The 113,468-nt window shown below is 50.9% G+C and overlaps 1 protein-coding gene and 1 non-coding gene across 2 annotated transcripts; both read right to left on the bottom strand.

Moving 5' to 3' along the window:
* PKNOX2 (PBX/knotted 1 homeobox 2) lies at positions 7,977-111,905 on the bottom strand. The gene is made up of 11 exons (XM_018043220.1): positions 111,804-111,905; positions 92,437-92,545; positions 78,762-78,901; positions 59,067-59,238; positions 45,196-45,384; positions 31,619-31,748; positions 31,088-31,185; positions 30,161-30,280; positions 12,252-12,328; positions 10,963-11,141; positions 7,977-9,939 (listed from the first exon to the last, which is right to left on the bottom strand). Exons 2-11 carry the CDS (start codon positions 92,521-92,523, stop codon positions 9,713-9,715), a joined length of 1,419 nt encoding a protein of 472 aa, XP_017898709.1. The 5' UTR covers positions 92,524-92,545; positions 111,804-111,905; the 3' UTR covers positions 7,977-9,712.
* On the bottom strand, positions 40,167-40,238 carry TRNAW-CCA. Its single transcript has one exon. It is a non-coding gene; the product is annotated as a tRNA-Trp (tRNA).

Below are 113,468 nucleotides of genomic sequence, written 5' to 3'. Positions count from 1 at the left end.
CCCACCCAGGCCCTCATGCATATTCATCCTGCTTCAAAGAGCACAGCATGGAATATGCAAATCGGCCAGGCAGGAGCTGGTTGGCATTTTGATAATAGCTTTGTCTGAAAAACCCCAGAGACACAAGCACATTTAGTCCCTCTCTCTCTCCCCTCCTCTCCCTCTCTCTTCCTCCAACCTCAGTCCCCGTCTTGGTTCTCTCTTCACTCTCCAACTGCCAGAGAACAGCAAAACGAATCACAGAACCAGAGAAGGGAGTCAGTGAAAGGCCAGGGGTCTGTCCTCCAGCCCCATGTATTTCCACTACTCCTCCTTGAACAGAACCATTTTGCTTTTCCCATTAAAGCGTCCCTGACCTGACCATGCTGGGGTCCCTGGGCCTGCCCTCTGCTCTTAGCAGCCTCCCCCGCTTCATCTAGGCTCCATGCTTCATTCTCTCTCCCAGAGATGAGCGAGCGCCCTTCTCTTTGTCCTTCTTCCATCTTTCAACCTGGTTTTACTCTCAGCGCGTGCAGGCTCGGTCCCTCGGTTGTGTCTGACTTTTTGCAACGCCATGGACTGTAGCCCACCAGGCTCCTCTGTCCATGGGATTCCCAGGCAAGAAGACTGGAGTGGATTGCCATTTCTTCCTTCAGGGGATCTTTTCAATTCAGGGATCATACCTGGGTCTCCTGCATTGCAGGTGGCTTCTTGACTGTTGAGCCAGCAGGGAAGCCCTCGGTATTCCAGCCTAAAAAGCCCGGGAATCTGGCCTTGCCCTCTGAACTGAACGGAGGGCATCATCTACAGAGGCTGGAAGCGAGGGAGGGAGGTCTGCTGTCATCACTCAGATCACTGACCTCGCGCATCTGTCTCTACTAGAAAAGGACGCAGAGAAATTTCTTCAGGGCTTACGTCCTGCCCCTTCTCCCAAATGTAAATGGTTCCAGTGGGAGCCAGTGGACTAGTGGGCAGATGATCTGTTGTGGGAGAAGCAGCTAAGGTCTGGATCCTACTTCTTTAAACCTTTTTGGCCGCACTGTGCACCATGTGAAATCTTAGTTCCCCAACCAGGGATTGAACCAGCACCTCCCGCATTGGAAGCACCGAGTCTTAACCACTGGACCACCAGGGAAGTCCTGGACCCCATGTCTTTGAAGGCTGTTTCATCTTGGAAACTAAGAGGAGGAAACCAAAGGCAGATGCAGGGATGCATGGACCTCCGAGGAATTCAGGGACCAGAGGAGTCTCTTCCCTTGGTCTTGAAGCTCAGCCCTGGTCAGGCCAAAGCTCAGGAGGCAAATTATCTCAATCAAGGAGTGTGGGTTGGAGGCTTGGGGTCAAATCCCAGCTTTACTACATATTCGCTGAATAATTTTTGAGAAATTTAATTTCTCTATCTCCTTATTTTGGGGCTTTCCAGGTGGTGCTAGTGGTAAAGAACCCGCCTGCCAGTGCAGGAGACATAAGAGACACAGGTTCGATCCCTGGGTCAGGAAGATCCCCTGGAGGAGGGCATGGCAACCCACTCCAGTATTCTTGCCTGGAGAATCCCATGGACGGAGGAGCCTGGCGGGGTACAGTCCATGGAGCTGCAATGAGTTGGACATGACTGAAGTGATTTAGTATGCACACATCTCCTTATTTTAGAAATGGGAATATTAATAATAGCAATAATACCAGTAATTCTCTCAGGGTTGTTTTGAATCATTTACAGTATCTAGCATATAGGCAAAGTGTTCAATAAATTGTGACTTTTATTTTTGCTGGTAAACTTCAAGGAACTGAGCCCTGGGGCTTCTTGAGCCTCATCATTTTTTCAACCCAGTGGTCATGGAAGATTTGAAAACAAGACCAAAACAAGACAGGGTGTTCCCCTAAAATCAGCCCCACCCCACCCTTTATGCTCTCTAAATCCTGCTTAGTGGTGGCCCATCTGATTCTAGAACCCATGGCCTCTGGGCTCTCCTGCATAAGGAGACAAGCAAAGAGCTGGATCATGTTCTGATTTCTCAGCAATTTCACTCAAGGCAGGCAGTGGAGGAGGGGCGGTGCAAAGTCACATTTATTTTTGCACTTAGAGAAAAGATTCTATTTTCACTGGCAAGGAGACAGGTGGAATGACAGCAGAGGAATCACAGATACCACCCCAGACACACTCTGAGAAGCCTCACATGCTTTGTGATTAGGCCACACAGGTGGGGACTAAGGAGCTTCCTGGTAAATCAGCTGGTAAAGAATCTGCCTGCAATGCAGGAGACACTGGTTCAGTCCCTGGGTGGGGAAGACCCGCTGGAAAAGGGATAAGCTACCCACTGCAGCATTCTTGGGCTTCCCTGGTGGCTCAGCTGTAAAGAATTGTCTGCAATGAGGGAGGCCTGGATTCGGTGGCCACTCCAGTATTCTTGCCTGGAGAATTCCAAGGACTGTATAGTCCACGGGGTCGCAAAGAGTCCGACATAACTTTCACTCTAGAGGGTGGGGAAAGGTGTTGCAATTTCTAGCATAGGCAGTAAGCCTGGAAGACCGCCGCTCCCTGCCACCGCCGCCAGAGGGCAGCCCTCAGCTCGCAGGGTGGAGTTTGGCGAGATCACTAGGAGACACCAGGTTCCCTCGCTGGACTTGGATGGTAAAGGTGGATGACAATTTACAATGCTGTGAATGAGGTTCCCACGGAGGGTGAGAAAGTTAGGTTTAATGACCTTTAGTTCCCTTTCTGGGACTGAGAAACGATTGTTTTCACTCTAGGCTTGGATCCTTGTCACCTGCAAAGACCCCTGGAGGGGGTGGTACTGAGGGCAACAAGGCTCTTTCAGCTCAGAGCGACTGGCCGCAGAACTTTTTCCGAAATCAGGCTTGGGTGAGACAGTGATTCGGCATCTCTGGGTTGCTATTCAAAATGCACTGACCTCGGCCCCACCGTTGGAGGGTCTGCTCTAGCAGATCAAGAATAGAACCTGGGTGCCTGCACCTTCAAAAGCCTGCTCAGCAATTCTAAGGTGCCCCCAGCAGAGTAGTCCAAGGGTGGGAGTTGGGGGTGTCATAGATGAAGGTGGCCTTGGACCGGGAGGTGCTGGGGGATTTCATCACAAGAGTGCTGGGTTATTTCATCTCCTTCCAAAATGTTGAGGGACTTCCCTGGTAGCTCAGATGGTAAAGTGTCTGCCTAAAATGCAGGAGACTGGGTTCGATCCCTGGGTCGGGAAGGTCCTCTGGAGAAGGAAATGGCAACCAGTACTCTTGCCTGGAAAATCCTGTGGACGGAGGAGCCTGGTAGGCTACGATCCATGGGGTCGCAGAAAATCGGACACGACTGAGCGGCTAAACTTTCCAAAATGTTGACCCCACGTGGATACCAAGCACGATACAGTCAAAGGGGCAGCAGTGGAGAAGCCTGGCTGCTGGGGGCCTGGGTGGTGGCGTGGTGTCAGCTTCTCTGGCAAGGTGTGGGCTTCCTAGGAGGAGCAGCACTCCCAGGAGGCGCTGGGGGCCCACGGTACTGTCGTCTGTAGGACAACATAGAAGATCCCCCGAAGGTGGACTTAGCAACCATCCCTTCTCGCTTTCTCACTGTACTAGGGAGGAAGTAAATTTACATGGTCCCTGTGTGTGAGGGGCTGTATTGCCAGAGTCTCCCCCAAATCCAGGGGAATCCAGTGTTCTTTCTTCCGCTGCAGAGGAGCCATGGGAGGCCCACAGGTGGGCAAAGCTGGCCTTCCATGAGTCTGATGTCATAAAAATGTTGCAGTACCACTGCAGAAATTCACAAAAGAACAGGTGGAAGAGAAAACTACACACCTGATGTGAGTGCTCTGGATAATGCTTGGGTGTAATAAGATGAAAAAAAATCTGAAAATGAAAAGGTATAATGAGATGTACACAACTGAAGGGAATTGTCTTAAATGGCTGATTATAATGAGATGTACATAAATTGTCAGGCTTGTAATGAAATGAAAAAAAATTCTTGCCTGATAATACTGGGTGTAATGTCTACACCTGAAATAAGTCGTCTCAGTGCACTGAGTAATGAGATGCACATAATTTTAAAGAGTGTAATGAGATGAAAAATAAATCAAACACTTGTCTTAAAATGAAAGATGTACTAAGATGCACACACCTGAAGGGCATTGTCCTAAATGGGTTTGGTTTAATGAGATGCATTTAATTTGCGAAGGGGCTAAATGAGATTGGCCCAGAGAGAGGCTGAGAAATATAAAAGTGTAAGGTACACTTGACAGTGGTATAATAAAATCTGCCTGGGGGCTTCCCTGGCCATCCAGTGGTTAAGACTTCATGCTTCCCCTGCAGGGGACTCTGATCCCTGAAGGGGGAACTGAGATTCTCAAGCTTCATGGTGCAGCCAAAAAAAAAAAAAAAAAAAATCTGCCTGGTCTGAGGGATGAAAATAAGACACCACCATAGAAACATGGAAACATGTGAGGCTTCCCAGGTGGCTCAGTGGTTAAGAATCCGCCTACCAATGAAGAGGATGCGAGAGATGCAGGTTCGATTCCTGGGTTGGGAAGATGCCCTGGAGAAGGAAATGGCATCCCACTCCAATATTCTTGCCTGGGACATCCCATGGACAGAGGAGCCTAGTGGGCTACAGCCCATGGGGTTGCAAAGAATCGGATGCGACTGAGCGATTGAGCACCTGAGCACGTAAAAATGTGTGGAGTGTGATGCTATCGGCATTCTTCCTGCCAGTCCTCTGGGACCCTTGCCCTGGGATGCTCTGCAAAGTTGAATCATTCTCTGTCCCTCATTCGATGCCAGGCACATAGTAGGCATCCGTGGATGCTCACTGAATGATGAGTGGGTTCAGGGGGTTGTAGTGTGTTTAGCAGAAGGAAGTTCATGGGAGCAGCTGTAAAGCAAGGAACTTCTAAAAGGCAACTGAGAGCGATTTCCTGAGAGCGGTGTTTCTCAGTCTTCAGCATCTTGATCAGAATCTGGGAACGAACTAGTTGTGCGACCTGATCTGTGTGTAGCACAAGCAACCCCAGTGGCTTTTATGCCCCAAGGCTCACAACCCCCTCTGGAGGTCAGGCAGGCAGGTAACACAGGACTGAAGGCGTCTGGTTATAAGACACAGGTACCTCTGCAATTAAAGGTGGGAGATTCTTCTCTTCCATAGGCAAATATAATTCTTCCCATTTTTTTGTTATTTTAATGCAGAGCCCTCTTGGATTATCTTGTTTTCTCACTCTGGATGGAGCAATGGGTATAGAGATATGTTTTCCTTTTTATTTATTTTTTTAATGAAAAAATCTATTATTGTTATTTGTGTGGCTGCATGTCATGTGGGATCTTAGTTCCCTGACCAGGGATGGAACATAGACCTCCTGCATTGGAAGCTCAGAGTCTTAACCACTGGACCACCAGGGAAGCCCCGAGTTTCCTTTTTAAAGACAACTGCTCAAATATTGGAGGGAAAGGCAAAAAAAGGAAAAGGAAAAAAGAGAGGAGAAAACATAATTAGCCAGTGAGCCAACCAAAGGATGGCAGGCCAGTAACAAATGGCAGCTGACCCTCAAGCTCCGTGTTGGGAGACCGCGTGAGTGGCCAATGTCACGACCGCCTGGAGGCCACACTGTCAGGGGCTGCAGTGACTCAACTACCCTCAGCTGTGGCTGGGTGGGAATCTAGGTCCTAGGTTGCCTGTTTGCTCGATTTTTCGAGAGAAATCAGGAATCCGCATTTTATGTGCAAACTTCTGACTTAAATGTTGGCCCGCAAATTTTCCAAAACAAAGTATGGTCCAACAAAACATTACTGTAAGCTGGATTTGACCTAAGTGTCTCCTGTTTGCAACTCTAAATAATCAAGTTGGAGGTTATTGTCTAGGATAAGGTCATAGCTCAACCATTTTGAGGATACAATGAGTTCTCTTTCAGTCTCAATCTTCCCCTAGAGTGTGAATTCCTTGAAGGCAAGAACTGTGTCTTCGTTGATCACAGCTGTAGTCTCAGTATCTGAAACTGCCTGGGGCAGAGTGTTGCTCAGTGCTTGAATGAATGAGTCCGTGCTGGCTGTGTTGCGACGGTCACTGCCCTTATCTGGTCACGTGCAAGGCAGCAGAGAGGTCACATGGTCCAGGAAGTTGAGCTCTGGTCAAGAACTTCCTTGGGCAGGAATCTCCAATCAGGTCATCCCTGATGGGTTTACGGGGTTGGGGCCAGAAGTCAGTCTGAACATTCCCAGGGTCTGGATATCACAGCTCCATCTTGAGGATAAAGGAGGTCTTCCTCATCCCCACCCCACATTGTTCCATCTCTCTTCTTTCCACATGGACTTCGAGACATCTCTGCAGGTTGGAGAGGGTTGGGGTCTAACACAGACAGAGGTTGCTGCCTTCTCACAACACAACTACCCACATCTCAGATGATTTAGGAGACCGCTTTTTAGTTAGCTGCTTTGTATACAAGATGGCAGAACTTGAGAGAAAAACTTAGGAAGGGGTGGGAGAGGCTGGGCTCAGGCTATTACATAATTTCTCAGAAGTTTGTTTCCTAAAATGCGTTTTGTGCAATGCTAGTATGATTGATTAGCTATTACTTGAAAAACAAAAGATAAATACATTTGGGGAACACGTTAAACAGGTTTCTTTGCTGTAGGACCTTTCAGAGGCTTTTATATACTAATTTACATTATGAAACCCCTTTAACAAAGTATAATACACAGTTCATCCTAGACTAAGCCGGCTATCTCTTAAGAGTGTGTTCCTTAACTCCAACTAAAAAATCTTAATTTATTGCCTTCAAAAAATAATTGTCACATATAGTGGAATGATAAGTAACTTTGCTCTGTATTTTCCAAGTCTCCTGTAAATGTGTTATCATACTTTCATAATTTAAAAAATTAACAAGAAAGAGGGAAAAAGTTTGTCCCTTGGAAATCACTGCTTTGAAAGTCGTCTTTCTGGCTCTCAGGGCTGTGGTTCCAGCTGTCATCTTCTTGTGACTTTGGAGGCTTTTTCTACTGCCCAGAGGTGGGGTCTCTGCGGAACTTTTCAGATGTGGCCAGGGTTTGGGTTCTGGGAGGGCGGGGACCCAGGGGACTGCTATCCACCCTTTCACCTCCAGAATCCCTCCCTTTCCCAACTTCATCCTAGCCAGAGGTGTCCATGGTTAAGCATAAGCTTGCCAGCCCTTGCCAATGGGAATGAAGAATTCTAAACCCATGCCGGGACATCTCAGCACATGGCCCAAGTAAGGAAACCTCTAGGATGAAAGTAACAAGGCTGCCTCTCACTTAGTTGGGGAGATGAGCTGTCTCTCAAATTCTTCCTACCCCAGAGAATACAGTGCTGAGCTCTGGGGTTCAATGGGCAGGCTCCCCTTTGAACACAGTTCCTGGATTCAATGTGGCAGTCAAGACTGCCCATCATTCCTGATTTCTGGGACCTTTCATACGAGGGATAGGGCGAGGGGGGCATGTGAGTTGGGAATGGGCAGTGGTGGCACCAGCTTGGATGGAGGTGGGATAAGCAAGGGTCTTTGAGGTGAAGAGGGGACTGAGTTCTGAGCTCCCTTGCTACGACAGGAGACCGCCAGGAGAGGGCAGTGCAGAGCCTCTGCCTGTCTCTCTTGCTCTCTGTCTTAGAGAAGATACCTCTGCCGTGATTGTGCCAAACTTGGCCATCTTTCTCCCCAGACTGGCAAACTGAGGACACCCAGAAAGCCCTCTTCCTAGGTCCCTTTCATGGGTAGTCGAATGAACAAGGATTATGGTAAGGCCTCCAAATTTCCTCTGGTCCAGGGTCCCCGTAACCCTTAACCACATGAAAAGAGATCACGCACCAGAATTAAGGTAGGTAATAAGGTTTACTGAAAACTCGGCCACATTCAGTACTGGTTTGGTGGATACATCAGAAGAGGTTGCATAACATTAGGCAGGTGGAGGGGGGCTGGGAGGAGGATGTGTGGGCACGTGTGTGCAAGTGTGTGGGGTGGGATGCCTGTCCAAAGTGATAAGTGGAAGGGTGTATGTGTGTGTGTGCATGTGCGCATGTGTGTGTATGAACAAGAAAAATGAAGCAGAACAGGAAACATATTTGTCCCACTGCACGTTGCCAAAGTCTCACGCCAAAAAAGCTAGACTTTCTTCTACCTATGGCATCAAAAGGGAGTAAAAAAATGATTGGATCACCCAGATTATAAATAAGGTTATTTGTTTCTCAAAAATCCCTATTAAAACATTAAATATCAGCTCTTTTGGGGGAAGAAATACATTCATTTCAGGGAGACCTCAGGAAAGCCACCATCCTTTTGCTCCACCTTACAGGGCCCTGGCAGGGGGCCCTCAAGTTGAGCCCAGCAGCCAACTCACATCCTGCTACTGCCAGAGATGGCCAACACATAACTGACAAATGAAGCTGCAAGTCCATTAAATTAAATTCAATGGAAAACACACGTGTGATCAGTCCTGTGGTTCACAGCCGTAGGGGTGGGAGGGAACAGGAGGGCGGGGTGCCGATCCTGGGGGCCTGGGGGTGGATGCTGTGTGTCAGGGCAGATGGTGGGAAGACTCCTCCTCCTTGCAGAGCCCAGGTTCCTCCAGGGCTGTGGTAGGGATGGTGTGTGGAACAGTGAGGCAGGTGGGTGGGCACCTCCCCCCCACTTTGGATATTGATGAGAAGGGGGATGTAGCTAGCACCTTCTCCAACCCCTGGCTTCACACTGGGCTGGATGCTTCTTTCCAAAGTTTCTTCTGCCTTCTCGGAAGGATAGAGTGAAGAAGAAAGGATGAAGGCTGGTGGAGCCAACCCCGGGGGCAGAGGGACAGTGGCGAGGGACAGGAGGGGTGGACAGCTGCCAAGCTAACCTGGCTCCACCCTCTCCAACAGCCCATGGAAGGCGTGGAACGTCTGGAGAGCTCCATCCCAGGGCTGCAACATCTGGCCTAAGAGACCACTGACCACCTGGGGACGGCTGTGGTTCCCCAAGGTCACCTTGATATGGCTCCTAGCCCAGGTCTTGCCATCTCCTTGTGTCCTGGAGCCAACCCAGGTGAAGGGCCTCCACTTAACCTCCTATAATTTGAGCCCACCAGCTTACCACTGATTTCCAGGAGATAGACAGAGAGAGAAGGTGGCTCTAACGGCTCTCGTCCCCCTCTACCAAGTCCATGGGCCTTGGAGGACCGAGGGGAGCCCTAGAGAATCCAGGTCCCATCTTATTCTACAGGATGTAACCCCTTGGCCCCCCTCTCCCTCCAGCCATGAGTCATGCATTCTGGTTCCCTCTTGCCTTTGAATGTCTCTCAAAGAGCTGAGGACCCTGTGGAGGTGGAGCCCAGACCCCCTTTGTCTCTTTCCTCCTGACTCGGTTCCCTGGCAGAGGTTCACTCCATGAACAGCATTGATCCATGTCCCAGCGTGGGGCTTGTAAACAACTCAAGTCCTTCAGTGGCAGGGGCATGGGGGTGCCCTCTGTCCTCAGGGATGTGGTGAGTCCAGACCTCACTCCTGCCTCTCCGTCCAGGCTGCTCGACCGGCCCCGCCACGCTGAGTCCTCTGCAGTACTAGGGAAGTGGGGCCGGGGTTCTCGGTGAAGCTTGGTGGTTGGGAAGGAGCGGGTGTTTTCTGTGCATTTCCTCCAGCTACTGATTCCGGGAAGCCAGGGCCCAACTTCCTCTGTGCTGCCTGCCCCGTCCCCTTCCCCCCCACCCCAAAGCCCTCCTGATGACGCTCCTCTCCCGCTCGGTGACCAGTGCCACCTGGGCGGCTCGGCTACTCCAGCGAGTCACTGTGTTCCAAGCCCAGGTCGCTGACATTCGTCGTCTGCAGCTCGTCCGCCTCCTCCTCCAGCTCCTCCTCCTCCTCCTCTTCTATCTCATCCTCCTCCTCTTCTTCCGTCCCGTCCAGGGAATCGTCGTGTGCCGCCATCATAGCCTGCTGCATGGCCATGGTGGCGTTGTCTGAGGACAAGGACTGCAGGTTGTCCAGGTTGATGGACCCTACGGGAGAGAAGAAGGCCAGGGTCAGGCCCAGGAGCCCCTGTGGATGGGGTGGTGAGCGCCTATACTGGACAGTTCCCTGGTGTGGAGACTCCCGTCCATCCACCTGTCAGCCACCCCTTGCCCCATCCCAGGCAGCAGCACTCCTGGGTACCACTTCCTGCCATCTTCTGTGTAAGTGTGGCAGACACTGTTGCCTTTCGAAGAATTCTGTAAGTAGGTATTGTCATCCCCGCTCTAAAGAGGAGGAAATAGTCTCAGACAGTTGAGTCATTAGCTCAAAGGAACACAGTCAGGCATGATATTGCTGAGCTTCTCTCTCTGGTGTGTTTGGCTGAAAATCTGTTAATTTCTACTCTACCTCAAAAGACTGTTGCCCACCACACAGAAACTGGTTCAAAGCCATATACATGCACGTATACATGAAGGTATGCACGCACACGTGTACACCTCCACTCCACTTCCCACACAGAGCTAGCTTCACATGCCAAGCTATAAAATGCCTGGCTCATGGCTCGTTGAATTATTCATTGTGCACCAGGCGACCGGCAATTAGAAAAGTGTATACGGAGGGTGTGATGGAGAAGCTGGGAAAACAAAACTCTTCCTGGCCTCCGTTCACAAGCCAGCTGCCTGCCTCAGTATTTATAGATGGCCCTGGCTCCTGGGGGACTGTGAAGACACCGATGGGTGCTAAGATACTTCGGGTGGGTGTGGGGGTGAGGAGGGGGGCTCTGCTGAGCAGCCATTGACTCAGATGCCCACCAGTGGACTCCCCCTCATCCTGGTGAGATTGCTTTTGACTTGTTAAAATATATACCAAAAAATCCCCTTCTTTCAGGCTTACGTACATCCTTTGGCGGGGATCAGGAGAGTTAACTATTGTGACAGAGCTGACGCTGTCACTCAAGTGAGTAGACGTTCAACCCTTGACTCTGCACAGCCGCACTCGTAGGAACTGCAGGAGCCCCTCTTCCATCCCCCCACCCCAGGCTCTAGAGTACCCTCAGCCCCAGGTCTTACCATCAGGGTTTGTCCCTGGGGCACCGCCCTGTTGCTGCAGCACCCCTGCAGCGATGGAATTGGGCCAAAATCTTTGGGTGGGCCGGTGCTGCGACTTGATTTTCTTGGCTTTGGGGGCAGGGTCGGGGTTGCTGGCATCAAGCATAGGCTGCAGGATGCGTCTTCGGGCATTGATGAACCTGCCCCGGGGTCAGATGGAGACAGGTTAGCCACCACTGGGGGGCGGGAATGTGTGTGCGCAGGTGTGAGCATATGTGTATGTACACGTGACAGGTGCAGACGTGTGCAAGTGCACACACATATATGCATGCATGTGTGTGAGTGTGCATGGGCGCACGTGTATGCACATGTCCTCTGTGCATGCACGCTCATGCATGTATGCACACGCGTGCATGGGCGCACATGCGTATGCACACGTGTGCAGGTGTGAGCATATTTGTGCACGTGCAGGTCTGTGTACATGGATGTGTACATGTGAGCTTGTGTGTGCACACGTGTATGTATGCATATGTGAGCATGTGTGCAGGTGTGCAGGTGTACCCACATGTTCAGAGAGCACTAAGCTGCTTCTGGACTCCCACCAGCTGGTCCTTGAATGGAGCAGACTGGGGGTCTGGTCCAGGGTATGAAAGCACAGCAGTGAGGAGCCCTGGGCACCAAGGAGCTTATGCGTTCACCAGGGGCTTGGGGACCACAAGTTGGGATGAACGTGTGAGAAGACCTGGGAATCTGCTCCAGACCCGTCAGGACTGAACAGTGAAGGAAGAGCTCCTTAGTCAAAAGCACTAACCTCTGACCTCTCTCTGGGGGGCCAAGGGTCCACTCCCACCCACCAGACCTTGCCCTCTGAGATTCCCGTGACACCCTGGCCAGCCACAGAGGAGGGAGCGCGGGAGCCCTGCGGGTCAGGCCTGTTGCCTCCTCCCTCCTTCCGGCTCCCAGCTCTGCAGAATGTTTTAGCTTGAGCTCTGTTTGTTTACACAGGTGGTGAGCAGAGCAGATAACCCCTGGGGGCCTGGGGGCCTGAGATGCAGCCACCCTGTGTGTCTGTTCGTTTTCCGTGATGTTCTTGACACAGCTTCCCAGCAGAGGGCGCTGAGAAGCTGCAGATGAAACTCTAGGTGTGGATTTCAGCTTTCTGTTTCCAGCCAACATGGGAGGGCTGACACGGTGGCTGGGCACAGACTGAAGTGAGCTGGGCACTCCCAGCTTTTCCCCTGCTGTGCATCCCCCTGCCGAGCAAGTGGCCCCTGGGTCTGAGAGCCCCTGGGCAGGCAATGCTAACTCACCAGTTATTCACTTGCAAGAGGGTGAGGTTTGTCTGGGCTGCGATCTGCCGCTTCTCATCCTCCGTGGGGTAGGGGTGCTGAAATGAGAGGTAAAGAGCTAGTGAGGGGTGGGCACATGGTGACCTGGTCCCCCTAGAGACCATGCCTACGACACACGCAGCATCCCAGGCAGGCGGCCTCAGTGGTTTGGAAGCCCAAACAGGGGAAAGTTAACGTTTGCTCCCCAGAAAGAATGGACCGCTGGCCTCGAGGGAGGCTGCTCTGTGCCTAAGGAGGGCCACCCACCCTCAGCCCAGCCCCTCTTTGGTGGGGACCCAAGTGGTCTCCCAGGAGCCGGTACAGTCCAACAGCGGTCGCTCCCACAGCACCGTCACATCCTCCAGCCCACATCCTCCCCCCGGCGGGCAGGTCAAGCATGATCTGCATTAGGATTTACAGTGGCCTCCAAAGCCCAGGGGACTCTCAGAAGGTGGTAAATGGGGTGAATGAATCCGTTTAATTTACACTAACTGACATTTACTGAGTATCTACTCTGTGTGCAGATTCATGTAGGCATCCTAGGAGATGAGATAAATATAAGGACAACTACAACTTGTATAATATTTCACAGCCTGTGAAATGCTTTCATGCACTAACTTCACTTAATAAAAGCACCTCACTAAAACTCAGTAAGGGGCAGGTTAGGGGTTGTTCTTCCCACTTTACAGATGAGGAAACTGAAGAACCATCTCCATTGTCCTCCAGAGGGTGGCAGCAGCTTGGAACTCAGTTCTCCTGACTGTGGCCCGGGAGCCCCCATCACCGCGCGCTGCCACTTTGTGACATGGAGTCAGTGTCTTTGGAGGGGGTGAGTGAGGACGTGGGCCAGGGCCTTCAGTCCCTGCACTGATTCCATGCTTGTCTGTCTCTCAACCTGTGCTTCATGAGGGCAAAGACCAGCTCGTATTAATTCATCTTATTAATGTATTCCCAGCGCCCTCCACATGTACCTAATGCACAAATGACGTCATGACGTCAGTGACATTCAATAACACCCAGTGAAAGGAAGCAGACACAAGGCAGTAGATGCTGGGATTTGGGTGACGAGCACCAGAGAAGCTTGGAAAGAGCAGTGGGGTGTTGGCCAGAACATTGGGAAGGCTGCACAGGTCACATTAAAGACTGGGAAATTTGGGGGTGGCAGTGGGTTAGGGTGGTGAGCCCCATGATGACCAGTTCTATGTGTCTTTGTGTCTTTCTCAGGCCTCTGCATGCCACCTGGTACCTGGCAGGCTGGCAATAGGTGTGATGAGAGTCTGAATGGGTTGGAGCCTTGCCCAGGCAGCTAGGGGAGGTTTGGCGGCTCTTAGGGTAGAGGGCCCAGCTGTCCTCAGGTTGAAAACATCCCCTTATTGAGGTGGTATGAGATACTGGAGCTTGGGTCTTCCAAAGTCCTGAAGACCAGGACTCAGATTTTTGCTCTGTCATGACAACCGGTGAGATCTCCGGAGCATCGCTTTACCCTACATCAAAAAGTCATGTCATGATTAAACGAAACTGTACTCGTAAAGTGCTCAAGAGATGGCTCTTCATAATATTATTGGATGATGCTGGCAAGGTGCTTAAAGCTGTCTGAGGGATGAGCTTGAGATCAACAGCCTCGGTGGAACGCTCATTATCAGTGACAAAGGAAAGCAACCTCTTCAGTGGCCTCAGCGTCCCCCGGCTGAAGCAATCGGGATTGTGTGTTGTTTAAATTCACACCTCTGACCCTGCCTGCCACACCAGGGCAGCTGGGGCTTGTGAGCCACATAATATTAAGATTCTAACAAGAAGGAAAGCGCAGCGGTGTCTCAGGAGCCAATTCCATCTAAAAGGGGAGGAGCAGAGGGAGGTGGGATGAGGCTGTAGCCCTCAGTGGCAGAGGAGGAGGGGCTCTGTGTCTTCTGGCCCCCTCTGTGGAGGGGTGGTGGCTGAGCCCTCCTCCCCTGCCCATGGAGTTTCAATCTCCATGGCCCTCATTAGAAGCCGAGCAGCCTCCGTGTCATTCATGGCAGCTGGTCTGAGGATACAGTAAAAACAGAGCAATGTTTTGGCCTCTCTGGGCCCTACTAGCTCCTTCACATCTTCACGCCTTTGCACATGCTGTCCCCCTGCTGGAATACTCCATCTCCCACCTTTCTACTGCGTGCGTTTCTGAGCTTCTGCAAAAGACCTCTCCCAGGTCAAGTCCTTTGTGAGGTCTCTCCCAGCTCCCTGGGGCAAGTCAGTCACTGCGGCCCTTGAATAACTGCCTTCAGCCCACTCTCCGGTGACAGATCTCTCCCCTATCCTGGGAGTTGCTCAGGCAGGGACCCTGTCTTATCAGACACCGCATCTCCAGTGTCCAGACCAGTAGCAGGTGGCGTGGATATTCGGTGTATGAGACAGATGAGAGAACCAGCACGGGAAGGAGCTGGGTGACTTGTTCCCCGAGCCTTGCCAACCATGCCGGCACATCAGCCACAAAACTCAGGGAAGCCGCTACGGCCCAAGTGAGAGACACCCGCCCATGGAGCCCACAGCTTAGAGGGAAAGGCTTCAGCCAAAGAAGACAGCCTCTATTAAAGAGGACTGTGTAGCGGACTTCCCTGGTGGTGCAGTGGGTAAGAATCTGCCTGCCAACACAGGGGCATGGATTCGATCCCTAGCCTGGGAAGATCCCACAGGCCACAGAGCAGCTAAGCCCTGGGGCCACAGCTACTGAGCCTGAGCTCGAGAGCCCGAGCGCTACAGCTCCTTAAGCCCGCGCTCCACAACAAGAAGCCACCACAATGAGAAGCCGTGCACCGCAGCAAAGAGCAGCCCCCACTCGCTGCAACTAGAGAAAGCCCACCGCAGCAATGAAGGCCCAGGGCAACCGAAAAGAAGATGCGTAGTGTGTTTCAGTGCACACTGGGTGGCCAGAGCAGTCAGAGGAGCCTTCTCCAGGGAGGAGGGCTTCAGCTGGACTTTGAAGAATGGCCAAGCCATCTTAGTAATGGAGGGCACAGGCTTTCCAGGCAGGGGCTTTGCACTAGGACTTTTTGTCAGAGGCAAATTTCTCCCGCTGTTAAGATCTCCAGAGAAGGAAATCCTTCAGCCTCCCGCAGATAGAGTTTGCTGTCTCTAAGGAGCCTTCCAGTGTAGGCCTCCATTCTGAGTGGATGTCATAAATCCACAGATTAAGTTAATGGGAAGGGATGAGAGGCAGGGTCCCCCAAACTGGCTGGTTATTCTCTTACAAATACAGACACAAAGCCCTGATCCTCCTTCAGTGCAAGCCCCCCCTCCCCCATGGCTCCTGGGATGGGCATCTCAGGAAGCATGCGGTGGAGGCGGGGGAGGTTGGGGGTGGGGGTGGTGAGTGCAGGGTTTGGCATGGCCTTGGGGACAGGTGTGTTGCCAGAACATTCCTGGCACCCCATCTGAGTGCTCGTGGGAGCAGTCCAGCTTGTCCATGCCTCAGACCAGCTGATTCCTGAGGACAGAGTCAAAATAGCCCCTGGACAGCCCTTGATTTGGTCAGCACTACTTTTAGCACCGTCGGAAAGGCTGGGGGCCAGGGGCAGCGAGAGGAATCCAGTGTGATGGCGGTGAGCCCTCGGGCTCAGCTCATTATTTGGATGAACTTCTCCTCCGCAGCCAGGAGGGAAGGGTGAAGACAGAGGGCCTCTGGAAGAGACACAGATGGGCCAGCAATGACAGCTCCTTCTCAGGCAGGCAGGGAGCCCCTGTGACCGGGCAGGGCTGCCTGCTGGTTAAGAGCATGGCCTCTGCAGAGCTCACTCACTCCAGTATTCCTGCCCTGGAGACCCCATGGACAGAGGAGCCTGGGGTCACAAAGATTCGGACACAACTGAGCGACTACACCGCCACCTGTACCATCTTTGCAGAGGTCAAGTCTTGCATCCACCACTTAAGCAGACACAGGACCTTGGCAAAGTATTGTTTCATGGCTGCCATCTTCGGTTTCTGGTCTTAAGATGGAAATACCAAGATGGGGCCTACTCCTTGGACTTTGAGGATGATTGAATGAGAACATGCTGTGATAACTCACTCTGGACCAACAGTGACACCTGCCAGACCTCACCGTTCAGTTGAATGTTCAGTTGAATATTCAGTCTCTGGGGAAGGGAACTGCCGGATTTAAGCTGAAGAGGCATTTCACGATACCACAGTTGCCATCAGGAAGCTCCTCTGACATCTAACCCAACTCTTTGCTGACACCTCCCTTTGGGCCCCATGACTCAAGTCTCATCTGGGCTAAAGTGAAGCTGAAGGCATCTTTCGGTTTGAACTACGGGTTTCCCTTTAGGGTCCTGGGTCTGAAAGCAGCTCAACCAGGCTGGTACATGGGCCCTTGGCCACTTCTTTCACTCAAAGCCCACCCAATAGGGAGCACCCACCTCCTCACCCAGGCAGACAAGCAGGAGGCCGGCCAGATCCCCGAGGGACACGGCGCATTGGAAGCAGCAGCCTGTAGGTGTGAGATGGAGCTGCTGCTGGAGCAGAGCTTGAAGCTGCTATCCTGGCCTGCTTTCCCACACTGGGGTCAGCCACACCCTCCTTCCCTTCTCACTCCTGACCAACTGTGTGCATGCAGCCTGCTGTGGCTACAAAACTTCCTAATGTGGCCACTGCTCTCGCAGGGCCAGAAACCAGCCAGAGGGAGGCAGCTGGGATGGTGAGGGGCCCTGAAACAGCCACATTGCATCACACAGAAGATGCCATTGATGGCAAGGCACACCCTGACCTCAGAGACGCTAAAGTGGGAGAGACAAGCAGTTTAGAATGGAGAGGGGTACAGAAGGTACCCAGGGGCCCTGCCTTTCCTGCTAGAGCTGTCCTGGCTCAGACGTCCCACTTTTCCATTCCTTTCTCTTTTCCACTCACCTCCCCACTTACAATTGTGCACACGCAGAAAAGCACGGGGGCTTCCCAGGTGGCTCAGTGGTAAAAACCCATCTGCCAATGCAGGAGACAAGAGATGCGGGTTCGATCCTTGGGTTGGGAAGATCCCCTGGAGGAGGAAATGGCAACCTCGCTCCAGTATTCTTGTCTGAAGAACTTCATGGACAGAGGCGCCTGGTGGGTTACAGTTCATGGGACTGCAAAGAGTCCGACATGACCGAGTGACTGAACACACAGAAAATCAGAACTAAAATGCATAGCTTGGTGTCACTAACACTCATGTGACCACCACCCAGGTCAACAAAACAGATTTCTACTGGTGCCCCAGAAGCCCCTTTTCTGTCCCCTGCCAATCACTACTTCCAAAGATATCCTTCCCCAAGATAACCCGATGTTCCTTGTAATTCTTTTTTTTTTTTCGCTTTTCTTTATACTTTTACAATCTAAGTTACATTCTTAATCAATATGGTTTAGTTTTGCTTGGTTTTTGGACCCTATATAAAGGCAATCATATAGCATGGAGTATTTCACTCCATAGTATAGCTGGGAGATCCATCCATGGTTCTCACCATGGATGTTGGTGCGAAGCATTTCACGATACCACGGTTGCCATCAGGAAGCTCCTCTGACATCTAACCCAACTTTTTGCTGACACCTCCCTTTGGGCCCCATGACTCAAGTCTCATCTGAGCTAGAGTGAAGCTGAAGGCATCTTTTGGTTTGTTGTCCTGGTTGTTCTATGTAACAATCACCTTCATGCTCATTGCCATATAGCTTTTCATTGTAATAATCTACCACCTTCCTGCTCTTCACTTGTTCCTCCAGTCACTAAGTTGTGTCCAACTCTTTGCAGCCCCATGGACTATAGCCCACCAGGCTCCTCTGTCCATGGAATTCTCCAGGCAAGAATACTGGAGTGAGTTGCCATTTCCTTCTTCAGGGGATCTTCCTGATCCAGGGATCGAACCCTCATCTCCTGCATTGGCAGGTAGATTCTTAACCACTGAGCCACCTGGGAAGCCCTTCCTGCTCTTCACCCTTCCCCCTGGTTTCTATTTCAATCAGTCCTCCACAGAGTAGAAAAATTTTGGTCCTTAACCTGCCCCCAACCCCTTAAATCCATTTGGAACACCCCCTCCACTGCCATGAGGTCTGAGCCCTCACTCTATCCAGAATTCCACACACTAAAAGGATGATCTGTTTTTCACCCCAACCAGACAGGGTGCAAGTTTTGAGAAAAGGGTCCACACCGTTCTTTTCACCCCCACCTCATTGGTGCTGAGGAAAATGCCAGGTTTGTGTCAAGTGTTTAATACGTCTTTGTTGAATGATTGTAGGATCCTGGGGGTTAAGTGGTACTTGTCACCATTCCCTTTGTGCGTGTCTGTGGGTGTGAAAATGAGTAGGAAGCGGGTGGGGGGCATCAGTGATTCAGGCTCCCCGGGCCACCTGCTTATTAACAGTGCTGTTCACACAACTGATGGTTTCAAACATATTTGTGGGGGGATGAGAAGGAGAAGGGGGTCCTTAGGAGTCAACTGAACACACTGGCTACTTCTCTAGAAGGGTCTCGGAGGCAGCATGGTAGCAGTAGGCAAGGACAAAGAAGAAGGCCTCTAGGGACTTCCCTGGAGGCACAGTGCAGGGAGCCCGGGTTGGATTCTGGGTCAGGGAACTAGATCCCACAAGCCCCAAGAGTCTGTGTGCTGTACTAAAGCTCCTGCATGCCACAGCTAAGACCTGGTGCACCCCAGAGAAGAAGAACAGGGGCTCTAGAATCAGACTGCCCGGCTTTGAACCCTGGTCTCTCACCAGCTCGAGACCCTGGGCTCTAGTGTCAGCTTCTCCTTCTGTAAAGCGGGGAGAGCAAATACACCTTCCAAAGGTTGTTAAATAACAATCAATGTGTTAATATTTGAAAGGTGCTTAGAAGGGTGCCTGAACACTCCATGTTGCTGCTGTTTAGCCTGTAAGTCACGTCTGACACTTTGTGACCCCTTGAACTGTAGCCCGCCAAGATCCTCTGTCCATTGGATTTCTCAGGCAAAGATACTGGAGCAGGTTGCCATTTTTCCCTCCAGGGGATCTTCCCGACTCAAGGATCGAACCCATGTCTCCTGTTTGACAGGTGGATTCTTTACCACTGAGCCACCTGGGAAGCCTAGCTCACTCCATGAGTGTTTGTTAAGTAAATCAGTAACATAAAATAAACCTGCTGCTCAGCGCAAGTAGCTCTCTCTCCGGGAAAGCCACAGCTTGTTTTTCTGAGGGCAAGACCCCAAGCAGCCCCTGTGTGCGTGTACAAATGTGCTTTCTTTTCAAATAGGTTTATTTCCCTGACGCTGGGACTGCACCAGCCCCTGGGTATATATGATGGGGCATTTTCTGCTAACCTGCCTTCAGGCTCCTTGAGGGATGCTGTGGAGGTGTAAATCTCCCCTGGCCATTTTCAGGTGGAATCTTTATTTTATTTTTTAGTGTTTGGCAAGTGAGATCTTAGTTCCCCAACCAGGGATTTCTCTCTTGAACTGATCTGCCTCCCTATTGTCCAACCAGAGAGCAGAGACTGTCTTCCAGAGCCACACAGGGTCCGAAGCACCTGCCCTCGCCTCCTAACAGGGCTCACCGCCACTTCCTGGAAGCGGACAGCTTTTTGGAGAACTCTGAGCACTTAAAGAGCAGAGAGTACCCTGTGAGAGTACTTGACATGTATTCTGATTGAATTCTCAAGACATCAATGAAGTAGGCATCATTATTCCCATTTTACGCACGAGAAAACTCAGCCGAGAGGGTTAAAAACTGGCTCCAGTTTACACAAGGGGTATGTGGCAGAGTCAGGACCCACACTTCCTGTATTTTCTTTTTTGCTGCTGCCTCGGGTCATCCTTGCCGTGTGCGGATTTTCTCTAGTTGCAGTGAGCAGGAGCTGCTGTCTAGTTGCCGTGCAAGGGCTTCTCATTGCGGTGGCATCTCTAGTCGCCGAGCATAGCACTGGGTGCGTGGGTTTCATTAATTGCAGCACACAGGCTCAGTAGTTGTGGCTCTTGGGCTCAGCTGCCCTGCAGCATGTGGAATCTTCCCAGACCAAGGCCTGAGCCCATATTTCCTGCATTGGCAGGCAGATCCTTAACCTCTGGACCAGCAGGGATGTCCAACCCCCTGCATCTTTTTTATTTTCTCCTGTATCTTTAGCCATGTCCACTTCACCTCTGTCAGCCACTGCGCTTTTTAACAACATATTATTGATCTTCACAATATATACGTATTATTGCCTTCACTATATGAAAAGGAAATTGACATCAGAGAAGTTAATTGACTCACTCAAGGTCATGCAGTAAGTAGAAAATGGAGCAGGGCTCAATCTCAGGTCTGTCTGCCTCCACAGTCTTTCTTTCTACCGTACAGGCTGCCCCAAAGGTCCCACAGACCAACAATCTCCAGCCCTCAGCCCTCATCATGTGACGTGCTTCCTGTAGGAGTCATCTGAACAGATATGTCCCCATCCTGGCTGCCCGTCCCTGGACATGACTTGTCAAAGGACCTTTTGGAATATGATGCTCAGTCCTGGATACACTATGCTGGACATGTCTGACCAGGAAGACGGGCGAACCCCCTCCCCTCTATTGAGTTGCCAACCCCCTGCAAGTGTGTTTGTGTGAGAGCGCTTGGTTACATCATGGGCTGACCATTTGTAGGATATGTATGATTTATTCCCTCAATTAAATGACCAGTCCTAGGAGTGCTGAATTCATCTCCCTCACCTGAAGCTCAGGTGTTAGTGGACAGATGTATTATTTGGAACTTAGATCACCTTTCTCTATAGAAACAAGTTTTTTAAAATAGGTAGTTTTCTGGGCTAGCCTTAAAGACTGATTTGGTTGAAGATCTGTGTTCTGGTGGAGAGAAGCCCCCAGGATTCAGGATGAAAAAATGAGAGATCTTCCTGTGCTTTCAGGGAAGAGAATTAGACGCAGGTAAATGCTGAGACTAGTGAGCACAGACTTTCTCAGCGTTTCCCTTTCCATGCTCCATTGACTCTTCCCAGTCCCTCCTGTGACGAATCCCTGGATCCTTATGCTATCCTCCCATCTGCTTCCTCAATCGGAGGAGTCCAGCCTGTAGGACTTTACAGTCAAATCCCCTGCGGTGATGTTCATGAAGATGAAGATAAAGCTTTCATCAGATTCTCAAAAGGGTCAGGAGAAGTTGAAGACAATTGCTAGGAGCCTTTCCTCTGGCACCCCATTCTGGCCTACTTCCTCAAAATGCTGTGCTTACAGATGCTCTGATCTTCATCTTCCACCACTAATAAACACTGGCACTCTTTCCCTGAAACTGATCCTGGTGGAGTGGGTGTAGAAAACCAAGCTTCTGGACTAATTCATACCTAAGCTATGAAGGAGTGATGGCCTCACCGTGGGCATTCTGATAGGATAATTTTAAATGGATCTCTGATGAGTGAGATTTCAGATAAGGCGATGAAATTACAGGAAAAAATAATAGATAATATATGCTGGAGCAAGAATGGTGCAGTCTCCCTAAGCTATTTTTTTGCTTTTCAGTGTTTTTTTTACTCTACAGTTTTCCTAGAAGTGTCAACTTTTCTCTTTGAGGTTTCCAAGGCAGAGCAGATTACAGGGACTTTCAGAGGTAGCCTGCAGGTATTTGTAGCAGCAGCTGTGTCTGTTTCAGGACAAAGGACCTCCACATCCATCATCTTATTCTATCCTTGCAACAGTACTATGAGCTGGATATTGTGGCTCCCATTTTACAGCAGAGGAAACTGAGGCTTGATGAGGTCCAGCAATTCACTGCAGTTCTGCTGGCTAGGCACAGGGGGCATGTGTGTGTGCATGCAAGCTCAGTCGTCTCCGACTCTTTGTGACCTCGTGAACCAGAGCTGGCCAGGCTCCTCTGTCCATGGGGTTTCCCAGGAAAGAATACTGGAGTGGGTTGCCATTTCCTCCTTCAGGGGATCTTCCCTGACCCAGGGATTGAACCCGGGTCTCCTGCTTGACAGGCCGACCACTGAGCCACCTGGTAAAATTCTTTACCACTGAGGGGCCAGTGAGACTTAAATCCAGATCTTGTCTCCAAGTACCATGCCTTTTGCATAAACTGTCTCTATCTGCTGTGTAGTGGGTGTCTGACAGGGGCAGATGCCCTCTTTCTTTAGACTTCATGCAACGCTAGGCACTGGGAAGCAGGCAAGGATGTTTGCTGAGTGATTGAAGGCAACACTGAGGTGCAGAGGCAATCGACTGACTCTCTCCTTCACAAGCCCTTCTTGGCCGGGAGCCTGCGTGCAAGGCACATGCTGTACGTGGGTGACTTCCAGCAGGGATGAGCCCAGCATGTGAGGCTCCAGCCCTGTGGGTGAGAACAGCTGGGAACCGGACAAAGAGTCTCAGAGACAAGAATCATGAGGTATACACCAACGTGTGCAGCAGTATCACTCAGAGCCAAGAAGGTGAAACCCAAATGTTCATAAAGTGGTTTCTCTAACACAATGGGATATTCATACACAGAAATGAAGCACTGCCATGTATTACAAGAGGGTAAACCCTGAAAACATCATGCTAAGTGAAAGAAGCCAGCCACAAAAGATTCCATATCATACAATTCCACTCATGAGAAATATCCGAAATCAGTAAACCCCTCAAGACAGAAGGTAGACCACTGGCTTCTAGGGGTGGGCAAGTGATGGCTAATGGGTTCAGGGTTTCTCTCCAGGGTGATAAAATGTTCTAGAATTAGATAGTGGTGATGATTAGACAATTTTGTAAATATACCTAAGGCCTCTGAACTGTATAGCTAAAGAGTGGATTTTATGGTATGTGAATTACAGTTCAATACCCAAAGAATCAAGCAGAGGAGGCCCTTGGTGCTTTTGTGCACTCAGGTTTTGTGACTGCAGCCAAGTGTATCTGAGGGCCCTGGAGCAAGGTCGTCAGCTCCGTGGGGTGGGGGCAAGGTGGCAGCAAGCAGAGTGCAACCCTGGAGAGATGTACACCTGGCTGGTGGATGCAATGGAGGCCGAAGGAAGAGGAACGGATGAGATAGTCAGGCAGCCTCACTGTATCTGGAAATGAGGGCCAGACTATCAAACCCCACACCTGTCCCAGGATGGGGCTCAGCGCCTTGACTGAGAGTTGGGGTCCCCTTTTACTTTATCTAGACTTTGTGTGGGAGCCAAGAGATGCTGCTGTTTCTTGAGCCAGTGGAGAGGCAGTACATCCTAGTGGGAAGAAATTCAAGCCACACAGACCTGTTTCAAGTCCGGTTACCTTTTTGGAGCCTAGTTTTGTAATTGGTAAAATGAGGATGGTAGCACTACTCCCTCCTAGGATGACTGGGCAGGTGAAATGAGACGATGCAGAAAGAAGCTTAGCCCGCACCCAGCAAGCTGCAGAAGCTACTGGAGTAGGGGGCTCTGTTGGTGGTGGTGGGGCCACTAGGGCTTGGTTTCCTCTCCAGGATCCCCCATAGTGAAAACATTCTGTAAAGTGGCTCCTGTGCCTGGGTGGCAGCAGCAGAGAGCAGTCACATTTTTTGATGGAAATGAGCAGAATCACGCAGGCAGGATGGTGGGGGGAAGCTGTGATCTGGACCAGAGCGGATGAGGGCAGAAGTGGGGACTGGGAAGCCTGGGAATAGCAGCACCCCCCTGCCTCCACAGAAGGGACCCTCTGCCAGGGTTTCCCACCCGATCTGGATTTGCAATGAAATGATCGCTTCCAGCAGGAATTTAGCTGCTTTCAGCCTGAATGCAACAGCAAGAAAGTCTCACTGGAGCAAGGACCTAACGGATGAAACCATCCCAATCTCACAGTAGCCTAAGAGCAAAAAGGCTCGGGAGTTGAGCCTCTATCTCAGGAGCATGCTGTCATCTGAACACATTTCCGGAGCTGCAAGTGCCATGGGACAGCAGAAAGGACAAGAAGTCTCGGACACAGGGCAAAAGGAATGAAAGAGTACCAACTTCCACCTGAAGGAAAGAAGACAACAGAGGACCAGCACCTACAGAAGAAGTTCTGATGATTGATGGCTACTAAACAAGTCTGCATATTATACCGCGCTCTCCCTTCCTGCTGTCAGCCATCAGAACTGCTGTCTACATCCTGAAAGCTTAGGACGAATAGCTTACTTTGTAGAATGTTCATTAGCCAATTTATCTGCTTATCAGGAAGACAGCATTTTTTGCAATGCCTAGTTTATGCTACTTCTGTGTGTTACTATAATTATGGAACTTAATTAACTATTCTATAAACCATGAAATATGAGTGCAAAAAGCAAGAGTTGTTGCTAAGAAAACTAAGTGGAGTGCTTTGGAAAGACTCCAGAATCAAATTTGCTTAAAAGTGAGATCAGGTGAGACAAGCGAAAGAGACTGGGATACACAGTAAAAATCTAAAAAGATCCTACAGCCAGATTACTTCCCCAAAGCTAAAGTTCTTATTCCATTGTAAATAAAAATGAAATTTATAGATGCTATATTATAGGAGAAATGTGTGCAAGTAAAAATGACAAACTTCAATGAGAAAATGACCTTGTTTCTATATCAAAACATTAGCAAACAAATATGCATCTTTTAAATCCAAATATAATGTGTCTTTCTTTGCCTTGCCTGCACGTGTGCTCAGTCATGTCTGACTCTTGGCGACTCCATGGACTGTACCTCACCAGGCTCCTGTGTCCCCAGGGTTTCCCAGGCAAGAATACTAGGGCAGGTTGCCATTTCCTACTCCAGGGGGGTCTTCCCAACCCAGGGAGTGAACCCACATCTCTTGCATCTCCTACACTGACAGGTGAATTCTTTACCACTGAGCCACTGGGAAGCCCACAGTGGAATATTACTACTACTACTACTAAGTCACTTCAGTCGTGTCCGACTCTGTGCGACCCCATAGATGGCAGCCCACCAGGCTCCACCGTCCCTGGGATTCTCCAGGCAAGAACGCTGGAGTGGGTTGCCATTTCCTTCTCCAATGCATGAAAGTGAAAAGTGAAAGTGATGTCGCTCAGTCGTATCTGACTCTTAGCAACCCCATGGACTGCAGCCCACCAGGCTCCTCCATCCATGGGATTTTCCAGGCAAGAGTATTGGAGTAGGGTGCCATTGCCTTATCCGAGTGGAATACTGCTGCTAAGCTGCTAAGTCACTTCAGTCATGTCCAACTTTGTGCGACCCCATAGACGGCAGCCCGCCAGGCTCCACTGTCCCTGGGATTCTCCAGGCAAGAACACTGGAGTGGGTTGCCATTTCTTTCTCCAATGCATGAAAGTGAAAAGTGAAAGTGAAGTCGCTCAGTCGTATCCGACTCTTAGTGACCCCATGGACTGCAGCCCACCAGGCTCCTCCATCCATGGGATTTTCCAGGCAAGACTACTGGAGTGGGGTGCCATTGCCTTATCCGAGTGGAATACTACTTAGCCATAAAAGTGAAACAATGCCATTTGTAGCAGCATCGTTGGACCTAGAGATGATCATACTGAGTAAAGTAAGCCAGAGAGAGACAGATACCATGTGATATCCTTTATGCATGGAATCTAAAATATGGCACAAATGAACTTATCTACAAAACAGAAACAGACTCACAGAGAGGACAGATCTGTGGTTGCCAAGCAGAAGTGAGGGTGCAGGAGGGATGGGTTAGGCGTTTGGAATCAGCAAAGGCAAACTCTTATACGTAGAATGGATAAACAACAAGGCCCCACTGTACGGCACAGGGAACTATATTCAATACCCTGTAAACCACAGTGGAAAAGAATAGGAAAAAACATGTATGTGTATAACTGAATCACTTTGTTGTACAGCAGAAATCAACAACATTGTAAATCAACTATAATTCAATAAAATAAAATTAAAATGTATCTTTTTAATGGTTGTTCCTTTCTTCAACAAACTTTTCCAAATAACCAATCAACAAATTAGTTGCCTTGCACTGGATAGGAGAACATCTACTGATATTGAGATATGCCCTTATTCATACCTTTTCTACCCTTCCTTCCTAAAACTGAGCAGCTACTATGTGTCTAACACAACATTGCCACAGAGCAGTATTCGCCAACAACTGTATAGAGTTGTTCCTCAAAGCAACGATGAAAACAAGAGTATGACTCAGAGTGACCAAATGTCTGGGGAAAGCTTCAAGCCACGCACCCTCTTGCAAATTCATGAAGCCCTCTAGTACACTAAGGGTAAAGAAATAAGCTAAACTTCATATAATCCAGATTTTCCTAAACCTATTTCATCACGCTACTCTTTCTTGGGAGCAATACCTATAATATCCTGTAAGACACATACTTGGGGATCGATCAGTGCTTTGGGGCCCATAGAAGAGGTATCATATATGATCCCTGTTGAGGAATTTACAACTGAGTCAGACATAAAATATATAGACTGGACACACACATGTACAGACAGTAACAGAGTTAGCCAATGCATTCTTAGGATCAAGTGAGAATCAGTAGCTATCACGGATGAAAACAGATCAGTCAGCCACCTCTAAATAACTTTCACAAATGTTGAGTCTTAGCCTAAAAACCCTGCCCATGGCCTACTCTTCTAGAAAGTTCAAAGAGAATTCACATTTCTTAAGTGCGATTGTGTGTCAGGCATGGCTCTTTATATATGTTATTTCATTTAATCTTCATAACTGTGGGAAATGAGTTACTATCTCCTTTTTCAAAGAAATCGAATGAGTGCACAGCCAGTGGAAGGCCCTCAATTCACACCTCTGTCTGCCTGGCTTCAGAGCCTGTCTTCTTTTCACTGTGCCCTGTGACCAAGAGCTTTCACAGTGCCTTTCCTGAGCTGGTGTTTAGCGGGGACTGTGTGTCTGCCTGTATCTGCAGAGCCAGCCTTGGGCCTGAAGAGGACAAGCTTGTCATGCTGAGTTACTAGAGCCCAGACTTCTCCCAACCCTCTTCCTCCCCCTCATCCAGAAGTTCTGATCTCTGACTTTAAAGGCCAAAGGGTCACTCCCTTGTCCTCTCTCCATGGCCTCTGGGGGGAAGACTTGCTAATGTCAAGTGTTTTATCAACAGTATCCACTCTGAGTGCACTCTGAGCTGCAGAGGGCCTGGGGTGGGCGACAACCTCACTCCCGCAGCTCAGCAGGCCCCCCGATCGTTCCAGGTCCTTCTGCAGCTCTAACCTGGGTCCTTCCTTCCCCTCTGCTTTGCTCAGCTGCTCTGCTCTCTCTCGTCTCTCTGGCTGGAGGTGGCAGTGGAGTGGAAGGCAAGGACCCTGAGCTATGGAAGGAGCTGGGCAGCAAGGGGTGAGAGGCAGGGATGAGAGGCGGGACATTGACCTGAGTCCAAGGTCAGAGGGCAGGCACAGCCAGGAGGGATGGATACTGTGACCTTCTGCCTCAGGCTGAAGGCTTAACTCGGGGGGTGGGGGAGCTTCCATCTGGGGGTGGGAGGCAGCTGAGGTGATGGGAGGCAGTAGGCGTGCTGGCCTGGATGCTGGGCTCCTGGGCAGTGGGGTGGGGACTTGTCTTGCAGCCTCCTCTCCCTACTACACTTGCGTTTTCTCCCCTGAAAAGCGAGGTTGTAGATGTGTTCAGTCTTCAAAGATACACTGGAGGGTGGGGACAGGGGAGAGAAGTCAGCTAACACTTTTTAAGACCCAGGACGCCAGGGCCTCCTCACTCATTTCATTCCTTCGGCATGATCTCCACAAGAGATGAGTGTGGCCAGACCACAGAGGATTGAGGGAAATCCTAGATACGAAGTCATGCTTGGTTGTCTCAAAAGCCCACGCGTTCCCACCATTCTCACTGCCCTGCAGTTACACATTCTCACAGCGGGACACAGGGAGCCCCTGCTATGGCCGGGGAGGTTGCCTGGGTGCCGCAAACCTGGGTGTGACAGGTCAGCACAGACACAAAACCTCCCCTACTGAAGCCCTCTTCCCGGGGTGGGGCAGAGGGCTGGAGCTCAGCACAGACACCAGGGTCTTAGGGCCGCCACAGCCCTCTGCTCTCTTCCCGTGTGGAAGAGAGAGCAGGCAGGTGACCTGGGCACCCCCACCACGAGCTCCAGATCCTGAGTTAGAGGAAGAGGCTGGGCCTGGCCCTGGCTCCCTGGCTTCTTCACTAGGTTCTGGGCATCTCTCCAACCTCCTCTCCTCACCGTAACCTTCAGCCTTCCAGCTCCTTCTTTCCAAATTTGGTTATTGTCTGTGCCCAAGGTGCTGCTTTCAAAATAGGCTTCCTCAGCAAAGTGCTGGGGCGGCCCCATGTCCCCAGAGTCTGGGGGAGGGTGTGGATCTGGTGGTGGACGCAGAGCTCCAGCCGCATCCAGCACCCCAGAGCCAATGCTGGCCATCTGCTGGGTGGGCAGGCCCCCTGCTTCCTGGGCGGAGATCCTCAGTTCAGTTCTGTTCAGTCGCTCAGTCATGTCCGACCCTTTGCGACCCCATGAACTGCAGCACACTAGGCCTCCCTGTCCATCACCAACTCCTGGAGTTTACCCAGACTCATGTCCATTGAGTCGATGTGGCCATCCAACCATCTCATCCTCTGTCATCCCTTTCTCCTCCTGCCCTCAATCTTTCCCAGCACCAGGGTCTTTTCCAATAAGACAACTCTTCTCATCAGGTGGCCAAAGATCCCCAAATCCTGGGCCTGGGCCCCATGGCTTTTGGAGGCTCTCCCATTTCAAATAAAGGGCTGATGATTAAGTAATTAGTTCCCAAGATCCACTGACTTTCTCTCCTCTCTGAACAAAGAGCCTCCCTAATTCCTGGTTCTTCTCCACACTTTGCCAGCCAATATGCCTACAGCCCTAAGCCTGGTATTTATCTCCTGTCTGTCTGTCTATTACTGCCATGCCAGGCCAAGAGCTTGCAGACCACTGGGAGCCTGCCTGTGCTTGAAGATTCTGCCTCCCCATCCCAGACATACACACACACACACACACACACACACACACACACACACACACACACACTCAGCCCAGACAGAGTCACTGGCTTTATTGCTCCAACCCTTGAATGAGGCAAGAAGGTCACAGTTTTGAAGTCACTCCTGATACTCAACCAAAGGCCTGTCTGTTGCAACTTACCGTGCACGCAAACACAACCACCATCCTGCTCGGTGCACATGGCAGGTTTTTTATAAACCCACGCCCCCCACAGTGGAAGCTCAGAGTCTTAACCACTGGGCTACCAGGGAAGCCCCTATAAACGTTACTCTTTTTTTTTTTTTTTTTAGTGAAAAAAAATTTTTGGCTGTACCACGGCCTGTGGGATTAGTTCCCCAATCAAAGACTGAACCCAAGCCACCTGCCTTGGAAGCGTGGTGTCTTAACCACTGGGTCATCAGAGAAGTCCCCCATAAATGCTACGATTAAACCTCAGGCTGCATCATCATCTCATGGAAGAGAGCCAAGAAAACAACTGCTCTGCATCTCTGAGCTGAGCTGGCTACCTGATGCTAGGGTTTCAGCCTGGGCTGCCCACCTCAGGGAGGGGGTGGACTTAACCATGGCTCGCCAGTCCACGCTTCCTCTGGCTGCTCCAACCAGAAGGAAAGGGATGCACACCCTCTGCTCCCCGCTCAGCACCAAGGACTCAGGAAACAGAAGGGTTCTCATGGAGAATCAGCATTTTCTTCCACGGGAGAGGACAGGGGTGAGCGTGGCTCCTGCAGGAGCAGTAACCACGGCCCCGCCCCCACAGAATCCCTCTGTTCATGAAACAACACTGTCCTCTTGCCCACAACTTTACGCTCTTCAGAACGTGTGCATCCCCATTCCCTCATGGACGTCATATTCTTTTGAGGCAGTAGCCACAAGCACTGGAGGAATCTCCAGCTTTAGGTCCCATTTAAGCCTCCCTCTACCCTGGCCTCTGGAAGATGGTATCCCTACAAGGGAGCCTCTCTCTGAGGTCATGCCCTCTGCAGATGTGGGAATCATGGGCTGGTGTCCCAGGGCTTATTCATACCCCACACTGAAACTCCACACCCCATCACACACACACTCACCATGAGATGCTGGAAGAGCCAAGAACGCATTATATTGGTGGCATGCTTGGGCAAGACTCCTCGTTTGTTCTTGGACTTCTTATCCTCATTGTCCAGGAGGGAGGTGAGGTCAAGGTTAACCTTCAGGGCACGTGGAGAAAAAATCAGCATCAGCAGCCTGGCGGGCCAGCAGCTAGGGACCTGTTGCCATAGAGACGGCAGGCTCTCGCTGCCAATCCCCTATCCCAACTCATTCTGAGGGTCCGGGGGAGGTCACCTTTCCTGTCATCTGGCACCAAACCCCTCAGAGAATGGGAGAAGGGAAGAAGGAGAGAGAAAGAGAAGGAGGAGGAGGGGAGGAGCGGTAGGGGATGAGAGAGCAGACAGAGGAAACAGGCTCATGCAGAAGGTATGGGAGAGAGAGGTTTGCCGTAAACCTTCCAATGGTCGTTAGCATTTCTGGGGTACATGAGCTTTTTCGGAGGGCTTTCCTATCCGTTACCATGGTCAGACCTCACATCAGCTCTGTAGGCTGGTGGGGCCGTGGGCAGCTGATGTGAGTCCCTCTTCTGTGGAGAGGAACTCGGAAGTTCAGAGGGATCAGCTGACCTATCCAAGATGGTGGAGCCAATGTCAGCTCTCCAGCTGGGATGGATCTTCCCATCCCAGCCCGGCCTCTGTGTGTGCCCTCTACGCCACTGAGCTACAGACTGGCTCAGAGTGCAGAGCAGGAGGAGGAAGTGTAGGGTCCCTCCACGTGACCCCGAGAGGCACTGAGATCTCAGGAGCCCACCTCTTGCCCGTCAGGTGGGGGTGATGATATCTCTCTGGGGAATGATGAGAGGCGAGGGAGCTAGCGGCCGAAAGCGCCTAGCAGGCGACTGGGCACGGAGCCCTCCCCCACGCCATGCACGTGTGCATACACCTGCACTGCACACACACACTCACCTGTGTGTTCTGGATCTGGATGGCTCCCTGGGGGATTGCCTGGGTGACCACCTGACCCTGGGAGGTTACCATGGTAACCGGCTGGTATAAGGCTCCACCTGAGGAGACAACCAGTTTTGGGGTCCCCTGCCATAGGGATGGGTAGGAGTGAGGGCAAGCAGGGCTCCCAATCCACTTGGCACTCACGTATAAACACTCTCTACTCTGGAGGCCTTCAGCCCCTGTGGGGAAGGGGTGGGAGGGGATGGGGTGCAGAGAACAGAGTCTCTGTGTGTTTGTGGGTGGAAGGGTCTTTGGTGGGACTCATGAGACTCCGACCCAAATTCGTTCCAAACCACCAGCATCGCCAGGTCTTGCTAATGATCTGTAAGCTTACGGAAACTCAGCTGGGAGCCCTTCCCTTGCCAGGGGGCACCCCCTCCCACATCCTAGGACACTTTGTTCAGTGTCTTGCCCCCCACCAACCCTGGAATTCCCTCAGGGCCACCCACTCTCCTCCCAGGGGTGTTCCCCAGAATCCCCTGCACAGACCTGACACCACTTGTGAGTTGACGGTTGTCATGGCGATGTTGCCCTGCTGGAGCGCTGAGGCTGGGACCACAATCCCCTGGGGGTTATTGGAGACTCCAGACATGGAATTGGGGGAATTCTGCAGGAGGTCCTGGCAGCAAGGGAGGTGTGGTTTGTGACAGTGTCACTAAGGGCTTAGCTGCCACAGCCTCAAATTCCTCCTCTTCCCTCCCGCCTCCTGCCTTCCTGCCTCCCGCCTCCTGCTCCTGCTCCTCCCAGACCCAAATCCAAAAGGCGGTTCTTCCTAGAAAGTGTGAATAGGGAGGCTCAACTTTACAAGCAACCAACCGACAAGAGCCATCGGCTGACCTATTCCATTCCCCCGTGAACTTGAGACAGAAATTATCCCCCACAGTGGCGCCCACCTTGGCTACACCGTGGAAGCTCCAGTACTGATGCCTGGGTTCCATTCCCAGACATTCTAACTTAATTGGTCAGGGGTGTGGCCAGGGCTCTGCGGGGAAAGTGCGTGTTGAAAGCTCTGGGTGACTTGGATGTGAAGCCAGGGCTGGGAACCGGACTTTACCTGCTTAGCACATACTCATCCTTCACCCGCAGCTATCCCCAGGAGCCGCCTGCCACCAAGGGCCTCGCAGCTCAGCATCCGTATCACAGCATTTATGACACAAAGCTCCACACAAAGCAGCCTCCAACGTACTATCTGTACTTAGTTCAGATCTGCCGTATTGTGGCTACTAAAATATTTGCTAAATAAAAATAAAGATAGCCCGCTGTCCTCTTCATCACCTATCTTCCAGGGCATCCCATAGGAGCGTCCGCTCAGCTGGGGGCACATTTCATCGGCTCCCCCTGCTCCTTAGGCCCCAGCACGGAGCCCCTGAGGAGGTTCACTCTCCACGCTGTCACCTGCTGGCCCCTTTCCTGCAGACAGTTCAAAGCAGCTAAGGGGCCTTTTTTTTTTTTTCTGGCACCCTCATCATTGCCACCTAAGAGATGGGCAGAGAGTGCTTGGACTCTGACATAAGTGGACAGGAAGCAGGCTCAGCTGAGGGCCTCCAGGAAGGGGCAGTGAGGCCTCCCTTCTTGGTCACCGGGCGCTCTTCTCCGCTAGGGTGGGTTTGTGAGGAAGGAACTGACTGTGAGGGTTGGGGTCTCTAGGTTTCGTTTGGAGAAAGCAAGGCAGGCATGAATGGCGGAAAGTAAGGGAGCCTGAGAAGACCGACTGGGGTCACTGAGCACCCCCCAATCACAGTTGTTCCTGTGAAGACAAGACTTATACCAGGTAACTTGCTGGCTAGGATGGTCATTTCCATGCCGAAGGCCTGGAATCACAGGCCTGACGCTTTTAGGATTTAGACAGGAAAATGGTTAAGAAAAGGGACAGCAAGGTGATCAAACCAGTCCATCCTAAAGGAAATCAACCCTGAATATTCATTGGAAGGACTGATGCTGAAGCTGAAGCTCCAATATTTTGGCCATCTGATGCAAAGAGCCGACTCATTAGAAAAGACCCTGATGCTGGGAAAGATTAAAGGCAGAAGAAGAAGGGAGTGACAGAAGATGAGATGGTTGGATGGCATCATCAACTTAGTGGATAGAAGTGTGTGCAAACTCTGGGAGACAGTGAAGGACAGGGAAGCCTGGTGTGCTGCACGCAGTCCATGGAGTCGCAAAGAGTCAGACATGACTGAACATGACCATGGTTAAGAAAATCGGGGGGAAAAGAAAGCCCCCAGCTCCCTAGCTTTGGTTTAAGGACTGGACTAGCTTAGACCATCAGATGCAGGAAGATAGAGAGCATGGAGCAAGAAGTGTGCGCCTGGAGCAAAACCTGGAGCCACTGCCTGCGAATCTGGAGCCACAGACCAAGAAGATACAACAGGGGCCGGGGGACAGCCGTGGCACGTCACTTCCCAGACCCTAGCTCCCAGGAGCTGGCTGAGCCTTGCAGGTGGAGACAGTCAGTACAGACAGTTTCACTCGATTCAGCTGCTTACCCACCCTTGGCATCTTCTCCAGAACTGCCTTTTTTACCCTCCTAGACTGTCCGGCCCAGGGCTGAGGAGATCAGGCTATAAATAAGCAGCCGTGGGGCTGGAGTCTGGTTGCCCCTCCTCCACGCCTGCACCTCCCATCTGGCTTCTGATGGGGTGGGGTGGGGGAGGAGGCCTTGCTTCCCCACTGGGCTCACCTCTGTGGCTGTGACCTTGGGGAAGGGAGGAGGGGCCAGCTCCTGCCTCGCTTTTTCCTTTCTGGGATCTGTGAGGGCCTCCTTGCCAGTGAGGTTTATTCTTTGAGCAGGACTCTCAGCCTTTCCATTTGGACAGCTCAAGTGTAACACCATCTGACCTGCAGAAATCTAGAAACTGGAAGGGCCCTTACAGCCTGAGTATTCCAGCTCCCTGGGGTACAAATGAGGAACTGAGGTTAAGAAACCCAAACCACTTGCTCAAGGTCCCCCAGGTAGGTAGCAACAACAAGGTTAGGCCACAGCCCTCCTTCACCCACAAACACTGCACGCCCACCCCAGGGCCAAGAACTGGGCAGAAAGGTGCTCCTGGAATCACAGGGGTTCAATGAATATGAGCAGGTGAGCAGATAAAAACAACCCAAACCCGGACATACAGAGGCGGCATGGGGACCCAAGGAAAGGATGGAGGATTAGGAATTAGCACCTCATGGCTCTTTGGCCCCATGGCAACCCACCCCAGTATTCTTGCCTGGAGAATCCCATGGACAGAGGAGACTGGCAGGCTACAGTCCATGGGGCTGCAAAGAGTCAGACACAACTGAAGAGACTCAGCATGCACTCACGCCCTACTGTGTTCACACCCAGGAATCCTCGAAGCCTGCCCCTTCAGCTTGCATCTGCTCTGAACTTGAGCTCCCCTTGATCCAGCCTCCCAGCCAACCTTTCTCCCAGGGTGCAAACCAGTACTGAGATTATGAAAAGCTGGGACAAACTTGAAAATTAAAAAAAAAAAAAAAAACACAACTACTTATTTATTTTATTTGACTGTGCCAGGTGTTAGTTGTGGCCTGCAGGTGCTTCAGCTGAGGCATGTGGGATCGAATTCCCTGATCAGGGATTGAACCCACACCCCTTGCGCTGGGAACATGAAGTCTTGGTCACTGGATCACCAAGGGGTCTCTGGAAGGTACATTTAATAGCTGGGGACAGCCACTCCATTGACACTCACCATAATACTCCTGGCAAATGACTTTTCAATGACCTCTGGTTTGGAACCATCCATACCACGGTGCTCATCACTGAATAAGGATATTTGGGAATTTCCAACATAAAAAGTTGTTCCAGACCTTCTTCCACCCCCAAAATAAATCCAGCAAGGTTAGGAAAATACAAGCAAAGCCAGTAAAATAAATACAAGATGTATGACTTGGGATTCAACCAGCATATCTTTACCAGCCAGAGGCAAGAGAGTGAGTTATCACTTGGATCTTCCCTGGCTTAGTCACACTCTGACTGGTTCTCAGCCTTGTGGCTTGGTTAGCTTCTGCACCAGCTTACCTGGTTTGGGTAACTAAAGGCAATTTATTCTTTGCATCAGACCCTTCACTTTCCTACCCTCTCCTCCTACTTTGGGTCTTTGCTAGGAGGTGCTGGGAGGCGGCTGAGTTACATCAGTAAAGGAATGAAACAGAGAACCTCATGTGGAGACTGTGGCCAGGGGCCTCTGCTGACCACAGCTTAGCTGGGACAGAGAAGAGGCAAAATATTGGCATCTCTGGGGCCTAGGGAAGTGATATTCATCTCTGTTCAGTTGCTCAGCTGTGTCCGACTCTTTGCGACCCCATGGAGTGTAGCCTGGCAGGCTCCTCTGTCTCCCGGAGTCTGCTCAGAGTCATGTCCATTCAGCAGGTGACGCTATCTAACCATCTCATCCTCTGCTCCCCCTTCTCCTTTTGCTGTCAGCCGCTTACATTTGTGAATATGAGCTGTTTCACAAACCTGCCTGAGCACTGGGGTGTTTTTAAAGACACAGATTCTCAGGGCCATTAAGGGAGACCATCAGCCATCTTGTGATTCCTTTCTTTTCTTTTTTTAGTTGTTGGCATGTGGGATCTAGTTCCCTGACCAGGGATTGAACCGAGGCTCCCTGCCTTGGGAGCACAGAGTCTTAGCCGCTGGACCACAAGGGAGGTCCTAGCAGTCTGTATTTTTAAAAACCCCTCTCAGATGGTCCCAAAGATCAGCTGGGATTGAACATGACATTTTTATTATACACACTGAGTATCAGAGAACATTCTCTCACTGCACTATTTCATTTTAACCTCACCACTACCTATGGGGTCAGCAGAGGAGAGAATTCCCAAATATCGTCGATTCTGCTTGCCTGAGGAGGAATCGAGGTCCTGAGAAGGGAAGTGACATTCTTGAGTCACATAGCTCTTGAACCCAGGTCTTCCAGTCCCAAGTGTGGCACGGATGCTGCGGTGGGGAGATGAGCTTTGCAGTCAGTCAGCCAGGCTCCAAGGTAAGCATGGTGCCTGGCGCATTTAGGCACCTAGTAAATCATTTCCCACTTCCTCTGGCTAAGGTCACTCCACTAGGGAATGGCACAGCCAGGGTTTAAAACCTGTCCTAGAATTCGCAGAGCCTTGCGGGTTCCTTACTTAGCAACAGCAGAGGTTCACCCAGAGTTGCACACCTAGCCGTGGTGATCAGTGCCACGTGCCCTGTGCCAGCCTCCCTGCCTAAACGGTGTTCCTGGGCCAAGGCCAAGCCACAGAACTCGAAGCTGCAGTCTCTGTCCCAGACGAGCCCCGTGACTTGACTTTGCAGCTATTTCTGGTCCTGCCTTAGTCTCCAGCCTGCTAGAGCCTTGTCTCTATGGAGACAAAGGGACTAGGTCTCTGGGGACCACCTCCTGGTCTTTTCTGAAGGAGGAGCTCGTTTGGCAGCAGCAGGAGCCCCCTGGGGAGAAGACGCTGGCTAAGCACACAGTGTTATTATCTTCCTGACAGCTTCCTCCTGGGGCACATCACACTCCAAACCAGGTGGATGCCACTCCATCTAGACCCAAACAGAGCTGTTTCCTGCCAGGTTCCTTGGCCCCGTGAAGAGGTGAGAAGCACATGCGGTAGTTTCAGTGACATCCCAATATCCTGTGTCTCACATCCCTTGAGTTGCCCAGGAACCAGGGGCTGAAAGCTGGTTATCCAGCCCAGGAGTTCTTTGCTGTGTTCAGGATCATGGCAGGGGTGTCCCCAAGCCTGTGGAAACTGCCAGAAGCCTAGGAATCATGGACATTCTTCCTGGCTTCTCTGCTGGAGCTGTTCCACTGGGTCTCTTACTTTCTAGTAGGAAATGGGCCAAAAAGCTGAAAGCTTAGTTTCCCAGGGAGGACATCCTTTAGGGTGGGGACCAGATGACCAAGAGGTCCGATGGAAACCAATGAGCTGGCCTCCCCAGGCCTCATCCCTCTCCTGCTCCTTGTGTGCTGTTTCTCAGAGACACAGGCTGAAAGCCCCTCGGGGAGGTGGGGAGGGGGGTGGAGAGAGGCAGGAGAGCGGCTTTAGGACAGCTGAGAACTTGTGCTCCTCAACACCGCCCATGGGCCAGCTGCCAGGCCCTTGGTCCCGGGGGCCATCGGTCATTCTTTCTGACCCACAGTGGTCACTGGGTGAGTTCTACTCCACATTTCATTTCTGGAACAAAAAAAGATGACTTGTTCAAAAGGAAGCCCTTTTGAACTATGAAAAAGTGAAAGGCTCCGTGATTACTTTTAAAAGCTGAGGGTGGGGTTGGGGGTTGGAAATGAGCTGGCATTGACTGTGAACTCTGACACTGTGGTCTGATGTCAGCCCAGGGGGAGGTGTGCCAGCTCCTCCGACTGTCTTCCTTCACTGTTATTAAGGGGAGGGCTTGTGTTGCCTGGGAAGACTTAATTTCCACTCAAGGAAGAAATTCCTGGAACAAACTGTGATGGCAGGAAGAAATGAAGAGTGAAGGAAAGGACTGATTAGAGTTTTCCTTTAAGTTGTTTCGCAATAGCTGGAATTTGTTTTATCTTATTAGGAGGCCTGCGAAACAGGGGAGTGAACTGGATGAACTTGCAAAGGCCCTTCCAGTTGGGGATTTTAGAAAAAAACATCACCACTCCCTGAGATGTACTGTGAGTGGGTGGAGGGTATGGGGGGATGGGGGGGCGGAGACAGCCGGAGCGGGCTGCCTCAGCTGTCTGCCATCCACCCCCAGGCCACTAGGGGTCTCTGCTGATCCACAAGCCCAAAGCCTCCCCAGCCTCCTAGGAGGACCGGTTCGTGCCTAACTTGCCTCGGCTGGGGGTGGGGAGCCAATCCTGAGAGCCTGGGTTCTGCTGGGAAGCTTGTCTTGACCCACTCGGGCATGCCCTTGGCCCATCCTCTCAACTCCTTTTTAACGCTTCCTGTTGGCTTGGCACACTGGGCACACAGCACAAGGGATCTTTCTTATACATGTGTCTTTTCCCCCTGTTTGGTTGCAGGGTTTTTCTTTTCTTTTTTCTTTTAGGGAAATGGGGGTCTTTAAATTCCCCAAACTACCCAGCACAGCACTGGGTGCCTGATAGATGCTTGGTAGGTCGGTGGCCTGCCTGAGCTGAGGTCTGGACCTGGTGAGGAGGTTACCGTTGTCCCCAAGCACCCCATTCCTGGCAGCGTCCCTCCATTTCTGGCAAAGCCAGCGTCCTGCCCTGTCTCAGGCTGAGAAGAGTTGGGTTCCAAAACCCGGGAAGCCAGTCACATGTAAACAAGCCACCTAACCCCGTTCCTCTTCCTCTCCTGGTGAGAGCTGACATCTCAAGGGAAAGGCACTTGGCCTGCAGGGACACGCAGCAGCTGCCGCTCTTAAGGAACACTCCCTCGGAAGGAGGGAGCCGCTCTGGTTTCTGAGCCTGGCAGGGCTGCCTTCAGCGGGTCCTGGCCCCTGAGCTGGAGGGTGGGTGGGGTCGTGGGGGGTGTGCTAGGGACCCAGAAGGGACAGCCTTAACACCCATGGAGGAGGAAGGCAGTGGAATTCAGTGTCCTGTCACTTGGGTCGCGTGTGTCCCCTTTCCATCTCAGTAGTGACCCTGCAGAGTAGACCACCACTCCCACGCTCGGCCACAACGCAGAACTTCCAGGGGCTGGCCTGAGGTGCTGGCCCTCCACCCCCGTGGCTTCTTGCTAATCCCGAAAATGCAGACTCCCTGTGGGTCAATCGGCAAGTCCCCTTCCCCAGGTGGGGGTGCACTGATAATGCCCTTCCCGTATTTTTAGAGAGCAGCCCACCTGCAGAGTGACATTTGGTGGGCCAAGCCTGGCATCTCAGAACTCTGCTTTCTGCGGCCTCTCCCCTCCCTACTTTCAATTAGCAAATCCAAATTCTTTTTTTTCCGCAATTGCTTCCTCACTCGCTCTCTCATCCCTGATCGACAGCTAGACAGGGTCATGGCTCCCCACTCGGGGTCCAGGAACCCTGGTTCTCCTTCCTACACATCACTGAAAAAGTAAAAGGACCTAGGAAATGAAAATGGACTCTGGAGGAATCCATCCCTGACTCTGTCGCTTATTAGGCATGGGGCCTTGAGCTTTAACTGCCCTGAGTTTCCCTTTCCTTGGGTATAAAGTGGAGAAAAGCATGTGCACTTTGCAGGCTGGTTGTGATGAGTAAGTAAGAGAATCTGTGTCAAACACCCAGTACACACAGTGTCTGAGACCGGGGAGCTCAATAATCGTGGACGTTTTCTCCCTTTTCTCTGCCAGTTCTCCCTTGAGCGGCTCAAGAGGTAGCAACTTAGTTCAGTTATCTCCAATGCATCTTCAAGCCTTAACCCATTGCCCACATTCTCCACTGAAGAATGGAAGTCTTTGGCAATTATGATGATCAGACTCAAGGCACAGCCCCTAGAAATCTGGCTGCAAGATACTCCATTTGCAGTTAGAGATTGTGTTGCCGTGGTTTTTATGCCCTTGGAACTGAGCAGGCTTGGTAGATACCTGAACAGATGCTTGAGGCATGAGTTTCCCCCTAAACCCTGGCCTCTTTGCTCCATGGACTGTTCTCTCTGTTCCTCCCCTTCTCCAGACTTCTCTTTACAATGGGTACGCTCATACTGAGAGCTCCCAGATTGTCTACTAACCGCCCTCCACTCTCCTGAGTGAAAAGAAAAAGTGAAATGAAAGCTTTAGTCACTCAGTCGTGTCCGACTCTTTGCAACCCCATGCACTGTAGCCCACCAGGCTCCTCTGTCCATGGATTTTCCAGGCAAGACTACTGGAGTGGGTTGCCATTCCCTTCTCTAGGGGATTTTCCTGACCCAAGAATTGAACCTGAGGTCTCCTGCACTGCAGGCAGATTCTTTACCATCTGAGCCACCAGGGAAGCCCCAAGCCTAACTACCCCAAGCCCCTACTGACCCAGAAGTGAAGTGAAGTGAATTGAAGTTGCTCAGTCGTGTCTGACTCTTTGCAACCCTGTGGACTGTAGTCCGCCAGGCTCCTCTGTCCATGGGATTCTCCAGGCAAGAATACTGGAGTGGGTTGCCATTTCCTTCTCCAGGGGATCTTCCCAACCCAGGGATCGAACCTGGATCTTCTGCACTGGAGGCAGACGCTTTAACCTCTGAGCCACCAGGGAAGCCCCCTACTGACCCAAGCCTGCCTGAAATGCTCCGTCCCTCAGGAAGTCCTCCCAAAGCCAGTGGAGCTACAGCTTCTCGAATCACACTAGCTTTGAAAATTCTCCTGCAGACCTATCTGATCCCTCTTGAGGTTGGCTCAATCTGTCTCTGGACAGGAACAGACCCTGGCCATGAGGGTATACAGGTGGGGCCTGGGCTTTCCCAGCAGGAGGTAGAAGGAAGCTGAGAAGTGACTGGGCAACCTCAGGCCACATACATGCTTCGCTAAATCCAGACCCCTTCCAGCAGCTGCTTTCCTGCCCTTCCTCAGGGTCCTCTTGCCCCTGAGCACTGTATGCTCACAGAACTTATCTAGATCTTCAGGTGGGACACAAGCTCCCTCCCACTGAGGTTGAATGCTCATCCTGGAAAATTCATAGTCTTCTCTCAGGACCTAGTGCAGTGCCTACAGTAAGAGTCCCCCCAGTGCTTGGCAACTGAGTGAGAACTGTGGCTCAGCCCGATCTGCCCTGGAAGAGAGCTGAGGTTTAATCTCCAAGGGGAAAGATGGTTTTAGGTTAAATGCAAGCTTGAGCAAGGCCAGCATGAGGGTCTCTTCAGTGGAATCAAGGAAAGTGAAAGTGTTAGTTGCTCAGTTGTGTCTGACTCTTTGAGACTCCATGAACTGTAGCCCGCCAGACTCTTCTGTCCATGGGATTTTCCAGGCAAGAACACTGGAGTGGGTTGCCTGCCCTGCTCCAGGGGATCTTCCCAAGCCAGGGATCGAACCCAGGTCTCCCTCATTGCAGGCAGATTCTTTTACAGTCTGAACCACCAAGGAAGCCCCTGGAATCAAGGAAGAGCTTCCTTGCTAAGTATCTGCCCACACAGGAAGCCTGGGCTCTGCTGAGTAAGAAGCTAGGATGTCATTAGACACAGGCAGGGCAGCATGGCTTCCTGGGGAGGAGGAAGAGCAGGCTGTGGCCCAAGTCCTTGGAAACCCCAGTTTACCTCTCCTGCTTGGAAGCAGCAGTCTCCTCCACACGGCACTCCCATTCTACCCAGTAAGAGAAAGCTCACGCTTCGAAATGGAAGGCCAAGTGGGGAGTATGCCCAGACCCCATTGTGCCAGATGGGGACACGGTATGGCATCTGAGAGAGGGGGACCAATGTGAGTAAAAAAATATCTCCCACTTTGCAACACAAGACTGGATGATCAGCACGCAGGCAAAAGCATGAGCCAGCAGTTTGCAACAAAGCTGGCGGCCGGCCGGAATGTTGATCCTGCGGATCATGTTCCGGAGGGGAGACACCCCTCCCCAGGCCAGGCTGGCGCGCACTGCGGCTATTTCAGGCTGGGGGGTATTAAGGTCGAACCATGACGAATGTGTGTGCAGATACACACACACACACACACACACACACACACACACACACACACACACACTCCTCCTCTCTCCTTTCTGGTACTGATTCCCATGCCAAGACCCCAGGCCTGCCTCCTGCACTGAGTCTCTCAGCCTCATAGGTCTCTCCTTCCTGGGGAGGCCCAGGGCCAGCCTGTACCCACCTTAGCAAGGAAGAGATGGGAGCCTGGGAATGAGGACAGGGCGACACACACAAGGCATCCTGCCCACCTTCTCCTCTGCACACCCCCAGGACAATGCACCGACCCCACCCCAGCCCCTCCCCCCTACTGCAGTCACCGGCTCTCTTTCCATCTCTTTCTGCCTCTGTCTGTCTCCAGCCTCACTTTCCTCTTCCTTCTGTGTCTCTTCGTCTTTGTTGCTCTTTTCCTCCAGTTCTTCATCCTCTCTGCACCTCCCTCTCAAACCTGACCCTTGAGGCCTACTGTATAGCACAGGGAATTCTGCTTAATGTTATGAGGCTGCCTGGATGGGAGGGGAGTTTGGGGAAGAATGGATACATGCATATGTATGGCTGAGTCCCTTCCCTGTTCACCTGAAGCTATGACAACATTGCTAATCAACTAAACTCCAATATAAAAATTAAAAGTTTGAAAAAAGAATATAAGACAGAAAAGCAAAGCATACCCTTGACATTTGCCTTTCTTCCTATTTCTCCTCCCCTCCTCAGCCTTCTTCTTGCCTCTGATTTTTCTCTCTCCATCTTTCTCATCATATTACTTCTTTCAGCAGAAAATTATTGGTTAACTACCATGCACCAGACTCTGTGTGGTTACTGTCGGGTATAGGTATAATAATATATGAAATCCCGTCTTTGCTCAAAAAATGTTTGCTATCCAGGAGAGGAAAATAAGGCTTACACAAGTGATGATGATGCAAAGTCACATGTGATATTTACCACGTAAATGGCCTGCCATGCCCAGGAATTAGCTGAGAGAAAGGAAAATCCAGCTTTGGGGTGGGGCATCCAGGAGGCCTCTATGGGGAGGCAGCCTTCTTACTGCCCTTGGCGAAGAGGCTGGGTTCGATCCTGCAGAGGTGTGGGGACCTCACCCAAACGCACGGGCATGGAAGAACAGTGAACAAGGAGGGCCTTGAATGTCAGGTGAAAGGATGTGAAAACCCTGGGGGGGCTGGTAATCAGAGCTTTTGAGCAGGAGAAGGGCTTGAACAGCGCTTTAGATGATAAAGCCAGCCGCAGAAGCCTAAGAGGTGTGTGGATGTGAAAGCGCGCGTGTGTGTGTGTGTGTGTGTGTGTGCGCGCGTGCGTAGGAGGGCCTCAACGTAGCCACAGAAGAGCAGAATAGGAAGCTATAACAGTAGCTCGTGTGTGATTACCTGATTCACCCACTGAAGCCTGAACCGAGGAGGTGGGGGCAGAGACAGGAAATGAAGGGGCCAGTCTGAGAAGTGGCAAACAGGACTGCCTCGCCAAGTGTCTTCTCTCTTTTTCAGTGTATTTGTTTTCGTCGGATTGTCTGAGCTCCCCTTTCTAAGCGGATCAGAGGCCTTTCTGCAGCGGTCACCCCAGGGCCAGCTCCACTGTCAGGCACCGATGTGCTGCTTGCAGTGATAGAGATCAAAGTTCCTTCCTCTTCTCTCTAAGCTCAGAGGCACTGGATGCAGGGATCCCCCAGGAGGACTGACTTCTGCAGACAGCACCTCCCATGCCTGGTTCACCCAGCACCCGCATTATCCTTCTCTACTAGCGTCTCCCAGTGACCCTGCTTCCTGCAGGACGAACCTGTCGGCCCCGGGACTTCAACCTTTCGGGGGCCCCTGCGGCTACTAAGCCCCCTGGCCCTCCTTTCTTTCCCCTCTACCCTGGTACACCCCCAGTGCCAGAGCTCGAGTTGGGGTTGGAGGGCCCAGAAGGGGAAACCCGGTGCCTCTCCAAGGACCTGATTATTTCCAAAGACTTGTGCTAATTTTCTGATATGATCCTCACATCTCTGTGAGGCACTAAATCCTCATTACTTTTCCTGACCGATGCATTCTAATTAGATCAACACTTAAAACAAATTCACAATAGCCACAGGATGGCTTTCCATCTCATTAACTCCTCACTTATTATTTTCATGAAAATTACTGATAAAAATGTGCATCTCCATTTGGTGAGGCCTCACAGCCTCCTCGGCTCCTATCTTGCATCTCTCCCGTCACCGGGGCTGCGCAGCGTCGCCATGGTAACCCACAATAATAGAAACTAATAAATTACAAACGAGATGCTCGTTGAGCAATTATTGTCCTCTTTTATGCAAGTTTCTTGCTAATTTTGATCATAAGGGAAAGTACAATAAGACTCTGAAGGAATGAGTCTATTTCAAGAGAATATTAGCAAGCAGGAGCCTGGGCGGCAGAGTTTAGATCTGTAATAAAGTGATTTGGTGATTTCAAGCAAAGGGGAGAGGAAATAAACTTCCTGCCTTGTGTCTCCTGCAGTACTCACTACTGAGTCCCCCAGAGATCCCCTGGGGGTGGGTTCGATGTGACTTTTGTGGTCAACATGTACAAGGCATGGCTGGCCTTCTAGAGGTCACTCTGTCCCTTCCCCTGCCTCTGCCAACCTAGAGAAATAGATGATATGTGTTGGTCCTTAAAATTTACAGGTTAAAAATGGCATCACCTTTCTTTGGCACTCTTTCCAGCACATTTCATCAAGCATTCTTAGAAAGTTCACCTGTATCCCCAAGCCTGATTGTCTCACGGGTAGAAGGCTACGGCAGACCTCCTGTGGGATCTCCATGTGCCTGTCCTGGACTCAGAGCTCAGTGGGAGAAGAAGGTGGTGAGCCTAGGGCTTATAGAGACACCAGTGAGTTGGAAAGGTATCGCCAGGAAGCTTTTACAGTTCATAGGTTTGGGGGAAATATTCTGCCCTGGAGAGAACCCATTCTCTCCTAGAGCAGAGCTGTTGTTTCCACAGTTCCCGGTTCCCAGGATGAAGGTGGCAGGTGAATCTTGAGAGGAGGGGGTGACTTTAGGTGACTTATACGGTGGCCCTGAACCACAAGGAGACAGATGTGCCAGGGTGAGGTGAGCAACTAGAGAATGATCGGGGAAAAGCTGTCCCTTGGGAAGCTTCTGTCTTCTTCTATTGAGTGGAATTCAAGAGAGGACCACTTCCCCCAAACCCTCCTGCCCAGAACACAAAAATTCATTAAACCAAAGCCTCTGGAGAATCCAAGGGTGGTGCTGGCATGTTTGATTCCATTCCCAGCTCTGTCCTGCCTCATCCTCCAGCAAAACTCCGTCTCCTTAACTTTTGTGCTGATTTCCTGCAATTTCTTGGACCCAGAAGCCAGAAATCACTTTGAATATCGTCCCTCTGAGATCTAGTCATTTTCTAGGGAATACTGATGCCCTGGCATGGTGAGCACTGGGCTTTCGAGGGTCTGGCTGCCTGGAAATACCAGGAAGAACGGACCAGAGGATGCATCTCATGACAAAAGGATCCAGTGACTCTAAACTGTTTCCCTAAACCACGGACCTTCTGATACCTGGCTTTGGAGCCTGGCTAGGAGAGAGGACCCAGTGCTCTGTGTTACCTGTGAGTGAAGGTTTATGGAGGGCTGGTTGGGGGAGTAGGGCCCCCCGAGGTCATTCCTGAGCAGATTATCACTGTGCATCTTGGTTTTGAGGCAGGTGATGTACCGGTTACAAAAGTCCTTGCAGAGTTCATTGACTTTCTCCAGCTCCAACAGGTGGATTCTCAGCACCTGGATCGCCTTCACCATCTGTGGAGAGGAAGGACAGGGGAGCTCAGGTGTGTCCGGATTCCAGTCCCCTCACTGCCTTGACCCTTGAACCCCAAGCACACCAGCAGAGAGAAGCCCATTCCTGCTCTGGTGATACAGGATTTAAATTCTCTCTGTGGGTACATGCAGATTGTTAGCTTATATTTTTAAATGCACAGATTTTTTTTTTTTTTACTTAAAAAAAAGTATACACAGCTACCCTGGGTCTTTGCTGCTGCACACAGGTTTTCTCTAGTTGCGGCGAGAGGGGGCTACTCTCTAGTTGCGGAGCACGGGCTTCTCACGCAACGGCTTCTCTTGTTGCAGAGCGCAGGCTCAAGGCATTTGGGCTTCAGTAGTTGTGGTGTACGGGCTTAGTTGCCCCGAAGCACGTGGAATGTTCCTAGGCCCGGAATTGAACCATATGCCCTGCATTGGCAGGCAGAGTCTTATCCACTGGGCCACCAGAGAAGCTCCTGCTTACTTTTTTGAGCCTCCTGTTATCATAGCTGTTCTGAGGGCAGATGTGCTATTCTGAGAACAGCCTTGGAGATGGAAGGCCAGGTCTCCAGCTCTGGGCCTGCTTGTCTGTGTGGCCTTGGTCCAGTGCGTAAGTTCTGCACCTCACTATCTGACAGCTGGACGCAATGACGCCCTTCCTGACAGCTGTGCACTTTTGCAGAAAGGAGCGTCTGAGGAAAGGCACAAGATTCGAAGGGTGTGGCCCTGAACCGGCATGAGGAAGACAGAGATCAGAGCTCCTTGTGAGAACCCCAGGAGGCCAGGGACCAGCTATTCTTAAACTCGTGGTCTGAGTGCCTCGTGTGACGCCAGTCGCCGTGAAGACACCCCATCAATGCCTGTTGACGGACCGCGTCATCCAGCGTGACTGAGCTGGGCGCTGTGATGCTCAGCTGTCTGTGCTGGCTTTTTCCATGCCCTTCGGGTGGTTATACGTGAGCCTGCTGCCTCTTCAAATGGACCTTCCTAACCTTTCAAGGCAAGAAGCTATTTCTCAATTGAACCTTTTCTTTTTATAGTTGCTATTATGATGACAAGAAAGCACTGTGGGAAGTAAGGAAAACAGAGGATGAAAAAGGCTGCCCTTGATCCAATCACCCTAAAAGATAATGGGTTTTTTTGAGGGGGGTTCGCATGCACATATGTCAACATAGTTCCAGTCACTCTGTACATGCAATTTTGTTTCCCGTTTCCCCCCTTAGTTTACTGGATGTATTTTTCTAAGTGGCAGCATTGTTTTCTCTATTCTGGCTTCTAGCCTGTGGGCATCTAGAAGGGAGAAGTGGTGTCTAATTTGCTCATCCTGTTATCGTGGTTATTAATACATGTGGATACTGCTAGTTCTCGAATGGGTAAAAGTTATTGAGTAAATATATTTTAAATTATTGCATACCATTCCATGCAATAATAAAGATAATAATATAATAAAATAATGAAAAAATAATAAAAATTCCATGGGGCTTCCCCGTGACTCAGACGGCAAAGAATCTGCCTGCAATGCAGGAGACCTGGGTTCAATTCCTGGGTCAGAAAGATCCTCTGGATAAGGGAATGGCAAGCCACTCCAATATTCTTGCCTGGAGAATTCCATGGACAGAAGAGCCCAGTGGGCTTCAGTCCATGGGGTTGCAAAGAGTCAGACATGACTGAGCGACTAACACAGCAATAATGTATCATTCCATGTGTGTGCCCTACTTAGCCAATTCCTTATTGTTGGGCATTTAGGTTAATTCCAATTTTTTAACTTTATAAAAAATGTTAAGTGAGTATTTTCCAACTTTACAGCTTATTGATGCTTCTTCATTATTTCCTTAGGACAAGATCCCAAAAATGATCAGGAAAAAAAAAATCTATGGACATTCTTTTGGCTCATGGTAGATATGGCCAAATCACTTTTCAAATAAAGATGTTGGAGCAATTGGACATCTACAAGCAAAACAGTGGATTTTCACATCTTACACAAAAACTAACTCAAAGACCAAAATGTAAGGCATAAACTGTAAAGTTTTTAAGAAAAAAAAAGAAAAGAAAAGAAACACAAGAGAAAATAATCAGGACAGAGGGCTAGGCAAAGAAGTCTTAGATTTGACACCAGAAACATGACCCAGAAAAGGGAAACTTGATGAATTGAACCTTATCAAAGTGTAAAATGTTTGCTCTTCAAAAGACCCTGTGAAGAAGATGAAAAGACAAACTACAGAACAGGAAAAAATATCTGAAAAACACGTATCTGACAAAGGACTTACATCCAGAATATATAAAGAACTCTCAAAACTAACCAGTAAAATAACAAGCAATCCAATTAGAACATGGGCAAAAGACAACATCAGACATTTCACTGAAGAGGATACATAGATGGCAAATAGCCACACGAAAAGATGTTCAGAATTATCAGGGAAGGGTCTTCTCTGGTGGCTCAAACGGTAAAGAATCTTCCTGCAAAGCAGGAGACCCAGGTTCTATCCCTGAGTTGGGAGGATCCCCTGGAGGAGGGCATGGCAACCCACTCCAGTACTCTTGCCTGGAGAAGCCCACAGACAGAGAAGCCTGGCGGGCTACAGTCCCTGGGGTCACAAAGAGTCAGACGCGGCTGAAGTGACTTAGCACGCATGCATTGCATCATCAGGGAAATGCAACTTAAAACCGCAGTAAGATGTCACCACACACCTATCAGAGCGGTCAACATTAGAAACAGAGATAACACTGAATCTTGGCAAGCAATTAGAAACTGGATCACTCATGTGTAACTGGTGGATATAAAAGATGGTCCAGCCACTCTGGAAAACAGCAGAATACTTTCTTACAATACTGAATATATACCATCCAGCTCAGCAGTCGCACTCTTGGGCATTTATCCCAGAGAAATAAAAACATGTATTCACCTCAAAACTTGTATATTCAAAGAAATCTTGTTTTTAATAACCCCAAGCTGGAAACAACCAAAATATACTTCAACAGGTGAATGGATAAAGAAACTATGGTACATCTGTATCATGAAATCATACTTAGCAACAAAAACAAACTACTGATAAACTCAACTACTTGGATGGATTTAAAGGGAATGATGCTGAGAAAAAAAGCCAGTCTCAGAAGGCTACATACATAATGCCATTTATATAACATTCTTTTCTTCTTTTTTTATATGTAGAACATTCTTTTAAATTTCAGAGATAGAGAACAGATCAGTGATTGCTAGGAGGTATGGTGGGGGAGGGAGGGAGGAACTGCTCTGTATTTTGACAATCAGAGTGTCTCCATGAATACACACATGATAAAGTGGCACAAACTAAACACACACACACACACACACACACACACATATCGCTATGACTATATGTAAAACCAGTGATGTCTGAATAAGTCTGGTGGTCATACCATTGTCATCTCCCGGCTGTGAAACTGTCCTCTAGCCATGCAGAAAGGGAATCAGGTCTTTGCTATACTAATTCTTACAGCTGCATGTGAATCTACAGTTACATCAAAATAAAAAGTAAAAAGAAAAGAGTGGGTGCTTGCCTTCCAAGATGATTGATGTTGACATAAGCCATGTAGAGGCGTCTTTCTTTAACCCCACCCTCCTAGCTTTTGGCCAACATCTTGATGCCCAGGAAGACTAGCAAGGGCATGGCTCCCAGAGAACCCTACTGTCCAGGTGTGTTGAGCCGTAAGCTGTGTGACTAAGAGCCATGGCCACACACTCTCTGAGCTTCATCAGCATTTCAAGTGGAGAGTGAGAGAGGAGCCCCCAGACTCTCATCTGGATTGTCTGATGGGTAGGGATTCAGTTCAGTTCAGTTGCTCAGTCATGTCCGACTCTTTGCCACTCTATGGACTGAAGCACGCCAGGCCACCCTGTCCAGCTCCAACTCCCGGAGTTTACTCAAACTCATGTCCATTGAGTCGGTGATGCCATCCAACTATCTCATCCTCTGTCGTCCTTTCTTCTCTGGCCTTCAATCTTTCCCAGCATCCGGGTCTTTTCTAATGAGTCACTTCTTCACATCAGGTGGCCAAAGTATTGGAGTCAGTTTTAGCATCAGTCCTTCCAGTGAATATTGAGGGCTGATTTCCTTCAGGATGGACTGGTTGGATCTCCTTGCAGCCCAAGGGACTCTCAAGAGTCTTCTCCAACACCCAGTTCAAAAGCACCAATTCTTCGGTGATCAACTTTCTCTATAGGGACAGGGATTGTGTTTGGTTAATTAAAGGCTCTTGGAGAATTAGATGAAGTGTCACTCAGAGGCAGAAACTGACAATTGTATATTTTCCTCAGTGATCAATGTAAAGAAATAGAGGAAAACAATAGAATGGGAAAGACTAGAGATCTCTTCAAGAAAATTAGAGATATCAAGGGAACATTTCATGCAAAGATGGGCACAATAAAAGAAAGAAACGGTATGGACCTAACAGAAGCAGAAGATATTAAGAAGAGGTGGCAAGAACACAGAAGAGCTATACAGAAAACATCTTAATAACCAGATAACAACGATGGTGTGATCACTCACCTAGAGCCAGACATCTTGGAGTGTGAAGTTAAGTGGGCCTTGGGAACCGTCACTATGAACAAAGCTAGAAGAGGTGATGGAATTCCAGCTGAATATTTCAAATCCTAAAAGATGATGCTGTGAAAGTGCTGCACTCAATATGCCAGCAAACTTGGAAAACTCAGCAGTGGCCACAGGACTGGAAAAAGTTAGTTTTCACTCCAATCCCAAAGAAAGGCAATGCCAAAGAATGCTCAAACTACTGCACAATTGCACTCATTTTATAAGTGGGCAAAATAATGCTCAGAATTCTCCAAGCATGGCTTCACACAGTACATGAACCAGAACTTTCAAGCTAGATTTAGAAAAGGCAGAGGAACCAGAAATCAAATTGCCAACATCTGTTGGATCATAGAAAAAGCAAGAGTTCCAGAAAAACACCTACTTCTGCTTCACTGACTATGTTAAAGCCTTAATTGTGTGGATCACAACAAACTGTGGAAAATTCTTCAAGAGATAAGAATACCAGACCACCTTATCTTACCTACCACCTTACCTGACCTGTATGCAGGTCAAGAAGCAACAGTTAGAATCGAACATGGAACAACAGACTGGTTCCAAATTGGGAAAGGAGTACGTCAAGGCTGTATATTGACACCCTGCTTATTTAGCTTATATGCAGAGTACATCATGCGAAATGCCGGACTGGATGAAGCACAAGCTGGAATCAAGACGGTCAGGAGAAATATCAATAACTTCAGATATACAGACAACATCACCCTTATTGCAGAACGTGAAGAGGTACTAAAGAGCCTCTTGATGAAAGTGAAAGAGTGAAAAGTCTGGCTTAAAATTCAACATTCGAAAAACGAAGATCATGGCATCCGATCCTATCACTTCATGGCAAATAGATGGGGAAACAATGGAGACTGACAGAATTCATTTTCTTGGGCTCTAAAATCACTGCAGATGATAACTGCAGTCATGAAATTAAAAGGCACTTGCTCCTTGGAAGAAAAGCTATGACCAACTTAGACAGCATATTAAAAAGCAGAGACATTACTTTGCCGACAAAGATTTTTCCAGTAGTTGTGTATGACTGTGAGAGTTGGACTATAAAGAAAGCTGAGCACTGAAGAATTAAGGCTTTTGAACTGTAGTGCTAGAGAAGACTCTTGAGAGTCCCTTGGACTACAAGATCAAACCAGTCAATCCTAAAGGAAATCAGTCCTGAATATTCATTGGAAGGACTGATGCTGAAGCTGACGCTCCAATACTTTGGCCACCTGATGCAAAGAGCTGACTCATTAGAAAAGACTCTGATGCTGGGAAAGACTGAAAGCAGGAGAAGGGGACGACAGAAGATGAGATGGTTGGATGGCATCACTAGCTCAATGGACAAGAGTTTGAGCAAGCTCTGGGAGATGTTGAAGGACAGGGAAGCCTGGTGTGCTGCTGTCCATAGGGGCACAAAGAATTGGACACGACTGAGCGACTGAACAACAGCTTTCTATAGGCACAAAGAATATCTAGCGCCTCCATCAGTACAATCTCTCTTAATTTTTAAAAATATTTATGTATTTGTCTGAGCCAGGTCTTAGTTGCACTATGTGGGATCTGGTTCCCTGACCAGGGATCAAACCCAGGTCCCCTGCATCTGGAGGGTGGAGTCTTAGCCGCTGGACCAGCAGAGAAGTCCCTACAACCTCCCTTAATTTAACATTATTATTTCGATGAATAGTAAGTCTCATTAAATGCCAAACATTGTACAAGACCTCTCACTCGAATAAGATGCCAGTCAGCTTTGTCTCCTCCAGCCAAAATAACCCTAATTCCTTAAACCTTTCTTCTTTTTTTCCTCCCTCTGTTCCTTCTTCCTTCCATCCTTTCATTTCTTCTTTCCTCTTTCTCTGAGCTTTCCTTAACTGGACTATTTTCCTTTTCAATCAACATTTACTCACTTTAAAATCTTTCCATGAATACACACACACACACACACACACACAGAGGAAAGTACACATACCTATAGTCAACAAATACTTCTTATGTAAAAAGAATCAGAAAATACAATTAAATAGAACAAAATAAAAAGTAAAATCAATCCAAAATAGCTTCACTCAGATGAAACACACGTGCAATGTGTTTAAATCAGATCTGATGCACAGTGGCTGAAAGTGGACCTACCTTTTGGTTTAATAAAGCACAGGTGAAGGATTACTTTTTTATGAGATAACAGACTTGGTTTAAAGATTTAAGAACATAGAGTAAATCACAATGGTATTTCAAGGCAATGAATATGTAGGATCTATTCAGTATTAGAGAAAAAAGTGGGCAATGCCATTAATATGGGGCAGCTGCCTGGCATAGCACAAAGCCTGTGGGATTTACCGTCAGCCCAGATTTGAGTCCAGGCCTACTGTTTACAGATTGAGTGACATTGGGCTAATTCCATGACTTCCCTTAGCCTCAGTCTTCCTCATCCCGGACTCACAGGATTTGATAAGGGCTAAAAGAGATAATAATGTGAAAGTGCTTTATAAACCACAGGGAACCAAAGGCATATACATTTTTGCAACCTCTTTTAATGATTTCTAATATCCTGTTGGCTTTTCTATTGCTATTTCATTTTCAGAGAGTGGAAAAATAATCATCCCCAGTTTTTTCTTCTATATTTTGGTTCGTGAATCATCCTCTAGCTTATTTCTAATGCAATTTTGGGTTTTTGCCTCTAAATCAGAGTAAAACTCTGGCGTATTAAACTATTTCCCTAAGTGATCAATGTCATGTAAAAGGTTATTCCAAATCTTCTAGTGCAATGAACAGTTCCATTTAATTTAACATCATCAACAACTGTGATGAAGGTATCCTTAATTCCTTTTCTCCCAGTTTGGCTTCATCTGTTAGCTTCTCTCCCCACCCTTTTCTTTCAAAACACTAATTAAAAAAGCAGCCCTCTTCTTCTAAGTAGCATCCTTCACTAAAGCAAAACAAGATGCAATCTTACATTGTAGTCTCATATCACAACCCACGGGCCCCGCATGCAGGTGAGTGCTCAGTCGGGTCTGACTCTTTGTGAGCCCTTGGACTGTGGCCCGCCAGGCTCTTCTGTCCATGGGATTTTCCAGGCAAGACATCTGGAGTTGGTTGCCATTTCCTCCTCCAAGGGATCTTCCTGAACCAGGGATCACTTAAGTCTGAACCTGCTTCACGTAAGTCTTCCTGCATTGGCAGGTGGATTCTTTACCACAAGGGCCACCTGGGAAGCCCGCATGGCCTCACAAGTCTCAGGAAAGTCCACAGGATGGGAGGGAGCCTCTCTCCGGAAAGTCCCATGGTGTGATGTCCTAAATCTTTTATTTGCTGTCTGAGGATTTTGAACCAGACCTTTAACTTCATCTGTAACATGTAAGCTGATCAATAACGCTTACACTGAAGAGCTGTTGTGAACACTGAATGAAACCATGTACATGTGTCCTGGGCACACAGCAACTGTGTTGTATGTTAATTATTTACATCAATGTGCCCCTCCCTCCTCCATCAAGCACTTTTCTGAAAAGTGGCCTCTCTTGTAAGATTGCGACCTCTTCATTTGATAATAATAAATCCTTGCCTTTCAAAGCGTTTATATACATAGCACTTTACAATATGCAAAATGCTTCTCTCTCCATTACCTCATTTGAGTCGCACAAACCTGGGGACCCATAGGCACGGTTATCATTCTCCTGGAGAACAGGAATCAAGACCCAGGGATTAGGTAACCTGTGAAATTCCAGGCAGCAATTAGGGAGTATCTCTGCCCTGGAGGGCAGACCCCTTTTCCCCTCTCCTTCTCTGCACTTTGGGAAGCTGGAACAGTCTGCTTCATGTACAGATGAATTGGTGAACATGCATTCCTACAAGTGCTCTGAGGTGCTTCCCACATGTCACCAGGGCAGCCAAAGCTAAACTCTAATTGGGAATTTTTCCAGGCCAGCCCAGCCTGGCCTGAGCAGTTGGAAGGGTAGGGTCCCTGGAACAAGGCCTGGAACATGGGAGAAAGGGGAAGACCAGGGGCTGGAGACTGCCAGATGACTGGGGGACAGGACGAGCACTTAGGGAGGCTGCCACTCAGGACAAGTTAAATAATTTTCAATGTGGCACTTCCCCTGCCTCATCCTCAGACTTTGGAGAGGTCTTGTGGTTCAGGGAAAAGAGGTGGGCTTCAGAAGCTAGACAAATCCCAGCTCTGCAATTTAGTGACTACAGGGTCCTCAGTCTTGGATTCTCCCTTCTGTAAAATGGGTATAGTGATAACCCCACCCAGGGCTATCTCATGAATTAAATAGCAGAGCTGGGTGCTAGGAAATAGTGGATTTTGGAGGCTGAGTCTGGGGCCCTCCACCTTCTGGGATGCTCTGCAGGATTCACATGGTCTCTACACTTCCTTGTTCTCATCTGTAAAATGGGATAACAATAGCAACTCCCTCAACATCATACTGAGGGTGGAAGGAGATTTGGCCAGAAAAGAACTAAAGACGAGTGCAAAGGAAGTACTAAGAAAAGACGGAGTCTAGGGCTGCATAATTGCTGAGTGTGGGCCAGGGCTCCGTGCCTGTGTTTGACTCACGTATGAGCTGTGTGGTCTTGAGCTATGATTTCACCTCATGTCGCAAGATCCTCATCTCAGTGAAAGTCGCTCAGTCCTGCCCAACTCTTTGCGACCCCATGGACTGCAGCCCGCCAGGCTCCCCTGTCCATGGAATTCTCCAGGCAAGAATACTGAAGTGGGTAGCCATTCCCTTCTCCAAGGCATCTTTCTGACCCAGGGATTGAACTTGGTTCTCCTGTGTTGCAGGCAGATTCTTTACCTTCTGAGCCACCAGGCTTCTCTCATCTTTAAGCCCCCTCATCTTAAAATAGGGATAGTAATAATCTGTGCCTTGTGGGTCTGAAAAGGGGATTAAATAAGATAATCCAGGTGTAGTGTTTAGGACGACGGCACCTGGCACCCAGTAAGTATGCTATAAATGTTATTTATTACTGGCTTTGATTATTATTTCCTTTCCCTGTTCTGGGGTCTTGTGGGATTTTCTGCTCCCACTGAGGTGAAGAGGGTCTGGACAGAAGGCAGGAGGGAATGACTCTCTGAAGGGGTGCTGCCTGGGGTCCCTGTGGACCATATTCACAACCTCTGGCCTCTGCACCCCACCCCCTTCAGAGAGGGCCCAGGAGCCTGGGGGGCCCCATGTTGGAGCTGGCTTTGCGATCAGGCAGCTCTAATCTGTCCCGTGAGCCCCACCAGAGTCTCATTAAAACGTGCCCCATAAATGTTAAAAAATTTACACATAAAAAAATTCCATGCATGAAACTGAAACCGTACGTTTTACAGCCTCGGTTTGAAATCTTGCATAATATATAAAACCTCGGCCCTGCACTGGGGGCCCGTAAATCAGATTTTATAAAACAAAAAGCTTTTGCCTTTCAAAGGGGTTTAGGGAACTTGCAAATTTTACAAACTGTACCAACTGCCAGTCAGAGGCTGCTGGGCCCAAAGAGGGGATCAATGGGCCAGGTGACAGAGGGCTGGTGAGCGCTGGGATGTGTGTATGGGGAGTTGGAGGCAGGGCGGGGGTGGGGTGTCCCTGCGGGAGCTGACCAGGGGAAAGCCACCCCCATGGCACTGAAATGGGGAGGTGAAGAGGGTCAGGGAGTGTGTGTATCAGTGGGAAAGATGCTTTTTTTTTTTATATAATTAATGTCATATGTTTTTATTATTCAGACTTGCATTCCTCTTCACCTTTCTTATCAGGGTTGTTTTTTGTGAGACGGTCATTTATAAATGAGGGCTCTGCTGCCCCTGGGGAAGCAGAGAGGTGGGTGATGGAGTGGAAGGAGTCAGCAGACCTGGGCACTGACAAGTCACTGCCCTTCTCTGGACTCCAGTGTCCCCATCTGTAAAATGGACGCGCTGCTCTCTATGCTTGGGGTTTTCCCCCAGTGTTTTATGATTCTAAGTTTCTATTCCGGCAGCTGGCTAACCGGGAAGGGAGGTTCACTTAGAAACCTACACTCTTGGAACCTCTCTGGTCTCTGAGCAGCTCTGGGAGGGCTTCGTCAGCCGTGGTTCCCATGGGAACTTATCTGGGGGATCGTGGGAGCCGGGGAGGTGAACACAGCGATTTGCTTGGATGGGAGGAGAGGGACCAGCAGGAGTGGGCAGGACCCACGTCCTGGGGGGTGGTAGGCCTGGTGGGGCTGGCGAGGAGGCAGGATCTGAGCCCTGCTCCAGGATCCAGGGTGGAACAGTTTGGGGGGATCCCAGTGTCCTCGTTACAAGCCCATCTGTGAAAGTCAACATTCAAGGGCAAAGGAAAGCCGCCCTGACACACATATATATAAAAAATAAATCTCTCAATTATCTCAGCTCATTTGCTTGGGGTCTCATTTTATGTCCCTGCTCCGCTGCGCAGTATATCTGTCCGGATAAAGAGTTACAGTCCGCTGGGCTACGTGTGCGGGGTTGTAAAAAATACAGATGCCAAATTAACTGGCTGTGGCACTCGGCAGCTGATTGAGCTGATAATGACGCGATCTGACCTTTTTCTAATTTCTAATTATGTGCATCTCGGCAGTGCCGGCTGCACGACTCTTGTTCTAATGATGGCTCCTGTGGTCGGCCTCCTCACCTCCCCCCTCCTGACACAGGACCACACGTGGGATGGCAAAGGGCACTGCCTGATCCCGGCCCCAAGCCCCGGAAAGTTTCAGGCTCTCGGCCACACAGTCTCTCTGATGGCCTGGAGGTGAGGTGAGGCGGCTGGAATGCCTGGCCTTAGTGATTCTGCATTTGACCTTAACCTCCTGGATGCCACGCATTTTCAAAGGCCATTTAGTTCCACTAGTCATGGCGTTAATTTTCTATGACAGTCACAGGAGACTGGTGTACTGGCTCTACAGATGGGGAAACCGAGTTTCAGAGGAGCTGTTGTCAAAGTCTCCCAGAGGGTGAGCTTGGCCTCATCTCCTTGGCTCCTTCAACCACCTCCATTTAAATAATCAATCCACAGTCATTGACTGTGGCCAGCTCCCTCAGGTAAACTCCTCCGGGTCCACGTGAGGGGGAGGGCTGTGCAAAGCCTGCTCCACCAGTGGATCACTCACATCACCTGGGATAGAAGCCCAGGGGGCACCAGGGGTCTGGGGCCAATGGGGCAACCGCTACTGCAACCCCACCCTCAGATCAGCCGTGGCACATGGTGGACACTACCACGTTTTGCTGGATTAGACGAAGAAATCTGAGCCTACGAGTGAGCAGACCCCTGAGAGACCCAGGTAGGTGGGCCGGGGGAGAGCATGGAGATGGTCGCCTTTTGGTATTTCCAGGCTGTACTCTTGGGTTGGCCAAAAAGTTTGTTCAGGTTTTCCCACTACATCTTATGGAAAATTCCAAATGAACTTTCTGGCCAACTCAATAGAATAAGAGGTTGTCCTGGGGCTGGGAGGGGGAGGTATCTTCCAGAATTCACCTGGCAGGTGGCAGTGGGCAAGTTTGTGAGGTTTGTTTTGCCAGGACTCCTACTTCTGAAGAAGGTTTATATTCTTTCATATTACTCAGCCAATTTTAGGTATTTCCCACCAACTGAGGCCTCAGCTTCTTTGAGGGGTCAAGTGAAGGGAGTGTTCATTCCAGCTCCCACACAAATGGCTGCCTCACCTCCTGGCCCCATGACTGCTGCGGGTTAGCTTCTAAAGACCTGATTCACAATTGTGGTTCCGAGATTCTGATCAGATGACCAGCAGGGCAGGGGCAAGTCTGCCTGCACTAACTATCCAACCAAATGGAGAACCTGCATGGGGACGACTCTCCCAGGGGACCTGAGAGATAGGGGACTGTGTTATCGGGAAGGATGTTAGCTCAGTCACAGCCAGGAGCCAAGCAGAGGTGCACCTGGGGCTCCCAGAAACCTGCACTAATGCTCCTGACCTTGGCCAAGTGTGTATCCTCTGTCCTGTATCATAATGCACCATAACACTTCATAGATTTCCAGGCCAAGGAGGGGGGCCTCTCCTGGTAGCTCTCCTGGACTCCATATTCAACTCCTGAGAGAAGCGGCGGGGTGGGTCATTCACAATACAGAATAATACCCAAGTCATTTAAGTCTGCTCTGCAGATGCACTCTGTGTGTGTGTGTGTGTGTGTGTGTGTGTGTGTGTGTGTGTGTGTGTGTCTTCCTTCCTTCCTGGAGTCACATTTGCTTCTCTAAATCTGTTTCCCTTTGGGGAGTCGGTACTAACTAAATTCTGGATGGAGGTCAGCGCTATAATCAATCAACTTGTGGAAGACGTATTTTTCAGAGTTTCCAAATTTACCAGGCACGATCTGGATAATCCACCCACAGCAGAATCAAGAATCGTGGTTAATAATCCCAGGATAACTGTTGTCACGATGAACAAACAGAGCGGTCTCTCCACAGCTCTTTTCTCAGCAGGATTCCCAGGGCTAGACGAAGAGTTAGAGTATCATCTAATCTATTGGCTCCCAAGCCCTACTGAAGATTACAGTTGTCTGGGAAACCTTTAAAAATGTACAAGTGCAAGTCCCACTAAACTTACTGAATCCTGCTTTCCAGGTGGAGGGGCCCAGAAGCATGTACTTTTTAAAGCTGTAGTGATGACCTGGATGACAAGTTAGGCTTGGGAGCCTCATCTACTATATCCTAAATGGGCAGGACATCTGCTGGTCTTCTCAGTAGAGAAGCTGATCTTCTCATTTGTTGCTTCCAGTCTTCCTACCCACTGATGTGCTTGAATATGCATGTCACCCTCCTCCTTCACAATGTAGCACATGGCCATCAGCTCCTCTCTGGGCAGCCCAAGACGGATTTCCCAACATGCCAGGATTCCAGCCCTCGGAACAGTCTGGATGCCATGGCCCTCCCCTCCTCCCGTCTGCACTGCAAGAGGGTGGGAGGTGACGCTGGTGCTGCGGGGGAGGAGGAAGGCAGAGCTTTGGCAGCATCACCAGTGTCCGCAACTCTTGGTTAAAGGTTCTCAGCTGCTGGAACACCAAGGCCTGCCCACAGCGGGGAAGCACCTTTCTTTGCTGAATGAATAAATGAAAGGATTGCTTTTGGGGCATTTGGAGGGGATCAGAGGGCGGGACAACCCTAGCCAGGGTGGGGGTTGGAGGGTCTTTACCAGATTGTCCAGTTCCGGGTCATCGCTGAAGAAGGGTTTGTGTTCCTGCTCCTGCTGGTGGACAAAGTTCTCGATGTCCACATCGAAGCTGGCAGATGTGATGCACTCAGAGCCCTGGGTGGCCTGTTCACATTTCTCAAACAGCAGCGTCAGGAGCGGGAAAAGAGGATGCCTGCGGGGACAGCGAGAGCTCACACATGTGCACCCAGAGACCTGCTGCCTTCAGGGCTTCTTGCAGTGCAGAAGCCTTCAGGGGCCCATCTCACCTTCCCATCACCTCTTCTCCCAGGGTCCCACTCCTGGAGGAAGGCCCCGGTCCCCGCTGGGACAGCAGCATGTCATACCCTGGCACAGAGGATCCAACCTCCTCATTCCTGGGGCTTCAGTGGCTTCTGTTCCTCCGCTACCGGGAGTCTAACTGTTCTCTCAGTCTAAATAAATTGTGTGGATATTTGAGGAGGGATGCTGGGTTTAACTCTTCAAAGGGGTAGATGTCCATTTCGTGCTCAAGGTCAACCCGGGAAAGAAATACAGGAAATGTCCAGAAAAGTCCTGGATGTGAACATCCGTCATTGGTCACAGATCCGCTTTGGCTGTGTCGAGTCAGCCAAGGGCGGTACCTGTGGGTTTGCAAGTGTCGATGAGGGTGTGGGGGTGGGGGGAGGAAGGTGTGTGTGTGTGGACCTGGCTACTCGTCACATATGGTGGGCAGATGTCCCCACCCATCCTGCCTCTGCTGGCTGACTCAGTTTAGGTCAGACACCCCACTTACATGTGACACCTCCCTACACATTTCCATCAACACCCACTTAGCACAACTGCAATTAAATAATAATACGCATCATTACGTGGCCACTGTTTTTCCCCAAGACTGTCCCTGTCTCAATGATCACTGTATCCTTAGGACCTTGCCTTGACGCTCACAGCAGGCACTTAATACATATTCGGTGACTGACAATGAACTGAAGAATGAAGACTATGTGAGCGTGAGCATGTGCGGCAACACGGGTGGTTCTGTGATGGATGGATGTAAGCTCAAGTGCTTACTTGGCCGCTCTCTGGGTCTTGGTTTCCACATCACCAATTCTGGGAAGCTGTCCTGACTGCCCCACCCTGCAACCTACACAGACCTGGCTTGTTTGCCTTACCACCTGCCTTCCTCACTAGACTGTCAGCTACATGAGGGCAGGAAGCAAGCCCATTGTATTCTTCACTCTCTGCCCAGAATCTAGCAGTGACTGTACGTTATCCGAATAAACATTTGTTGAATATACATGTATGTTATGTGTGAGATGTCATTTGCACATGTGAGTGCATCTCATTCTCATTTCTCTGTAGCCTGAGTGAACAGCTCTGTCTTCACACTCAGCACCTGTGCGTGTGCTTACATGGGTGTTGACACTGGACTCTGGAGCCCCACTCTCCCCACTGTGGTTCCTAAAAGCATATTCACATCCCTCTCTGGCTTCTCACTGAAGTCCCCTGGGACCACGAAATCTGGCTCCTTTCTTTTTGATGAAAATCTGTTTGCTGGGAGAGGAGAAAGCATGTGTCAGGCCTGGTCCCCAGGCTCCTGCCAACGGGGCTGCTGTAGCCAGCACCACCCAGCAGAACTTCCTGCAATGATGAAAAGGTTCCACAGCCTCCACTAACTAACCGAGGCCAGCGGACACTTAAAATATGGCTGCTGTGATGAACGAATGAACTGACTTACAAAGCAGAAACAGACTCACAGAGAATGAACTTCTGACTGCCAGGGGGGCAGAATGGGAGGAAGGATAGTTAGGGAGTTTGGGTTGGACATGTACACACTGCTGTACTGAAAATGGATAACCAGCAAGGACCTAATGTAGAACACTGGGAACTCTGCTCAGTGTTATGCGGCAGCCTGAATGGGAGGGGAGTTTGGGGGGAAAGGATACTTGTATATGGATGGCTGAGTCCCTCTGCTATCCACTTGAAACTATCACAACTTGTTAATTGGCTATATTCAAATATGAAATAATAAGTTCAAAAAATGGCTGCTTTGCCTAGGACCTTGAATTTTTAATTCTAATTTTAACTAATTTTAATTTAAATAGCAACATGTGGCTAGTGGCTACCATATTGGAAAGCACAAGAAATCTTGAAGAGGAAAACCCACTGCGCTTCTTCCAGCAGGAACACTGTGATTAACCACACCAAGAAGGAATGAACAGCCAGCCTACAGAGTGTTTATAGGCAGATGGGGAACCCCTATGAGCCTGTCCCATCCTGGGATTCTAATAATTTTGGACAGAAAGGCAGAAAGTGCTGAGACCCATCCACACCTAAACTCATACCTGCTGGTCATTCTACCCAAGCTCAGGGGGATGGGGCATGGAGGGGAGGTGAACTCCTGTCTCTAATGAGCCGTCTGGCTTGGCAGAGCTGCGCCTGGACACTGCTGCCCTGACCCTTGGTTTGGGAGCTGATGCATAAACAGCTGGGCTCCAAGGCTGCAGGCTGAGTGATAGCATGGAGAGAAAAAGGATCACTATCTGAGGCTAGCCTATCTGCAGCCCCAAAATTGCTAGAAGATCTATTCAGCCCCCTCAGGAAGCTGGTGGGAAGACAATGGGTTCACTCAGCCAGCCACTGAAGACAAAGAGAAAACCAGGTGAAGGGGTTAAACTCCAGTCTAAGTCTTCATTTGCAGCCACTAATACCGCAGCATATTATAGTCTAATCTAACCTGATCCCAGTTTAATGCAAGATTCTCCTGGCCCTGAGTGGAATACCAAAGAAAGCCTCCGCGGCTGTGATTTAAGCAGAGCCCTGCAGTGGTTTAGCTGAGGGACATGAAAGGCAAATTCCAGACGGTGTTATGAATTATTGCGCCTTATGAACCTTCCTACTCTCAACAGATGCCTGCTGCCATTTAAACAGCCACTAGATCAATTAGGAATGAAAGGCACAAATCGACTCTGTACAAGGGCACTAAATTACCAGGAACTAATAATCCGCAGCATCGTGCCAGGTGGTGGGGGGTGCAGCCCGCCCCCCTACCCCCACGGCAGCCGCTGGTCACTGCACCTTCCTTTCTCACGGGTTGGAAGGAGGGTGGGCAGCTGCTGGAAGGAGAGGGGATGGTGTGTGTGTGTGTGTGTGTGTGTGTGTGTGTGTGCGGGTGCGGGTGTGGGTGTGGGTGTGGGTGTGGGTGTGCATGCATGCATGTGCACCTGGGTTGAATGTAGGCTGTCAACAAGAGCAAGTGTGAGTGGCATGTCAGGGACTGTCCTGGGTGCTTTTATCTGTGTGCACACAAGGTGTTATGTCTTGCGGGACTGTGCACATACGGGTTGTGTGCATGGAGCTGGGGTGCAGGGGTCGTGTGCTATGAATACACTGTGTATGTGCCCTGTATTATATGCAGTGTGTGTGTGTGTGCTACATGTTATTTGTATGCAGTGTGTGTGCGAGCATCGTGCGTTCTGTGTACATAGCGAGCATGGCATGTGGGGCAGGGAAGAGGGAGCTGCTGGTGACTACATCTCCCAGCCACCAGCCTTGGGGCCGGGGTGGTGGCAGGAAGCAGGCTCCTCGGCTGCTGTCCTGGCCCCTTTGGAGAGGAAAGTGGTCAGGGAGGGCCTCTCTGAGGAGGTGGCATTTGAGTGAAGCCTCCAATGATGAAGAGGCACTCAGGCAAAGGTCTGAGGGAGGGGCGTTCCAAGCAAGAGAGGACCAAAGCACTTGGGATAGAAATGAGCATGGCGTGTGTCTGGAACAAAGTCCAGGCGTGTGTGGCTGGAGTAAGGTAGGCGAATGGAGGGAGATGAAGTCCAAGAGGTGAACTTGCAGATCACAGGGCTCACAGTGAAGCGGGCTTTCAGGGCCTGGGGTGGAGGCTCTGTCCGTTCCACTGGGGGACAGTGTGCACCTTCAAGGCAGAGCTCTAGCACTGCTCCATCTTATAAACCTCTCACCAGGAGGGGGCAGATCTCCCTGCTGTGGGGTGTGTGAGAGAGAGAGAGAGAGATGAAGGCATACCCGGAAGTGTTTTCTATGACTTATGTAAAGTCTCAGTGAAAGAAAACTGCTTTCCTTCCTGGTCCTGCAAGTGAAGCAAGCACCCGTGGAGCCCAGAGCAGGCTTCCTGGTGGCTGCCATAGCCCCTCTCCTCAGCCCCTCCTGGCCTGAGCAGCACTTTCAGCTCCCAAATCCTCCCTTCATATCCCACCCTCCCACCTCTGGGTGGAACACCCACCCTGATGCCAGGATCCCTGAGCCTAGGGGCTCGGATGACACCTCTGCTAACCCACAGCTTCTCACATGACCCCGGGCAGGGTTGGTGGGGCTGCCCGTGGCTCCTTTGCTTATCTATCTAGATCTTTCCATCACCTGGACGGCTACCTGCTAACCCCAAGTGTGGGGGCTGCTGGGACACTCTGGGCCAGCCCCAAGAAGCAAGTTCAGTTTCCCAGTGACTCAGCAGTTTGTTCCATGGCTGCATTGATGCTAAGGGCATCTTGAAGGCTGTTCCTAGCCCACTCCACAGCCCCTTCCCCAGCCGCCCATCTTATACTGCCTAAGGGTTGACTTCTGTTTCTTAGATACCCTCCAATGTCACTCCATAAAGCTGGGGAAGAAGCTAGAAGCCACCCTCAAGGAGTCCTTTCCAGTAGCCCTATTTTGGCCCTGGCGTGGAAGACACAGTAGCTAGGGCAGGGACCGTGGGAACTGGACACATTAGCCACCCAGGTCACGGGTAGCCAGTCTGATCCAGGCAGGGGATGGGGAAGTGGGATTTCCAGCTATGGATAGGATACTGATGCTGCCATTCTTGACATTCCCTGAGCTTCATCCTCTCCAACTAGAAAATGAGTTTTAAGGAGTTTCACTTCCCATTGTCCAGATCTCGCCCACTGTGGATCAGTACCCTTGAGAGGCTGGAAGCAGAAACGTGGAGACTTGGTCTCCGGTGCCCAGATGCTGACGATCAAGATGTGAAAGATGGCCATTAGGCTTTCTTTCCAAAGACCCAGGAACACCTGACCTCCAGAAGAGCTCACCTTCTCCCTCCCTGATCCCTCTCCACTCTTCTCCCCACGTTGCCTCCCGCCTGGCCGCCCCCTCCACCCCAATCTCTCTTAAGCCGTTCAAAATTTGGAGGAAATAAATCTCACCGCGCTAATTCAGGGAGAGTTTGAGCCTCGTCGGTGCAGAACAAATAAAGGAGTGAACCGGCATGACATTTTACTGCAGAAGAGAGGTCGTTTCCAGCCACTAATAAAAAGGATTTGACACAGACTAATAAAGAGAAATGAATTTCTCTAATGGCCTGATTTAGCACATTCAGCACTGTGCCTCTGCCTGGGTGCCAGGAGGGCGGGACGCCCCGAGTGCCGACAGAGCCGGGCACGGGGGACGAGAGATGATCTCAAATAAGATTTTATTATTTCTTTTCTCTTTTCTGAGTCTTCACCAACCACCGCCCCCTCCACCAACCCCACCTCCACCCACATCAGACCTCTCCCCAGGAGGACCTGAACCAAAAGCAAGCTCAAGATACGCACTTCTTGTTAACGATCCAAAGAAATAAAGAACCCCTCTCCACAGACCCGCAGTCTTGTGCTGGCTTAAGAAGGTGATTAAACCGGATGTGTTGATTTCTACAGGGGTTTAAGCCATCATTTGGTTTAATTACTTCTGACATTTCTGCCTTCTTGTTTTGTCTACATTGCCCAAATTCGGCAGCCTAGAATGCCCAGTTTGGGGCCAGGATGTGTGGGGTTGCCCCTGGGAGACACCCCACCTGCCATAAACTGGGCAGGATCTTGGCTGAGTCCCTTGCAGAATTGAATTTGACCCTCCCTCCAGCAGCAGAGAGGCTGAGACCCCCCCCTCGGCAAAGCCCCAGATTTTCTTGAGAGCAAAGTGATCTAGGTCCTCCCCCTTCCCCCGACACTGGACACACATTTCTGATGAAGCTTCTGAGCGCGTCCTTGGGCAGCTGTGCGTTTTATTCCTTCCTGTCTCAAGGCAGATGTTCATAATGTAGACGGCCCGATAGGTCTCACTAACATTTCCAAAGACCTTTTGGGATGGAGACCCCAACCTCCTTGGTAATTTTTACACTCACATCTAACTGAAAGTTCCCTTCTAAGGCTGAAGTTCATTGCCTTTTGCTAAAGGACTCAAGAAAAGAAAAATAGACCCTTTTTCTGCTTCCCTTCCTTCCTCCTTGGACAACTTGGATTTTAAAAAGTTTTTTTTGTTTTTTTTAACATTTCTTTCTATTCAGAGGACCATAGACAGAGAAGCAGAGATAGGAAAAGAAAGAAGGCAAAAATATAGAGCTTCAGTAGATAACCAACAGGGACCTACAGGACAGCATGGGAAACTAGACTCAATATTTTGTAATAACCTATAAGAGGAAAGAATCTGAAAAAGAATATATACATAAAACTTAATCATTATGCTGTACACCTGAAACTAACACAACATGGTAAGTCAACTATGCTGCAGTTTAAAAAGTCTTTTTGAATAGTGCTTCAGAGAGGCTACAGTGCAAAGAGCACAAGAGACAGAGAACAGATAGGCAGAGAGAAACAGAGCCCCATGGGCTGGGGGAGGGGAGGTGATGGCCACACGCAGGGGCCGACATTAGCACTGAGCTCCCTTTCTGGGTGATAAACCTTGTGATTCACAGTCATGCCACTCTGTCACTTCTGGGCCTCTCAGCCAGCCATCCTTCCCCTTGTGACCTTGGCCAGAATTGCAGACCTCAATTATGGGTCCAGCCATGTGTGTGGCAGCCTGCCTGGCTGTCCACTCCCTGACCTTGGAGCCCCCAGGCCTGTCCTGCAGCTCCCTTCACAGCCCAGCGTCAGTGCTCACCCCTCCCTGAGCCTCGGCTGCTGCCTCCGATGGGGATGGGGTGGGATGCCAGAGCCCCCAGGCACTTCCTAAGAATGGACCGTCCCAAGGGAGGCAATGTAGAGTGGGAGAGGAAAATTTCCAGGTGGAAGTTTTTATTTTTATTCTATTTTTTTATTAAAAAATTATTTATTTGGCTGCACTGGGTCTTCGCTGCGGCATGTGGGATCTTTAGTTATGGCACATGGGATCTAACTCCCCAACCAGGGATTGAACCTTGACCCCTGCATTGGGAGCTCAGAGTCTTCTCTACTGGACTGCCGGGGGAGTCCCAGAATGTGGAGGCTTATAGTGATGAGGCAGAGGGACTCGAGCCAGGTCAGGGTCAGACCTCTGCACAGGACATGAGTCACCGGCCAGAGAGGTGGGGTGAAGGAGGGCAAACAGTGACACGAGCAGCTCACCAGCCACCCAACCTAGTCTCCCACACAGCGGGCGTCTCAAGCTGCCGAAGGTCCACCACCCTGGAAACTACCCAGGGGCTGCCTAGTCTCCCACACAGCGGGGGTCTCAAGCTGCCGAAGGTCCACCACCCTGGAAACTACCCAGGGGCTGGCGTTGTGACCTGTTATTTCTAGTGCCCGCTGTCAGAGGTTGCTGGGACCACAAAATCAGAGTCTGGAGGCACTTTGCTGGGTGGCCCCGCCCCTTTCCTGGCCCCGCCCCTTTCCCTTTCACAGCCGGAAGGCCCATTACCAGCAGTCAGTCTGAGAAGTACAGAGACGTCGCTCCTGGATGTTGAGGAAACAGAGTCAGCATCATCAGATGAGGCGCTTCACAGTGTGGTCTCAGGTTTCTTTTCAGCACTAATTGACAGACTCAGAGGAATACGTGATGGCTGGACAGATAGCAGGTGGCCCCCAGCCCCCTGTCCCTGTATCACGCCCTTAGCTCAGGCAAACCAGGCTGTTCACGCCCCTGCTGTTCCTTCCACCTGAAATACCTGTGCCTCAGGTCAGTTGAGTTCAGTCGCTCAGTCATGTCCGACTCTTTGCGACCCCATGAATCACAGCACGCCAGGCCTCCCTATCCATCACCAACTCCCGGAGTTCACTCAGACTCGCATCCATCGAGTCAGTGATGCTATCCAGCCTAGGTCTCTCCTAATAGCCTAGCTCAGAGTGCCAGCCCTAGTACCAAAGCTCCCCGACTGGTCTCTCCAGCAAGAGAAGTCATTGCCTCCTCTGAGTTGCCACCGAGATGTGCTTGGGGGTGGGGGCTCTACTTTGACCTCACGAATTCAGTGGGCTGGGTGGTCTGAAACCAGCAGTCTTTGGAGACAGATAATTAACGGTATGACTCTGGGGCAAGTGACTGAATGTCTCTGAGCCTCAGTTTCCTCTCATATAGAAGGGGGATGATACCACCTACCACAGAGGTTATTGCAAGGAGAAAAGGAAGGAAAGTACAGAGTGGCTGGCACTTAGGAAGCTGTCAATTAATGCTTGTTCCACTTCCCTGGAATGGCGTGGGGGCACCTTTTTTTAATTCAGAGCAACGTTGATGCTATCTGCTCCAATAAATGTATAATTCCATTTCCACTGACTCATTTGGCAGGGAAACAAGCCCACGTGTCCATTCAAATAGAGGCAGAGAAAGAGGAGGAGGAGGAGAGGCAAAGTATAACTCATTAGAACTCGAAATCCTCTTTTTAAACCAAAAAACACTGCTGGTAAGCATTTATTTTTCTTTCCCTTAGGACGATTGTTAAACTCGACTGACTAGAGTTGTTTGTGCTCAGCCGTCTTCCTCACTCCATGGGGCGCTCCTCTGATCCACAATCTCATTTTCTCTCTGAATTCCCCAGGGTCAAGCACACTGCCTGGCACACAGCAGAAGGTGGATAAATCTTCGATGAATCAATGCATGGAGACGAATGAATGAATGAAGTGACCACCGGCAGCAAGTGGGGGTTCTGAGACACAAGCCTAAAGTGCTCTTTGGGCTTAGAATCCACTCACTCCTCTGAGGTACCCAGACCAGCCAGGGCCATCTGGCAGTTTCTAGCTGCTACAAAGGGACCCGCCTCCTCTGGGCTCTGCCGGGGGTGGGGGCTGCCAGGGTCCCGGAGGCAGAGAAGCCGGTGTGAAGGAAGAGCTTAGCCAGCCCGCCTCCTCTCCTCCCCGCTCTTCCCCTCGAAAGACCAGATGGAGAGAGCAGAGCGGGATGGGGGAGACCAAGCCAGCAGCTCCCGGTTGGATGTATTTTTACTTCAGGTGTGACGTGGAAACCATGCGGGTGTATTTTTAGCCCTGCCCAGTGGGTGGTGTGTTCGCCTGGGTTGCCTTGGAGAGGACTTCTTCGTGTTGCTAAATTGGAATTGCATCTGCTGGGTTCCTGGGCTCCAACCAGCTCTCCTCCTGGCAGGTGGGCGGACAGGTCCGTCCCTGGCGAGGGTGGGGTCCGGGGCAGGCCAGAGTCTGCTTTGTCTCCATTCCTTTACACACACACACACACACACACACACACCTCTCTCCTGACACATTAAAAAAAAAGAAGAAATGTGAAATCTCCACAAACTGATTGTTAAGGCTAGTCTACAAGGGCGAGAATACAAAGAACCTAAAACTTGAAACCTGTTAGGATCTTATGTCACAGTCCCTTCATTCCCGGCACACACACCGCCCCCCACCCTCTGCCCCAGTTTTATTGAGAAATAACCGACTACATCACTGTATAAACTTAAGCTGCACAGCATGATGGTTTGATTTACATAGATCGTGAAATGATCATCACAATAGGTTCAGCTCACACACATCTTCTCAGATAGATAAAAAGAGAAAAGGGGAAACATTTCTCCTTGTGATGAGGGCTCTTGGAATTTACTCTCCTAACTTTGCAGTATATGATACAGCAGTGTTAACTACGGTCATTGTGTTGTGCATCACATCCCTTGTAGCTGCTGTGTGTGTGCTCAGTCGTGTCCTACTCTTTGCGACCCTATGGACTGCAGCCTGCCAGGCTCCGCTGTCTGTGGGATTTCCCAGGCAAGAACACTGGAGTGGGCTGCCACATCCTCCTCCAGGGGATCTTCCTGACCCAGGGATTGAACCCACGTCTCTTGTGTCTCTGGCATTGGTGGGCAGATTCTTTACCACTGCGCCACCTGGGAAGTCCCCTGTTACATCCTTGCTGCTGCTACTGCTGCTGCTGCTGCTGCTAAGTCGCTTCAGTCGTGTCCGACTCTGTGCGACCCCATAGACGGCAGCCCACCAGGCTTCCCTGTCCCTGGGATTCTCCAGGCAAGAACACTGGAGTGGGTTGCCATTTCCTTCTCCAATGCATAAAAGTGAAAAGTGAAAGTGAAGTCGCTCAGTCGTGTCTGACTCTAGCGACCCCATGGACTGCAGCCTACCAGGCTCCTCTGTCCATGGGATTTTCCAGGCAAAAGTACTGGAGTGGGATGCCATTGCCTTCTCCGGTTACATCCTTAGTACTTAATTATTTTATAAATGGAAGTTTGTGCCTTTTCTCTGGAAGTCTGTGCCTTTCACCTACCCTCCAGGATTGCCCCCTACCTCTACTTTCCGCCTCTGGTAACCACAAATCTGATCTCTTATGCTCTAAACTATTTTTTATTTTTTGGTTTTCACATATAAGTGAGATCACACACACACAAAATTTGTCCTCCTCCGTGATGTATTTTACTTAGCATAATGCCTTCAAGGTCCCTCCATGTTAACACAAGTGGCAGGATTTCCTTGTTGTTGTTTCTTTAATGACTGAATAATATCCCATTGTGTGTATATGTGCCACAACTGCTTTATCCATCAGTGGACACTTTGTTTCTATGCCTTGGCTATTATAAATAATGCTGCTCTGAATGTGGTGGGGGGGGCAGATAATTTCTCCAGTTAGTGTTTTCATTTCCTTTGGATCCCCAAAGTGGGATTACTGGATCTTACGGTCATTCTAGTTTTAATTCTTTTGAGGATCCTCCCTACTATTTTCTATAGTGGCTATGACAGTCTACAATCCCAACAACAGTTCAGAACGATTCTCTTTTCTCTAATCCTTACTACTATTAATCTTTGTTATCTCCTGTCTTTTTCATGTTCAGCCCCTTCATTTTAAGGGGAGGAAACTCAGAAGAGAAAAAAAAAATAGAAGTATCTTTCTCACAGTTAGGTAGCTACTAAGAGGCAACTTCTATCCAAGTCCCAAGAGATTCAACCAGTCCCCAGCGAAAAAGCCCTGGGGAAAGAGATGCTTTGGGAAGGGGAACTCTATCCATTTTGCTTGGGTCACTGGTAGTGACACACCCATGCACATTTGGTGGCAATTGGTAAGTCACATTTCATGTGATTACTGCACTGAAACACCAAATATTTTTTATTATTTCCACTTTACTGATTTGCAAACTGAGGTGCCATGTGGTTAAATAATTACATCATCAGGCTAATAAGTGATTGAGCTGACATTTAAACCTGGGTATCCAAACCCTAAACTTCGTGCTTTCTCCCCTCTCCCAGGTACCATTTTTGAACCATTAGTAGAATCATTTCATCGTCCTCCCTTTTTTCTCTACTGTCCTTGAGTCTTGGGTGTTCTGGGGTCACAGAACTGAGCTGCCAGACTTCCCCTTTGAGCATTAGGACCTTTGCAGCACAAGGGTGCCTCATCAAATGAGTTCCCAAAAGAATCTTTTCCCATAGTAATGCTTCTGTGTGTGGAAGAAGACTTTGACATTTTTATAGACCTTTCATTTTCTCATTTGATGCCTACTCTACGGAGTAGGAAAGCTTATCTGAAGAGGTTAAATGGGCTGCTCAGTGGTAGAGTCAGAACTTAGTCTGAAGTCTTAGTCTTAGTTCTTTTCACTTGACCACAAAATGGTCCAGTGGCTTGGGAAAGTCAGAAAGTGGGGCTTAGTTAAAAGCAGGGCTAGCAGGGCTAATGGGGCTTAGTTAAAAGCTAAGTGCAGGGGACAAGTGTTCAAGCCTTGATCCAGGAAGACCCCACATGCTGCACATTAATTAAGCCTGCATGCCTAGAACCCATGCTTGGCAATAAGAGAAGCCTGTGTACCACAACTAGAGAGTAGCCCCTGCTCACCGAAACTAGAGAAAAGCTCACACACAGGAACTTATACCCAGAGCAGTGGAAAGTAAATGAATAAATATATGTATTTTTTTTTAAGGAAGGGTTACACTAGCTTAGTCCATCCCTGGTGAGAAGCCATGGGCCACACGAGCCCCAGCTTGCCGGCTCCCATCCCACCCCATTCGCACCAGTAGGAGGCCCAATCACTGTCATCCTCCTGCTAGGAAGGGGACCTGATCGACTGTCACTACTCACAACTGTGGCCACCATTCACTGGGAGCCTTGCCTGTGCCAAGCACTGTCAGCTGTGAGCATTGGTTATCTCCTTTAATCCTAACATAACCTTGTGAGAATAAGTCACTGGGATTCAGGGCTCCTGGATCTCTCATCCATGTGCCTGGTTTCGGGGAGTATCTGGACTTCTCAGCTCTACCTAGGCCAGGTGGTGAGCCACGGAAGCAGCCAAAGCTGCTGCCTCTGAACACACCTGCTCCTGGGGCCAGGCAGCCGGCATCCCTGTGCCTGCCAGCAGCGTGTGCGGAGGCTGGGCTTAGGGGCGGGGGCCTTCAAGATGCTGGCAGGAAGGGCAGGGAGCAGGCGATGCCTGGCGCCTGGGGGAGAACTGAGCACGGTTTGACTTTCAGCTGACGGCTCCGGCAGGATCACTCCCCTGACTGTAGTCAACAGCTGAGATATTTTCTCGGATGCCAGTGAATCCAACTGCTTCCAAAAGCAAGGAGTGTCTGCTAGAGCCCCAGCCCATAAAACCCCGCCTGGAACATCTGCTCCCAGCAACTCGTCCGGAAGCATCTGGTCCTGACTCTTTGGTTTGGAATGGCTGAACTTCTACCCCGCTCCATCCTCAGGCCACCTCGCCCAGCACGTTCCAGGAATGACCCAGCCCTCTGCCAGGGAAGGCACAGGGTTAAGCCCCAGGGTCAACTCCCTGGAGATGAAACACCCTTTGGTCACAAGGTGGAAGAGTTCTCTCAAAGACACTTCAGCAGGAAGTGCCAGTTCCCAGGGTCCTGGCCAGGCAGCTGCTGAAGAGGTTGGTCACACAGCAGCCAGCACCCCTGCCCGTCCTCAAGCCTCGGGGGGCTCCTCTCATCCCATCCATGGTCCTGGTCCCAGGAGAGGCTTCTTGGCTACCATTTCCCTTGGGCTTCATCTCCCTTGGGAAAGCAGTCCAACACTCCCACACTGCACCATGGGCCAGGGGCCTTGCAGTCAATTCCACAAATACTTTTTTGAGCCCGAACCATGTGCCAAGTTTATACTCTAGCTACTTCCTACGCCTATTTTCCTCCCACTCCCTGGACCGATCCATTCTAATTCAGAATCCCTCTTGGAACTTGACACGATGCTTACACATGGCAGAGCTCAATAAATGTTTAACCAAATTGCAGTGCGAACAGCACTCAACTGGGAGCCCTTTCCTGTCTTGCTTCTTGCTGTCTCGCCTCTCAGCAGTCACCTTCGAGCCCTACCAACCCCCGTTTCATTTCCTCAAACATCTAATAGCAGCTAATGCCCGCAGTGCACTAAGTACCAGATTCCTCCTCCAGCACTTTATGGTATTATCTCACCTAATCCTCATGACCAGCCTAATGAGGAGAGGGCCTTATGTTCAGTCCCATTTTACACATGAAGAAAGGCCCGGAAAGGTTTAGAGGCCAGTGGTGGAGACAGAATGGAAACCCAGGCAATTGAGGTCCCCAGGCCCTGTTCTGATGCCTGAATTTCACCTCCCTAAACACACAAGATGCCTCATGTACTGAAAGGGCCAAGGGGACAGAGCTGGCCCCTCTGTTTACAACACCCCCATCTCAGGACTTCCAGCAGTTAAGAGTCTGCCTGCCAATGCAGGGGACACAAGTTCAATCCCTGGTCCTGGAAGATCCCACATGCCAAGGAGCAACTAAGCCCATGGGCCACAACTATTGAGCCTGCACGCCTAGAGCCCATGCTCTGCAACAAGAGGAACCACTGTGATGAGAAGCCCAAGTGCTGAAACCATAGCCCCCACTAGCCGCAACTAGAGACAGTCTGTGCCCAGCAGCAAAGACCCAGCACAGCAAAAATAAATAAATAATGAAAAAATTTTTTGAAGAAGTAGCTTCACCATTAAAAAAAGAAACAAAACCCCCCACCTTCACTCCATCCCATGCAGCCAACACTGATCTGTGTGTTAGATATCATAACATCATCTCATTTTAGTCTAGCTATGAATATTTCCTTTTTTATGGTTGAGAAAATAGGCTCAGAGAAACTAACTTGTGTGAGCTGACCAAATTAATTACCATTACATCCATTTCTAGAGCTCGTCCTGCCACCTGGCATGGTTGTTCTATGACCTTTGCCCCTCTAGCTACAGGACCATCAGGACCAAGCCTGAACTTCAGTGACCTTTCGAGGGACAGTCTCAAGGGAGTGACCTGCCCACTACTCTGTTCTGATCTTTCCCTAAACAAGAGTGGAGTCTAGAGTGATCCAGTCTGCCTGTGATAGGACAAATGGATTACAAACAAGGCTTTAGGAATGAGTATTACTTTCACTGCGCTAGCAGTGGACTTCAGCATGAGCTGTCCAGGGCAAGGTCCCACGTGGGCAGAAACTCTGAGCGTGGTTTGCAGAGAGTGAGACCGACAGGAAGAACAACAAACGCTACATGGACAGGCCGGGACTGACGGCTGAGAAACTAAGGGGAGGCAGAAGACTGGTTTGATGACAGGTTTCTGGAGCTGCAGCAATGGAGCTCATTGACAGACAGACCAGGAAACGTTTGGAATCTCCTTGGGGAAAGTGGGAAAGTTGGGGCTTTGCTCAAACAGATGCTGAGAGCTGGATGGAGCTGGATAGATTCCAGGAAGGAGAAAACTCACTGTGTTGGGGTTGAGGTGAAAGATCACAATTGCAGACACTTAGAAGGCATTCCAGGACTTCCCAGATGGCGCCAGTGGTAAAGAACCTGCCTGCCAATGTAGCAGACATTAGAGATACAGGTTCGATCCCTGGGTCTGGAAGATCCCGGGCAGGAGGAAATGGCAACCCACACCAGTATTCTTGCCTGGAGAATCCCATGGACAGAGGAGCCTGGCGGGCTACAGTCCATATGATTGCAAAGAGTCGGACACGACTGAAGCGATTTCACACACAGAAAGCATTCACGCTATGCTAGGTCTTGTTCTAAGGATGAATTTGTTAAGAGAGACCATTTCAGATTTGAAACTGAGGAGTGGGCCAGAGAGGACCAAGGAGTGCAGAATTGTGGCTAATCCATCCCGTACGATCAGGTATGATGGAGCTGGTAAACCTGGGTACCTGTAACTTGGCTCCTGTGTGGGGTTTGTACTTGAGGCTGGTGGGAGCCATCTGTGTGCTTCTCTTCCCAGCTATGTCCTGCCGCATCACACCGTAGCTTGAAAAGGGCCGTGGTGGATGCAGTCACACCATGGAGACTGACGTATGTTAGAGTGAGGGCTCTCCCGGTCCCTCTGCCCCCAGGGCCAGTTTGCCAGCACCCCAACCTAGAACCCTGAAATATGTCCAGTCCTTCCTTGCCTGTTTAAGGAATCCACTCAACCAGCTCTGATTTAGTGCACGCTCGTGCAGGCTGCAGGCTCTAAGGTGCTGTGCAAGGCACTGGGGATAAATCAATGACAACACATAGACCCTGTCTTCACAGAGGTAACGATCTAGCAGTGGAAACAGAACTAATATTAACACAATCCATTCAGTTGCGAGTAACGCCACAAAGGAGAAATACAGAGCCCTGCAGCCCCCTCACCCTGCCCATCTGATTCACAGCTAATTTCTCTGGCATTTTTCGTGGTGGAATTGCCCCCACCCTCCTCTCACTGTTCCCACCTCTAGCCCAGCACTTCCTGTCACTAGCAGGTAACTTCTGCTGTGCCTGGCAGGCCTCTTCCCGGGTCCTCAGACAGGATTTCAGCCTAAGCGGCAGGAACCCAGCCTTAGCAGAATGGTCTTAGCAGAGTCCCCCTCCTCCCCACCGCACCTGGCCGGGCCCAGCTCCTGCCACTCTTCTGCTCCCCAGGACATCATGGTTTCCATGGGAACCCACTCACTTCAAAGGGGAACCAAGGAGACTGTAGGGGAGGAGGGAGAGTGAAGGCCGGATTAACCTCACCCTCTTGGCCCGTCTCTGTGGTTGCTGGCAAGCCAAGCCCCAGGTTCCCAGCCACCTAACACTGTCCAGCCCACAGCCCACACTGGAGGAGGGGGCGGGGAGGTGCGGTCCAAGCTAAATTTTAACTTCTTGTGAGGCGAAAACCCCAGGGGTGAGGTGGGCCTGGGGAAGGAGATTTTTGAGCTGGATCCAAACCTGCGGTCCCCACTCCACGGGGCCTCCCCTCCACAGACCCAGGCTCGGCATTGCTCACGGGCCACAAACACAATTACCCACGATGTGCATCTAATCATGGGATCTGCTTGGATTAGACTGCAATCATTAATCTGAGCCTGAGCTCCTGGTTGCCTTGCTGATTAGCCCAGATGATGCTCTGGTATGATCCAATTAAAGACAGGCTCTGCCTCCCCTCTCCCCCGCCACACACACACACAGACACACACAGACACACACACACTACACACACACACAGACACACATACACTACACACACACACTACACACACACACACCCCCAGCTTCCACATCAGAAGGAACCAGTACATTTCATTAACACATCCTCATACACAAATAAAGCGTCAGGGCACTGACGGGCTCCCTCCCTCTAGTGGCACTGTCTCCTGCCGCCCTGAAGACCTGGCCAGGGAGAGGCCTCCCCCACACCTCCATTCTTCTGCGGATCTGGGAGGGGCCTCGGAGGGGGCTCCCAAAAGTCAGAGCCGGGCACTAATCTCCGTGGAAAGAGTCTGGTTACATTTATTGACATGAAATGCCGACTCCCTGATGTGCTCTGGAGCGGCCGGCTGCCCCAGGCAGGCAAATCTAATTAGAATTACCCGACCCTGCAGGAGGCGGGGCCCCCTCCTCCTCCCTGCCCCGCCCCCAACAAGGGCTGTGGAGAGGGCGACTGGCACTAATGGGAGAGGTGTGGTTGTGGGAGACAGACACCCTGAGGCCCTGGGGCAGGAAGGGCTGCGGAGGAAAGAACCAGGCAAGGATGCTGACGTCCGTCCGCTCGGTCGTCCTGAGAGCCTGGGCGGCCATGTTTGGCTGGTTCTTTGGTGGCATCAGCTCTTCGTTACCTTCAGACAGTTGCAGAGATTACTGTGCAAATGCCACGGGCTGTGAGGGGACCCGCCCCGCCAAGGTGAGGCATGTTGGTTGAAGGACCATCTGGGCCTCCATACATCAGGTGACGCCATGATGGACAGTGGGAGGCAGCCCACTTCCTGGCTGGGCCTGGGTGGGGCATGACCCTGGGGTCTTGGGAAGGGCTATGGAGCACGTGGGTCCCACTAGTGGGACATAGAGAACCGTCTGCTTTGTGCCAGACATGGAGCCGGGTGCTGACATGGGTTGTCTCATTATTCTTGCTGAACCAGTGATTAGGATCTATCGTGAAACCAATGCTGAGATGAGTACCAGGAGAACGGAGGACTCGAGTCTAGGTTTCCAGAAGCTTTTTGTCACACCACTAACTGGGGGTCTTTCTAGACTAAGATAGGTGCTCGCTACATGCCCTTGCCCCCTGGAGTCGGGGAAGGGGTCGGGGACCCATCTGCAGTGGGCACATGAATCACCCAGGATCTCGTCAAAGGGCAGAGCAGGAATCCCGAAGTCGAGTTGAGGCCTGAGAGTCAATGTCTCCAAACAGCTCCCCGGGAATGCGATGCTGCCAGTCCGGACCGCACTTGAAGCATGTCGATCACTATTTAAATGAGGTGTGATGACTGTACCCCATCGCATTTCAGAGGCCGTGTCACTCTCCTGTCCCTGCTTCTGTTCCCCACAAAGGCACAAGCCCACCACACAGTTGAACTTATAGACCCCGTGCAGCCTCGTGTCCACACACCCAGCTGCTCTGGCCAGCGGCTGTGCTGGGAACTCACCAGGCTCTCCTCTGCCTGGAATCCCTCCCCCCGCATTTCTCCTCCTGCTGAGCAGTCTTACTCAAGTTTCAAGATCAAGCTTGAATACTGCCTCCCTGTTGAAGCTGTCTCTGGTAAAGCTCTGACCACTCTGTTGGTTTCTTGTTCTTGTTTTCAGAGAGTCTGGCAAGAGCTCACATGTTACCTTTATAATTTACCCTCTTTCCCCTGCGCCCAGCACAGCATTAGTAACAGCAAGGATTCAATGCCAAGGTGACGGGAGGACAGGAGTACTTACTGGTCTGTATTGTGGGAGGGGGAGCTGGGAGCCTTCTCAGGGTCTCTGACTGGCCCTGTGACAGCAGATCCAGGCATTCTTCAGAGCCCAAGGCAGAGGTCTCTATGCACAGGAGCTGGGCCTGGCCTGTGTGTGTGTGTCTGGGGGTAGGGGGGTGGTCCTTGGGGAGGAGGCACTGTGTTATCCAGGCCTGGGAAGAACCTCCAGTCAGGATCTAGGGATCAGGGTCCATTGTTCTAGACATACAACTGTTGGCATTAGAGGCATTCAGCCCATCTGAGGGACTACAGGTAGTGCCAAGGATAATTATGATAACAGCTAAAATTACGACCATTACCATAAAGCCACTGTCAGGACTGGGGGCAGGGAGTGGGGGTGAGTGAGGAAGCACTCAGTACTCCGATTCACCCTGGGTGGGCCGGGCCGAGTGTGGGCGGCCTTAGCGCCCACTGCCAGGCTCGCCCAGTGGAGGTCAATGGTGCTGATGTTCGTGGCTGTACGTGCCCACACGGGTGCATGTGCACAGGGATTTGACCTCAGTACCGATGCCTCCATACTTGGGCATCTTTTCTTAGTGATGTGGGCTCCCCATGGATAAATGATGACTGAAATCCCTACTGGGGCCTCATCAGATCTGCCTTCCGAGGACTGCATCTCCACTTCACCCACGTACACAAGACAGACCGGACGTCCCTGAGCCCCACCCACCCTCTGCAACAATCAGGGCCCAGCCCTGGGTGCCAGGAGCTAATGCCGACTAAAACAAGACAAGCGGCCTGCTCCCTGCCAGCAGCCCCTCTCGGGGAGGGTGTCAGAACCTCCACCGTCACGTACAACCTCTACTGCTGAAAACCAAAGTCGACAGTGAATCACAGCGTGGGCCAAGCGGTAGCTGCATTAAATTCACCTGGAATGCTTGTTAAAAATTCATGTCCTCTTCCTACGGCTTGACCTACTGATTCAGCATTTCCAAGCACAGAGTCCAGCTATGCGTGTTCTAATAAGCCTCCCAGCGGCTTTCAGGTGGACTCACGTTTGCTCACGAACGAGTCCTGGATGGTGTGTGTTGGAGTGAAGGTGACAATGGGCACTGGGGCCGGGACAGTCCTGAGGCAGCTCTGAGTGGTGGTGGGGGCGGGGGCATTCTGATGCTCACTGGGACTCATCTCCCCAGCTAGGCTGGGGTGGACCCCTCCTGGGAGACATTGCCCAGGCTGCATTTCCCTCCCTGGACGATTCCAGGAAGATGGAGCCCACCCTGCGTGGCCAGCTGAGGACTCTCTGGGGTGATTTCAGAGGGAACCAGGGAAAGAACAGCCCTGGCTATAGGCTTCCATGAGCCCACCCTCGGGCCTACACTCTCAGCTCTCATGGCTGGGCTGGGCCTGAGGCTACCTGGGGGCTTCTGAGCGCGGCCCGGCCGGAGTGTCTCCTACCTGTACACAGCACGCTTGTCAGCCTCCAGCTGGGCCTGGGGGTCAATGGGGGCAGTGGGCACGGGTGTGCTGGCAGCAGCCGAGGGCGTGGAGAGGTGGACAGCCTGGGCCTTAGAGGGGGCTTGAGCGGTCGCCGTCATCTGCAGAGACAAGAGAGAGGAGGTGTGGGTTAGTGGGCCAGGACTGCTGGTTCCCCAGCTGGAACCGTGAGGTCCACCTTGTCCCATGTTGTGTGTGTGGATAAGAGAAAGTGTACAGAGAAATGTGAGTGTATAATGAGCACCCATGTGTACATGTGCTACAAGTGGGCAGAGAGCAGACGTTTCTTCAAAGCAGAAAGTTCTGGAGAACAGTTTAGGACCATCCAAAACCAAGTGATGCTGAAGTGAGCTCACTTTAAAAGCCATAGTTCTTAATGCAAATTAAGGTGATGGCCTCTGCCCAGAAGCTGGGGGGGGGGGAACCCCCAAATGATGAGCCCTTTAAATTTCGCTTACGAGTCACTTGGGCTGTGCCGAGCAGTGCTGCATTTGATTCTATGACTTTGGAGGGCAGGAAAAAATTAGCTGAGTCAGTTCCCAATTGGGCAAAGATTTATTCCATTTAACGTAAGCCAGAGGTAACTGTTTTAATGGTTTTGATTGATAACTGAGTGTTCTGCAAATTTTGGTTTACCTGGGCACTGGAAGATTAGCAGGTTTTAGTGGACAATGAGCAGATTTCTGTTCTCAACTCTAACGAATATTTGGAGCAGTCCTTTTCCTCCTGTGTTACCTGCCTTGGAAGGTGTCCCAAGTTTATGTCAATCAGAGCACCTTTTAAAACTACATTGGACTTTCTGTATAAGATTTCATTTGAAGAAATGATTAAATGGCTTAAAAATTTTTGGCAACAACCATCATTACAGAACTTAATGCTTTTATATTTTATTTTCTTTGATTAAATGGATCCCTGAAACATCACGTGTGGTAATAAGCCTCAACTGTTCCCTTGCTCCAGTCTGTCCACAGCACCTCACAGCTCTCATCCCCTGTGCTCTTGGGACTTGACATCCTTGTCTGCCTCTCAAGATAACACCTTGTTCACCCCTTCATCCCCAGCACGCAGTTGGCACAGAGTGAATGCTTGGTATGTGTTGAGAAGATGAATGAGGGAATAAAGAGTGAACACACCTTGAAAGAATTAGATGTTTTACAGCTGGAAAGTTCATCATGTGATCTAGGTCCCTGCTTTCTGGAAGAAAGAGTCTGGTATTTCCACGAATACATTATTGGTGGTGCCAGTGGCCCCCAAAACCTTGCTGGCTCAGTTTCTTCATTAGATCTGTCAGATGCCACATCTTCAGAGTAAAATAGAGTCCCTCTGCCCCTTAGCTCTCCCCCTTGCTCTGCCTCATTTCACAGCCCTTATCGTGACCATGTATTTCACAACCCTTGGACTAAATACTACACTACTTGCTATTTTCTCTCCCACCTCCAACTCAAATTTAAGCTCAAAGAGGGCTGATTAACAGTTGCGTTTGCAGGGCCTAGAATAGCCTGGCACTAACTGATGTTCAACAAATATTTATTGAATGAATGAGTGACTGATGGGAAATAAAATTGAGACTATAAAAGAAATATACTGTCTCCTCATCATTTTTTGTTAGGTAGAGATATTCTTGTCTCTGTTGGCTGAGCTGGGGGAACTTTCTCAAACCCAACAGGCTAGACAGAACATCACGATACCTTGAGGCCAGCAGGGTAGCACACTTGACTCCTACTGTCTCCTGTTAATAGCTTTTTGACTTAGAGCAAATCCCTCAGCTTTCCTAAGCTCCTACATTCTCATCTGTAAGCAGACTGGTGTCCTTTTAGGATTCACGGGTGTTAGGGCTGCAGTCTCTGGGGCCACAAACAGTCGGACACAACTGGGTGATTGAGCACTCACAATAAGGGAGAAAGTAGAAACAAACACTGTTCTCGTCTTCAAAATACAGAAATAAGGTGCAATCAGGAAAGCTAAATACTTCTGAACTTCACATTGACTTGGACCAGTTTTTTTTCTTTCACTCACTAATGCAACTGATTATTTTCGCAATACTTTTTGAGTTCCCACTGGGTACTTAGGCACTGGGGTGACTAGGATAAATGCCTGCTACAACAGTGCCCACTTTCTGGGTTTAACACGCTAAAGAGCAGGAGAATGTAGTAGGCAGAGATGCTGTAAATGACCTCCCGTGATTTCATCATGGAAAACGTGGAGACATGGCCCAGTGGACAACCGTGTGGATTATTAGGACACAACACCCAAAGGATGGCGATGAAAGGAGAGATGTCAGTAGGAGAAAGGACTTCTGGGAGATGCTACATTCTTTCTCCTCGACCCTCTTCCTCAATAATTTAATCAGTGACTCAGAAGAGGTCTGAAAAAATGCTTGACAAATTTATGGGTGACGTGAAACCTGGATCCAAACGATCTTTACGGATTTTGGCAACGTGCTAATTCTAATAAGATTAATTCTCATCTAATAAGTTGGAATTTAAACTTCTAACACTTTGGCCAAAAAAAAATCGATAATATAAGTACAGAACAGGGGAGATGTGGTTTATCCGCATGTTTCGGTTGACAGCAGGCTCAGCCTGACCAAAGTGTAACGCGTCTGTCAAATAAACAAACCACTATACTGATGCTCTGTGCGGACCCATGAGCAGAGGCGTGGCTCAAGCGGAGGTGCGGCTCATGCAGAGCTTCCAACCCCACGTGCTAAGCTGAGACGGGGCACGAAGGCACACTCAGAGGAGCGTGGGCCAGGCTGCTGAAGGGATTCCGAGGAATATTTGCAGGGATCTGCAATACTAAGAAGGATCTGGAGGATGGGTGGGAGACGGAGGGACGTGCGAGCCCCCTTTGAACCTCTGAACCCAGGGTTAGATTGTGTAAGTTCTGTACTGTGGGCTCCAAAGTGTCAAACTGCAACCGACCCATCAAACCTGCAACACGTAAAGCACATTTGGGCTCGACCCACATAGTAAGTTGCCAAGCCTCTGAGCTCTCCAAGGCTGGGAAGCACTGCCTCCAGGAAGTTGTTTCCACTGGCACAGGAGCCAAGCAGAGACTCACCTGGAGATGGTGGAAGCTCCCTAGCCGGGTGGGCTGGCTTAGGTGCTATCTGAAAAAGCACCTTCTTTTTAAAACACTTACGTATTTGTTTTTGGCTGCACTGGGTCTTGCTGTGCGAGGGCTTTCTCTAGTTGCGGCTAGCAGGGTCTACTCTCTAGTTATGTGGAGGCTTCTCATTGCGGTGGCTCCTCTTGTTGCGGAGCACGGGCTCTAGGGTGTGGACTCAGTAGCTGTGGTGCGTGGGCTTTCAGTAGTTATGGCACATGGGCTGATTTGCCCCGTGGTACGTGGGATCTCCTCGGACCAGGGACTAAACCCGTGTCCCCTGCATTGGCAGGTGGATTCTCAACCACTGAACCACCAGGTAAGTCCCGAAACCCCTTCTATTAATAGCAGTGACAAGCCATGAGAATGCTTACACCATCACTACGCACCCCCAGCGACGGCACATGGCTTCCATTAGATGACATCCAGTGCGTAAAAGTGTTTTGGAAACCCTAAAGTTTTTCCCACGTGGAGGGTGGTTGTAGTTATCAAACACAAGATTTCCAGAACATGTATCTTGCAAAAAGCAAGGCACAGCTATGTGCACGGCTCATTCAAGAGTAAAATACTAGTAGGCTGGTGCGCTCTGCTGGGCTCAGTCCTCTAAGGGTGAATCTCCTTGTGTCCTTGAAGGAATCTACAAGGGGCTTCTATGTAGATGAGCTTCTAGGAGCAGGAGGGCTGAGGGGAGGGGCTTCTTTTCCTCTGACCTCCCATTTCTAGGCAGGACTTTAGGGAAAGATGGGGCAGAAAGGCCTGCTGGGGTCTAGAGGAGAGCGTAAATCAAAAGCAGTCATTGCCAGCATCCCAAGAGGCTCTAGTTGAGAGAGCCAGGGAGCTGCCCTGAGGAGGACGATGATTCAGATTTATTTACCTCCTGGGGGTCAATTCAGCAAACTTGGCATTTCCTCCAGCTTTGGAGAATGAGTATTTATCTCCAAATAGATTTCTTTATCTAGCCAGAGACACCCATTTCTCAAGAACCAGAGCACAGAGGGAGAGGCCCACAGCTGTCCCAGGACCCGGGAGCAGGGGGAAGAGGGTGTTGGGTGATGAGATTTTGGCAGGAGGTTCTGGCCCTAAAACAGAGAAGCTGTTGGGAGAGATTGCACGGATGGAGGGCAGAGATCCCTTGCTCTGGTCAGTGAAGGCCAAATGATAATTTTTCGGGAATTTTGCAAGTTTGATAATCACATTAACAGCTTAAGAGTGGCCATGGTGGGAGCGATCACACCGTGGAAACTGACAAATGTTGCGAATCGAATCCTTTCCCCATACCCCACCCCGAGAGCCGGCGGTTAAATATTTACAAGCACACGCCTAACGTCAGAGTTTCTCTCCAGGTAACCTCTTCTTGTTCTCAATCTGTAGTGAAGAGACTACACTTTCTGAGGCCACTTGGTGTGTCTCCAGCTGGTCCCAGAAGCGGCCACTCCAGACTAGGAGCCCTCCTCCAAGGAGAGCCCTGGACATCCTACCCAGACAGGCTGTGAGCCTTGATTAAGAAAGCAGGGGACTTCCCTGGTGGTTCGAGGGTTAAGAATCCACCTTCCAATGTAGGGGATGCGGGTTCCATCCCTGGTTGGGGAACTGAGAGTCCCACATGCCAAGGGGCAACTAAGGCCATGGGCCACAACTACTGAGCCTACAAGCCGCAATGAAAGGTCCCGCACTCTGCAACTAAGACCTGACACAGCCAAATAAAAAAATATTTTAAAAGAAGAAAGAACTGGATACAAAGAGTGGATGGGCACAGGTGGCAGCATTCCCCAGAGGCCTGCCCGCGGTGAGCTCACTGCCGGGTCCAGAACCTACACAGGCTTCTACAGTCCCCACCGCCTCTCCTAGCCTGGGGTCCTTGCATCCCACAGAGGCTCCAACCCACTCGACTCTCCTCTATCAACCAGCTCCGTTCCAGCCCTGCATTAAGCCTGGAGCTAAAGGTCCCTGCCCAGATTCTCCATTTGTGACATGGTGAGATGACAGTTCTTGATGCCCCGGCCCCAATCCTAAAACACCAAGGGAAGAGTTGGGGGTGTACGCTGTGTGTGTAGGAAGGCAGGAAGGCAGAATCTGGAGGGGCTTAGAGATCCATCCCCTCAACAGTCTAGTCTGCCACGAGAACAAGCAGAGGACGCTGGCATGGCTTATGAGGTGCTTGCTGACACCGGAGTAGACAGGGTACCTCCCACAGGTGCTTTCTCCAAACCCTGGGCCTCCAAGGTCTGCACCCCCCACCATGACTCAGCCCAGACACCACTCCTGAGGGGACACCCCCTCGTCTGACGTGGCAAGGTGGGGCTGCCCATCCCCAGGGCCTGCCTGCCAGGTCAGGGAAGCCTTATGTTTTGAGAACATGGGGGCCTACACAGGCCCAGCCACTAGGGGCCGCCGAGGCTCCAGGAGGGCTGGTCTGGTCTGAGGGGTGGTGGGGCCAGATCTGGCTTCCCCAGTGGCTCAGTGGTAAAGAACTCTCCTGCAACGCAGGAGACTTGCAGGAGACCAGGGTTTGATCCCTGGGTTGGGAATATCCCTTGGAGAAGGAAATGGCAACTCACTCCAGTATTCTTACCTGGAAATCCCCATGGACAGAGGAGCATGGCAGGCTAAAGAACACGGGGTCAAAAACGGTCAGACATGACTGAGTGACTAAAAACAAACAAAAGGCCAGATCTGGTTTCCTGGTAAGCTAGATGGAGTCCAAGGACCTGGGAGGTCAGGGCTTGAAGCCATTTAGTAAATATCAGATTTGGCCTGAGCAGTGGGGAGGCAGAGAGGGTACAATGGATGGTTTTGAGGGGAGGGCACAGCCCACAGGGTGCTCAGGCCTGGACCTGCTCACTGATCCAGCCTCATCTCAGGTACAGCACCCCTCTCCCACCCCGCCCCCCAGCAGACCCTCCTGGGTGGGGGTGCCCAGACACGCCCCATGATTGACATCTTCATGTCCCCGCCCCCACGGCTGTCTCAGAAGAAAGGGTCCACGCTTCCCTGCCTGGTGTCACCCGCCCCACACCGGTCACCCCTGCACGCCATCGATGCTGTGGTCACTCTGTCCGCGACACTGGGGCCACAACAGTGAGCAGAACTCCAGGATCCCCCCACACCACGTGTGAACACACCTCTCTTTCAAGACTCAGCCCGAGGGAGCATCAGCCCTCCTGGGAAGCCTGTCCCAATTCTCCACACCCCTGTCTAGGTGGAGGAGGAAATGGCAGCCCACTCCAGTATTCTTGCCTGGAAAATCCCATGGACAGAGGAGCCTGGTGGGCTACAGTCCATGGGGTTGAAGAGTCAGACACCTCTGAGCAACTAAGCCCTGACCAGGTAGCCCCGCCCCCTGCTTCCTCTGCATGTGTGGTGATGGACCTTAAACCCCATAACAGTTAGGGCCCTCTTCTATCCATCTCCCTGAGTGGACTGGAGTCCAGCTCCCGTCAGCAGCCCTGGCTCCTATGGGCTCCCAGCACATTTGTGAAATGACTGAATGAGGATATGAGAACGTGCATGCTCAGTCATGTCCAACTCTCTTGTGACCCCACGGAGTGTAGCCCACCAGGCCCCCTGTCCATGGAATTTCCCAGGTGAGAATACTGGAGTACTCTTGTAGATTCTTGAAGGATCCTCCCAGGGATCTTCCTGACCCAGGGATCGAACCTGCATCTCCTGCATTGCAGGCAGATTCTTTACCACTGAGCCACCAGGAAACGAGACAGTGGCATGTTAAAAGGCTTAGGGATCCCAAACCAGGAGGAGTCAAGCATGGTTCCTCCAAATAGACCCCGACCCAGTCAGCTCAGGGAAAGGAAGGGCTGGAGGAGAGGAGGGTAGCCCATTTGGCTCAAAGAGGCTCCTGCAACAGCAGGCCTGGGGCACCTGCCTTCTGATCCCAGGACGGACCAGATAGAACAAGCCACACAAAGAAGTTACTCTGTGGTGCAAAATGGAGGTCTTCAGCAATAAATTAATTTAAAAAGGGTTTGTAGGCAGTGGTTTACAGAATGAACCTTGAAAGTGTTTGCTGCCCTGCCTGCACTGCTGGGGTGACAGGACGTGTACCTAAAGGGAGGAAGGCCACGGACTGTGATCCAAGTCTTTTACGTTCCAGCTTCACGAACTTTCACAGGCGCTGTCTTCTCCCCATCTTTCCCTCCATCCCCGGAGGACCCTTTGCTTGTATAATAGTCCCACAACAGTGAATTCAATTAGGCCCTTGGGAGTATGTGTGTATGTGTGTGTGTAAGGGAGTGTGTTTACAGCTAGAGACACATACTTGATATCCCTACTGTGTTCCCCATAAAAGGGAGAGTAATTAAAGTTCAATCCAGTCTTGTCTATTGGAGACGTACAGAAAATCAAGAAAAAAAACCAACAATGTCAGGGTAATGGCCAAAAGAAAGCTGGAAAACACCATAGTACCCTTCACATCCACACTCTCAGCCACCCTGTGAAGCAAGGGGGGCAGAAGTTATTCCCATTTTACTGACGCAGAAAGGCCCCCAATAAGCCATAAGCTCTATTAGGGCAGGGACGTGGGTCCCTGGCACATGGCACAAGGTTTTCAAGACCCATGGAAAGCCCCTGGCATTTATTAACTGGTTGAGTGAATGAAAGATAATATTGGAACTTCTTGTCCAACTTTGTATAATTCATCAGCAGTGGAGTGGGGCAGGCCTAGGATTCTGAATTCCTATTTTACGACGTTGACTTGAGTCAGCTCACTCTTCTTCCTCCAGACCACAAACTCCAAGGACAGCACACACCTCAGAGCTGTGCTCACCCACCCCCATCCCACCCTGCTCCACAGATATCCGAGCTCCTAGAAGATCAACTGGAAAAGGGGGTGGGGAGGAAGGCAGGTTCCAGCTCCCTAGGCCCGCTGCTGACGGATCACCTGTTGCCTGATTTATTTTAAGCTTTGTGTACTTTGGCCATCAACTATTTTTGTCACTGTTTAGAACACTCATCCTGCTTGCAGTCAAGAGGATAGACAATAAAATATCTGAGGTTTGTTTTTTTTTTTTTGGTAAATATAAGAATTCAGGTAGGAAGTTCGTCAAATAAAAACCCTAGACAAGGCCATGAGAGCACGGGTGTCTTCTAGCAAAATCCTGTTGCTAGGCCACTGTCTCCTAAGTGAGGCTTAAGGCCCCATGGTCAGACCTGAAGGCTGTTTTCGCCTTTGCCACAGTGAAGAGTCCAGGCCTGGAGTGAGCTGGAGTTCAGGAACATGTCCTGTTGAAAGACATGTGTGGCCCAAGCAGGCCACGGAGAGAGGTCACTGAGCACAGTGAGAAGAAAGGCCCAGCAGAAAATAAAAAAGAAAGAGAAGAGTCCGTTTTGATGAGTCAAAGCGAGGGAAGGCAGGTCACCCATATGGTCCCTCTGGTGCTGGCCCCAGGGGCAGAGGGAGCTGTCAATCACAGCCACAGAAGAGGCTTTCAAAGCTGTGGAATTAACTCTAAAGCTGCAGAGTGCCTCACCAGCAGCTGAGCAGAAGGCCCTGCGTGGCAGGGGGCTCCTACCCATAAAGAGATGAGAGGAATGTAAAGTGTGAAAACAACTGAACCCGCTTCTGCCTGGTCCAGCTGCATGGCCTGGATGGAGGAGGGCACTCACAGCCAGGGGCCCTGACCACTTCCCATCCCCCTCCACCTAATGAGACCAGGGTGGGGATCCTAATGACTGATCAAAGCCCTTCCAGCTCCCCCAGATACCTGCTCCCCTGGCCCCTGCCCAGAGGGGGCACGATGCCTGGACAGGGAGGGAAAGAAGTTACTCAGAGGGCAAGAGAGACAGGTCTGGTCTCCCCCAACATGGCTGGCCCAGCCTTAGCCTTTCTGGTGCAGCATGGGGGTGGGTAGCATCATCTGGACCCCTCATCTCCCAGCACAGCATCCTGAACACCATTCTCCTGGCTCTGAGGGTGGCAGGAGGATGGAGGGGGCAGGGGGTGGGGAGGAGTCCCAAGCAAGGGTTTGACTCCCTTCTGAAGTGAGCTTCCCATCTGGGTCCTGAGCTGCGAATTCTGACTTTGTCTGTCTTGCCTGCCTCTGGTCAATAACGAAGCTGCATCCTTGGTGAATTGCCAGAACCCTTTCAATACCCCCTATCATGATGTCACACTATGCAAGCACCTAGATACCTGCAGAGCAATTGGCTCCTAACCCAAACTGCAAGAGTGCCCCCATCCATTGCCACTGTGCCTAGTGGGTCAGACTGGCCACCAGGATTTCTTCTTTCTACTCAAATGCTCACGTAGCTGACATGCTGGGGACACGCAGAGGAGTGCTAAACGCTGAATACACACACACAAATAGACGAGATAAAATATTTGTCTTGCCTATAAGCCAAGGGCAAAGGCATTTGTGGAACAGTAGGTATGTGTCTGTGTTTGAGGAAGGGCGGGGGGAGGTTATCGACAGCAGGAGTTTGGGAGAAGGGGGTTACAGTGAGGGGTGGGGAAGCCGCTGCCTCTCCAGTAAAGCTGTCAGTTTCCTAAAATTGCTGATGGAGCCACAGAGCGAGAACTCTGGTGGGTGGGTGGTGTTGCCCACGGGGTGTTATAGGAAACGGGAGAACTTGAATGACATTTCAGAGGTGGAAAGAATGCATGGATGGAGGGTATGTGCCTGGATGGGTGAGAGGGAGGTTGCGTTACCAGAAAAAAATTCTGGGAGGGAGACTGGAGTGGCGCTTGCCGGGAGAGGGGAGTAACAGCAGAGAACACGACTTTGAGGCTCCCTTAGGGACCCGTGGGGGTGCTGGGAGGAGGGGCTGGGAAAGTCCAGGTGACAGATGGGCAGGCAGAGGCAGAGAGGCGAAAGGATGAAGAGTGAGGCAGGCGCCGAATGGAGGGACCACAGCCCTTGTTCGCATCCAGGTCTCTCTGGAGACAATGTCCTCATTAAACAATTATTGGCGAATTCCACAGTCCTGTGACTTGCCCTACCTCTCGGGGCATAAAGTGAGAATCTGCATCCCGGGCTTAGGTGTTATCACGCCAGAACTGAGGTACTGGAGGTGGACGGCAGAGGGCGCTGCGGCTCTGGCAGAATTCAACAGGGAGCCACAGGAAGGAGGAAGCAGGCCACAGGAAGGGTCCCCGTGGGTTGTTGCTTTTGTACTCTCTAAACTGAGGATCTGTCTTCAGCGCACAATGAACACAGAGGGACCTTCTTACAAGTAATCACAGAGTTTTCCAGGATGGACGGGAACAGAACTGAGGGGACCGGAAGCTGCTTAACTGTTATACCACTGGGCTTGTGCCCAAACAGCACAGAGCCACAACCAACGAACATTTCTGGACTAAAATGGGAAGAAGAAGGAAAAAAGCCTCCCTCATTTTTAATAACTTTATTCCCCAAACTTCAAAAATGAAATTGCCAAGTTAAGAATTTGCCTTGAAAAAATTTTTCTTCCTAATTTATTATAAAGAAGGTCCGGGGCTTGGGAATTTTTTAATGCAGATTCCTAATTTTCCAAAGCGAGATTCTCCTGTGCATTTGAATAGATTATGCTCGGTATTGCTAGCCCTTAGCACAACGGGAACATTATTAAAACGACTGCATGGGTCTCAGAGGACGGGTCCTGCTTTCTCGCTTCCTTTTTCATTTTGGGGACTTTGTAGCAAAGACTGTCCATTTCTGCCCATGGAAGAAACTGGGTTTCTGAAGAGGTGATAAAGAGATGCACTCAGCTGTCTAGGCCTTGAGGAGACAAGTCATATCGGGTCCAAAGGTAATGAGATTAGACCTGAGGAATGGAGAAGTGTGGGACCCTTTCCAGAGAGCCCTGTCCCAGAAGTGATACCCTGTGGGCCTGGCCCACACTATTAGGCTGGGCTTTCCTGAGGACATAGAGTGTCAGAAAGCAGCTGGTTTGCCAGGATGATGAGCATGATGAGGGCAATGGAGCAGGCTTCTCCTGGGAAGCAGGGCTCAGCCCCTGACTGCACAAAAGGAAGAAGGCAGGAGGACCAGAGAAAGTTCCCCATGCTTGAAAACCCAACATGGAAGCCCTGCTCACGTGGCAGCCACTCTGAGAAGCCCTGAAGAGCGGGGAGAAGGGCCCCCCGAAAGCCAACTGGCCTCAAAGTCTAGCACTGTGGGGAGAGCAGCCCCTCTCTGTGAGTCAGAGACTCCGCCCTGCAGTCTTCATCCACCTCTTCTATCCCGCCCATTCCATCCATGCCCTAGGTTCTCCCTGTGATCGCTCATCCCGGTCAGTTTCCTTGGGAACCAGTTTGGCTCAGGGAGGACCCACGGGAATCTAGCCACAGCCTAGTGGCCTAGTCAAGGCCATAAAGACCCCAGGCCTTGGCCTGGTCACTTTACCATGGACACTGAGACTTCATCCCTGGACTTCTGTGGTTACAAGGAGATACGTGTTTTTGCCATGGAAAATTATTCCTCTGCTGTAAATGTGAGTATTTTCGATGGTGAGGTTCCATAGCTGCTGGAGAAGAGAGCCTTAGGACAGCCCCATCATTGGGTTTCTGCTCTGAGGCCTCAGCTGGGGGCTGGAGCCTCCCTTCCCCCCTAAAAGGCTACAGCAGCTTGGTGGTGGCTTCCAGAGATGGGGGGCTGGGCACCATCGGGCTGCAGCCCCACCTCCTCCACCTCCCTCAGCACCTGGGATGGATGACTTCTCAGCTGTACCCTCTACCTCACTCCACCGGGACCAGTATTCCTAAACAACAAAGGTCCTTGCTGCAGCTCTCCTGCTATTCTCCCACCAACCCCAAGGGAAGGCAAAACAGGGGGTGCGGCCGGAGGCAGGGAGGCAGCTGGGCCAATCTGGCCTGACCTCTTGGCCCAACTCTGGTCTGTCCCTGAGCCTTGGGGATGGGGATGGGAGCCCTGGCGCCCACCATCTGCTAAACACAAGCGGTGTCCTGATTGTCATTCCCGGATCCCACTGTGGAACTTAGAGAGCATCATCCAGCTAGAAAAGAAATGGAGCTGATGTTCCTGCCTCTTCATTAATACCCTCAGGTATAAGTACCCATTAGTACCTGACACGGCCTGAGCAGACGGGGGATGGTTCTGGTCTGTGGAGGAAGGATGGTGCCTCTTCCCTGTAAGGTCCTTACGTTCCCAGGTCTCCACTGGTTCAGGCCTCCTTCTATGCTTGGTTCTGACCACAGAGGGAAAGGCCCTGACACAGCTGCACACCTGGAGGCTTTCGAACAGGGGGACCATGCAAATGCCCAGCCCAGCCCACAGTTGTTCATGGGAAGCTACTGACAGGAGCGGAGGGTCTGCTGAAGCCAAGGTCAGGGCAGGGTGAGCCTGGGAAGGAGCACAGAGTTGACGAGCAGGAGCAGGGGTGGGGACGAAAGGACATGCACTTGGAGGTCAGCGCTTCCAGACTTAAAAGGGGAGGAGTCAGGGGTGGTCCATGTGCTGGACCAAGTGGTCATTTTGGTGGGGGGATGACAGGGTGGACAGGGCAGCCCCACAGGCTCACACTAGGCTGGGGTGGCAGGGCTGTGGGACATAAGGCAATGCCCCCTGCACCTGCATCTCTGCATCCTGTCCACGTGGCACAGATGTCCCCTGTGGTCAGAAGAAGGGCTGTGTCTGAAATGCTAATGAGTGAGGCACGGCAGCGCAGGGCAAAGACCAGTGATCAAGACAGAATGGGAATGATGGCCTGGCACACAGTAGAGGCTCGCTGCACTTTCGTCAGATGAAAGAAGGAATTCAGTTCAGTTCTAGCTGGCTGCATTTCACATTACAGGGACTCGATCAGTAATAATTGAGAAAACAGGAGAGTGTGAAGGTGGAGCTTCCTGTGAACACACAGCCTCAGGAACTCTGAGTCTCAGAGAACCCAGCATGGAGGGGAGGCACACACAGGGGACCAAAGGTCAGAAGTGACTGGTCTCAAGGACTTGGGGAGCCTGACCCACAGAAGCTGGGCCAGGTATCCAGAGGATGGGGAGGAGAGAACAGGAGTACAGGGCTAGGCTGATGCCCTCTGCAGGAGGTGCAACTGGGCTGGGCATCTCAGAAGGACTTAGGGCTGCTCTGTCTGAGCTGCGGTTAATGGAGACTGGGAATCAGAGGAAAGGATAGAGGGTATAGAGAAATAGTCCTGGCCCTTTTCTGGATAGAAACTGAATGGAGTCCTGAACAGAAGGGAGATTCCTCCCATAGGCACACAGACCAGTGAATGAGGGATCTGGTAGAGGGACCCTCTATTGAAGGGTTTCCCTAAACATTCAAAGACAGACTCAATGTACCTGGAGCTGAGTCTCCCTGAGTGAGGGGCTGGTGCATTTGTCTGAGTGGGAATTGGGGTGGGGAGGGCACCAGACCATGACTAGGTGCTGCACCCTGGGGTGCCAGGTCCTGGATGCAGGCGACAGCTGCCCAGGTGGGATCTGAACCCGGTGCTTTGCCAAGTGCAGGCTCTTCTCAGGGAGTCTGGGCAGGAGGAGAGCTGAGGGAGGCCTGGCCCTGCCCTCCGCCCCGGGAAGGCCTCCGGGTCCCCTCCACCCTGCCGCCGGTCAGTCACTCACCTGTGGGCTGTCCTGGTAGGCTGGGGGCGGGACATTCTGCGTGGCCATCATCGTCAGAGCGGGGGCTGGGGAGGCATGTTGCATCATGGGATGGATTCACATGGGGGACCTGTGGCAGGAGAGAGGGGGCCGCACCGTTAATCACCGAGTGCAGGGAGTCCCGAGGACCAGCCCCTGGGTATGTGCCCAGGCCGGGCCCCTGGGGACTGACCAGATACAGTGAGGGCTGGAAGCCCTTGTGGGGAGTGCAGGAGAGAGAAGGGGAGAAGCCTGAGTAGGGAGGGGCTTGCTGTGCTATTTGGACTTGGAATAAACAATATTCAAATCACATGTAAAACAACCTGGGCAGCCAGCAGCCCTGCTTTTGTTCAGCACCAGCTCCAGCCTGGTGGGGGCCTAGGAAGAGGCAGGAGTCGTGAGGGGGCCTGGTCTGTGGCAGCACTGGAGGGGCGGGGGGAGGCGGAATTGGAGGCCACGTGGGCATGCCATGGTCAAGGGTGCTTTCCCTTCCCAGGCCTCCTGGAGCCACCCTATACCCTCGGGGCAGAAACCTCAGCGCTGGCCCTCATCATATGCACTTGCCTGACTGTATGGCCTCGCTCTGTTCACTGGAGAGGGCCCAGTTCTTGAGGCTCTAGCTTACTGTGTTCCCCTTTGCCTGGCACAGAAATAAAGCCACTCTTAACCTTTCCTCCTCCGTAAAAAATAGAAGAAGACGAAGCCTCAGCCCTCACAGTTCCAGATTTCCAGATCCCCCCTCCCGGCCCCAGGAGCCTCCCAGCACCACAGTAACCCCGGAGGTGTGCTCACCACACCTAGTGATGGAAAGGGACCTGGGGCGCCGGCCCTCCCCGGCTGGAGGGTGGAGCGGGTAGCCCCAGGTGACCACTTGGAGGCGTTCCAGGAAGGGACGAGGCAGGGGAACAGGGGCCACAGCCGCATGAATGTGCCTGCACACTCTAGGAAGACTTTGCTCAGCCTGTGTTCAACTCTGGGTTCATCCACACGTGGGGCCAGAAGAGCCGCGGAGCCAAGGGTCCTCTTACAGAGGAGGAGGCAGAGGCAGAGAGGACAGACGTGTGTGTGTGTGTGTGTGTGTGTGTGTGTGTGTGTGTGTGTGTGTTTCAGGGAGGGTGTGGTGCTTGGGGAGTAGGGTGGAACCAAGATCTCTAGACTTCCCCTGGTGGGGACTGCTCTCATCTACCAGCCCTCCCATCCCATCCCCCCAAAGCGAGCTGCCCCCATTGGCCTCAAGGTCTCTTCTTGAATCACTAAGTGGTGCCGTAAGAGGAGACAGCCTGGCTGCACCCCCCAAGGAAACAGAATGCTCAGAGAGCCGTTCAGTTGCAGGAGAGGCCCTGAAATATTTAGAGCTGGAAACCACGGCTCATTGCCTAATACAGGCCTGTCCATTGAGGGATGCGGGGACTCCTGAGAATGTCCGCGAGTGCAGGGCCTCCTCCTTGGAGGAGGGCGCTCAGGAGCAGGCGATGTTGGTGAGCGTGACAGTCAGACCCTCCCTCCCCTTCCTCCCTCTCCTTGGGGACCTCAGGGCTCCATCCTCTTCCTCCCTGATGTCCTCCCAACAGCCCCTCTGTGAGGCCTTCCAAAATGTTCACATCTCTGAATTCTGTGGGAACTGGAGGGAGTCAAAGGGAGGGTCTCAGGGCCCCATATGGAGTGTGTGAGTGTGTGTTGCTCTGTTAGTTCTTTTTCAGGAAGAGGAGGAAAGATCAGCTTTGGCTGACCCAAGTCTCCAAACCACCAGGTGCGCTTTGACCCGAAGTTCACACGTGAAAGCCCTGGAAATCCAGGCATTCATTCAGTTCAGTCCAGTCGCTCAGGCGTGTTCGACTCTGCGACCCCATGAACCACAGTGCGCCAGGCCTCCCTGTCCATCACCAGCTCCCGGAGTCCCCCGAAACCCATGTCATCGAGTCGGTGATGCCATCCAACCATCTCGTTCTCTGTCATTCCCTTCTCCTCCTGCCCTCAATCTTTCCCAGCATCAGGGTCTTTTCAAATGAGTCAGCTCTTCGCATCAGGTGGCCAAAGTACTGGAGTTTCAGCTTCAACATCAGTCCTTCCAATGAACACCCAGGACTGATCTCCTTTAGGATGGACTGGTTGGATCTCCTTGCAGTCCAAGGGACTCTCAAGAGTCTTCTCTAACACCACAGTTCAAAAGCATCAATTCTTCGGCGCTCAGCTTTTTTTATAGTCCAACTCTCACATCCATACATGATCACTGGAAAAACCATAGCCTTGACTAGGCGGACCTTTGTTGACAGAGTAATGTCTCTGCTTTTTAATAGGCTATCTAGGTTGGTCATAACTTTCCTTCCAAGGAGTAAGCATCTTTTAATTTCATGGCTGCAGTCACCATCTGCAGTGATTTTGGAGCCCAGAAAAATAAAGTCTGACACTGTTTCCCCATCTATTTGCCATGAAGTGATGGGACTGGATGCCATGATCCTAGTTCATTCAGCAGAGGTTTATCAAGTCAACTACATGCAAAGACCTGTGCTGGGGGTGAGGGGACAGATGAAAAGAGGCAAGGCGTTCTCCCCAGGGAGGGAGGTGATGGTGCAGTGAATCGAGGTTCCTGTGGAGAAGGCAGGGGGAAGGATGACTTCCTGTGTTGAAAACCTGAGACTGCAGGGAACGCCTCCTGGCCTCACTGAACTTGTACCCCATCCACCCTGGCCTCACTCCTGAGACGGAGCGCCAGGTCATCTTTGCAGCCAAAGCACCCAGGGTCACCGCATCTCACACGCACGAGGTACTGAGACCCAGGCTCCACTGCAAAGAGGCTCGGAAGGAAGCCCCGAGTGGAGCCTAACTCTGCAGGCAGGGAAACCAATGCCTTTTTCATGGCTGGGTCTTGTCCAGAAGGTGAAAAACATCCCAGAAAGGCGAGAGTGGAGTGAAGAGGGTTGGCGGACAGGACATAGGATATACACTCCTTGAGACATCAGAAAGAACCTGAAGAATGAAGACGTCTGAGATGTTAAAAGGGGCATGGAATCTCTCTTTTTCAGAAAACCTGGAGGGAATAAAGGAAATACGGGCATTTCTGGGGTGTGCTAGGTTCGGCTTTTCTGGGAACTCTGGAAGATGGGGTAATTTTGAATAGGATCCCTTCCAGGGAGCACCAATCTTAAATGTTCCTTGCCCAGAAAAAGCAAACGTCTATGGGGCTGTAGGGCCAGAAGCCTCCAGAAGGGGGAGCCTGGGGGCAGAGTTTGGCGGCAGATTTTTCTTCCCCTTTTGGGGGTAACTAGCTCCAGTACTCTTGCCTGGAAAATCCCATGGACGGAGGAGCCCGGTAGACTGCAGTCCATGGGGTCGCTAAGGGTCGGACACGACTGAGTGACTTCACTTTCACTTTTCACTTTCATGCATTGGAGAAGGAAATGGCAACCCACTCCAGTGTTCTTGCCTGGAGAATCCCAGGGACGGGGGAGCCTGCCGTCTATGGGGTTGCACAGAGTCGGACACGACTGAAGCGACACAGAAGAAGAAGTTCCCTCCTGGGCTTCCCAGGTGACTCAGTGATAAAGAATCTGCTCGCCAATGTAGGAGACATGGGTTTGATCCCTGGGTCAGGAAGATCCCCTGGAGGAGGAAATGGCTAACCCACTCCAGGATGGACAGAGGAGCCTGGTGGGGTGCTCTTGACTGAGCACACTCACAGTTCCCTTCCACCTTGGGTTTGGGTTTATATACATATATATACACCTCATTCCACAGATGAGAAAGTCATTGTGAAGGCAAAGCACAAGAAGCTCAAAAGGAGGAAGACTGAGGCTAAAAAGAGGACTCTTTAGTTTGCATTCTCTTGTTCACTGTCCAGTGGATGGGAAGTAGGGTCACTTTAAAAATGTTTGCAATAGCTGGTGAACTGCCCTACCTGGGGGTTAAAGAGAGATGGCAAGAGTAGTCCAGGGCTTCCCTGGTGGCTCAGATGGTAAAGAATCTGCCTGCAATGTGAGAAACCTGGTTTCCATCCCTGGGTCAGGAAGATCTCCTGGAGAAGGGAATGGCAATTCATTCCAGTATTCTTGCCTGGAGAATTCCATGGACAGAGGAGCCTGGCGAGCTAGAGTCCATGGGATTGCACAGAGTCGGACATAGCTGAGCGACTCACACACACACACACAAGAGTAGCCTGCACCTAGAAACCAGCATTATCCAGGCTGACAGATTTTCCCATCTGGAGCTTGCTGGGCTATGGAGCAGGGTCTAGAGGCCACAGGAACAATTTTCTGAGGACCCAGTTGGCCTCTGCCCCTCCTCTCCTCCTCTCTGGGGTCACCACAGGCCACTAGGCCACTGCCCTACTGCCCTCTGGGGGCTTCTCCTGCAAAAAACAGGAGGCCTTTTCATCACGGGCTTAAGTTTCCTTCCCTACGTGCTCAAGCACAGAGCCTCTGGTAACCTGACTCCGGGAGGACCAGAAGCCCACCACCACATCCGGAAGCTCTTGCTTTTCTTCACCCGCACAGGTGCCCCTTCTTCCCACCAGCTGGGCTTGGGGTGCAGAGGGTCCACGGGGGAGCATCCCAGAGAGGAATGTGGGGGTCTGACTTTTCTTGGCCGAGGCTCCACAGCGGGGGTGTGTGGGAACTCCTTGAGCCATCACTGGGCGCCAAGCCCTTTGGGGAACCCTGCCTTTCTGGTGCTTTGTTTGGGAGGCTGGAGGGCACAGGGGCCTCGGAGTATTTGTTTGTGGCCGGCGGCTGGGAGGCTGCTCCACCTTGTCCAGAGGCCCCAGCCCTCTGTCACCGGACACCAGGGCTCTGGAGGGACACAGCCAAGATCGCAAATGGAGGACACATGAGGAACAGTTTACCACCAAGAAATTTCCCACATCACAGGATTGTTTTCAACGCTGAGCACCTTTATTAAGGGGCAGCTAGGAAGGAAAATTAAAAAAAAAAAAAACAACCCTAATGCAACACTCAACCCCACAGTGATATCCAGGAAGAAATCATTTGTCACTGATATTATCATCCAAAGGAACTAAAACTGCCATTTTACAGAGCTCAGGGGCCAAGGGAGGCCGAGGGACGTGAAGGACACCCCTTAGGAATTAGGGAGGAGCAGCCCGGGAGCACTCACTCCCTCTGCCTCCTCAGCTCCAGCTCCCCAGCCCCACAAGGTGAGGCTGGACTGGAGCCCAAACTCCAGCTTGTTGACAAACAGACTGAGAAAAAAGACCCAAGCTTGTTAGGAAGGAGCTCATTAGGATTTGTTGACAAGAAACCCATTAGAACAATTAACATTCCATTAACGGCCCGGGGCACCAAGGGGTTAACGCTGCCCAGCAGTAATTGGGCTGTGGGGCCTGGTTGGGGGCTCAGGGCCTTAGGGATGAGAAACTTAAGTCTAATTGGGAACTCTCTGGCCAGCCAGCCCCACAGCATCAGGAGCAAGCTCCCTGACCCTGGCTGACCCTCCCCTGGAAGGCCTGAGGTGGGAGAGGGGACAAAGGGACCAGCTTCCCTGTGGCTCCCCACTGTCCTCCCCCTCCGACTGAAGGCTGGGTAGGTGGCTGGCACAGGACAGGGTGGGGAGATATTTCCACCCTCTGGGACACCTACCGTTCTTCCCTCCTTTCTCCTAAACCCCCTGGACCAGGGGAAAGGTTCTGTATTAGCCCTGGGAAGTAAGTTTCCTCTTTTAGAGAGCTTTTCAGTAATATTGCCCTCTCTTACAGAACCTCTTTGGAGATGCTAGGATCCTTGAGAGCCCAGGGCCTGAAGAGGGTTGGGGAGTGGTGGGAGGCAGCTCTGGCCCTGGGCCTGCCCCCTTTCCTCCCACCCCCAGCCCCCATCACCCTCCCCGTTCCCATCTTCCCTCCCTCCTTCTCTCGCTCCACATAAGGGCATCAAAGAAGCAGCACTGAGTCGCCCCCTGACCCAGGAGCCCTCATCTTCTGACCCCCCACACACTGGTAGTATGTTACCATTTTCCTTTCGCTGCTCTAAGAAGAGGCTGTGGAAGTCTGGGCCTCCATTTCCTCATCTGTAAATCCCCAGTGATCAGACGGAAGCTGAGCTTAGGGTCAGAAAATTCTGGGTTCCACACCCAGCTCTGCCACCTCTCTGTGACTGTAGGAGTCCCTCTCCCTCTCCATCTGCAAAACACTAGATTATTCCCAAAGCCTCTGCCCAGGGTTAGCACACCACACAAGCTCTGCTGAAGAGAATGGAAACAGTTGAAGCTGGTAGCTTCGTTCTACAGCCTCCCTCATTTGAGAGCGAAGCAAGGGGGCCCCAGAGTCCAAGAGAGGCAGGAAGCCTCCTCCTCGCCCCCAGCCCAGGGGCCCCCAGGTGGCTCCCGCCCCCTCCCCCAACCCCAGGCCCGCCCCTCTGAGCAGCTGCCCAGGCCAGGGTTCTGACGTCTAGACAGATTTGCAGGAGGCTGAAATAACACAGTGAACTCAGCAGGAGGGCCCGAAAGGCTGCATTAGTAACCTGGCTGGCTCAACCCTAAGCAGTTCCCTTTATTTTCCTTCCGCGGAGAGCCTGGTCCAAAAGGAGTCTCCGGCCCAGCTCCCTTCCCAGAAGCAGCCTGTAGGTGGCGCCGCGGAGCCCCCCGCTTTAATTGCATTATATAATATAACCTGTTTACTAAATCATGTAATCAGTCGGTTTAGGATTTACAGCTTCGGATGTGTATAGAGAATTGGACTTTGAGTCAAATTTAAAAACAAATAAAAATGAGAGGCAGCTGTTGCTGATAGTGTGATATTCATCTTTTGGAAACAAATTCACCCCGCTGCTATAAATTATGCCTGGGGAAAAAAAATGTGTTGGTGGTGGGAAGGAGTTGGCTACGTCTCCTATGCTGGCAACTCGGAGCGATGAATCTTGAAATAACGGTGTCAACCTGTCACTGATTTCATGTGACTCTGTGGATTTATCTAAAGAAATGCAAGCATGAGCATGCACACACAGAGACACACACAGACACACACAGACACACACAGACAGACACACAGACAGAGACACACACACACAGACACACTCACACACACACACACACACACACACACACACACACACACACACACACACACACCAGGTCTCTTTCGCAAAACCCAGTAAGGGTTAGAAACCGCAAGTGGAAAGCTGAGTGCCAGAGGAACTGGATGGTCCCCGATCCTTGGTGCTTGGAGTCAGCACCGGGGTGACAAGGCTTAAGCCAGTGTGAGGATAGATGGTGGGAAGGATGGAGGTGAGAGAGAGGACCCACTCATGGGTGGGAAGCTTCAAAGTGTAAGCAGGTCTGGTGGAGGTGTTTCAGAGAGGTGAAGGGTCCTTGTAGAATAAAGGGGAAGGGCCAGCCCCCAAGAGCCGCCCCTGACAGCACAGCAAGCGCTGGATCTGGGCTTGCCTGTTCACCCCAGGTGCTCGGGAGCCAGGCGGAGCCTCAGGGCAGGAATTCCTGGGGTGACAGGAATGCTGTGGCCTAGTGACTGTTGCTCCCCACCCCACCCCCACCATCTTTCTGACTTTGGGGTCCTAGGGGCAGATAGAATCCTCTCAATGCGATGAGGCCAGGATCAGTGTGGGAGCCAGAAGAGGAATCGTGTCTACACTGGAGGAAGGATTAGGATTCACATTCAGGATCAGACTCCCCGGCTCACTCACTGAGCTGAAGGCTGGCCGAGAGGTCACACCTCCCCCATCACCTGGGTCCCAGGGGGGTCACTGCTCCCAGCACAGAGCCCAAGTCCTGGCAGAACATCTCAGCCAGAAGGGCGACCTCCCTGCGCCCCTCTGGTTCTTGCTTAGAACTCTCAGTGGGGAATGATTCTCTACAGCAGGCAGCTCCGGCCCCCGTGGTCACCCACAGGCCTCCGCTCTGACTGCCCTTCGGCACCTCTCTGGGCAGCCCACTTGGGAGGTGGAGCCAGGTCATGACCTCTTGTGATCCTGCTGGTTTCCAAGGAACAGAGGAGCCCGTGGGTCCAGCCTGAGTTTGACCAGCCCAGCCAGTTTCAGTCTCCTTGGGAGATGGGAAATCTCCCTCTCTCCATCTCTCTCTCCTCCTTCACCTTGTAACCTCCCTTTGGTCTCTGGAAGAGGTCGGAACCATCTGTGGACCGTCCCAGCAGCGAGGTCCTCTCCGCGGCCTGTGGTCCTCCCTCCCGGAGCCTCCCACTCCTCCCCTCTCCCCACTCCAAGGCGATTTCACTCTTTGTGCTGGAATAACAATATGTCTCCTCCGGGGCCAGGTCTAGGAGTCATTTCTGTGCTTGGGGACCCCAGTCTGGGGATGGGCTACAGCTTGCTGCGAGACCCAGTTCTGGGAGGAAGGGGCTTATAATCCACTCTGAACCCCTCTGCGCCCACAGTGTAGTGTGTGTGTGCTGGGGTAAGGGGGGTGTTGGCGGGGCTTGTGACATTCCCTGGGTGTTGCAGGGATGCTGGGAATCTCTGACCCAGGTCAGTGGCTCTCCTCACCTTTGATTGGGTTTCCAGGGGAGGAGACCCATCCTGCCCCACTGCCTCTGACTCACGGGGGCTCCTGGCACCTCAGCACCCAGAGTTAGGGCTGTAGCTTTCTTTCCTTTATGTACCTGGTTCCCTTTACTGTTCAACTTGGTTTCAAACACAAATGGACCAGGGTCAGAGTTAGGAGAGCAGCCTTTACTGTGGCCCAGCATCTCTCCTGTCTGCTCCTGCTTCGCACCCAGGGACCAGGAAGTGACAGTCCCCCGCTTTCCTCCCTGCCTTGGCTGTCACACCTTTCCTGGCTTCAAAAAGCCGCTGATATATTTTACAAACTGAAACAGCAATTTAATTCCCCCTGATAGCGGCAATTGTCCATTAGATCTTCCTACCGAGGAGCTTAACAATAATTCCTTTCATCCAACTGCTTGCTTCTTCTTGATCTGAGAATCAATCCCATAAATAGCAGGCAAGAGTCTTCACATTACTCTCCCCCTCCAGCTTTTAGCATTTTGATGAAGATTCTCATCTCCTCTTTAAGCACTTTACAACTTGGTGATTTTTCCCCCCCTTTGGTTCCTTTAAACAAAATAAAACAAAAAAGCAGACAGGGCGGGGGGAAGCATGCTAGCTATAAGGGTAAGCACAGCCCTGCATTCTTCTTACAGAGAAGTGGTATGTACTTTCTCCTGCTGGAAGGCAGCAATGACCTCCAGGGGTCACCTCCAATCTGCCTTCAAGCAAGTGCTGTTCTGCCCTAGAGGCCCCATTGGTCTGGTCCTAAATTTCACCCACAGCTGGGTCCTGCTTTTGCCAGTGATGCTTGACTTAGAACAGTTTCTCTTTCTCTCCTGCCCTGTCTCTGCATCCCAGGAAAGGGGGTTGGAGGAGGCCATCACTGGTTCCAGGCACGGAAGCCTCTCCCCAGGCCCGAGAGCAGGTTCCCGCCCATCCCTTGGGCGACTCTCGAGCCTAGAGATGGGAGTCCGCCCTCTCTTTTTCATCTCCAGCCCTCTTCATCTCTATCCAAACAGCATGAGTGGGAGAGGTGGGGAGGAACGGAGATAGGAGAGAGCTTGAGGCCTTTCATTCAATTATTTTTCTTCTCTCTCAAACGTGCAGGCAGTCCTAGGGGTCTGGGGCAGAGGAGGGCCCTGCAGCTCTTCTGAGGGAGCAGCCGGGGTGGATCGCCAGGGCAGCTGGGAGCCCCGGCCAGCTCCCCCGGGACCCCATCATGTGCTCCTTGTCTGCACACATACACAGAGAGAAACAAATCTAAAAATGAACCCAGGGACTGAAATCCCCCTCGACAAACCCGAATCCCAGGTTTATTATTATTTGTTGAGAGCTGACAGCAGCCACTGCTCAGGAACTGAGCTGAGAAAACAACCTGGGCTGGGCCCCTGAGGCTTGCAGCTCAGCAGAGACAGACAAACAGCTCAGACGCTGGGGACCCCAGATGGAAGGAGAGTTTCTGCCGTCCTACCTGCCTGCTTCCTCCTATCAGTCAACTGCCTTCTCAGAGGCAGTCACCCGGGAGGCTGGCCCTCCCTGGGAGCCAGGAAGAGGAAGAATAGAAGTGAGGGGCTGGGATGGAGGTGCAGGGAGGGGGCTGGTCTGGAGTTCCCAGAACTAAGGGAGCCAGCCACCTATCGGGCATGGCACCTGAGATGCTCTCAGATTCTCCCGGAAGCAGAGGATGCTAAGAGGGTCAGCCAGGACCCCTTTCTCTCCGAGAAGGACTGCACCACATTATCTGGCTGGATGATACCTGGTTTCATTTTTAAAAACTGCCTCCAGAGGAAAAAAAGGGGTCAAGAATCAGGGCTGTGGAAGCAAGTAGTTCTTTGGGCTCAGTTTATCATTGAAAAGCCACGCATCCCCGATACTTCCTGACTCAGCCCATAGCTGTCCTCACTCTGGGCCCTCGGTGAACCCAGAGAAAAGACAGGGGGACCCTTCAGAGTCCACAGCAATGTGGGAGGAAAGGGCACCAGCCGGGTGCCTTGGTCCTCACGGCTGTTTGGAACTAGAGCAGGTACACTGGCTCCATGTTCCTGATCTGTCAGAAAGGCAGCCCTGGGGGGTAAGGGAAGGGAGGATGGCATCTTCCATGTGAAAAGGGGTGATGCCGGGCAGTCACCCCTGGGTTTCGGCATCCAAGCCCCAGCTAGCAGGCAAGCCCCGTCTACCTCCCGAGAAACGACTCCTCTGCTGCGCTTCTCTGCCGGCAAGGTCCTCTATGCTACACGACCACACCTCCGCCCGCATCAAAACTTTGCTCAAGGCCTTCTGTTCCATGAAGCCTTTCTTCACTTTCTACTCCAGGACCATCCTCTCAGTGGGAGCCCTGCTGTCAGGCAGAGGGAGGGCATGTAGTATGATTTAGCACTACATGTGTTTCTATGTCCTGGAAAGCCTACTTCCCAGTTAGGTCTCATCTTGCCCATTGACCTCTATGTTCCCAGCAGACAAGATCATGGCCTTGCCTTGCTTTTCCTTCTGGGGAAAAAGGTCTGTGCAATGTGATTTTACAAGGTCTGTCTCCTTATGGAGGGCTTCCCAGGTGCTTTAGTGGTAAAGAATACGCCTGCCAATGCAGGAGATACAGGTTCGATCCCTGGGTCAGGAAGATATCCCTTGGAGAAGAAGATGGCAACAACTCCAGAATTCCTGCCTGGGAAATTCCAAGGACAGAGAAGCCTGGTGGGCTACAGTTCATGGGGTCGAAAAAGAATTGGATACGACCGAGTGACTAAACAACAATAACAACCCCCTTACAGAGCCTGGATAGACATAAATCTTTTGGTTTATTGTTGAAATGTCAAAAAGACCAATAAATCTAAGGATATTAGATACTAGGACTTAAAGAAAGGATAAAGCTTTAAGTCCCAGCAGTCATTTACACCTTAGTGAGAATGAGTTTGTTTCCCTGGAGCCAGTTTTGCCCTGGAGTGAGATGATAATCCAGAATTATTAACGACTTCCACTCGCTGAGCCCTTGCCATGCACCAGGCATTATGCTGAGCTGCTGTCACAGAGAACCCTATCTGTTTTTCCCAGTAATCATAAGGTATAGGTGTGACAGTTGTCCCGTTTCAAGGATGTGAACCCTGAGGTTTGGAGTGGTGGAGAGAGTTCTCAAATGTGACACAAGGCCTGATCTCAGAGTCTGAACGTTTAACCTAGAAGTCTGGGGTGGAGACAGGGAACACCTGCGGAGCCCTGGAAATGAAACAGGAGACAAAGCTGACTGTGCAGAAACTACCATCTGGAGTCAGGACACCCAACACAGGTGGTCCCTCACTTCCACATGCCCTGAAGGTCAAGGGCCACATCGTATCGACACACCTAAATGTCACCCGTCTGCCAAATTTGGGCTTTTGCACCTCACTAACGGGCACATACTTTATGCCTGTGGATGGTGAGGCCTCTTAAACAGCAACTGTTCATTTCTGTCAGTCCTGTCTTCTCTGGACAACAGGGTGTGTGCAAATCATTTAAATACTGTATTGCGTTTGCTCTTATTATTGTATAAAAATGAGTAAAAGATGGGAAACAAAATGCTGCTAACACTCATGAGAAGTCGGGGCCTCACACGATGCAACCAAGGCAGAGATGCTTCCATGAGCGCTGAGAGGCAGGTCTGAGCCTCTGTCAGGACTCACTGGACTGTGGGTTCAATTATGAAGGGAAAGAACAAGATTTGAGAACGACTATGAAATGACGGAATACATGGTTGAAGACTGCATGTAACAGGCGATCATGTGTCTCAGCCGTGGGCTCAGAACCCTGGGAGCTGGTGCCAGGCATGGGCGGGGGCTACCTGTGCCCTGACCCCTCACCACGCAGGCAGCTCGGTGCCAGGATCCGACTCACGTCGGCGGGGATGCCGGCAATGTCTCCCTCCTGTGTTTCGCCCCAGATGGGGAGGGGTGGGGAGGGAGGGGGCCTGCAGTCTATTTGCTCCCTGTGAAGTCTCTCTGCTTGGCCTTCTTTCTCCGCCCCACCCATGGTTTTCCAAGGACCACCCACAGCTGCAAAGAAGTCCCTGTTCTGGAGGGAAATATGCCGTGACTCACAGGCTAAGAGGCACCTGGCTCTATCTGCGGAAAGCCCGTCTGATGCAACAGGACTGGCTTTTATTCACGTTAGGGGCACCCCATGCTCAGTGAGCATCCCTTGACATAGCTCCCTGAGTCCTAACTTTATCCCCCTGCAAAAGCCCCTTCCCACAAACCTTCCTTTCAGAACTGCCTCCTTCTTCTCTCAGCCCAGAGAGGTTTCAGGCAGTTTCTGAAGGGGTGACCAGCAAAGACATATTTGCTGGCCAGCAACGGGATTATTACCCACAGCCTCCAAAGCAGGAAGCAATTAAACAAAAGTGCAGGGGGCTAGAGCTCTGTTCTGCATCCCCCTGGCCCCTGCCAAGCTCCATCCCTTCAACCTCCAGCTTTGAAAAGGGGTCACTAGTTCTCGGGTTTCTAACAGGGAAAACTTGAGTCATATGCTGGCCCTTTCTACTGCACTCAACCAAGAAGTGTTCCATATTAGCAGTGGGTATCTTTGAATGCTAGCCGCTTGTCCAAAAATTATAACTTGCCTCAAATGCTGCCCTTTGCAGTGACGACACATTCCCTATCATTGTGGTCTCGGTGGAAAGAAATACTGCCTTCATTAGAGAAACTTTGTGGACTCGAAGTTCAAGTTGTGCTTCTACTTGTACCAGTTAAGACAGACCCCATGGAGGGCAAGGTCAGGGCGGGGAGGCAGGGAGGTGAAGACAAATTCACACAGTGGACTCTGGACCTGGGGGACCAATTAGGATACTTGGATTAGAACAGAGAATGATCTTTTGGGATCTGAGCACTTGTTGATCTGGGTGTTCCAGGGTCTGGCCCGTTCAGGAAGAAGGAGTGAAGCATGTCAACTCCCAATGTAGAGATTCCATCCAGAGCAGAGTGGCCTGGGCAGGGCAGGAGAGAGGAGTGTGAGGTGTCTGCTCCCAGAGCCCATCCCTGGGGAAGGGAGGAGGGAAAAAAGTGGGAATTCTCAGCCACAATGCCTCCCCAAGGGCACAGGTGGCCTCAGGCTGGGCAAGATCCCCGCTATCCACAAGCCTCTCTGATCTCCTTTTTAGGGCCTGGCTGTCTCAGGTCAGAGCATCTGCTCTGCAGCCCTGGGAAGAGAAGTCTGCTGTTTCTTTGTTCTGGGATTCATAAAAGTGTAAAAAAGGATCTCACCTAATGAGACCCTTGCTGTGGTCAAGGATTATTTCACGAACAGGGGCTGTGTATGCTCGTGAGCTGAGATAGTCTGGGGAGCAGCGGGGGAGTGGGCAAAGGGAGATGAAGAGAGAAGGAGGCCCATGTAAGAATGATCAGGAAGGTCAAGGAGAGAGGTCCCCAACAGGATCAATGCTCAGGGGATGCTGATGAAATCTGAAGTTTCAGAGACGTGTCTGTCTCTGGGGGCTGGCCACTATGGCTGCCCTAGCTTGAGCTGAGCGTTATCTTCACTCCTTACCCTTAGCTTCTTCCTCAAGCCCAGAAGCAGTGTTGGATGCAAGGCTCCAAAGAGGACTGTTCAGAGCAGTTTGCCAGAGGGCAGGCAGAGCCGTGGTGGGTCTGACTGCTGCCTAGAGGAGGGGTACAGAGGAGAGATCCTGTCCGAGGCCACAGGCAAGTTGAGTGGGGGTCCTGCCTGGAAACCAACAGTCATTTACTGAGCACCTGTTATGTGCCAGGCTCTGCAAAGGGCCTTGGATGCCCCAGAAGGAGAAAACAGAGCCGAGTGGAATAAATAAAGATACGCGATGAAGCAAGATAGATGACTTCAGATTTCAAGGGATCCCGAGGGCTGAGTAAGAGAAATAAAAAAGGAGCAGACCAAATCTCAAGCCTCAGCACACAGTGGTGGAAATTCAGAACTTTAAAAAGAAAAGAAACCTAAAAGTGGATTCTCACTGCCAGACTTGAAGTAAGATAGTGAAGCAGCACCTTCAGGACCTACGAGAAAATGGTGTGGAATGTGGGACTTGCTCTGAGTTCTGTCAGTCAGGTTCAAAGAGAAGATCAAGTCCGGCTTGGATACATGAGGACTCAATTTACTCCCCTCCCATCAATATAAAAATAACTAGAGGTGATAATTCAAAAAACAAAGAGGCTGGAGGAAGAAGACAATGGAAAACAAAACAGAGCTGCAGCCCAACGGGAGGAAGGCAGCTGGAAGGACGGAGGGGTGGGCGTCAACCTGGGGGCTCAGGAGACTAAGCAATGGCCAAGTGGTGAGGACAGGATTCCATTCCTTTCCCTGGGGTCAAATCCCAAGAGTAAGTCCTGTGGCTGAATAACATTTCCACCTTGTTATCAACCTATAGACAAGGCCTGGAAAATTCAATGGACTGTATAGTCCATGGGGTCGCAAAGAGACGACACAACTGAGCGACTTTCACTTTCACTTTGGGGCTTCCCTGATAGCTCAGTTGATAAAGAATCCACCTGCAATGCAGGAGACCCTGATTCTATTCCTGGGTCGGGAAGATCCCCTGGAGAAGGGAACGGTTACCCACTCCAATATTCTTGGGCTTCCCTTGTGGCTCAGCTTGTAAAGAATCCGCCCGCAATGCAGGAGACCCGAGTTCGCTCTCTGAGTTGGGAAGATCCCCTGGAGAAGGGCAAGGCTACCCACTCCAGTATTCTAGCCTGGAGAATTCCATGGACTGTATAATCCATAGGGTCACAAAGAGTCGGACACGACTAAGTGACTTTCACTTCACTACCAACCTATAGTCAACATGCAGAGGTAACCACAGTTATTTAACAGAATAAAAATCTTCTAAATCTTATAAAGATAGCACATAAACTATACTAAATAGTGTAACACTGTGCACTCTGTAATATATATATTCTGTATTATATATAATACTATTTACTAAAAATAGATAATATCAAATATAGTTTGATCAAACTAATATAAATTGGAAGGAGAAGAATGTGTGCTCGTTCCCCTAACCTCTGCAGCCGATCGTTCATAAATAAACACATACATTAAAAAGAGGAACTGAGGGAATTTCCTGGTGGTCCAGTGGATAAGACTCCAAGTTTCCAGTGTAGGAGGCACGTGGTCAATAACTGGTGGGGGAACTAAGATTCCCACGCTGCCCAGAGAGGCCAAATAAATAAATAAATAAACAAACCATCTTAAAAAAGAGAGAGACTGACACATATTGTATGACATAACAAGCAACCACGTGCGTACATGCTCAGTTATGCGACTCTTTGTGACCTTATGACTGTAGCCCGCCAGGCTCCTCTGTCCATGGGATTCTCCAAGCAAGAATAACTGGAGTGGGTTGCCATTTCTTCCTCCAGGGGATCTTCCCGACCCAGGGATTGAACCTGTGTCTCCTGCATTGCAGGTGGATTATTTACCACAGAGCCACCTGGGAAGCCCAATAAGTGGCCACAAGATCAGCTAAATCAGAAACTGTTTCTTAGGGTTGACTGGATGGTGAACTAGTGGGTAGAGGTGGGGTAAGAAGGGAGGCTTTTTAGAATACTATGCAGCAATCAAAAACAATAGACTAGATCGATTTATCTTGACCTGGAAAACTCTCCATTATATAGCCTAGTTTAAAGCAAGCTTTTAGAACAGCATCTCACTGTGTTCAATTAAACACCCAAACCGATAAGACGCAGTCCGTGTCCTCAAGGAACCCCACCTCTGCAGCCCCTCTCCATTCCTCTGTTCTACCCCACCGGCTTCTGCTTCTGGAGCATCTCCCTCGCTCAGAATTTTGCAAGATGCAGATCTCTTTCTATGCTAGGGGAGAGCTGTTTTATGTAAGTTTCAAGTCACAAACGCAAGTTCTTGACTACAAGTTGTAAGTTCAAAGATGGACCTGGATGAAGCCGCCCGGGAGATGAAAGCTTCACGCACAAGTAACTGGCCAGGGGGAAATCAAGTGGGGAAGGGAAATCTGAGAATTACAGATGCCGAGGCCAAAAGGCATCTCACAGAGCTCCCATCCACGTTTCACATTCACAGATAAAGAACATACGTGGGGCGTGATGGAAGGTCACTGTATTGAATTAGTGCCCAGAAGAGGGGGAGATGGGCTTGTTACCAACCAGAGGCAGGAAAGAAGCCAAGAGATGCTGAAGCTGGAGCAGGGGACTGATGCCAGGGCCCTGCAGAGAAGCCCATAGGGAGATGGTGGGGGTGCAGTGTGTGGGGCTGGGGTCCACTTCAGGAGCTGCTCATGGAACAGGTGGCTTGACTTTGGGGAAGACCAGGGGAAATCAGACAGGATCACACTTCCTCAGTGTCCACAGAAGCTGGAAAGAAGCAGCTTCGATGTGGGCAGGAGGGACACGTTGGGGAGGGGCTGGGAGCATCCATTGCATGCCAGATGTGCGTGAGGTGCCCTACAGTAGTTCTGGCATTTCATCCTCACACAAGCCCTGCAAGGTAAATGCGGTTGTCCCAGTCCATTGAGACAGTGACAGTTAGAAAACCTAAGTCTTGTAACTTGCCCCAAATCCCGCAGCCAGCAAATGGCAGAGCTGGAATCTGAAGCTGGGCTGCTTTGTTTCAAAGTCCCTGCTCAAGGAATCAGAGGGCATCAATCAATGTGTGGTCACTCATTGCTAGGAGGAGTGTCTTTCCCCAGCTGGGATAAACTAACCCTTCTCACTTCCTAAATACAATGTATGGACTCAGGTCCTCTGCCCAATCCATGAACACCCAGGCACAACGGCTGGGTCTGGGGGACTAGGATTCACTGGCCCAGTAGGACCCTGAAAATTCCCACCTTGGAGAACAGGAGTTGGGGTTCCCTTTCTCCCAGCCCCGAGCCCTGCATTGCTTCTGAGATGGCTGCCCTGACAGAGCCTGCTGTGTCGGCCGTGGGAGGAGGTGCACTGGGATGGAGCATGAACACAGCGTGGAGAAGAGAAGCTGGAAGCCTGGACCCTTGGTTTTTGGTGCTCAGCTCCATACCTGCCCTCCTCCAACCACCAGGGCACCTCATTGCCCTTGCCCCCACCCTCAGATGCTATCATCTCCCCGACGTCTCCCCAGGCACCTCCGCCCCCACGGAGCCTCTGACTTCAGCAGGAGGCAGGCAGGCCCACGAGAGTATGTATGTCAGTTAGGGGTTGTCGTTGACACGTGGAGATCATTAACGAGGCTTATTTTTAAATTGTAATTGCAAAATGTAAATGCTCCCCAAACTGATGTGTAATTGCTACCCCCTCCACCCCAGCCCTTCCCCTCTGGTGCCAGCTTTGCAAGGAGAGAATTAGAAAATAAAAAGGGGGTGGATTATGTAAGCAAAATGATTTTAAAAAAAGAGAGCGAGAGAGCTAAGAATTTAAGTGAGACAGCTGGCGGCTCCCTGATTGCCACACTTCTAGCATTAGCTGCAAAAATTGTCCTTGCCGACTGCACCCACCCAAGCAACGGTGTCAACTGTATTGAGTCCCAGAACAGAACAGACTGGCGCTTCCTTGGCAAGATGGTTCAGTGGTCAGTGTGAGTGAATGTGTGTGTGTGTGTGTGTGTGTGTGTGTGTGCCCTCTTCAACATACATGATATTTCTAATTACCCGCCTCTCTCCTTCTTCTCTTGAGGGATACAAGCTTTTGTGGGGAATCTGGCAATGATTACTGCCCCCCAAACAAAGACTGGATCCCAGGTGGAACTAGTAAAGAGTCTGCCTGCCAATGCAGGAGACTCGAGACATGTGGATTTGATCCCAGGGTCAGGAAGATCCTCTGAAGAAGGAAATGGCAACCCCCTCCAGTATTCTTGCCTGAGAAATCCTATGGACAGGGGAGCCTGGTGGGCCACAGGCCATGGGATTGCAAAGAGTCTGACATGACTGAGTGCTGAGCATATATTGGATCACAAAGACTGGGAAACTAGAAGATCATGGTGGCCCTAACCCATCAGCAAAACTTACAAACACCCCAGCAGGGTCCTGTGGATTTGGGATGGGGGGGTGGGGGTGGAGCCCATCTCACCATAATAGATCCAGCCCTTATCATGGCGTACTGGAAAGAAAAAAGACTTGTTTTGGATAACTGGATTTCTAAACCCCTGCCTATACTGCTACTTAGGTCTGTGAGATCATCAGGTTACTTAAGGGGATTTTAAGAACCCTATCTGATAAGAGGATTAAGTGAGATTCTCTGCTTTATACTCTCTAAGGAACTAGTTCTCATAGTTCATCACACACATCTTGGATGTAGTTTCCTCTGGGTTCATCAGAAACACTGGGGGCAGGGTGCAGATTCTGTCTAAACCTAGACTCACAATTTGGGATCTCTGGTGTGAGGTCCAGGAACTGAGTTTTTCACAAACATCCCTGGAGACAAGGCTTGCTCCAGAGGGCTGGACAAGTATGACCGTCATGGGTGTGAGCAACAGCCCTTCCCTCCATAGCAACAAGAGTTTATTGTCCATGGACTATGTAGAGGGAAATAGAGGTAGGCAGGGACCAGGCATAGCTCTCACCCCATCCTCCAGGAGCCAAGGAGAAACACTACAGGGTTGTGTGTTCTGAGGTCATGTGCAGTGTCAGCTAACGTTATGGGCCGCTTCTCAAGGTTTTCAGAAGAAAAGACAATCCGCCTAGAGGGCTTGCTAAGTATTAGTCACTCAGTTGTGTCTGATTCTTTGCGAGTCCATGGTCCGTAGCCCATCGGGCTCCTCCATCCATGGGCTTTTCTAAGCAAGAATACTGGAGTGGGTAGCCATTCCCTTCTCCAGGGGATCTTCCAAACCCAGGGATCAAACCTGGGTGTCCTGCATTGCAGGTGAATTCTTTACCATCTGAGTCACCAGGGAAGCCTGAAGGGTTTAACCACGTGTTAAAGGATGGAGAACGTTTCTTACTGTTCGGTGATCCCGGCGGCCTCTGGGATGGCCCTCAGGGCACTCAGTCCTCTCCTCACTTCCAGCTGGGCCAGCAACCCTTGCTGTTGACCAGAACCAGCGCACCTGTGAGAAAGAGCAGAGCAGAGCTCAGAAAGGAAGGCTAGAGGTGCAGGAATAAAGGGGGACCCCACTCTGTGCCCCCTCCTCCCAGCCTGGTGGTGAAGGGTATACTCTGTGTGCTCTGCAGACCTCCTACTACACGATCATTCAAGCCCCTCTCCTCGCTGCGTGTTCAGACCCACCGAGCCGTGTTAGAGCCCAGCCCTTGTCTTGGCGGGAAATAGCCTGTGGTTGCCCATCTGGTCTCCTGGCACCAGACAGCCCCTCTGCCCCAAGTGTGGTCAGGTCACTGAGTGATTTGTGAAGCCTGGGGAAGCACAGCCTGCTTCTTGCTTTAAACTGTAGGGAAATCAGAGAAAGAGTGGCAGTTGACACCTGCTCAGATGCATGGAGGAGTTTCAGATGCTTTCCCAGCAGACGGGCTTCATCTGGGGGTCTGAACACTGATGGGTGGAAGGAGGGCACTGGTGGGCAGCAGGAAGGAAGAATCAGGAGGGCAAAGGACCCAAGGCAGTGAAGAACAGCCTTGACCTAAAGGGGGCTTCAGCTGCATGACTTATTTATTATTAGATTTGTTTGTGTTCAGTCACTCAGTCGTGTCCAACTCTTTGTGACCCCATGGACTGACTTCCCTGTCCTTCACCATTTCCCAGAGTTTGCTTAAACTCATGTCCCTTGAGTCGATGATGCCATCCAACCATCTCATCCTGTGCTGCCCCCTTCTCCTCCTGCCCTCAATCTTTCCAAGCATCAGGGTCTTTTCCATGTGACCCTAAGGACTGTAGCCCACCAGGCTTCTCTGTCCATTGAATTCTCCAGGCAAGAATTCTCAAGGCAATTCTCCTGCATTGTAGAAGGACTCTTTACCATCTGAGTCACCAGGGAAGACCATAATTAGATTCAGTTCAGTTCAGTCGCTCAGTCATGTCCAACTCTTTGTGACCCCATGGACTGCAGCATGCCAGGCCTCCCTGTCCATCGCCAACTGCTAGAGTTTGCTCAAACTCATGTCCATTGAGTTGGTGATGCCATCCAATCATCTTATCCTCTGTCATCCCCTTCTCCCTCTGCCTCCAATCTTTCCCAGCATCAGGGTCTTTTCCAATGAGTCAGTTCTTCGCATCAGGTGGCCAAAGTATTGGAGCTTCAGCTTCAGCATCAGTCCTTCCAATGAATACTCAGGACTGATTTCCTTTAGGATTGACTGGTTGGATCTCCTTGCTGTCCAAGGGACTCTCAAGAGTCTTCTCCAATACTACAGTTCAAAAGCATCAATTACTTGGCACTCAGCTTTCTTTATGGTCCAAGTCTCACATCCATACATGACTACTGGAAAAACCATAGCTTTGACTAGATGGACCTTTGTCAGCAAAGTAATGTCTCTGCTTTTTAATATGCTGTCTAGATTGGTCATAGTTTTTCTTCCAAGGAGCAAGGGTCTTTTGATTTCATGGCTGCATTCACCATCTGCAGTGATTTTGGAGCCCAAGAAAATAAAGTCTCTCACTGTTTCCACTGTTTACCCATCTATTTGCCATGAAGTGATGTGACCAGATGCCATGA

Source organism: Capra hircus, chromosome 29 (assembly GCF_001704415.2).
Source record: "Capra hircus breed San Clemente chromosome 29, ASM170441v1, whole genome shotgun sequence".
In the NCBI taxonomy this organism is placed as follows: domain Eukaryota; kingdom Metazoa; phylum Chordata; class Mammalia; order Artiodactyla; family Bovidae; genus Capra; species Capra hircus.
This window is presented reverse-complemented; position numbering and strand designations above follow the sequence as displayed.

Excerpts from the sequence above, each read along its gene's own strand:
- PKNOX2 (XM_018043220.1), bottom strand. The coding sequence starts at position 92,523 with ATGATGCAACATGCCTCCCCAGCCCCCGCTCTGACGATGATGGCCACG. Across the intron at positions 31,186-31,618 it reads CAACTCACAAGTGGTGTCAG|GTGGAGCCTTATACCAGCCG; the intron begins GTCTGTGCAGGG and ends TTGTCTCCTCAG. Across the intron at positions 30,281-31,087 it reads TCCAGATCCAGAACACACAG|GTTAACCTTGACCTCACCTC; the intron begins GTGAGTGTGTGT and ends CGTGCCCTGAAG.